The 144,179-nt window shown below is 41.7% G+C and overlaps 2 protein-coding genes and 1 pseudogene across 3 annotated transcripts; all 3 read right to left on the bottom strand.

Moving 5' to 3' along the window:
* Positions 1 to 46,329: 46,329 nt before the first annotated feature.
* Positions 46,330 to 49,553, bottom strand: ZCCHC12 (zinc finger CCHC-type containing 12). Of its 2 annotated transcripts, XM_010365534.2 has the most exons (4): positions 49,328 to 49,553; positions 48,913 to 48,964; positions 48,592 to 48,715; positions 46,330 to 48,179 (listed from the first exon to the last, which is right to left on the bottom strand). In XM_010365534.2, exon 4 carries the CDS (start codon positions 48,067 to 48,069, stop codon positions 46,861 to 46,863), a length of 1,209 nt encoding a protein of 402 aa, XP_010363836.2. In that variant the 5' UTR covers positions 48,070 to 48,179; positions 48,592 to 48,715; positions 48,913 to 48,964; positions 49,328 to 49,553; the 3' UTR covers positions 46,330 to 46,860. The 2 variants fall into 2 exon arrangements, with proteins under 2 accessions (XP_010363836.2, XP_010363837.2); XM_010365535.2 differs by lacking the exon at positions 48,913 to 48,964 and having other exon boundaries at positions 49,328 to 49,511.
* A 27,994-nt stretch (positions 49,554 to 77,547) lies between these two features.
* Positions 77,548 to 143,834, bottom strand: IL13RA1 (interleukin 13 receptor subunit alpha 1). The gene is made up of 11 exons (XM_010365536.2): positions 143,416 to 143,834; positions 130,642 to 130,781; positions 124,349 to 124,487; positions 122,121 to 122,241; positions 113,271 to 113,458; positions 110,254 to 110,405; positions 104,952 to 104,999; positions 104,553 to 104,685; positions 97,569 to 97,665; positions 94,983 to 95,067; positions 77,548 to 80,323 (listed from the first exon to the last, which is right to left on the bottom strand). The coding sequence occupies exons 1-11, from the start codon at positions 143,735 to 143,737 to the stop codon at positions 80,231 to 80,233; spliced, it is 1,518 nt and encodes a 505-aa protein (XP_010363838.2). The 5' UTR covers positions 143,738 to 143,834; the 3' UTR covers positions 77,548 to 80,230.
* Positions 99,829 to 103,998, bottom strand: LOC115898665 (annotated as a pseudogene).
* Positions 143,835 to 144,179: the final 345 nt, after the last annotated feature.

The following is a 144,179-nucleotide window of genomic DNA, read 5'->3' as shown; positions in this document are numbered from 1 at the left end:
GTCTCCATGAGGGGCTGATAGTGAAGGTGACACTTAAAGGAAAAGGATCCAGGCATTTAAAGCGTTAGAGGAAAAATAGTACTAGAAGGAATGCCATGTGAGAAGGAAACATACTCATTCACTGGGTCTCAGGCTAGAGCACAATAAGTGAGCAGGAGAATAAAATGTTTCAGTTTTCTTCCAAGCATATTAACAAGCAATTGGAGGTTGTGAGTAGCCGGAAGCGACATAGTCTGATGTACATTTTGAAGGATCACTCTTGGTGGTGAGTGGAGAACAGGCTATAGAGGAGACAAACTGAAACATTTAGGAGGCAAGTGGTCCAGATGAAAGATGATGATGGTTTACACCAGGGTGGCTGAGAGAATGAGAGATCACATTTGGGATATGCTTCAAAGTTAGAGTCAAAAGAAATTCCTGATTGGTTGTGGGAGGTGATGGGGAGAGGAGAATCAAGGAAAACACAAAGATTTGGGGACTTGAGCAACAGAGTGAATGATGTTGACAGTTACTGAGATGGAGAAGAGTGAGGTAAGGGGGGAAATCTAGTTCATATTTGTACATGTTGAGGTGCTGATGTCTATGGGCATGAACACGAGAAGATATAGTGAAATACATGAGTCTTGGGCTTAGAGAAGAAGACCTGTCTGTGCTAAGCACTCTGAGGGGATGCATGAAATGTCTAAGACACAGCGTTGAAGAAAGGGTTAACACAGAAGCTCTAATTGATCAGTCCTTGCACGTCTCCAGGGAAGCCTAGAATTATGATTGCCCCTAGGTCTACCTCTGGGAATACAGCCCTCAGATGTTCTTTATGTCACCAGTTGATGATGTCTTGATGTCATTTTATACATCCAGAGCAATGGGGTATGCTGTATCTACTTGTCAGGACTTCTCTGGATTGTTTTTGCAAGATTCATGATGTACCTGGTTTTGATGTTGGGATCCTGAGTGTCATTTCGCAAAAGGCTCAGAGACTCTGAGACTTGGGTAGGCTTTCCTAGACAGAGATATTTCACAGGTGTCCCTGTAGTTTGCTGTTAATTTGTTAGGTATTCCTGTGCAGCCCTGGATAAGAAAGGACTTGAAAATCTGTGCCTACTCTATGCATATTTTTCCTGCAGCTTTTGGTCTGTATCCTTTGGTGTAAAAAACCTTAGCTGTAAGTAAAACCTGCTATTGAGTCTTATGAGTCTTTCTAGTAATCACCCAACTTGGGGTGATTGCGGGACCCCTCAAAACACAATTTGCCCTCCAAGAGCTTACAGTTTAGCTGCAGAGGAAAAAGAAACATACATGAAGCAACAGTGACCCAAGCAGGACAATATATTACTGTCAGCCCGAGGCCAGGCACTAAGTTTTTATTCATCTTTGTATCCTTAAAAGAGGGCTGGGTCATTGGGTGGTCCTCAATAAAGGTCTGCTGAACTTAAATAGAAGAGGTGGAGTTTGCTGGATGGGTAGGACTTTGAATAAGCTAGGAGGAAAAGGAGGGCATGCCAATTGGAGAAAACTTGATATAGGCCCAAAAGCAAGAACAGGCAGGGTTTGTTTGTAGAAAGTTGTCCTTAGTCTCCCTGCCCCACAATGCCTGGCTCATTTGCCAAACAGTGGGCATTTCATAAAGTCTGCCACTTGTCTGGTATCCTTGTCCAAGTTTGCTACCACACCCTTTTCAGTCTTTCCCCTGCTTTTTCTGGGCAGTGCTAATGATGGGAGGTGATGGGATAGCATATTCCTTCTGCTCCCACCCCAGTCACTTGCAGGAGAGAACAGAGGCTGAGAAGTCTAGTTCCAAATCTAACTGCATCATGGATGGTTAGCTTGGCTGCTCTCCCTGTGATTCAGTGATTAAAATTCCAGATGGGACAACAATAACTCTATTAATCTTGAATTCCATACATCGGTTTCAAAATAAAAACTCCTAGACCCTAGGCACCTCTATACAATCTTTACATATTCCCAGGGCAGCTTTAAAATGAAATAGATGAATAACTGCTTCACCAAAAGAGAGGTTCTGGTGAAAAGAGACATAGATACAGAGAAAAAGAGAAGACATTCTAGGAAATGAACCAAAACATTTCTGTCTGTATGAACAGGAAAGAAAATGGAAGATTTAATGCTTAGATCTCAGAGATTGACTAGTATAACCATCGTCCCCTTGCCCCTCCAGCAGATGAGGAGGAGATTTGTCCAAGATCACACAGCAATCCACAGCTGACTCAGGACCAGAATCTGATTAGAATCAGGACCAGGATTCCTGATTCTAAGTCCAGTACTCCACCACATTTTAGAGCCCTATTTTGTAGTTCTATAGCCACAACAATCATCCTCAAAGAAGGATGCACTAAATTTCCCAATTAGCAACTACCTCTTGGTGAAGCATATTAAGGGCCAGAGCAGGGAAGGGTGGCAAAAGGCCAAGCCAAGACATCACAATTACAAGGGCTAAGTGAGACATGTTTCTGACTGCTTTATGGGCTCTGCAGTCTTGCTGCTTCTTTACTTTGAGTCAAGTCAATCACACTCTCTGTCATGGAGTGGGATTGGGGGGAGTATCAGTGAGAGGAGTGAATAAAACAGACCTTCCTGCTGGCAAAGATGTGTGGCCAAACTATGAATCTGCAAGCAAAAGAAGGGAGGTAATTGTAGAAGCATATGACAGCACCAGAAAGCTCTGGCACAACCAGCATCACCTCCCGCCCAGCGCCTGCCAGTTCACAGCAGCTGGTCAGAAAGCTTATGGCCTTGCGAACAGGACAGACCACAAGAGTAGAATCTGTATACCAGCCTCTGTGCCCTGCCCAGGCTTGACTCAGAAGCAGTGACGAATGCACTGGGCTAGTTAGTTCATCGGTACACTGAACGTGAATCCAGGTGACAACAAGGCAATGACTTTCCTGAAGATTGAAGTCACTTCCTGTTTGGGATCTCCAGTTCTGAGATGCACTCCCCCACAGCTCAGGCTTCCATGAAAGATCAAAGGCAACTCCTGGGCCAATGAAAGAAACGTGAGAAAAAGCCTAAGGGCGGTTGAGAGAGCCTTGAATGAAGGCTGAAATGTGACACTTTTTTTTTTTTTTTTGACTCAGAGTTTTGCTGTGTCACCCAGGCTGGAGTGCAGTGGCGCGATCTCAACTCACTACAACCTCTCTGCCTCTCATGGTCAAGGGATTCTCGTGCCTCAGCCTCCTGAGTAGCTGGGACTACAGGTGTGCACCACCACACCCAGCTAATTTTTTGTATTTTAGTAGAGACGGAGTTTCACCATGTTGCCCAGGCTGGTCTTGAACTCCTGAGCGCAGGCAATCCGCCCAACTTGGCCTCCCAAAGTGCTAGGATTACAGGCGTGAGCCACTGCGCCTGGCTAACACTTCTATATGAGTACCAAATTAGGGAATGAATGAATTCAGCATTTCAATCACATTCTTACACAAGGCCTGAATCACACTCACAAAACCAGGGCTTCAAATCCTTACTATAAAAAAGCATTATATTGTCGCTATAGGAAATACTCATAATTCTGGTTTCAGTGGGTTATGGCAGACTTAGAAATAATTGGATTTGTACAGATAAGGGAAACTTATCCCTTAAATGGAAAAAATTTTAAACAGTATTATCATGACTTGTGAAATATACATGTTTATATAACATGTTTGCCAGATTTCTCAGCCCACTCGAACCTTTTTCCAGCTTACTCAGGGTAATCACAATCACATCCTTCATTAGGTTATGCTATTTTGTTTTCCGGTCTCCTCCCAGGATTTCAGGCCTTCAGCAGGCACTTCCTCCATCAGTTTGTCCGAGCTTCTTCCCTCCCTCCCCCACTGCAATATATCTGCCTGTTGCTTCTAATCTGTGTACCTAGGTAACCAGATTACAGGACTCTTTAGAGCTATGTTATAAACAAGGCACTAGAAAAGGTCTGGAGAATAACAGACCTTTAACGCTGTAAGGCTACCTCTGCGTGTTTGAGGGAGTTTGTGACTGTTTCTTCCATCCAGATTTGGAGCAGATTTTCAGAGAGCAGAGGGTGCCAGAGGCCTGACCTGGGGATAAATGCTGTGCTATGGAATATAAAGCTGGAATCAGGCCATGCCTCATGCTCCCCTGTCCTCCACTCAACTCCCTAGAGCTCAGAGAGCTTTGAATGACAGAAAATTGGGAAGAACAATTAGGAATAAATATGAAGCCATGCCAGATTCTTCTTTCAGAAAAAGAAATAAGTGCTGACAAAGCAGGGGTAACACTAGCCTGGGGAATTTGCTCTAACCTCCACAGAGGAGCATCTCTGCATTGCACCTAGGGGAACAGTAAGCATTGAGGAAATTGAAAATGTGATTTTGGTTGGGCGCGGTGGCTCATGCTTGTACTCCCAGGACTTTGGGAGGCCAAGGCCAGTGGATCACCTGAGGTCAGGAGTTCGAGACCAGCCTGGCCAACCTGACAAATCCCTGTCTCTACTAAAAATACAAAAATTAGCTAGACCTGGTGGCGGGCACCTGTAATCCCAGCTACTCAGGAGGCTGAGCTCATGATTGTAGCAATACTTGAGATCTCTGTGGTCTTCCTTACAAACATTGGGGGAAAAACAACACATGTAATTTATAATGTCACAGCAATAACCATCGTGTGTTCCATATTTTTACCACTTAGAAACCATTTTCATAGTCACTAACTCATTTGGTAAGCTATAGAGAAGGCCATTCTCCCTCCCATCACTTGCTACTCTAGGAAGGAACACTTGAAACTTCTCTATTTCTATTGTCTATAACATTCTTGGCAGCTAAATACTCACTGCATCCCCATACTCTGTAGGCAAGGATTACCACAGGGTTCTGCTGGGAGGGCTGGGCCAGATGCCAAAGGCCCAGCCAGACACAGGATATCAAAGGAGGATCGTTTAGATGCTGGGGTCCCTGCCTTTTAGGGACGCCTAACTACAGAGTTCTGCCTCTGCCAGATTATTCATCCCCATACAATGCACAGCAATCTCCCTCAGCCTGTCCCAGTGTCAGTTTTAGTCAAGGAGGTAATAATGCAGAATTCACAGGTCATCATTTCACCACTTTGGTCTGGACATCAAAGAACCAGCAGGATAATAATGATGGAAAAGTTATTTATCATCTCTGAATCTCGATTTGTCCATTCTTAAAATAGGAAGGGTAAAAGTCGCCCCTACCTAGTCTCCAGATATCTGGAGATGATAAATGAAGTACTACAGTAGAATAGTTTAATTTTTAAGGTGAATTACTTTGAACTCCTTGGAAGGATCATATAAGTCTAAGGGATTCTAACTGGCTCAGAGTTATATATCTTGAGTCACTTAAAAGTTTTGCTAGAAATTGCACAAAATAACTGAAATTAAATACACAGAAAAGGGAATAAAACTTAGAATTTGATGTTGGGAAAGGAAAGAAAACTTAGCAAAGAAAGTGGCAACCAACAGCAGAGATCAAAATAGGAAGAGGAAGACAGGAAAATGTGAAGTTGAAGAATTAAAATTTTGTTACTGAGAAAGAAAGTGGAAATACAGGCATACCTTGAAGGTATTGTGGGTTGGGTTCCAGACCACTGTAATAAAGTGAATATCGTAATAAAGTGAGTCACACAATTTTTTTGGTTTCCTAGTGCATATAAAAGTCATGTTTACACTATACTATAGTGTACTAATTGTGCAATAGCATTGTGCCTACAAAAACAATAAACATGCCTTAACTTAAGATACTTTATTGCTAAAAAATACTAATGATCATTTGAGCCTTTAGCAAGTCATAATCTTTTTGCTGATGTTGATGGCTCCTGCCTGATCAGGGTGGTGGTTGCTGAAGGTTAGGGTGGCTGGGGCAATTTCTTAAAATAAGACAACAATGAGGTTTGCCACATCAAATGACTCTTCCTTTCCAAAAGATTTCTTTCTTTCTTTTTTTTTTTTTTTTTTTTTTTTGAGATAGAGTTTCACAGGCTGGAGTACAGTGGCAGATCTCAGCTCCCTGCAACTTCTACCTCCTCGGTTCACACAATTCTCATGCCTCAGCCTCCTGAATAGCTGGGATTACAGGCGCCCGCCACCACGCCTGGCTGATTTTTGTATTTTAATAGAGATGGGGTTTCGCTGTGTTGCCCAGGCTGGTCTGGAACTCCTGAGCTCAGGCAATCTGCCCATCTCAACCTCCCAGAGTGCTAGGATTACAGGCATGAGCCACCACGACTGGCCCAAAAGATTATTTATTTTATTTTATTTTTTTAGACAGAATCTCACTCTGTCACTAGGCTAGGGTGCAATGGTGCAATCTTGGCTCACTGCAGCCTCTATCTCCTGGGTTCAAGTGATTCTCCTGCCTCAGCTGGGACTAGAGGCATGCGCCACCATGCCCAGTTAATTTTTTTGTATTTTTAACAGAGACAGGGTTTCATCATGTTAGCCAGGATGGTGTTGATCTCTTGACCTCGTGATCTGCCCGCCTCGGCTTCCCAAAGTGTTGGGATTACAGGCGTGAGCCACCGCACCCAGCCCAAAAGATTTCTTTATAGCATGCAATGCTATTTGATAGCATTTTACTCACAGTGAAACTTCTTTCAAAATTGGAGTCAGTCCTCTCAAACCTTGCCACTGCTTTATCAACTAAGTTTATGTCATATTCTAAATCCTTTGTTGTCATTTCAACAATGTTCACAGCATCTTCACCAGGAGTATATTCCATCTCAAAAATCCACTTTCTTTGCTCATCCATAAGAAGCAATACCTCATCTGTTCAAGTTTTATTATGAGATTGCAGCAATTCAATCATATCTTCAGGCTTCACTTCTAATTCTAGTTCTCCTGCTATTTCTACCATATCTGCAGTGACTTCCTCCACTGAAGTCTTGAACCCCTCAAAGTCGTCCATGAAGGTTGGAATCAACTTTGTATTAGTCCATTCTTGCATTGCTATAAAGAAATGCCTGAGACTGGGTAATTTATAAAGAAAAGAGGTTTATTTGGCTCACAGAACTGCAGGCTGTGTAGGAAGCATGGCAGCATCCGCCTCTGGGGAGGCCTCAGGAAGCTTCCAATCATGGCAGAAGGTGAAGGAAGAGCAAGTAATTTCAGATGGCCAGAGTAGGAGAAAGAGAGCAGGGAAGAAGTGATACACACTTTTAAACAACCAGATCTCACAATAATGTGATGACAGCAACTAAGGGGGATAGTGTTAAGCCATGAGAAACCACCCCCGTTATCCAACCACCTTCCTCCAGGCCGCAGCTCCAACACTGGGGATTACAATTTGACATGAGATTTGGGTGGGGACACAGATCTGAACCATATCAAACTTATTCCCAATTCCTGTTAATGTTGGGGGGTTTTTTTTGTTTGTTTTTTGTTTTGTCTTTTGTTTTGTTTTGTTTTTTTGAGATGGAGTCTCACTTCGTCGTCCAGGCTGGAGTGCAGTGGCACAATCTTGGCTCACTGCAACCTCCACCTTCTGGGTTCAAGAGATTCTCCTGCCTCAGTCTCCAAAGTAACTGGGATTACAGGCGCCCACCACCACACCCGGCTAATTTTTTATATTTTTAATAGAGACAGGATTTCGGCATGTTGGCCAGGCTGGTCTTGAACTCCTGACCTCAAGTGACTCACCCGCCTTGGCCTCCCAAAGTGCTGGGATTACAGGCCATGTTGGTATTTTGACCTCCTCCTGTTTATCACGAGTGTTCTTAATGGCATTCAGAACGGTGAATCCTTTCCAGAAGGTTTTCAATTTCCTTTGCCCAGATCTGTCAAAGGAATAGCTCTATGGCAGCCTTACAAAATGTATTTTTTTTTTAAATAGGACTTGAAAGTCTAAATTACTCCTTAATCCAGCTGCTACAGAATGGATGCTGTGTTAGCAGACATGAAAACAACGTTAATTTCCTTGTACATAGCCATCAGAGCTCTTGGGTGACTAAGTGCATTGTTAATGAGCAGTAATATATTGAAAGGAATCTTTTTTTCTGAGCAGTAGGTCTTTATAGTGAGCTTAACATATTCAGAAAACCATGCTGTAAACAGATGTGCTGTCATCCAGGCTTTGTTGTTCCATTTATAGAACACAAGCAGAATTTGGCATAATTCTTAAGGACCCTAGAATTTTCAGAATGATAAATGAATATTGGCTTCAATTTAAAGTCACCAGCTGCATTAGCTCCTAAAGGAGAGACAGCCTGTCCTTTGAAGCTTTGAAGCCAGGCACTGACTTATCCTCTCCAGCTATTAAAATCCTAGATGCTGGCTGGGCACAGTGGCTCATGCCTGTAATCCCAGCACTTTGGGAGGCTGAGGCAGGCAGATCTCTTGAGGTCAGGAGTTCAAGACCAGCCTGGCCAACATGGTGAAACCCCATCTCTGCTAAAAAATACAAAACATAGCTGGGCATGGTGGTGGGCACCTGTAATCCCAGCTACTCGGGGAGAATTGCTTGAACCCAGGAGGCAGAGGTTGCAGTGAGCTGAGATCGCCCCACTGTACTCCAGCCTAGGCGACAGAACGAGACTCTGTCTCAAAAAAAAACCAAAAAAACCTAGATGTCATCTTCTTCTAATATAAGGCTGTTTTGTCTACATGGAAAATCTGTTGTTTAGTGCAGCTATTCTTATCAATTATCTTAGTTAATCTTCTGGATAACTTGCTGTAGCTTCTCCATCAGCACTTGCAGATCTTTGCACTTTTGTGTTATGGAGACAGCTTCTTTCCTTACACCTCACGAACCAACCTCTGCTAGCTTCACACTTTTCTTCTGCAGCTTCCTCATCTCTCTCAGCCTTTATAGAATTGAAGAAAGTTAGGGCCTAGTTCTGGATTAGGCAGGCTTTGGTTTAAGAGAATATCGTGACTTAAGAAAACATTTGATCTTCTATCCAGACCACTAAAACTTTCTCCATATCGGCAATAAGGCTGTTTGCTTTCTTATCATTCATATGCTCATTGGAACAGCACTTTAATTTCTTCAACAACTTTTCCTTTGCATTCACAACTTGGCTAACTGGCACAAGAGGCCTCGCTGGGCTTTTGACGTGCCTTCCTCACCTAGCTTAGCCATTTCTAGCTTTTGATTTAAGGTGAAAGATATGTGTCATTCCTTTCACTTAAACACTTAGAAATCATTGTAGGGTTATTACTTGGCTTAATATCAATATTGTTGTATTTCAGGGAATAGGGAGGCCCAAGGAGAGGGAGAGAGTTTGGAGAAGGGCCAGTCAGTGGAACAGTCTGAACACATAAAACATTTATCAATTAAGTTCACTGTCTTATCTGGGCACAGTTTGTGGCACACCAAAACAAGTATAATGGTAACATCAAAGATCACTGATCACAGCTCCACATAACAGATATAATCATAATGAAAAAGTTTGAAACATTGAGAGAATTACCAAAATGTGAGACAGAGACAAAGTTAGCACATGCTGTTGAGAAAATGATGCCAACAGACTTGCTCAATGCAGAGTTGCCACAAACCTTCCATTTGTGAAAAACACAGTATCTGCAAAGTACAATAAAGCCAGGCACAATAAAACGAGGCATGCCTGTATAAACAGTGACTGTCAAGTGATGTTTTCCAACTAGAATTAAAAGATTACATAAGGAATTTTTTAAAGGAATTCAATCTGGAAGAACCGAGCAACAATTAAGAATGCATTATAAAGGATATGATACTTACATATGTGAAATAAATTTAAATGACCAATTCCAACCAGAGTGAATGCTGCAGCTGGGTGTTAAAAATCTTTTAACCATACTGAGTTTGGCAGCGATTCTGTACAAGGATATGATTTACATTCAAGGACTGACTATTTGGGTATCGCATCTAGTCTCAAGATATCAAGACCCACATGGAATACAGCAATGAAGCCAAAGGAAGGAAAGGGAGAACTAATCATCATGGCCCTATTTCAGATGCAGCCCTCCTTTACCCATCTTACATTTCTGCCCCTTTCATGCTTCTAAGCCAAGCCAGACAGTTATGCACAGATTGGATAACTTACCTATGTCTGGCTTAAGGGCCTACCCTTCAGAAAGGTACACATGTGGGAGGTAAGGAAGCTGAGCTGCAATTCTGGCAGATTTGCACTACTTGAGTTGATCTACACTGACTCCAGCCACTCCTTTTCTAAGGAAGACACTAAAGGCAGTAAGATGATAGTATTTCTTTAGTTTGCTCACCCCTGAGATTCAAAGGAAAAAGAATGACAGCAGGAAATTGTTACAAGAGCTGGGCATCCAAAGTCACCAAATACCATAGGATTGTGTGTGAATGTGTGTGTGCATGTACATACACACACACTAGTATACACTAGTGGTATGGTTCAGTTAAACACTATGAGTCAGGTCAGGAGCAGCCAACCACTTTTTATCTCTCAGGTTCCTTCTGGAAATGTGGTCTTCACTTCTAGTGAGAAATCTGGAAAAAGATCCACTGGTTATCCTCTTCCTGGGAGAAAGACCACATTAACTTTCCTTCTCTCAGGACACTGGGGAATTCTGTTCACTTAGCCTTGTTAGAGGGTTAATCATTAATTAATTTATGGTGACACAACCATGAGACATTAGGGTCCCTACATAATTAGGCACAACCTGCCTCAGCCTTATAAGGTCAACCTCATAAAGAAGAAATATCTCACTTTCTATTCAAGCACTCCTGTTTGATCTGGGGGCACTTCTTATGTTCTTATGAGTGTGACGCTTGGGACAGAAGTAGAAGGGACAATGTGTGTTTTATGGTGAGTAATAAGAGAGGGAAAGGAAAAGGACTGTAACTGACAAACAAGTGAGTACTGCCTGTGCTGTCTCCTTGCCTTAGGTAAAACAAGTACTGTCTGTTAGACTGAAGAGATGGTCTGATATTCACAATCCAGTCTCTTACTGAATTCGAAAAATCAGCAGCAGCTATACATTCCTGGTGAGTGGGGTGGGAAGTTAGTGGTCAGTTGGTACTGAGGGGGTATAGCAGAGACTGTTAATAGACATGAAATCTACTAGGTATGCCTCTACATATCCCAGTCTTCCTTGTGGTTAAATTGGGGCTAGGTGATTAGTTCCTGCCAATGAAATGTATGCAGAAGTTCTGTGTTACCTCTGGGATGAGGTGATTAAGGCACATGGGCTTCCAGTTCTCTTTTTCTTTGCTACGGTGTCCTTGGAAGTCATCTGTTCCAGATGGCATAGCTACAAGATAGAAGAGGGCCAACCAGTCTATATCAAACATTATGTGAGCAACAAATAAACCTCTGTTATTTTCTGTATCGGTCTAGCCTATCCTGACTAATATAGGCACCAAAGCAGTGTTCATTTAGGATGCCAGAGACTTTAGTGCAAGAAATTAAGCTACTCACACCCACAATGTATAGTTCCTTTTAGAGACACAAACTCTGCCAGGATGATCAGATTCATGTTTCCCAAGACTCTCTTCAACAAAACGTTGTCTTTGAAGGAGAATGGTTTGCCATGAATTAGTAACTTCAAGTGTAGAGGCCATCTCTCCTAAGGACACACATCTTCCAAATATCAAAAAGCATCCAAAACTTATTGAATAGCTCATGAAATCTCTTCCTAGGTACCTATCATCTCCTTCTGCTACTTCCCATTTTACTGATGGCATTGGACACAAATGCTAGCTTATAGCTTTTATACACAGAACTCCCTCATATATTAGGTTCCCATTAAAAAACAAAAACAAAAAGGAGACACAACTAAGTTTCTGTTTATCAAAGACATCTGATAGTGGCAAGCACCTGTAGTCCCAGCTACCTGGGAGGCTGAAGCAGGAGGATTGCTTGAGCCCAGAAATTCAAGTCCAGCTTCGGTGACATAGCAAGATTTCATCTCAAAAAAAAAAAAAAAAAAAAACAGTCTCAATTTCTTGTAGGCCCTGGCTCAGTGTATTTTTAAAGTTTAGAATAGGAGGGAGAGGAACATCCTTCATTCACTGTCTCTAAAATGTCTAATATTTGCCTCTCTCTATCTCTCAGTGAGCCAGCAGGTCCAGCATAAGATAGGAAGCACCACACTTCATTTTTTTTTAATTTTTATTTGTTGAGACGGAGTCTCACTCTGTCACCCAGGCTGGAGTACAGTGGCACGATCTCCATTCACTGTAACCTCCATCCCCTGGGCTCAAGAGATTTTCCTGCCTTAGCTTCCCCAGTAGCTGGGATTACAGGTGCGCACCACCATGCCTGGTTAATTTTTTTTTGTATTTTTGGTGGAGACAGGGTTTCGCCATGTTGTCCAGGCTGGACTCGAACTCCTGACCTCAAGTGATCCACCTGCCTCAGCCTCCCAAAGCTCTGGGATTACAGGTGTGAGCCACTGTACCTGGCCAGGAAGCACAACACTTAAAACCTTGAAAACAAAAGGACTGGGACCACTTCCACTTGGCACTCTTCACCAATGAGGGAAGACGTCTCTTAAATGTTTTTCACTACAACCAGTTGAAGGCTCTACCTTTCAGAGCATCTACTTACTGAGCTGACAGTGACCCCATATACAACTGTTTATTGGAAAAGACCAAACTATGTCTTTAAAAATGTTTCTTTAAAAAGCAGGTCACATCACCAATGAAAATTTGTAAACTGACATACACAGATAAATATTTTTCTTGGGTTACTGACTTGATAGAAATTTTGATATATTCTCCCCCTAAAGGAACCAGTGAAAAGGCCTGTCTGGTGATAAGGGGCTATACAAAAGCCATGGCTTGGGTCCTCTGTACAAGCTTGCCTCTTGCTCCGCAGCTGGAATCGAGTTCTGTTGGGAGAAGACAGTCAGAGAAGTCCTTACATCTCTGACCCCGAAAACCTCTTCTGAGCATTGCCCAACACTCCTGTTATACAACATGCAAAACAAATAATCAACCTTAAAAGTCAGGCAGCCAAAGCTCTACTCGAATAATAAGCCCTTTTACAAACTGCTTGTCATCTGCCAAAATCAGCTCCAAAGGAACACCAGGAACTCAAAATTCTATTGTTCTCATTAACTACTTGGGGGAACTAGACAAGCTTCGATGGCTTTATTGGTTTTCTGAGAGACAAAAGACATTAAGATTTTCATCTATCTGCACCCTATCTTTGATCTCAATAATTTAATTGTAGCTCCAGTCCCACCATCTCTGAGAGGCCTCTATTAAAAGGGTGAGCTAGAAAGGGACCCCGGTCTTTTCTTAGAACATATGCTATTTTCTCTACTTCTTTCCTGCCTGATTGTTAGGGTGGGAAAAGAATCTAAATGTCAACTTTTCCCGAAAATTTATTGAGAGGGAGGGAGAGGGCAAGACAGAAGCATCTGAAATTTAGTCTTCTGCCTGTGAGGGCTCTCTGGCTGAAGTTCAAAAGGAAAGAGAAGATTTGTCCAAGGAAAACTATTCAAAACTATGTTTGGTGCACTTGGGAAAGGCTGGTGGTGCATTGTTGGCCCAGAACAGGTTCTCTGGGATTCAAAATGCAGGGTGAGGCTTTTTTTTTTTTTTTTAAGATGGAGTCTTGCTCTGTCGCCCAGGCTGGAGTGCAGTGGTGTGATCTCGGCTCACCGCAACCTCCACCTCCCGTGTTCAAGCAATTCTCTACTTCAGCCTCCCAAGTAGCTGGGATTACAAGTGCCTACCACCACACCCGGCTAATTTTTTTTTTTGTATTTTTAGTAGAGATGGGGTTTCACCATCTTGGCCAGGCTGGTCTTGAACTCCTGACCTTGTGATCCACCCACCTCGGCCTCCCAAAGTGCTAGGAATACAGGCGTGAGCCTCCGCTCCAGGCCAGGGTGAGGCTTTCTTTTTTAGGCATCAGACAAGATTTATTCACACGATAATTCCATATTTTCTGAGAAGGATTAAAATTTTTCTTAGGTCCCCAAACTAGAAGGCAGTATCAATACTGGTCTTGGTTATATGCATTTATCATAATATTCATTTAAATAGCAGATAGGGGTTCCCTAAAACAATTAGCCCTGTTTCTGTTTCCATGCAAACAGGACAGACAGAAGTCATTCAAAAATTCTTTTTCAAACCAGATATGAACAAAGAACTCTCAAGTCTAGATGCAATGTTGAATCCAGTAATCATGCTCCTAAAACCAGCCAGATCTCTCAAAAGGCAAGGTGAGAACGAGGAGCTGCACGGCAGTACAGTCACCGTGCTGCCAAGTAAGGACAGGGATCATCACTGTCTGGAGGGTTGTTAAGTGGTCCTATTAAGAACATCTTCCAGGTAAATGCTTTCAGTGAAACAAAAACAAACAAACAAAAAAGAAAATCTGATGGGAGAAATCTGTTATAAAACTCATCTCTGATGAACCACAAAAGGGATTTCAGTGTGTACTTGACATTAATATCCCAGGCCTGCCAACTCACAGATACAAAGCTCAGGATTTCCCTCCTCTATAAAGTCTTACTACCCTGCCTCTTCCTGTTACTGTTCCCGCCTGTTAAATTGATCCCTTCTTCTGCTAGGCTGCATATATACTGATTTGATCGCACTTGTTTCCTTCACTAGCTTATAGGATTTCTGAGAGCAGGGACCAAGCCTTTTTCATCTCTGCATCCCCATTGTTAGCACAATTACTGGAACATTGTAGGTGTTCATTAAGTCGTTTAATTGCTGATAAGATTAATAATACTGATAGTTAACTTTTGAGTGTTCAGAAACTCTATGTTTAACATCCTATATTTCTCCTCCTTTTCCAGGTGAGAGAGCTGAGGCACTGAGATGTTAAATATCATGCCTAACCTCATCCAGCCAATAACTGGCAAAGCAACAATACAAACTAAGTGATCAGGCTCCAGAACCTTCATTCTTAACTACTACACAGAGTGGCACACAGGAATGAATGAGTGATCTCATAAAAGGGCTGTATACCTATGAAACTATTAAATAAGAACTGAAATTGGTTTGATTTAGAAACCTGGTTTATTCACACAAAAATTGATTAAGTAGATATCCAGTACTCTCTGCCAAGCCCAGTGCTAAGCATTAGTGGTACAAAGAGAAAAAATATGGTCCTATTCCTCAACAAGAAGAGAAACAAACAATGAACGGTCACTAAGCACTCACTGTTAAGTAAGTGCTTAATAGCAAGCTGGGCACTGTTCTAAGTACTTCACATTGTTAGTCTCGTTAATCTTTACACAATTCCTATTATGAGATCCCAGTCGTATTGTTATTACTAAACTGAGATGAGACAGATAAGAAACTGAGGCTCAGGGAGGTTAAGCAAGTTGCAAGAGCCACCATTTGAATACAAGCAGCCTAGCTCCAGAACCCATGCTCTCATTATACTCTACTGCCTCATCAGTTTATAACCACACAACCATAACACAATGTGATATGTGCTAAGAGAAAGCAAGAGAAAAAAATACTATAGATGCAGAGAGGAAATGATGACTTTTGCCAGAGGGAGCTCAAAGAAGGCTCTGTAGAGCAGGTAACATATGATCTGGGCCTTGAAGGTATGAGAATAGGAAAGAAATTCAGGCCAGGCACAGTGGCTCACGCCTGTAATCCCAGCACTTTGGGAGCCTGAGGCAGGTAGGTCACTTGAGGTCAGGAGTTCGAGACCAGCCTGGCCAACATGGTGAAATCCCATCTCTACTAAAAATACAAAATTTAGCCAGGCGTGGTAGCAGGTGCCTGTAGTCCCAGGTACTCGGGAAGCTGAGGCAGGAGAACTGCTTGAACCCAGGAGGCGGAGGTTGCAGCGAGCCAAGATCACACCACTGCATTCCAGCCTGGGTGACAGAGAGACACTGTGTCTCAAAAACATAAACATAATTTTTAAAAATTCAAACCAAAACGCTACATGGAGACCAGTAAAACTTGTATGTGTCTCCAAAGCCACCACTACTAAAGTACAAAGCTAAGAAGCAAGCCCAGCACTATACTGTCTTCTACTGCTGAGGCCACTTCTCACCAAGGAACAGGGAAATGACCAGTGAATCTGTGGCCAGAATCTTTATGTCAAGTTTCTCACTTAGTTGAAACGCTCCCTGGGGTTTTAGTCAGCTTTACAGCATCTGTAAGAACTTCTTTTCCTCTCCCTTCCATACAATAGATAATGTTTCTGGACGGTGACCCTCAGACTCTCTTTAGTGTAACTTGAGGCCAGATCTTTCAAGGTTGGCAAAGGAGGCTGGAATCACCATGTGGGTGAAAGGGATAGCTGGACCTCACAGCCCCAGTTTTTTCCATACATGAAGATACTCTCTGCTCTGCTAACTGCAGAGGTTCTGAATTCAGTTGTATTAAAGGGCATCCATGGGTTCCCTTAGAGTTCATTCCACTCAAATCTATTGGCAACATCCCCTCCTGTGATTGCTACCTTCCCCGAGGATTACTGGGTACTACCCCCAAGAAATGCAGGTGAATAAGTACAAGTGAACTCAACTCTCGCTAAGTACTCCTGGAGCAAATTTACAATTATTTCTCCCACTCAAAACACCCTCTCTTGACCCCACATACCATTTGAGTTACGGACTCATTTCTCTGCTCACCTTTAAAACAAAAATCTTCAAAAGATTTGTATATACTCCCTGTCTACAATTTTTCTCTTCTCTTTCCCTTTTGAACCATTCTAATCAAGCTTTTGTCCACTGAAACAGCTTTTATCAAGGCTACTAGTGACCTCTATGTTGTTAAATTCTACCAAAAATTCCCAGACCTAATCTTACTTGGCCAACCAGAAGCATTTTTCACAGTTGATCATTCTCTCTTCCTTGAAGTACCTTCTTCACTTGGCTTCCAGGATACCATTGTCTTCTGGTTTGCCTTCTACCTTCCGGCCAGTCTTTCTTAGCCTCCATTGTTTGTTCCTCTTTACGTTCCAAAACTCTAAATGTTGAGATGTCTCAGGGCTTGGTCCTTGGTCTCCTTCTCTTTAACTCTTCTCACTCCTTGGTGATTTTGTCCGTATCATACCTTAAATACTATGTAGATGTCTATGACCCCAAAATTTTTATCTCTGGCCCGGGCCACTCCTCTGAAGGCCAGGCTCATACATCCCACAGCTTATGCAACATCCCCACTTAGATGTCTAACTGGCAGCTCAAATTAAACATATCCAAAATTGAGCTTCCAATACACTCCCAACCCTGTTCATCTGACAGTCTTCACCATTACAGTTAGTGGCAACTCTATCTTTCCGACCATTCAGGCCAAAAGCCTTGGCATCATCTTGGACAGAGATGCTATATTACAGAACTCCAGGGGGCACCAGACACCTTTTTGTCAATGCTATTAGTATTATGCCATATGGTGACCCTGCTTTCCTTGATTCCTCTTACATCCTACATCTGATCTGTTATCAAATCCAGTTGGCTGTTACCTTCAAAATGTATCCAAAATTCACCAACTTCTCCCCAAGTCCACTGTTCCTCCCCTGACCCAAGCTTGCCCGCTTAAATTTACTTTCCACAAAACAATCACAGCAATCCTTATAAAATATAAGTCAGATCACATCACTCCCCTACTCAAAATTCCCCAATGCTTCCCATCACATTCAAAATTCTTACAATAGCCTACAAGATGCTGGATTGCTGTTTTCTTTTATATTTATCCCTATCTAATAGACTGTATATTTTCTTTATTCATCTCACTTATTGTCCGCTGCCCATATGTGAATATAAGCTCTATAAAGTCAGGGACTTGGTCTGTTTTATTCACAGATGAAGCCCAGCATCTACAGCAATACCTGACACAAAGTACGCACTCAATATGCGTACACAAAGTACGCACTCAATATGTATTTGTAAATGGAATGAATGAAGTAGATTGAGTAGGGGGAAATCTTGACACATGGGCCAGAATTATACCAAAACGCAATATGACAAGTGAAATGGCATTTGAGGAGCAAGCTAGTGCTGAGACCTAGTCAAGTCCCAGGAGATGTTTTTAGTTTCTACTTCCTTACCATTGTTTTGACATTTTGTCTGAGGAAGTCTCCATTCTTTTGTCTCCTAAAGAGAAAGAAATTGACTATATAGCAAAGTAAGGAGCTCCCCCTAGTGGAAGTAACTCCATCAAAGCAACGGAATAGAAAATCAAAGCCTGGTGCTTGAAATTACAAAGATCACTGGGGACAAAGGAAGTGACTCCAGCATTTCACAGGAAAAATCCTCAGTGGAAACATTGGAGAACTAAAGATTAGATCTGAAGTACATGGGGGAACTTACCAATTTATTTTATTGTTGAACCTCTTTCATTTATTTAAAGTTGAACAACAGGCCGGGCACAGTGGCTCACGCCTGTAATCCCAGCATCTTGGGAGGCCGAGGCAGGCAGATCACTTGAGGTCATGAGTTCGAGACCAGCCTGGCCAACATGAAGAAATTGCTAAAAAAAAAAAATTAGCCAGGTGTGGTGACATGCACCCATAATCCCAGCCACTCGGGAGGCTGAGGCATGAGAATTGCTTGAACCCAGTGAGTAAAGGTTGCAGTGAGCTGAGATCGTGCACTGCACTCCAGCCTGGGCAACAGAACGAGAATCTGTCTCAAAAAAAAAGTTGAACAACATATGTACCTACCCTCAAGGAATTTAAAATCCGGTAGAGAATATAACTCACGAATACAAATAAGCACAAAGCAATGAGTATGGATGTAAATCAGTGAATATGAGTCAAACAAGAGGAATAAACTAAAAGATACGACTCACTCAGGAAAAAGAGGGATTACTTTAGGCTGAGGAAATCCAGGAAAACATCTTGGAGGGAGTGGTTCTTGAGCGGCACCTTGAAAGACAAATAAAATTGAAATAACCGAGTACTACATGTAAAGATCTAAATCTAGAGAAGGGCACATCATGTGAAATTCCAAGCAGACCAGTGGGGTTTTATAAAGGTCACAATTTGGGTGATAACACAGAACCCGAAACTCTCCTTGAAAAGAGCAGAGAGGGATTCCTGAGAGAAAGGTCCTTGAAGGTGAACACAGGCAGGGACCAAAGAAAGTCCCTTTCTTCATTTTCCCTTGGATGAAAGGAACACTACTTAAACGTATAGGAAAAAGAAAAAGAAAAGAATATAACTGTAAGTGGTTATTCTCTTCCACAGTAATGCCTACTGAGGCAGTTTTCTGGTGAATCTAGAGGAGGGGTCCACAAACTTTTTAAAGGGCCATATAGGCTGGGCATGGTGGCTCATGCCTGTAATCCCAGCACTTTGGGAGGCTGAGGCGGGTGGATCGCTTGAGCCCAGGAGTTAGAGACCGACCTGGGCAACAGAATAAGACCCCATCCCTACAAAATATTTAAAAATTAGCTGAGCATGGTGGGGTGCACTTGTAGTCCCAGCTACTTGGGAGGATGAGGCGGGTAGATTGCTTGAGCCCAGGAGTTCGAGGCTACAGTGAGCCGTGATCACTCCACTGCACTCCAGCCTGGGTGACAGAGCGAGACCTTGTCTCATGAATGAATAAATGAATGAATGAATGAATGAATGAATGAATGGATAGATAGTAAATATTTGTGGCTTTGCAGGTCATATACAGTATCTGTCACTACTCAACTCTTCCATCACAGGGTAATAGCAGTGATAGACAATATATAAACAAATAAACAATAAAACTTTATTTACAAAAATAGATGGCAGACCAGATTTGGTCCACATGCTGAAGTTTGCTGACTCCTGGCCTACCAATAAGAGAAGCAGTTACATGATTCAAATGCTTAATCACATCGGGCCTTGGTAGCCTAATGTGTTCATGGATGCAACAGAGATACACCTACCTCCAGTATCAGATTGGGCAAGTTCTTGGGTTGGGTTCCTTCTTTTCTGACCAGCACTTAGATGTATACTGTCAATATTTGCCTCTCTAGTACTTCTTTTTAATTGCTGGTCACCCTAAAAAAAAAAAAACCCATCTCATTTGAAAGCCTCCATTATTAGAAAGCTATTGATAGGACTATTGATAGGGCTCACAAGGCAGCGTTTATCTTGATACATTTTCTTTTTCAGGGTCTGGACTTCACCTTGGCTTTGCAAGATAAGAAATCCAATCTAGGCCAGGTGCAGTGGCTCATATCTGTAATTCCAACACTTTGGCAGGCCAAGGCAGGTGGATCACCTGAGGTCAGGAGTTCAAGACCAGCCTGGCCAACACGGTGAAACCCCATCTCCACTAAAAATACAAAAATTATCCGGGCACAATGGTGGGTGCCTATAATCCTAGCTACTCGGGAGGCTGAGGCAGGAGAATCGCTTGAACCCGGGAAGTGGAGGTTGTAGTGAGCCGAGATCGTGCCTCTGCACTCTAGCCTGGGTGACAGAGCGAGACTCTGTCAAAAACAAGAAAAAAGAAAAGAAAGAAGGAAGGAAGGAAGGAAGGAAGGAAGGAAGGAAGGAAGGAAGGAAGGAAGGAAGGAAGGAAGGAAGGAAGGAATTCAATCTCGAGTCGTCTGAAATTGGGAAGACTATGAAAGCTCTACTTATCAGTAAAAGTCCCAGAGGAATGCCAGTAGCATCAGTTTACATTCAGTAGCTGTTTTACAGAGATCACCCCGATACTTTGTTACCTACAAGGGAAGGGGGAGCCTCCATTCTTAGATGTTTTCCTGCCCTGAAAAAAAAAGTGACAAATTGGCAATATGAATACTTACAAGAGGCATTAGCTATAAGCTTTGTGAAAAGAGAGATTATTTTTTAAATTAGAAATAATCTTTTATTTTTACAAAAACAGTATATATTCATTGTGAAAAATTCGAAAGCAAAATAACTAAATAGAACATTGTGTTCCCATCACACAGAAATCACCACTGTTAACAGCTTAGTATAATCTTTTCAGATATTTTTTCTAAGTATATGTAATACATATACGCATTTTCTTCCAAAAATGAAATACTGTACAAAATGTTTTACAACTGCCCTTTTCAGTTAATGACCTCCACCATTTCATCTTAATAAGTTTTCACATCATCTAATAACCATCCATATACAAATTTCCCTAATTTTCCCAAAAATGTCCCATTAAGCAAGTTTGTTTAAATCATGATCCAGTCTCAGACCATACGCTGCATCTTAAGTCTCTTTTCATTGAAAACAGTGTCTTCTTTCAGGACAAAAACTTTGTTTCATGCTGTATCCCCAATGCATTTAGCAGTTCTTGGTACATAACAGTAACTCAATAAATATTTGTATAATTAATTAATTAAAAAATTTAGGGGGTGGGGGATTCAAGGTAGAGTTTATCTCATCAACCCATTACCCTTTAGCTCAATTTTATAGAAAATAAAAATAAAGACCAGAGACATAAAGTGACTTCCCAAGGTCACACAGCAAGTACATGTCAATTGCTTTCCACACTTTTTTTTTTTTTTTTTTTTTTTTTTTTTTTGAGATGGAGTCTTGTTCTGTCGCCAGGCTGGAGTAGAGTGGTGAGATCTCAGCTCAACTGCACTCAGAGGTGCAACCTCTGTCTCCCGGGTTCAAGCAATTCTTCTGCCTCACTCTCCCAAGTAGCTGGGACTACAGTTGCACGCCACCATGCCCAGCTAATTTCTGTATTTTTAATAGAGACAGGGTTTCACCATGTTGGCCAGGACGGTCTCAATCTCTTGACCTCGTGATCCGCCCACCTTGGCCTCCCAAAGTGCTGGGATTAAAGGCATGAGCCACCGCGCCCAGCCCTTTTGTTTGTTTGTTTGTTTTGAGACGGAGTCGCCCAGGCTGGAGTGCAGTGGCGTGATCTCGGCTCACTGCAAGCTCTGCCTCCTAGGTTCAGGCCATTCTCCTGCCTCAGTCTCCCGAGTAGCTGGGACTACAGGTGCCCGCCACCACGCCCAGCTAATTTTTTGTATTTTTAGTAGAGACGGAGTTTCACCATGTTAGCCAGGACTCGATCTCCTGACCTCATGATCCGTCCGCCTCGGCCTCCCAAAGTGCTGGGATTACAAGCGTGAGCCACCACGTCCAGCCCAACTTTTTATTCTATTAAACCAGGAGTTGGCAAGCTTTTCTGTGAAGGTCAGAGAGTTAATAATTTAGAATTTATGAACCAAGAAGCAAGATTGAGGGTACTATATAAGTATTTACATAATGAGAGAAAACAAAATTGTACAAATTTTTAATTAATGGAATTGAAAATGTAATAACAATTGACTATAAGGTTTCATAATACAGTTCTACCAATGAAAAGATTAGAATAGAAAAATAACATTTTGCTTCATTGGGGTTGAAAATTAGTGTTCCCTATCATCAAATTTGTTATCACTTTTCATCTGAAAACACATTCTTAGCTCACAGGTCATAGATTGCCAATTCCTATACTACATCATGCAGCTTGTTTGTGGTTTGCTTTTCTTTTAAAGTTTAAGTGAAAATAACATTCTTCATAACTGACAGTTACATTTGGGTGCTGGCTTATTGGAGCTATATGATAGTAAAGCACCAATGAGGAAAACAATTCCTCAGTCACTCTTTATTTTATTTTATTTTATTTTATTTTATTTTATTTTATTGCCCAGGCTGGAGTGCAGTGGTGTGATCTCAGCTCACTGCAACCTCTGCCTCCCAGGTTCAAGTGATTCTCCTGCCTCAGTCTCCCAAGTAGCTGGGACTACAGGCACACACCTGGCTAATTTTTGTATTTTTAGTAGAGATGGGGTTTTGCCTATGTTGGCCAGGCTGGTCTTGAACTCCTGACCTCAGGTGATCCACCCACCTCAGCCTCCCAAAGTGCTGGGATTATAGGCATGAACCACCGCGCCCAGCCCACATTTTTTTAAAAGTATGTATTGTGTTACTTCAGTTATTCTAGTAGCTAGCTGTTGAGCATGCCTGTCTTCTTTCATTTAGATGGACAGAAGGTAGGCTGCATTGTGACGGTCACTTTCATAGTTAACCATGTGTTAATATTTAATAGGGCTGACCAATTTAAAAATCAGTGCAAATGAGGATAGCAATTGGCCTATGTTGGGGCTTCCTTTTCTCAAATAAAAATATGCTCTTTAAAGATATATAGGTATTCCAAGGAAGGCAGCAGGCGCGCAAATTACCCACTCCCGACCCGGGGAGGTAGTGACGAAAAATAACAATACAGGACTCTTTCGAGGCCCTGTAATTGGAATGAGTCCACTTTAAATCCTTTAACGAGGATCCATTGGAGGGCAAGTCTGGTGCCAGCAGCCGCGGTAATTCCAGCTCCAATAGCGTATATTAAAGTTGCTGCAGTTAAAAAGCTCGTAGTTGGATCTTGGGAGCGGGCGGGCGGTCCGCCGCGAGGCGAGCCACCGCCCGTCCCCGCCCCTTGCCTCTCGGCGCCCCCTCGATGCTCTTAGCTGAGTGTCCCGCGGGGCCCGAAGCGTTTACTTTGAAAAAATTAGAGTGTTCAAAGCAGGCCCGAGCCGCCTGGATACCGCAGCTAGGAATAATGGAATAGGACCGCGGTTCTATTTTGTTGGTTTTCGGAACTGAGGCCAATGAAAATGAAAAAAAAAAAAAAAAGATATATAGGTAAATATTCAAAGAGTTAAAAGAACAGAAAGTGTTGCTTTTGGGGGCAACATGGAACGGGAAGGAAAGCAAATGATTCCTTTTTTAAAAAAGCAAATCTTGTAGAACTGTTTGATTTTTTAAAACTACAGTATGATACCTGTAATCCCAGCACTTTGGGAGGCTGAGGTGGGAGCATTGCTTGAGCCTAGGAGTTCAAGATCAGCCTGGGCAACATGGCAAAAGCCTGTCTTTTTTTTTTTTTTTTTTTTTTTTTTTTTTTTGAGATGGAGTCTTGCTCTGTCACCCAGGCTGGAATGCAGTGACGTGATCACAGCTCACTGCAACCTCCACCTCCTGGGTTCAAACAATTCTCCTGCCTCAGCCTCCTGAGTAGCTGGGGTTACAGGTGCACACCGCCACATCTAGCTAATTTTTGTATTTGTAGTAGAGATGAGGTTTCGCCATGTTTGCCAGGCTGGTCTCGAGCTCCTGACCTCAGGTGATCCATCCATCTCGGCCTCCCAAAGTGCTGGGATTACAGGTGTGAGCCACTGCGCCTGGCTGCGAAACCCTGTCTCTACACAACATTTAAAAATTAGCCAGCCGTGGTGGTGTGCACCTGTAGTCCCAGGTATTTGGGAGGCTGAGGTGAGAGGATTGCTCGAACCCAAAAGGTTGAGTCTACAGTGAGCTGTGATTGCACGCGCCACTGTACTCCAACCTGGGTGACAGAGCGAGACGCTGTTTCAAAACAAACAAAAAACCTACAGTATGTACTTGTATAATTTTGATTAAAATAAACAAAAGAAAACCAGAGACACATTAAGACCCCTTCTGGAAAAGGTTTCCTTAATACTTTCCTCCACCTGCCTTCAAGCAGGGTTAAGTGTTCTCTTCTCTGCTCCCCAGAGCATCTTGTCCTCAACTCCCTTCAGAGCACTTAACAAGCTATACTGTCATTGTTTTGTTGTCTGTCTTCCTGAAGGAACTATGAGCTCCTTGCAAGGAAGGACTATGTATTATTCATTTCAGCTCTTATTTTTTACAACACTAAAAAAGGCATTCGTTAAATGAAGTGAAACTAGCTAAACCAAATACAACCAAAAATCACTCAATCTAGGCAAATTAACATCACAATGAGACACCAATCAAAAAGACAGACAAGAAAGTATTGGTAAGGATGTGGAGAAATAGAAATCCTCATACATTTACCAGTGAGGATACAAAACAGTGCAGCCACTTTGGAAAACAGTCCAGAAGTTCCTAAAAATTTAAACATACAAGGTTACTTTATAAAACCCAGCAATTCCATTCCTAGGTACATACCCAAGAGAACCCAAAACATATGTCCACACAAAAACTTGTATACGAATATTCACAGAATTATTCATAACAACCAAAAAGTGGAAACGACTCAAATGTTTATTAACTGATAAGTGGAAAAACAAAATATGGTATATCCATCAATGTAATATTATTTAGCCAGAAAAAGGGAGTACTGATAATGTTACAAAATGGATGAACCTTGAAAACATCATGTCAAGTGAAAGAACAGAGACACAAAACGCCACATATTGTATGAATCCATTCATATGAAATGTCCAGAAAAAGCAACTATATACAGACAGAAAGCAGACAAATGGTTGCCTAGGGCTAAATATGAGAGAGGAGATTAACTGTAAACAGCTTCTGGGAATTCATGGGGGATAGTGGAAATGTTCTAAAACGTATTGTGGTGATGGTTGCATAACTCCATAAATTTATTTTTATTTATTTGTTTAGTTTTGAGACAGGGTCTTGATCTGTCACCCAGACTGGAGTGCAGTGGCACAATCACAGCTCACTGCAGCCTTGACCTCCCTGGCTCAAGTGATCCTCCCACCTCAGCCTCCAAGTAGCTGGGACTACAGGTGTGCGCTACCACTTCTGGCTAAATTTATTTTTAAAATTGTACACTTAAAATCAGTGGATTTGATGGTATATAAAGAACAAGGCTGGGAAAAAAATTCCTCAATCTATTACATTATTCAGTTTCTTTACAAATTAACTGTTTTTCCTCAAATAGACTACTTCTATTAAGAACCGTGGTGAGGCTGGTGGTAGTGGTTCACACCTGTAATCCCAGCACTTTGGGAGGCCGAGGCGGGTAGATCACCTGAGGTCAGGAGTTCGAGACCAGCCTAGCCAACATCTTGAAACCTCATCTCTACTAAAAATACAAAAATTAGCCGGGCGTGGTGGTGGCATGCCTGTAATTTCAGCTACTCAGGAGGTGGAGACAGAACTGATTGAACCCGGGAGGCAGAGGTTGAAGTGAGCTGAGATCGTGCCACTGCACTCCAGACTCTGTCTCAAAAAAAAAAAAAAAAAAAAAAACGTGGTGAGGCCGGGCGCGGTGGCTCATGCCTGTAATCCCAGCACTTTTAGAGGCCCAGGTGGGCTGATTACTTCAGGTCAGGAGTTCAAGACTAGCCTGGTGAACATGGTGAAACCCCATCTCTACTAAAAAATACAAAAACTAGCCGGGTCTTGCGGCCAGCTATTACAGCATATCTATGAAAATGATCGATCAAATTACTGATTTGATTTTCTCCTTTTTTTGGAGGGTGGGCAACTGGGTAAGTGCTTATTGGGCAAGGATGTTTGGGCAAGGATGTCCGACCAGATCAGCCAAGAGACACAAAGTCCATCCCGTCGACCTGTCCCCTGGGGTACTACAGGGGAAAGCTCATCTCTCCAAGGCCAGTGGGGAGGCACAATGGGATTTAACAGCCCCTCTCCTGGGTAGGGGAAAGGCTGGGACAAAGTCCCTCCTTTGTTGCATTGCGGGAAAAGCCAAACCTGCCACAATGTCAGGGTGAGGTGTCTGTTCCCGGGGCCTCCTGGTGACCGGGAAGCTCATGCTACTGCTCCCGAACTTCAGTCGCTTTCGCCGCTGCAGCCCCACAGTCCGGCCCGCGCACGAAGAAACGAGCAGGCGGTGGAGGGAGGAAAGCAGCCCGAGCCGGCTCGGCACTTAGCCACTCACTCCTGGCAGCCGTCCGGGGATCCCCAGGCGGTCCCCCACGACCCTGCGCGTGACCCCCCTGTCACGTGGCCGCCGTCCCTTTCGGGACGCGCCATTACTTCTGGCGCCCCCTGGTGACCAGAAGAGAATAGAGCTGGCGCCGCGAGCGCGAGCCTGCCGGTCTGCTGGACCCTTCGCGAGCCGGCGGCGCTGTCTCCGCGGCGGAAATGGCCCAGTCGGTGGCACCGGGGCGTGCTCCGCGACACCTAGGGAGCTGACCCAAGCCCGAACTGTAGTGGGTGGAAGCCGCTTCCACCCTTTCCTCCCTTTCCCCGAAATGGAAAAGGACCCCTGCGAAGACAGAATGGCCAGATAATTATCTTGAACCTGGATTCCAGCTCCCTTGTGCAAAAACAGAAGAATAAGGCAGGGTTTTGGAGTTTACGTTTGTTTGTTTGATTAAGAGGGTTTTGCTGATGTTCCTGAAAACATGTATTTGTAGCCCCGAGATTGTGAACTAATTATTTCTTCTGAGTCTCATTGTCCTCTTCTATAAAATAGGGACAATAATGGTGAAGTGTTTGTGAGGATTCACAGGTGTTTGTGAGGATCAAATGAAATAATCCACCTGAAGGTTTTAGCAGACAGGTTAAAGCTACTTGTTTAGCTTTAAACTAGCTAGTTTAGCAACTGACTCAGGTCTCAAACACCTTCGAGAAATGAAAGGATTTTGACACTATAAAATAAACACGTGCCTAAGGTGCATTGTCCATTAAAAAATGTATGTATATGGGAATTAAAACCGTCTATCCCCAAACTCGGTCTGGACACTGAGAATCAAAAACCCCACGTTAGCATCTACATAAAAAGGACTTTGCTAGTCCACTGTCTTCATTCGCATTACTTTTCCAGAACGTTCTCTGCAGGCAAATAGTTTCTGCATTACAGGATCTTCTGCAAAGACCCATCAACTTGTCAATGGACAGCACCAACAGTTTGCACTCTAAAATTTTTTGAATGCCTCTCATTAAAATCCTCCTCTTGCTGTTTCCACCAATCCTAGAATGTTGGTATCTCATGGTTCTTTCCCAATCCCAATCAAATCCCGTCATTGAAAGACTCACCGCCTTAAGCCCATTTTTCATTTCTCAATAAATTCTGATCTTTCTTTTTCTGTTTGAAGCACCGCTAAAGCTTCACGAAGTGGTGTTCTCCCATAGTGAGGGAAGCAACAAATGCAGCTTCGTCATATCATCAGGTGCATTGGTGATATATGGGGAGCCAGCATTTGATTTTTATTTTTTTAGAGATGGGGTCTTGCTCTATTGCTCAGGTTGGTCTCCAACTACTGGCTTCAAGCGATCCTCCCACTAATTCAATTAATGGTGTTGGAATAATTAGCTAAGCATTTGCACGGCTGTCGCCCAAGCTGAATTGCAGTGGCATGATCTTGGCTAACTGCAACCTCCGCCTCCCAGGTTCAAGCAATTCTCCTGTCTCAGCCTCCCGAGTAACTGGGATTACAGACACACGCCACCACACCCGGCTACGTTTTGTATTTTTAGTAGAGACGAGGTCTCACCATGTTGTCCAGGCTGGTCTCGAACTCGTGACCTCAATTGATCCACCCACCTCAGCCTCCCAAAGTGCTGGGATTACAGGCGCGAGCCACCGAGCCGGGCCTCACACTTGTTTCATTCCCAGTGAACTACTTCACATACTGGCAAGCCTATTGGAGCAAGAGGTCACTGCATTGTAATGGTGAGGTTGGCCTATGATATGGTTGGGGCCTGGATGATTTTATGGTGATATCTTTCTCTTTGCCCCAGCCACCAGGCCCACCACCCTCCAGTTAAGCTTGAGTTTTCTCCATTCATTCAAATCTTCTAACAGGTGCACTCAAAAGAGTGGTATCATTTTCTTCTCCTAAGTCGTTCAGTTTTATGTTATTGTCCCTCATTGTTTTATTTTCAGCTGTGTTTCCATCAATTCTCTTGCTTTTTCTAGGAAAAGAGTTATATTTATTACAATTTATGATGGGTATTTGTCAGCCAGTAACAACACAGTGTTTATTATAGTTTTTTATTAGTATGTTTTTATATTTGCTCGGGCTTTACCCCCTTACTTCTCTTTTTTGACAAATAATCTTCAATTTTGCTCTCAATATTATCACATTTGTCATTAGAAAAAGAACAAAAACAATTTTATAAATACTTCATATGTAAAACTCCCTTTTTAGAGAGTACAATCCCAATAAAGTAAATTATACATGTATCTACATTCACAGGGTTAGAAAAAAGATTTAAAAGAAATATGACAGGCTAGGCATGGTGGCTCACACCTGTAATCTCAGCACTTTGGGAGGCTGAGGTGGGAGGATCTCTTGAGTCCAGGAGTTTAAGATTAGCTTGGGCAACATGGCAAAACCCCATCTCTACTAAAACTGCAAAAATTAACCAGGTGTGGTGGCACATGCCTGTAGCCCCAGCTACTTGGGAGGCTCAGTTGGGAGGATGGCTTGAGCCCAGGAGGCAGAAGTTGCAGTGAGCTGAGACGGTGCCACTACACTCCAGCCTGGGTGACAGAGCCAGACCCTGTCTTCAAAAAATAACAAAGAAATAAAAGAAATTTGCCAAAATATTCAGTGTTTACCTATGATTTATTTTTTTACTATATACTTTTATGATTATTTAAATATTAACTGTATTTTGCATAATTTTGTGACATTCTAAATATTCAACTTTTATAACAAACCTAAAATTATTTAATAAACAAAATAGTTTTACAAACATTCTGGCAAACAGAGAAGGAAAACGTTTACATGTCTTTTCTTTTCTTTTCTTTTTTTTTTTAGAGACAGTCTCATTCTGTTGCCCAGGCTCAGACATCACAATTCACTGCAACCACGAACTCCTGGCCTCATGTAATTCTCCTGCCTGGGCCTCCCAAAGTGTTGAGATTACAAGCATGAGCCACCGCACTTGGCCAAGATTCTTTTTTTTTTTTTTTTTTTTTTTGAGACATTTTTCCCATTCTGTTGCCCAGACCAAAGTGCAGTGGCATGATCATGGCTCACTGTAGCCTTGACCTCCTGGGCTCAATCTATTCTCCTACTTCAGCCCCTGCAAGTAGCTGAGACCACAGGCATGCATCGCCATGCCGGGCTAATTTTTTTTTTTTTTTTTTTTTTTTTTTTTTGAGACGGAGTCTCACTTTGTCACCCAGGTTGGAGTGCAGTGGCACGATCTCGGCTCACTGCAAGCTCCGCCTCCCGGGTTCACACCATTCTCTTGCCTCAGCCTCCTGAGTAGCTAGGACTATAGGCGCCTGCCACCATGCCCAGCTAATTTTTTTTTTGTATTTTTAGTAGAGACGGGGTTTCACCGTGTTAGCCAGGATGGTCTCGATATCCTGACCTCGTGATCCGCGTGCCTCGGCCTCTCAAAGTGCTGGGATTACAGGCGTGAGCCATCGTGCCGGGCGCATGCCGGGCTAATTTTTAAGTTATTTTGTAGAGATGGTGTCTCACTATATTTCACAGGCTGGCCTTGAACTCCTGGGCTCAAGCAATCCTCCTGCCTCAGCCTCCCAAAGTGCTGGGATTATAGGCATGAGCCACCATAACCAGCCCCTAGATTCTATCTTAAGTTATATTTTCCTGAGCCGAAATTAGATCTTGGTCCATCCAGGATATTTAAAACCAACCTCCAGCCAGGCGCAGTGACTCACGCCTGTAATTCCAGCACTTTGGGAGGCCAAGGCAGGCGTATCACGAGGTCAGGAAATAGAGACCATCCTGGCTAACATGGTGAAACCCCGACCCTATTAAAAATACAAAAAATTTGCCAGGCGTGGTGGTGGGCGCCTGTAGTCCCAACTACTGGGGAGGCTGAGGCAGGAGAATGGTGTGAACCCGGGAGGCAGAGCTTGCAGTGAGCTAAGATTGCGCCACTGCACTCCAGCCTGGGCGACACAGCAAGACTCTGTCTCAAAAAACAAACAAACAAACAAGCAAACAAACAAAAAACCTCTACCATGTTCCCACTAGTAAAATTTAAGTTTCTTTACTTACAGTTTTTCAAACAGCTTTGCCCCGTGCTTGATGAATAGGAAATTGGTCAAATATTCATATCTGCTTATTTCTCCTGCCCCAAAAACTAATCTTCCATTATGATACAGTTTTTCTAAGCAATGTCAGTATTTTCCTTAAAATATGTGATAGAAAGTTCACAGGCTTTGGAGCTGCCCAACTTACCATTCACTTACTGACTGTATGACCTTAGTCCTGTGACTATCTTTTGCTGAGACTCATTGATCTTCTCTTAAATGGGACTAAGAATTCTTACTATATTATTGACTTGTTCAATACATAGTGATTGAAAATCATATTTATTGTTATCTTTTTTTTTTTTTAATTGAGACGGGATCTTAGGCTGTCACCCAGGCTGGAGTGCAGTGGCCAGATCTCAGCTCACTGCAACCTCTGCCTCCCAGGTTCAAATTATTCTCCTGCCTCAGCCTCCCAAGTAGCTAGATTACAGGCGTACATTACCATGCCCTACTAATTTTTTTTTTTTTAAACAGAGACAGGATTTCACCATGTTGGCCAGACTGGTCTCAAACTCCTGACCTCAAGTGATCTGTGTGCCTCGGCCTCCCAAATTGCTGGGATTACAGGCCTGAGCCAGCATGCCCGGTCCTATTATCACTCTTGTTTGTGCCCTAATAGAAGGAAAACAGCACAAAGTACCCAAAACACTCATATTTTTTAAGATAGTTATTTTTGGCAAGATGGCCGAATAGGAACAGCTCCAGTCTCCAACTCCCAGCGTGAGCAACACAGAAGACCGGTGATTTCTGCATTTTCAACTGAGGTACTGGGGTCATCTCACTAGGGAGTGCCGGACAATCGGTGCTGGTCAGCTGCTGCAGCCTGACCAGCGAGAGCTGAAGCAGGGCGTCGCCTCACCTGGGAAGTGCAAGGGGGAAGGGAATCCCTTTTCCTAGCCAGGGGAGCTGAGACACACAACACCTGGAAAATCGGGTAACTCCCACCCCAATACCGTGCTTTAAGCAAACGGGCACACCAGAAGAATATATCCCTCACCTGGCTGGGAGGGTCCCACGCCCACGGAGCCTCCCTCATTGTTAACACAGCAGTCTGTGGCGATCTAACCACAAGGCAGCAGCGAGGCTGGGGGAGGGGCGCCCGCCATTGCTGAGGCTTAAGTAGGTAAACAAAGCCGCTGGGAAGCTCGAACTGGGTGGAGCTCACAGCAGCTCAAGGAAACCTGCCTGTCTGGATAGACTCCACCTCTGGGGGCAGGGCTCAGCTAACAAAACAACAGGGGAAGCAGCAGAGGCCTGAGCAGACGCGAACGACTCTGTCTGACAGCTTTGAAGAGAGCAGTGGATCTCCCAACACGGAGGTTGAGATCTGAGAAGGGACAGACTGCCTGCTCAAGTGGGTCACTGACCCCTGAGTAGCCTCACTGGGAGACATCCCCCACTAGGGGCAGTCTGACACCCCACACCTCACAGGGTGGAGTACACCCCTGAGAGGAAGCTTCCAAAGGAAGAATCAGACAGGTACACTCGCTGTTCAGCAATATTCTATCTTCTGCAACCTCTGCTGCTGATACCCAGGCAAACAGGGTCTGGAGTGGACCTCAAGCAATCTCCAACAGACCTATAGCTGAGGGTCCTGACTGTCAGAAGGAAAACTATCAAACAGGAAGGACACCTATACCAAAACCCCATCAGTACGTCACCATCATCAAAGACCAGAGACAGATAAAACCACAAAGATGGGGAAAAAGCAGGGCAGAAAAGCTGGAAATTCAAAAAATAAGAGCGCATTTCCCCCTGCAAAGGAGCGCAGCCCATCGCCAGCAACGGATCGAAGCTGGTCAGAGAATGACTTTGACAAGATGAGAGAAGAAGGCTTCAGTCCATCAAACTTCTCAGAGCTAAAGGAGGAATTACATACCCAGCGCAAAGAAACTAAAAATCTTGAAAAAAGAGTGGAAGAACTGACAGCTAGATTAATTAATGCAGAGAAGGTCATAAACGAAATGACAGAGATGAAAACCATGACACGAGAAATACGTGACAAATGCACAAGCTTCAGTAACCGACTCGATCAACTGGAAGAAAGAGTATCAGCGATTGAGGATCAAATGAATGAAATGAAGCGAGAAGAGAAACCAAAAGAAAAAAGAAGAAAAAGAAATGAACAAAGCCTACAAGAAGTATGGGATTATGTAAAAAGACCAAATCTACGTCTGATTGGGGTGCCTGAAAGTGAGGGGGAAAATGGATCCAAGTTGGAAAACACTCTTCAGGATATCATCCAGGAGAACTTCCCCAACCTAGTAGGGCAGGCCAACATTCAAATTCAGGAAATACAGAGAATGCCACAAAGATACTCCTCGAGAAGAGCAACTCCAAGACACATAATTGCCAGATTCACCAAAGTTGAAATGAAGGAAAAAATCTTAAGGGCAGCCAGAGAGAAAGGTCGGGTTACCCACAAAGGGAAGCCCATCAGACTAACAGCAGATCTCTCGGCAGAAACTCTACAAGCCAGAAGAGAGTGGGGGCCAATATTCAACGTTCTTAAAGAAAAGAATTTTCAACCCAGAATTTCATATCCAGCCAAACTAAGTTTCATAAGTGAAGGAGAAATAAAATCCTTTACAGATAAGCAAATGCTTAGAGATTTTGTCACCACCAGGCCTGCCTTACAAGAGACCCTGAAGGAAGCCCTAAACATGGAAAGGAACAACCGGTACCAGCCATTGCAAAAACATGCCAAAATGTAAAGACCATCGAGGCTAGGAAGAAACTGCATCAACTAACGAGCAAAATAACCAGTTAATATCATAATGGCAGGATCAAGTTCACACATAACAATATTAACCTTAAATGTAAATGGACTAAATGCTCCAATTAAAAGACACAGACTGGCAAACTGGATAAAGAGTCAAGACCCATCAGTCTGCTGTATTCAGGAGACCCATCTCACATGCAGAGACATACATAGGCTCAAAATAAAGGGATGGAGGAAGATCTACCAAGCAAATGGAGAACAAAAAAAAGCAGGGGTTGCAATCCTAATCTCTGATAAAACAGACTTTAAACCATCAAAGATCAAAAGAGACAAAGAAGGCCATTACATAATGGTAAAGGGATCAATTCAACAGGAAGAGCTAACTATCCTAAATATATATGCACCCAATACAGGAGCACCCAGATTCATAAAGCAAGTCCTTAGAGACTTACAAAGAGACTTAGACTCCCATACAATAATAATGGGAGACTTCAACACTCCACTGTCAACATTAGACGGATCAACGAGACAGAAAGTTAACAAGGATATCCAGGAATTGAACTCATCTCTGCACCAAGTGGACCTAATAGACATCTATAGAACTCTCCACCCCAAATCAACAGAATATACATTCTTCTCAGCACCACATCGCACTTATTCCAAAATTGACCACATAATTGGAAGTAAAGCACTCCTCAGCAAATGTACAAGAACAGAAATTATAACAAACTGTCTCTCAGACCACAGTGCAATCAAACTAGAATTCAGGACTAAGAAATTCAATCAAAACCGCTCAACTACATGGAAACTGAACAACCTGCTCCTGAATGACTACTGGGTACATAATGAAATGAAGGCAGAAATAAAGATGTTCTTTGAAACCAATGAGAACAAAGATACAACATACCAGAATCTCTGGGACACATTTAAAGCAGTGTGTAGAGGGAAATTTATAGCACTAAATGCCCACAAGAGAAAGCAGGAAAGATCTAAAATTGACACTCTAACATCACAATTAAAAGAACTAGAGAGGCAAGAGCAAACACATTCAAAAGCTAGCAGAAGGCAAGAAATAACTAAGATCAGAGCCGAACTGAAGGAGATAGAGACACAAAAAACCCTCCAAAAAATCAATGAATCCAGGAGTTGGTTTTTTGAAAAGATCAACAAAATTGACAGACCGCTAGCAAGACTAATAAAGAAGAAAAGAGAGAGGAATCAAATAGATGCAATAAAAAATGATAAAGGGGATATCACCACCGACCCCACAGAAATACAAACTACCATCAGAGAATACTATAAACACCTCTACGCAAATCAACTAGAAAATCTAGAAGAAATGGATAATTTCCTGGACACTTACACTCTCCCAAGACTAAACCAGGAAGAAGATGAATCCCTGAATAGACCAATAGCAGGCTCTGAAATTGAGGCAACAATTAATAGCCTACCCAGCAAAAAAAGTCCAGGACCAGATGGATTCACAGCTGAATTCTACCAGAGGTACAAGGAGGAGCTGGTACCATTCCTTCTGAAACTATTCCAATCAATAGAAAAAGAGGGAATCCTCCCTAACTCATTTTATGAGGCCAACATCATCCTGATACCAAAGGCTGGCAGAGACACAACAAAAAAAGAGAATTTTAGAACAATATCCCTGATGAACATCGATGCAAAAATCCTCAATAAAATACTGGCAAACCGGATGCAGCAGCACATCAAAAAGCTTATCCACCATGATCAAGTGGGCTTCATCCCTGGGATGCAAGGCTGGTTCAACATTTGCAAATCAATAAACATAATCCAGCATATAAACAGAACGAAAGTCAAGAACCACATGATTATCTCAATAGATGCAGAAAAGGCTTTTGACAAAATTCAACAGCCCTTCATGCTAAAAACGCTCAATAAATTCGGTATTGATGGAACGTACCTCAAAATAATAAGAGCTATTTATGACAAACCCACAGCTAATATCATACTGAATGGGCAAAAACTGCAAAAATTCCCTTTGAAAACTGGTACAAGACAGGGATGCCCTCTCTCACCACTCCTATTCAACATAGTGTTGGAAGTTCTGGCTAGGGCAATCAGGCAAGAGAAAGAAATCAAGGGTATTCAGTTAGGAAAAGAAGAAGTCAAATTGTCCCTGTTTGCAGATGACACGATTGTATATTTAGAAAACCCCATCGTCTCAGCCCAAAAGCTCCTTAAGCTGATAAGCAACTTCAGCAAAGTCTCAGGATACAAAATTAATGTGCAAAAATCACAAGCATTCTTATACACCAGTAACAGACAAGCAGAGAGCCAAATCAGGAATGAACTTCCATTCACAATTGCTTCAAAGAGAATAAAATACCTAGGAATCCAACTTACAAGGGATGTAAAGGACCTCTTCAAGGAAAACTACAAACCACTGCTCAGTGAAATCAAAGAGGACACAAACAAATGGAAGAACATACCATGCTCATGGATAGGAAGAATCAATATCGTGAAAATGGCCATACTGCCCAAGGTTATTTATAGATTCAATGCCATCCCCATCAACCTACCAATGAGTTTCTTCACAGAATTGGAAAAATCTGCTTTAAAGTTCATATGGAACCAAAAAAGAGCCCGTATTGCCAAGACAATCCTAAGGCAAAAGGACAAAGCTGGAGGCGTCACGCTACCTGACTTCAAACTATACTACAAGGCTACAGTAACCAAAACAGCATGGTACTGGTACCAAAACAGAGCTATAGACCAATGGAACAGAACAGAGTCCTCAGAAATAATACCACACATCTACAGCCATCTGATCTTTGACAAACCTGAGAGAAACAAGAAATGGGGAAAGGATTCCCTATTTAATAAATGGTGCTGGGAAAATTGGCTAGCCATAAGTAGAAAGTTGAAACTGGATCCTTTCCTTACTCCTTATACGAAGATTAATTCAAGAAGGATTAGAGACTTAAATGTTAGACCTAATACCATAAAAACTCTAGAAGAAAATCTAGGTAGTACCATTCAGGACATAGGCATGGGCAAGGACTTCATGTCTAAAACACCAAAAGCAACGGCAGCAAAAGCAAAAATAGACAAATGGGATCTAATTAAACTAAAGAGCTTCTGCACAGCAAAAGAAACTACCATCAGAGTGAACAGGCAACCTACAGTATGGGAGAAAATTTTTGCAATCTACTCATCTGACAAAGGGCTAATATCCAGAATCTACAAAGAACTCAAACAAATATACAAGAAACAAACAACCCCATCAAAAAGTGGGCAAAGGATATGAACAGACATTTCTCAAAAGAAGACATTCATACAGCCAACAGACACATGAAAAAATGCTCATCATCACTCGCCATCAGAGAAATGCAAATCAAAACCACAATGAGATACCATCTCACACCAGTTAGAATGGCAATCATTAAAAAAATCAGGAAACAACAGTTGTTGGAGAGGATGTGGAGAAATAGGAACACTTTTACACTGTTGGTGGGATTGTAAACTAGTTCAACCATTATGGAAAACAGTATGGCAATTCCTCAAGGATCTAGAACTAGATGTACCATATGACCCAGCCATCCCACTACTGGGTATATACCCAAAGGATTATAAATTATTCTACTACAAAGACACATGCACACGTATGTTTATTGCAGCACTATTCACAATAGCAAAGACTTGGAATCAACCCAAATGTCCATCTGTGACAGACTGGATTAAGAAAATGTGGCACATATACACCATGGAATACTATGCAGCCATAAAAAAGGATGAGTTTGCGTCCTTTGTAGGGACATGGATGCAGCTGGAAACCATCATTCTTAGCAAACTATCACAAGAAGAGAAAACCAAACACCGCATGTTCTCACTCATAGGTGGGAACTGAACAATGAGATCACTTGGACTCGGGAAGGGGAACATCACACACTGAGGCCTATCATGGGGAGGGGGGAGGGGGAGGGATTACATTGGGGAGTTATACATGATATAAATGATGAATTGATGGGTGCTGACGAGTTGATGGGTGCAGCACACCAACGTGGCACAAATATACATATGTAACAAACCTGCACGTTATGCACATGTACCCTAGAACTTAAAGTATAATTTAAAAAAAAGTTATTTTCTTTTAAATTTTTCACGTAATTTTTACAACACTATGTGATTGAGACTATTATTTCCATTTGACCCATGTTCGATTGAAGAAAGTGGTAGTCCCACTATATGGATATGATGACATCTGGAATACTCTGTATAGTACTGCTTTTTGGAAGAGAATAGTAAACTGCAGGGAAATTGCAATAGGTGGTGAAAATGTTCATGAAAAGGAATTGAAGTTAGGCACATTCAAGGAGACTTCACCAAATTCTACTCCCTCAGTTAAGCATAGTCTCTTGGAGATGTCTTATGTTAAAATTTATAGAGGAAGTTGGGACTACTAGCTATGATTTTCCTTAGCTTCCCTTCTTAACCTCTTCATACTTTCCCAAAGCCCCAGTCAAATGATAAAATGGGCCGGTTGCAGTGGCTCACACTTGTAATCCCAGCACTTTGGGAGGCCAAGGTGGACAGATCGCTTGAGTCCAGGAGTTTGAGACCAGCCAAGGCAACATGGTAAAACCATGTCTCTACCCCAAAAATACAAAAATTAATTGGGTGTGGTGGCACATGCCTATGGTCCCAGCTACTCTGGAGGCAAAGGTGGGAGAATCACCTGAGCCCGGGAAGTCAAGGCTGCAGTGAGCCATGATTGCACCACTGCACTCTATCCTGGGCTCCAGAGTGAGACACTGTCTCCAGAAAAAAAAAAAAAAATGCCCTCCTGGTCAGTTACCATCCCCAAACCTGGGTAGCTTCATATTTTTAAGGAATTTAGCCATTTCCTTGTCTTTCTCTCTTTAGTGGTTTTCCTTACCCAAAGCATGTGAACATATTCTAAAACTAAAGCACTAAGAAAGAAATCGTTTTATAAAGACAAATAAGACATAGCCCCAGCACTCAAGGAGCCTGGATTCTAGGATAGAGAAAAGACATGCAAAACATGAATGTTGTGGATATTATACACATGAGTAAATAACAAAACAAACATGTTTTTGTGATAGGTTTTTTTGTTTTGTTTTGTTTTGTTTTGAGATGGAGTTTCCCTCTTGTTGCCCAGACTGAAATGCAATGGCGCAATCTCACCTCACTGCAACCTCCACCTCCCGGGTTCAAGCGATTCTCCCGCCTCAGCCTCCCGAGTAGCTGGGGTTACAGGCACCCACCACCACGCCCAGCTAATTTTTTGTATTTTTAGTAGAGATGGGGTTTCACCATGTTGGCCAGGCTGGTCTTGAACTTCTGACCTCAGGTGATCCACCCACCTCGGCCTCCCAAAGTGCTGGGATTACAGGCGTGAGCCACTGTGCCCAGCCTTTGTGACAGTTTTATATGTATTATGGTGAAAGTCTACATAGGAGCAGAAAAGGAAGGACTGGGCAACTTTCCAGAAAATGGGGATTAATAAAGGAAGTGTCATGCTTGAATTGACCCCGCGGTTCTCTTTAGCTATATTAACCTGCCTCTAATCTACCCATATTTCATGAGTTGGGTAAAGAAAAACATAAATTTAATGTCTCCACTTCCCTCTTTTTCATTCCTCAAACTCGTGCCTATAGGCATTCATATTTGTTAAATGATAATGGCTTATGATAGTTAACATTTATAGAGCTTTTGCCTGTTTCCAGGCATTGTAATATGTGTTTCACATATAGTAACTTTCTTATTTCTTACAACTACTCTCTAAGATAGGTACTGTTATTGTCCCCATTTTAGAGACAGGCAACTGAAGCACAGAGAGGGTAAACACCTTGACTGGGATCACAACTAGTAAATGCTGGGACTGGGCTTCAGATCTGGGCAGTTTAGCTTCAGAACCTATGAGTTATTATCAGGCTTATATCCCCTATGCTAGCACAATGTTGTTGGGGTATCCTGCAAATGCCCATGGGATTACAGAACAAATTCACATGGGATGACTGGGGATTTGAAACTCTGGAGTACAGTGGTGCAATTTCATCTCACTGCAAGCTCCGCCTCCCGGGTTCACGCCATTCTCCTTCCTCAGCCTCCCGAGTAGCTGGGACTACAGGCGCCCACCACACGCCTGGCTAATTTTTTGTATTTTTAGTAGAGACGGAGTTTTACCGTGTTAGCCAGGATGGTCTCGATCTCCTGACCTCGTGATCCGCCCGCATTGGCCTCCCAAAGTGCTGGGACTGCAGGCGTGAGTCACCAGGCCCGGCCTGGGGATTTGAAACTCTTAAACCCAAAGTTTGATGATAGGACATAGATGAAGCTACAAAGAAACCCATTCCCCACTTTCTGCCATGCTAGGAGTGAAGGGTCCAACTAATAAGTAATACCCTGGGGGAAGTGAGAACCAAGTAATGGATATAGAATATCTTCCAGGTTTCTGATTTCGTCGGCTAGGTGGGTGGTGGCTCAGCAATGTGCAGTATTCTCTCCTCTCTAGCAGCACTTGTTCCAGGTAGGAGGCAATAACAAAAGCTGGCATTCACTGAGTGCCTACTGTGTGCCAGGCACTTTGTTCATTCCACCCACAAATATTTATTGAGAATAAGCTCTGTTCCAGGGAGTGTTCCAGGAGCTGGTGATGCTGCAGTTAACTAGAATGTCTGCTGTCATTGAGTCTGGTGGGGAGAGACACCAATGTACAATATAAGTCAGTAAATTATGTAGTATACTAGAAGAAAGGCATGTGATGGAAAAATAGAGCAGGCAAGAGAGAATTGGAGTGCTGATGATCAGATGTGCTGTTTTAAACGGGATGTTCAGGGTCAGCTTCAGTGAGAAGATGGCATTTGAGCAAATACGGGAACATGGGGAATGATTAAGGCACAGGGCTATTTGGAGGAACAATGAGAACAACCAGTGCAAACCGGTGAGGTGGGAGTGTGCCTGAAGTCTGTGTCAAGATGCCCCAACAACATTGTACTAGGCTTAGGAGGATAAAAGTCTAGTGGAGAAGACAGCTAGTTATACAAGCAATTACAATAAAATGATAACTTCTACCTAAGATTCGGGGAATGAGCTTTAGCAGGGTCAGGGCAAGCTGGCCCAAGGGAGTGCCAGATGAGAGGATACTTGAAGTTCGACAAGGGTTTTGCCAGGTGAAAAGAGTTCCAGACTGATGGAGCAGCACACTGGGGGTCAGAGAGAACACAGATGGCCTGGTGTTTTAAGCCCATTCTTAGAGCGACCACATTTAATTTTTTCCAATTAGACTCAATGATCTGAAGGCACACCGAGAGCTTTAAATGCAGAGCATTGTCTTGCAAGTATGAAGCCTAATTTATTCACCCAAGTTTTACTTATGGTCTTTTAACTTGTTTCCTGTTTTCCACTATTACACGAAATAAACTAGGGTAAACATCTTTGTTCAAAAAAAGCTTTTACACTTGTTCAGCTATGTTCTCAGCATCAATTTCAGCAGATCATACTGTTGGATCCAGAGATTTTTGTATTTCAACCTTCGATGCATTTCCTGGTCAGCCTTCCAGTAAGAATGCCTCAATCCTCAGTCCTATCAGCAGTGTGAGAGAGAGACTGCTTGTCCACATCCTCATCAACAGTTTGTTATTTTTAGTATCTTATCCCAGAAATTGTATATAAAAATAAATATGAAGAGAAGATGGTTACAGGCTCTAAGAAGGAGCTTTCCTAAACTGATCACTTTTTTTCTGTCTTGTTTAATAAAAGAAATGAGACCTAGGCTATGCTACTGTGCAGGCTTTTGGTTGTGAATATGGCAATTAGAAATTGGTTTCCAGGATGCAACCGATAGAATGATCAGATATATTGTACCCATTAGGAAGGACTTTATAGTGTAACTGTAAAGACTTCTGGCTCTGGGGAGAGGCAGATCTGAAGTTCAATTCCAGCCCCAACCCTTACTATCTGTGTAATCTTAGGCAAGCGACAATAACTGTATGTGCCTCAATGTCCTTGTCTGTAAAATGGAGATGGTGAACATGTTACATATCTGGAAGGAGAATTTGTGTGAGGCCAACCTAAGTTGTCAGCTCTGGTTTGCGATGAGCTGCTGCAGCTAAGGATCCATACATATTTCCTGCTAGGATGATAACTCAAGACCCAGAGACAGTCTCGCTGCCTCCTTTTATCCTGCCCCTGAGAACCCTGGCAGTGGCAGGATTTCAGGGTTACCTGCATTGTAAAGGACTCCTCAGACCTGAGGCATGCCTCCTTCCTACCATGCATGGGGGAACCTCTGTGTCACTCTGAGATCAGCACCACTCACCCCTCGCTCCCATCTGTTGCTAAGGGGAATGGTTTTGGTGGAGGAAGACGTTGCTAGTCTTAAGCTATCTGAAAAGATAGGGGTGCCTCTGACTTGTGGGGGAAAGAGAAATTCCTTGGGAACATACAAACCACGTGTAGGGGATAGGGGTGAGCTACTGTCATTCCTGTTCAAGGAATCTACTTCAACATTCACTAAGTGCTCCTTTATCATCCTATCGCCATCATTATTAAACTCTTAGGCATTTCTGAATCCACTCTTGTACCTGTCAGGGGCCAAGTTCAGTGTAGCTCCTGAAACCAGACTGTCACATCCTTAGATTAACACTGAATAAGCACTGTATGCATGGCATGGACAGCATTTAACTTTTCCTGCCCTTCGTTCAGTAGCAGAGTAATGCATTTCAGCAGAGGCCCAGTAGCTGCCATTTCTTGAATGGAAGTCTACAATGGACCAACCCTGTGTTAATCACTCATATAAAGGGCACACCTGGAAAGGCAGGCCTTATTATCCCGAATTTACAAACCTCAATTTCGTTACATGTCACATGCAGATAATAACACCTACATGATAGGGTGCTGTGAACATGAGAGACATGTAAGATGTATAGACTTTGGGCTGGGCACGTTGGCTCATGCCTGTAATCCCAGCGCTTTGGGAGGCTGAGGCAGGTGGGTCACGAGATCAGGAGATCGAGATCATCCTGGCTAACATGGTGAAAACCCGTCTCTACTAAAAATACAAAAAAAAAAATTAGCCGGGCATGGTGGCGGGTGCCTGTAGTCCCACGTGCTCGGGAGGCTGAGGCAGGAGAATGATGTAAACCTGGGAGTCGGAGCTTGCAGTGTGCCGAGATTGCCCCACTGCACTCCAGCCTGGGCAACAGAGCGAGACTCCATCTCAAAGAAAGAAAGAGAAGGAAGGAAGGAAGGAAGGAAGGAAGGAAGGAAGGAAGGAAGGAAGGAAGGAAGGAAGGAAGGAAGGAAGGAAGGAAGGAAGGAAGGAAAGAAAGAAAGAAAGAAAGAAAGAAAGAAAGGAAAGAGAGAGAGAAAGAAAGAAAGAAAAAGAAAGAAAGAAAGAAAGAAAGAAAGAAAGAAAGAAAGAAAGAAAGAAAGAAAGAAAGAAAGAAAGAAAGAAAGAAAGAAAAGAGAATTATAGGTTTTGGGGCCAGTCCCCAGGAATGTGACCTCTGGCTCTACCAAGAACTAGCTGCCTGACCCTAGGTGAGCTGCTTAATGTTCCAGCTTATTTCCTCATCTAAAATATGTAAAAATGGCAATACCAATATGGGGTTAAGATGAGGATTCAAGGAACCAACACCTTCAAAGGGCCTGATACAGGATGTTTGGCACATAATAAGCTCTTAAAAATAGCAATTTTCCAGCTTGGAAAACATGGCAAAATCCTGTCTCTACTGAAAATTTAAAAATTAGCCGGGCATGGTAGCATGCACCTGTGGTCCCAGCTATTCAGGAGATGGGAGAATTGCTTGAGCCGGGAAGGTCAAGGCTGCAGTGAGCTGTGATTACACCACTGCACTCCAGCGTGGGCAACAGAGCGAGACTCTGTCTCAAAAAAAAAAAAAATGTTAATTATGTTTATTGTACCACTATTATGGAAGGATCAGGAAGAATAAGAAGATTCAGCAAAGGAGACCGAGAAGTGGGCATCAAAAGGTCAGGAAACAGGTACTGTGAGAGAGGGATGTCATGGAAACGGAGGGACAAGATGCCAGGAAGCAGGGAGACTGTGTAAAAGGGCACTCAGAGACTGGTTTCTTCTGACAAGATGAAATAACAATTTCTCATCTCATAGCGACCAATGAGAACGAAGGCAGAAAGGAAGAAAATAAGCCCGTATCTTTAGATGAAGGCTACCCGACACAAAATTCTCTAACAGCCTTTTAGGTAACTCTATTCATTTGATCTGAATGCCCAGGTATCCGGTTAGGAAGAATGCATATTTCTTGAATAAACTAAAAGCCAGTGTCACACAAAGTTAAAAAAAAAAAAAAAAAGTGGGGGGGAGGGTGAAAGGGGATGAGTCACAAAACAGGTTTTCAAAGCAGTGAAAGCAGTAGTCTGTACTAGACATCCAAGCTCACTCCAGTGAAAGGAAAGGTAGTGGTATGGATAGGATTTATTCATTTTTCTTTTCATTTTTCTACTCCCCCTGGTAATAGAAAGAAATAGCAGCATAATCTGTGTCTTTGGACAAATCACTCAACAAGTGTAAGCAGGAAATGGAACAATATTTGAATCTGGACTAGATGAGAAGGGTAGATATCACCCAGGAGTAGATTTAGGGAGGAATTAAGGGTTAAACTCTATGCAAGCTGGAGAGTGTTGGGGGCTTCTTTGGCTTTGGGGGCCTAGGTGGAGCTGCCTCCTATCTGGGGGTGCACAAAGAGTCCCTCTTGGCTCTGGAGAGACTGAGATTGCTGCCAGGGGCCCAGAGATGCCCCAGAAGGATGCAAGGAGTGGCCTTCTTGAGTCTTTGCTCCTGACTCAGTTTTTGTTCAGCTAAAGGGTCAGAAGCTGAGGCCTGGCGTGGTGGCTCACACCTGTAATCCCAGCACTTTGGGAGGCTGAGGTGGGCAGATCACCTGAAGTTAGGAGTTCAAGACCAGCCTGGCCAACATGGCAAAACCCCATCTCTACTAAAACTACAAAAATTAGCCAGGCACAATGGCGTTCGTCTATAATACCAGCTACTTGGGAGGCTGAGGCAAAGGAATCGCTTGAACCCAGGAGGCGGAGGTTGTGATGAGCCGAGATCGTGCCACTGCACTCCAGCCTGGGCGACAGAGTGAGACTCTGTCTCAAATAAAAAGGGTCGGCCGGGCGCGGTGGCTCACGCCTGTAATCCCAGCACTTTGGGAGGCCGAGACGGGCGGATCACAAGGTCAGGAGATCGAGACCATGGTGAAACCCCGCCTCTACTAAAAATACAAAAAATTAGCCGGGCGCGGTGGCGGGCGCCTGTAGTCCCAGCTACTCAGGAGGCTGAGGCAGGAGAATGGCGTGAACCCGGGAGGCGGAGCTTGCAGTGAGCCGAGATCGCGCCACTGCACTCCAGCCTGGGCGACAGAGCAAGACTCCGTCTCAAAAAAAAAAAAAAAAATAAATAAATAAATAAATAAATAAATAAAAAGGGTCAGAGGCAGAAGGGCCCTCCCAGTCTCCTTTTGGCCATGAGGGTAAAGGAGGCTGAGGCTTAAGGTAAACATTGAATGCTGTGGGGAGAAGGGAAGGGAGACTGGGCAGAGCACAAGAGACTGAGCCTCCACACCCTCCCCCAGCAGCTGTATGTGGCTCCAGGAGGGCAGTGGGGTGGTGGTTGTAAGGTCAAATGGTGGGGTCATGAGTGGAGCAGGGGCCATAAGCCAGGGAGTAGCTGAGAAAGAGAAGCACTTCACGCCAGGTTCTTGGCATGGCATCCCAGGGAAGACTTCTTGTAGTGCCTGGCTACCACTCCTTCCTCGGGGCCTCAGCCTGAACCCACTTTGTCCCCACTGAGTGGGCCATCAACTGCCAACATAATCAGAACCCCAATACCCCTCCATGGGACCTTCAACCTGAGCCATTTCTGGTACAGCACAGCCCAGAGACCGTTCGAAACCCTAGGGTCTATGATATCTCCCAGGCTCCCTGTCCCAGTCAATGTAGTTGTGAATTGACTGGTCACAGCACTCTCTCCTCTCCCCTGCCTATCCAGCCCTGTGCTTCTCCCCGACACACCAGCACTCACTGCTGCATACTCTATCCTCCCAGCTCCGTGGAGCCCCTATTTCCGGCAGGGCAGACTCCCTGAGGGTCCCAAATCTGCATATTCATTTCACACTCGACCCCTGCCTTAAGTGCAACAATCTCCACCCCACTCCCCAGCCTTGTCCTGCTAGCAAAAATGGGGACCTAGGCACCTACAAGAAACATAGGGACCTTTGGGGCCTGAGGTCACACACAAGTCCTCTTTTATCACCCTCCAGGATGAGACAAGGAGGTGGTCCCTCTTTTCTCTCCCTCTCCCATGAATGCCCTTGGCTCTGCTCACAAAGAGTGCAGAGCTTCCTGGCTTTCCAATTCCCATGTTCCTTCACATGCCCCAGCAAATATATTGCTTTTCGTGCCTCCCAAGCTAATTTGGAGTCCGTGGGGTGCTGGTGTCCTCTAGCACATAGCTTCAGAGTTTACAGGGGGAGGTTCCACACCCTCAGGAGCTGAGCCTGCTAATGCTGAGCTCCCGTGAGTGGCTGCTCTCTTTTCCTTAATTGGGGAGGGGGCAGAAGGTGGTGTCAGCCCACAGGAGAGATTCCTTGTTGTGACCAGGACGTTGTCCAGAGGCAGCAACAGCAACAATGATCTAAGGAATCTGCCCAGAAGAAGGAGAACTGCCCATCCCCAAAGTGAACAGAAATGGAGCCCCTGGAATCCCCATATTGGGCTATTACCCCAGCACCAGACTCCCCTGTCCCATCAGACACCTGAGTATATCAGAGAAGAAAGCACTGGTGTTTTGTCAACAAGTGGGTGTCACAATTTGACTCTCTGAGCAAAGGGACAGGTTAGTTGTGGTAAGGGGACTCTGTCCTTTTACCTTTGGGAAATATTCTCAGCCCATTTCTTTTTTTTTTTAATCTGCAAAATGCGGTTGATTAAAAACTCCACCTCAGAGTACAACCCCCTTTACAGTTTACTATGTATTTTTTTACTTCTTCCTAAAATAACAGCACAGACACAATAAGGTAGATGCTGATATATATATTTATTGACATAGAAAGAAGCTCACAACATATATTGTTTGGTGAAAAAATACAGAGTATAGAACAGCACTTATATTTCATCACTTTTATCTATACATATATCTATCTGGGTACATAGGTATAGGGAAATGTCTAGAAGGGCACTCATCAAAGGGTTGACAATGATTACATAAGGGTGGAGAGATTTGGGTAATTTGTACTTCACTTTTTGTACTTTTTTATTGTTCAAAGATTTAACAATAAATTACACCACTTTCACAAAAAATAAAGCTGTCAAGGAAATGGGCACACACAGAAAACAGACCCGTAGGCTGCAGGGAGAAGGAGCAAGGACAGAGGTCAGGCTATCTTCCCTCCAATGTGCTGGTATCCAAGACCCTTTCTCCTCCACCCCAAAAGATAGCCACTTTGTGGATTAATTCATGCAGTTAGAAGCCCCGCCCCCACCCCCCAGTTTTCCCACTACTGGATGCTGAATATAGGTAAGGGTTCACTGAAACCTGGGGGCTGGTCCCTTAGAGTGGCTCAGAGAAGTCAATGTATTCGCCAGGGAACCCTCTTGACCTCTCCATCTCGGTATGGGTCAGCTCCTGCAGGGTGATGATCAAATTCTCAAAAACCTGGGCCTTGTCACTCTCGTTGTCACAGGTTTCTTTTGAGTGGCCCTCCTCACCACAATAGGAACAGCGGACTGTGTGTTTTCGCTTCCTGGCTCTACGCATCTCCCCGGGACCATTATTCTTATAGCCAGAACCACCACTGGTGGAAGGAAACTGAGCCCTGGAACTGTGGGGGGAATCAATGACCAGCACTTCATCCTGAGGTCTGGCCCTGTCTCTGAGGGGAGGGGCACCCCAGGATGAAAGTGGAGGGTCCTGAGACTCCACCAGGATCACATCCTCATCGGAGTCGTCGAGGGTATCATCTATCTCTATTACATTGCAGTCAGCACTGTCGATCACTATCGGTGGGGAGCCCTGAAATGCCACAGGGCTGACTGCCCTCTCCACCATTGACTCAGACCTTTTTGGCCTCTTCCGTCTAATAAAAGCATCATCCCAATCCTCTTCCTCCCTTACCATTCTGATTAACTCCAGAAAACTGGGAAGCCGCTCCTGCTCATTTGCATACATCCTGAGAAAATCCTTAAGTCTGAGTCGGAGGTCCCTACTCAGCTCACCGCCTAAAAGGAGCTGCTGCAAGCGAGTCCGGTTTGCATCTTTCTCAGCTATGATGCCTGCCTGAATAGCGTTCTGGAGCTGCACCTCTAAACGGATCACGTAAAGGGAGGTTTTCTCCCCTTGAGCTTGTAAGGTGTTAAAAAATTTACCATGGGCAGTCACACTGCTTTCAGACTCCCCAAACACCAATTTCATGGCTCGCAAGAAATCTGCCACACTTAGGTTAGGGTTGGTCGCCTGAAGCACACGCATGACCTCGCGGGCAGGGCCCCTAAGGGTTTTCATCAAGCGCTTGAGCTTTTCCTCCTCAGACATACTCCAATCTGGCAGGACTCCATTGACTTGGGTCAGCCAGTTTTCAAAGGTTTCTTCCCCCTGGGCTGGCACCACCCTCCCCGAGAACAACTTCATGTTTCTGTCTGCCATGCTGGCCATTATAGGACCGAGACTTCTCCCCAGGGACCTCAGCATGGAATGGGCCCAAGGCGGCAAGGGTGCGTTCTGCCGCCGGCTGTTACCGACACGTGCAATGATGCTAGCCATGACTGACGACGATAGGGTATCTGAATATAAGATGCCTAGACTTTTTAGAAAAGCTTAATCTGCAGGCGGGAGAGGAGAGGGGTGGCTCTGCCTTCCTATCTCAGCAGGGGCTGTAAAAAAGAAAGGGGGGCTGGTTAATAAGGGAGCGGGCTGCAGCTGCATTCTCTCCCTACCTGAATATCCTGCAGTACATTTTACATTTGCCCACTACCCTAAAAATAATCTTGTAGGAGACTGGCACTTACAACCTCCCAGAGCTACCCGATGCCTGCGTGCTAGCAAGGTGCTTTTTGCAGCCACATCCATCCCTCCCACCAGTCCTCCAATAGGGAGGGCAACTGTTGCTTCAAATTCTAGGTGTAGCAGTGTCTGGAGCTGATATTGGGCTCTCCAAATAGAGTACAATGATCGCAGATTTGTGGAAATAAGATCTCATTAACCTCATGGTCTCTGGTCTCAACCACACCCCCTTCTCAAAGTGCCCCCCACCCCCGTCTCCCTCGTTATTTCTCAGATTCTTACACGAACTCTGAAACAAGAGCGCGCCTTTATTTCATTTCCAGCCTCTGCAACCAGTGCCGTCCGTGGGAAAGCTCCTCTCCGGGTACGGTCAACCTCTGTCCACAGGGGGTCGCAGATCCGGGTCCTCGAGGTTTCAAGATTGCGCCACAGCGGAGAAGGCCAGAGAAGGGAAGGGTTAGAAGCAGCTTCACCCGTCATCCTGCTACCCACAACCTCCGCTGTTGCCAGGCGAAAAATCCTCTCTGCCCCCTCCTGACTATAAGCCAGAGACCAGCCCCCCACCCCCAGCATTACATCTCCCCCAGGAAGCCGTCGGCCTACCAGTTCTGCAATCAGCTGCACAGAATTCAAGTTCAGATGCGGCTTTGATGGCCTGCCACGGAGAAAGGGAATAGGAGTTGGACACACCCACCCACATATTCCTCCCAGAAAGAGATGAGTAGATGCAAAGGAGGTTCGAAGCAAACAGCTTGAGATTCCTACCCCCCGCCCCGACGCCGCTACCACTTGCCCTGCCGCTACCCCTCGCCTCTCCCCCCACCCCCAAATCCAGGCAAATCCTACCCAGTCCGCAGTATCCAGGTGAACCCCACCTCCTCCCTCAGCGCAGCCGGGCCACGAGAGTACTCCTACCCCTGCCTCGCATTCACCGATTCTCCAAGCGGGGAGCCGCCCAGTACTGGTGGGTCTTCCCCCACCCCTCTCCCCGCCTGGCAATCGCACCCCGCTTCTTTACCTGTGCTCCACTGGTGGGCAGCTGATGCTCCCGCGTCGCCAGCTGTAGATTCCGCCTTCTGGTCTCCTCCGCCCTGCAGGGGGCAAAGAATTGAAGCCTCCTGGGCCGCTAAGCTACCAGGGGCTGCCCGAAGGAGCTGCTTCGCAGGGCCGCCCAACCAGGGGTAGCCGAGACGAGACAGCGCGGTTCCTAAGGCAGCCGCGGCGGCTTTTATCCTCTGCCAGCTGAGACAAAAGAGCGTGACGAGCAGGCCAGTGCGGCCAATCAGCGAAGTGCGGGGGCGGACGCCCCGCACAGCCTTGGGCAGAGGCGAGTTTTCGCCCGAGGGGGTGGGGGCGCAGCAGGCCCGCGGAGCGTCAAGTGCAGCTTGATTAGACCGATGGAGCCAATCTGCCTGTTACCAGGGAATTTGCGACTCTTTCTTCCTCCCCCAACCCTTCCCTTCTCCCTGGGCTCAACGCTGCATCTTAGGCCAGGTGCATTAAACACGAACTGGGTACAAAATCAAGTGAATAATAAAAGCTCTTCACCTTGGTATAGGGGAAAGGGGGGAAGAGGGGAAGGGGCGGGAAGAGCATTAGCAAGTGCATTGCGGAAACAGGCTTTTACAGACATCTCTTTTATTGTGAAGGAAGTATCAGTATGTCCATTTAACAGAGCGGAGAGCTGGAGAACAAGGCTCTCAACCAATACCCATTCAAGTATGGGTGCAAGACATCAGAGTCATTTGGGGGAGCTTGTTAGAAATGCGTCTTCTGGCCCGGCGTGGTGGCTCACACCTGTAATCCCAGCACTTTGGGAGGCCGAGGCGGACGGATCACGAGGTCAAGAGATAGAGACCATCCTGGCCAACATGGTGAAGCCCTGTCTCTACTAAAAATAAAAAATTAAAAAAATTAAAAAAAAAAAAATCAGCTGGGCATGTGGTGCGTGCCTGTAATCCCAGCTGCTCGGGAGGCTGAGGCTAGAGAATCGCTCCAACCTGTGAGGCGGAAGTTGCAGTGAACCAAGATCGCACCTCTGCACTCCAGCCTGGCGATGGAGTGAGACTCCGTCTCAAAAGAAAAGAAAAGAAAGAAGAAACAAAAAACGAAATGTAGGCTCTGGGCCCCAACTCTGGTGGATTCAGATTTACTAGGACTAGGGGGTTGGGGTGTGGTTTTATATTTAGTATTTTTTTATTATTATTATACTTTAAGTTCTAAGGTACACGTGCACAACGTGCAGGTTTGTTACATATGTATACATGTGCCATGTTGGTGTGCTGCACCCATTAACTTATCATTTACATTAGGTATATCTCCTAATGCTATCCCTCACCCCCCCACAATAGGACCCGGTGTGTGATGATCCCCTTCCTGTGTCCAAGTGATCTCATTGTTCAATTCCCACCTATGAGTGAGAACATGCGGTATTTGGTTTTCTGTTCTTGCGATAGTTTGCTGAGAATGATGGTTTCCAGCTGCATCCATGTCCCTACAAAGGACATGAACTCATCCTTTTTTATGGCTGCATAGTATTCCGTGGTGTATATGTGCCACATTTTCTTAATCCAGTCTGTCACTGATGGACATTTGGGTTGATTTAGTATTTTTAACCAGCCCTGCGGTTGGTTCTGAGGTGTAGCGAGGTTTGTGAACAAGTAAATGAGCCTCTCTCCAATATCTGTCCACAGGTATCTGTGGTGAAATGCAACTCCAGACCAGATGTGCCTACCTGGAATCCATGATCTTCCTGAAATTGTATGCAAAGATTTTGGACTCTGTGTGAAGCTAAATAATGGCCACCCAAATGTATCAAGTCCTAATCCCTGAAACCTGTAAATGTTACCTTATAAAGTAAAACGGTCTTTGCAGGTGTGATTAAGTTAAGGCTTTTTGACTTAATTTTCCGGGCAGACTGAAATCTAAATCACAAGTGCCCTTATAAGAGAGGGAGAGTCGGTGCACTGAGAAGGCAATGACCAGAGATTAGTAATGTGGTCATAAGCAAAGGAATACTAGCAGCCACCAGAAACTGGAAGAGGCAAGGAATAAAGCACAGTCCTACTGACACCTTGAATTCAGCCCAGATAAACAGATGTTAAGCTTCTGGCTTCTAGAACTGTGAGAAATTAAACTTCTCTTGTTTTAAGCCAAGTTTGTGATAATTTGTTACAGTGCTGTCTTAGTCTGTTTGGGATGCTATAGCAAAATACCATAGACTGGGTGGTTTATAAACAACAGAAATGTATTGCTTATAGTTCTGAAGGCTGGGAAGTCCAACTTCAAGGTGCCAGCAAGGTTGGTTTCTCCTGAGGCTTCTCTCCTTGGTTTGCACATGGCTGCTCTCTTGCTGAATCTTTTCATGGCCATCCTCTCTATGCATATGTGCCCCTGGGGTCTCTCAGTGTGTCCAAATTTCCTCTTCTGATAAGGACACAAGTAAGATTGGGGCCCACCCTAAGGGCCTCATTTTTACCTTAATTACCTCTTTAAAGGCCCTGTCTTTAAATACAGTCACACTCTAAGGTACTGAGGGTTAGGATTACAGTGAATTTGGGGAGAACATAATTCAGCCTGCAGCACTCCATTTTCCCTTACTTCTGGTGCTGGGAAAGCAAGCCTTCCTTCTCTCATGTAAAGTGTGGTTAAGAGACTCCTGTGGGAACTTTGTGGGGTCAAGACCACGTGCACTTGGACTGCCCAAGTGCAAAGGAGTTGCTTGTTCTTGACTCCTGGTGTTTGGAAGTGAGTGAACAGTCTGATGCCTTTCAGCTGCTGTTAGGTTCAGCTTCAGCCTGCCAAGGTACTTTACCTGCTTCTTTCTGCCTTCTTATTTCCAACTCCAATACCTAGAATTCTTTGGAGTAAACAATCTACATTTAAAGACAAAGCACCTTCATCTCAGGGGCATGACCTTTCTCTTGTGGATGGAACACTGGAATGGTGGTGGTGGTGGTGGGTGGAGGATTTTGGAGGTGCAGAGAAGGCAGGTTGCTTACTTCACACAGTTGGGGGTGATGCTGGTAATAGCTTAGGGGTTTTCTTCAGACTCTTGCTTTGCTCCCCAATACTATGACATCTGACCCTGGCCTCTAAGCAGAATCTTGTTCTGCATTTAAATGGGCTTTATCGCCAAATCAGGTGTTCTTCAGTTGGACCTGGTGGCATCAGAAAGGACGAAGACTGTATCTCAGAGCTGTGCAAAAAATTTTGATTGTGTAAAGGTGCCTGGGTTGGGTCGTCAGAACCAAGCGGAAGTCTCTTCATATAGGGCTTGGAGGACCATTTGCTAAACTGGCTCCAGTTGGATACAGAGCATACCGTATCTCTGGCCTCATATTATAGGAGAGGGGTTGGGGGTAAGGGGGCTTCCAGTTACAAGAATTCTAGCTCTGGTGGTTCTAAGGAGACCACATTTCATTTTCCAATTGCCAAAAAAAAAAAACACCAAAAAAACCCCTTCAAATCCTGAAGGTTCAGAGCCAATGCCTTCAGTTGAAAGAATAATAACTCCCTTTTGTTGCCTTCAACCTCTGTGCCAGGAATTTTCCATCCTTATCTCATATAAGTGCCTCATCAAACCTATTCAGATAGGCATTGTTATTCCACCAAGGTTTCTGAGAGCATATGGTCACTTCAAACTCGGGCTTTGGCTCAGGGCTATCATAGACTGGATGGGGGTGCTTATGGGAGATGCTGCACATATTAACCTGGCATTCTAAAGGCAGCATCACTCACAAAAGTTTTCAAAAAGAGGATAAAATAGTTATTTTTAGACAAACAAAACAGAGATTTTGTAACCAGCAAACCAAGCTAATGGAAATTCTGAAGTATGTTCTTCAGGAGGAACATGACCTTAAAAGAAATAAATACAGGAAGGAATGAAGAGCAAAGAAAGTGGTAGTACGTGGGCAATGTAAGAGAACATTGGCAGAAGAAAAAATCAGAAAAACATTTATTCTCCTTTTTACAAAATAAACAATGTATCATACAATCAGAAAAAATGTCAGGAGGGGCTTAAATGGATTTCAACTTTTCTAAGGGGCTGGTATCATATTGGAAGTTATTTAGGTATTTATTAAATTTACATTCTGATAAGGTAATTATATATCTAGTAATTAATAGTATGTGACTATTAAAAATAATAGCAACAAGATGTAAATTTCCAAGCTATTGATAGTAGGGAGGGGGAAAAGTTGAATAATCAACACAAAATTTTCAATTTTTTTAAAATCAAGAAAGAAATATAAATGGGATGAATAAAAGCACAAAATAAAATTATAGCTTTAAACTCAAATATATGAATAATTTTATTAAATGTTTATGATCCACAACATCAAAAAAACCAAGTAATCCCATTTAAAAGTGAGCAAAGGATCTGAACAGACATTTCTCAAGCAAAGACATACAAATGGCCAAGAAATATATGAAAAAATGCTCAACTAATCATCAGGGAAATGCAAATCTAAACCACAGTGACCCCAGTTAGCATGGCTATTATCAAAAGACAAAAATTAAAAATTGTGGCAAGGATGCAGAGAAAAGAAAACTCTTATACACTGTTGCTGAGAATGTAAATTAGTACAGCCACTATGGAGAGCAGCTGGGAGGTTCCTCAGGAAACGAAAAATAGAGCTATCATACCATCCAGAAATCATATGATATATAGCCAAAGGAAATGAAATCAGTGTATTGAATGAATACCTGCACCCCCAGGTTTATTACAGCACTATTCACAATAGCCAAGATATGAAATCAACCTAAATGTCCATCAATGGATGAATGGATAAAGAAAGTGGAGTATATATACACAATGGAATACTATTTAGCCATAACAAAAGAATAAAATCCTATCATTTGCAGCAACATGTATGGAACGGGAAGTCATTATGTTAACTGAAATAAGCCAGGCACAGAAAGATAAAAATTGCATGTTCTCATTCATCTGTGGGGGCTAAAAAAGTGTATCTCACAGAGGTAGAGAGTAGAATGATTGTTACCAGAGGCTAGGAAGGGTGTGTGTGGTGGGGAGGGTTGAAGAGAGATCAGTTAATGGCTTAGATTAAAATAATATGTTATAGTGTTCAATAGCACAATAGGGTGACCACAGTTAAAAACAATATGTTGTATATTTCAAAATAGCTAGAAGAGAAGATTTGAAATGTTCCCAACACAAAGAAATGACAAATGTTCAAGGTGATAGGTATCCTAATTATCCTGGATCATTAAATATTGTATTCATGTATCAAAAGATCACATGTATCCCATAAATATGTATAAATAGTATGTATCAATAAAAGGATTTTTTAAGTTACAAAACATAAAAGATTTTAAGAGCTAAATGCTCAAATTTTAAAATATTATCAAATGGGATTAATAAACACAACTACACGCTGTTGAAAAGAGACAAATCCAAAATATAAGGGTACAGGTAGGTTGATAGTAAAAACATGGAGACAGATAAATCATACAAATAATATATAACAGATAGAAAACTTGCATAGCTATATTCATAGCAGACACAATATACTTAAAAGCAAAAAGCATTATGAGAGATACAGAAGGTGATTTTATTATGATAAAAGTTTCAACTCACCAGGAAGTTTAGCAAATTTGAATGATTATGCACTGATAACAAAGCCTTGAAGTATATAAATGAAAAATTAATTTGCTAAAGGAGAAATAAGCAAATATAACATTAGAATGGAAAGTGTTACCACACCTCTCTCAGTAGTCGATCAAGGAGACAAAAAATGTCTCTAAGGATATAGAATTTTTGAACAATGTTATTAATAACGAACTAATAGTCAATGTATAGAATACTGCAGCCAACAACTACAGAATACACATACAACACACTTATAAAATTTGACCATATGGTAGGCCAGAAAGCAGTCCTCAACAAATTTCTGAGAATTAAAATCTGATTGCAGTGCAAGTAAGTTACAAACCAATAATAAAAAGATAACTGGAAAATGTCAGTATGTTTGGAAACCAAGATACATACTCTAAAATAACTGATGAGTCAAAGAACAATGATAGTGAAATTAAAAATATTTTTTGCTGAACAATAATGGAAATACTTATATCAAAAATTGTGGGAGCTGGGTACAGTGCTGCATGCCTGTAGTCCCAGCTACTCAAGAGGCTGAGACAGGAAGATCGCATGAACCTGGGCAACATAGCCAGACCCTGTGTCTAAAACAAAACAGAACAAAAAAACCCACCCTTGTATCTGTAAACAATGATGAAAACCCATGAGTTAATGAGTTAATGAATTAATTGTCCATCTCAAGATGTAAGAAAGCAGACAAAATAAGCCCAATAAAATTTAAAAATGATATGATAAATAGAAATTAGTGAAATAGAAAGCAATGTTATAACACATCAAGAATGTCCTCTCTTGCCACTTCCATTCAACATTGTACTAGGGGTTCTAGCCTGGGAAATTAGACAAGATAAAAATGAAATAAATGACATCCAGATTGGAAAGGAAGAAATAAAACCATCTGTATTCATAGATGACATCATTTTGTACATGGAAAATTCTAAGGACACCATTGAAAAACTATGAGAACTAATAGATGAGTTCAACAAGATTGTAAAATACAAGATTGTTATACAAAATTTAATTGTATTCCTATACACTAGCAATGAACAATCTAAAAATGAAATTAAGGAAACAATTCCATTCACAATAACATCAAAAATACTTATGAATAAATTTAACAAATAAAGTGTAAAGCTTACACTAAAAATTGCAAAACATTGTGGAGGGAAATTAAAGATTAAATGAAAGACATTTGATTATCCTGGTTTGGAGGGCCAAATATTGATAAAATGGCAATCTACAGATTGATCTGTAGATTCAATGTTGCACCTAGCATAATTTCAGCTGGCTTCTTTGTAGAAACTGAGAAGCTGATCCTAAAATTCATACAGAAATGCAGGGAGCCGGGTGTGGTGATTCACACCTCTAATCCCAGCACTTTGGGAGGCCGAAGTGGGCGAATCACTTGAGCCCAGGAGTTTGAGACCAGCCTGGGTAACATGGTGAAACCCTGTCTCCAGTAAAAATACAAAAACTAGCCAGGCATGGTGGTGCAAGCCTGAGCCTGTAGTCCCAGCTACACAGGAGGCTGAGATGGGAGGGTGGCTTGAACCTGAGAGGTGGAGGTTGTAGTGAGCAAAGATCACACCACTGGGTGACAGAGTGAGACCTTGTCTCAAAAAGAAAGAAAAAGAAAGAAAGAAAGAGAGAAAGAAAGAAAGAAAGAAAGAAAGGAAGGAAGGAAGGAAGGAAGGAAGGAAGGAAGGAAGGAAGGAAGGAAGGAAGGAAGGAAGGAAGGAAGGAAGGAAGGAAGGAAGGAAGGAAGGAAGGGAGAAAGAAAGGAGAGAGAGAGAGAGAGGGAGGGAGAGAGGGAGGGAGGGAGGGAGGAAGGGAAAGGAAGAAAGGAAGAAAGAAAAGAAAGAACAGAAAGGAAGAAAGAAAAAAAAATGCAGGAGACCCAAAATAGTCAAAACAATCTTGAAAAAGAAGAACAGAGTTGGAGAACTGACACTTCCCAATTTCAAAATCTACTACAAAGCTGCAGCAATCAAAATTGTGTGGTCCTGGAATAAGGATAGATATATAGATCAGTGGAATAGAATTGAGAGTCCAGAAATAAACTCATATATTTATGGTCAGCTAATTTTTGACAAGGATGACAAGACCATTCAATGGGGAAACAAAAGTCCGTTCAACAAATGGTGCAGGGACAAATGGATATCACATGGAAAGAATGAATTCGGATTACCACCTCACACCATGTACAAAAATTAACTCAAAATGAATCATAGACCTAAGTATAAAAGTTAAAATTATAAAAATTCTTAGAAGTCATAGAAGTAAATCTTTGTGTCTTTGAGTTAGGCAAAGCATTCTTAGATATGACACCAAAGCATAAGCAACAACAACAACAACAACAAAAACAGATAAACTAGACTTCGTCAAATTTTTTTTTTTTTTTTTTTTTTTGAGATGGAATCTCGCTCTGTCACCCAGGCTGGAGTGCAGTGGCACGATCTCAGCTCACAAAATTTAAAATTTTTGTGCATCAAAAGACACTGTCAGGGCTGGGCATGGTGGCTCACACTTGTAATCCCAGCAATTTGCGAGGCCGAGGCTGGGGATTGCTTGAGCTCACGAGTTCAAGACCAGCCTGGCCAACATGGTGAAAGCTGTCTCTACAAAAAATACAAAAATTAGCCAGCATGGTGGCATGTGCTTGTAATCCCAGCTACTCAGGAGGCTGAGGTGGGAGGATGGCTTGAGCCTGAGAGGCAGAGGTTGCAGTGAGCCGAGATCACGCCACTGCACTCCAGCTTGGGTGACAAAGCCAGACCTTGTTTCAAAAAAAAAAAAAAAAAAGACACAGGAAGGGGAAAAGACAATCCACAGAATGAAAGAAAACATATGGAAATTATATATCTGATGAAGGATCTTTATCTAGAATATATAAAGTAGTTTTATAACTCAACAATAAAAAGACAATTTTAAAACGGACAAAGCATCTGAGTAAACATTTCTCCAGAGAATACGTATGATATACAAACGGCCAATGAAAAGATGCTCAACATTATTTGGTCATCAGGGAAATGCAAATGGAAACCACAATTGGATACCATTTTATACTTACTAGGATGGCTATAATGAAAAAGACAGATAATAATAAGTGTTCAAAGATATGGAGAAATTGGAATCCTGAAATATTGCTCACAGGAATGTGAAATGGTGCAGTCACTTTGGAAAATAGTTTGGAAATTTCCTCAAAAGGTTAAATATAGAATTACCATATGACCCAGCAATTCTATTCCCAGGTGAATACCCAAAAGAAATCAAAAACCTATATCCATACAAAAACTGGTATAGTAATATGCATAGTGTCATTATTAATAACCAAAAAGGGGAAGCCACTCAAATGTCCATCAATTAATGAATGGATAAAAGGAAAGAAGTGCTGTTACATGCTACAACATGGGTGAATCTTGGAAACACTATGCTAAATGAAAGATGCTCACACAAAAGGCCACATATTGTATGATTTTATTTATATGAAATGTTCAGAAGAGACAAATCCACAGATATAGAAAGTAGATTAGAGGTTGCCAAGGGTTGGGGGGAGGAAGGAAAAGGGAGTGACTGCTAATAGGTACAGGGTTTCTTTCTGTGGTGATGATAATGTTCTAAAATTGATTGTGATGATGGTCATATAACTGAATATATTTAAAAACCATTGAATTGTACACTTTCAAAGGATGAATTTCAAAGATGTGCACTATATCACAATAAAGATTTTTTTAAAAAAATATTTACGGTGTGGATCCATTTACATAAAGTTCAAACAAAGGTGAGACTAAACTATATTGCTTAAACATGCATACAGAGATTATCAAAAACTAAAAGAAAGTATAGTACTATTCCTATAAAAGTCAGGCTAGTGGTTCCACCTGGGGATGAGAGAAGAGCTTTGATTAAAAAGAGAACCACAGAGGGCTTCTGTGGCATCCTAGTGTTTTATTTCTGATCGTTCTTGGTGGTTACATGGGTATTTCTTTTCTAACGATTTGTTAAAATCTACATACATGTTTTATGCACATTTCTGTATATCTGTTCTATTTTCAATAAACTGTTTAAATTAAACTCATCACCTGAGTGTATGTGGACTACACTGAATTGTTAAAATATTGGACTGAGCCAGGCTATCGATTCCACATATTTCAAGAAAAGGGTTCCTAAATTAAGTGTCCCTAAGATTAAAAGAGGGAATAGGAGTGGAGAGAGTGTTGGGTATAGGTGAAGGAAGATTTGACTTTCCTAAAAGATGTACTTCTTTGGTTCCTGTGCAAAGCACTAAAGATAGGGAATTAGTGGTAAAGCATGCAACCTCTAGAGCCAAACCAAATAGGTTCTGCGTCTACCACTTAATTTTTAGTTTCGTAATCCTTCTGGGCCTCAGTTTCCATATCTGTAAGTGGAGATTATAATAGCATCTAGCTAATATGTTACTGTGCATATTAAAGAAGATTATCCTTGTAATACCTTGTGAATTTTTTTTTTAGATAAGGGGCCTCACTGTTGCCCAGGCTGAAGTGTAGTGGCCATTCACTGTACTCATCATAGCGCACTGTGGCCTCCAACTCCTGGCCTCAAGTGATCCTCTCACCTTAGCTTCCCGAGTAGCTGGGACTAGAGGTGCCTACCACCACACCCAGCTGAGTATGTTTTTTCACATGTAAGTGCTCTATAACTGGCATCTGTTATTATTTCTTCCTAAAGCGCGTTATGAGATGCATTAATTCTGAGTCCCTGTTGTATGTCTGTTATTGTCCTATTTTCAATTTATTGTAGATATAGTACATGAAAATATTACAATTGCATTTTTTTTTTTTGAGACAGGGTCTCATTCTGTTGCCCAGACTGGAGTGCAGTGGCGTGATCTCAGCTCACTGCAACCTCCGTCTCCCGGGCTCAAGCAATTCTCCTGCCTCAGTATCCCGACTAGCTGGGATTACAGGTGTGCACCACTATCACCTGGCTAATTTTTGTATTTTTAGTAGAGATGGGGTTTCACCATGTTGGCCAGGCTGGTCTTAAACTCCTGACCTCAAATGATCCATCCCCCTTGGCCTCCCAAAGTGCTGGGATTACAGGCATGGTATGTGTAATAGAAACACACTCGGAGAGGTTAAGTAAGAAGCCTAGAGTCACACAGCTTTAAGAGGTGGAATAATGTTTCGAAAACAGATTCATCTAATTCCAAAGCCTTTGCACTTTCCACGTTTTCTTGAAGTTGAATATAACCATTGTTAAGTGGGGAATTCAAAGAGGTTTTAACCAAACACTGTTTTATTAAGCTATTTATATGACTTAATAGGAGAAAACATGTCCAAAAGCCTGAGTGCTTTGTGTACTGGGAAAGTTTATATAGTGCCAGTGTACCATTTCAGAACAGACCTAAATCTCTCACGTTCCCTAAATAACACCTGGTAAAGAGACGTTCCTAGAAGTTGCTTAAGTTGCAATGATCTGGCAGGTTTTAAAGTCTGGCCAAACCTAAGGAATATAGCGGTAGGATTTCCAGGTCACAGGAAGTGTATTACCAACAGGAGAGCACATGCCACCAAATCTGAGGGAGTGCAGAGTCAAACTCCTAATGGGGAACCTGGCATCCAAAACTGTTATTTTGTCAGTTCCTCTAATTCTGCACCAGGTATCTGAACACAGGAGAGTGTCCTCCCAGAGCACCACCATAGAGGGGCCCAGCAAACAGTCCAACCAATTCTGCATAGCTGCAACACCTCAGAAAATGTAGTCCAGCCTGCTGGTCTGGATTGACTGAGATGACTGAGACCCAAGTAGCCCTTTGGGAAATCATGGTAAAATCATGGTCCTGGATGTTTCAGAAATCCTTGGTGACTGATCAACTGGACTGCTGTGGCAGAGACAAGATCTAGAGAAAGTGGGGGAGGAGGGTGGGGTTCAGAGGCAGAAGTCAGGCTGGAAAGCCCTGGGGGCCCACTGGCAAGAGGGAGACTGGCAAGAAATAGATCAGGATGGTGGCCATTCTGATGTGTGTGTGGTGAAGGGAGCACTAAACTACAGCCTGGGGGCCTGGGCTCTATCACTCTTGAGCTAATTAATTAACCTCTGGATATATCCGTTCCCCCACCCATAAAATGGAAATAATAATAGTACCTATCTCATTGGATTGTTGTGAGGAACAGATGAAATCATGGACACGAAAGCACTGTGAAAACTCTCATGGTATATAGAAATATGAAGCTAAGTGTTTACTTGTTTTGTTTACTTGTGTAGTCCCAGCACCTGGGACAGTGTCTGTCATATAGTAAGCACTCAATAAACATTCATTGAATGAATAATATTGCACTAGAGTTCGAGTACTGACTGTTTAGCATACTAGATGATCATGACAAGCAAAACTATGAGATGGGCGAAAGTGAGTTCTTGGCCGGGTGCAGTGGCTCATGCCTGTAATCCCAACACTTTGGGAGGCCAAGGTGCCAGGGTTATTTGAGTCTGGGAGATCAAGGCCAGCCTGAGAAACATAGGGAGATCCAATTTCTACAAATAATAAAAAATTAGCCAGGCATGGTGACGTGGACCTGTGGTCCCAGCTACTCGAGAGGCTGAGGTGGGAGGATCATTTGAGCCCAGGAAGTGGAGGCTGCAGTGAGCCGAGATCATATCACTGCACTCCAGCCTGGACAACAAGCAAGATCCCATCTCAAAAAAAAGAAAAAAAAGCAAGTTCTTGCATTCTTCCATTTGGAGCCCTGTCCCCTGTCCCTTGACCATGCCCTGGAGATATTAAATATCCAGCATCCTCAGCCACCTCATTCTTATTCACCCAGCCCACCTTGGTATCAGTGATGAAAAGAATGATAGCTGCCATTTGTTGGAGGCATATTATGTTCTAAGTGTTAGGCTTCACACGCAAATTCTCAGCTTGATCTTTAAATCCACCCCCACATTTAATGGCTATTTTTCTTGGGAAAAAAATACATGCTGATGACTCTAAAGAATCAGTTTTCTCATCTAGGTTGCAAGGCAAATCCTGTTATAGAAACTGGCATGATTCCTGTTGGAGTTTCTGTTCCCAGGACTCATCTGGGCTCCACTGAGGCCCAGGCTTGAAATTGTGTGGCAAGGGACCCAACTGCCATAGCCATGCCATCAGGCATAGCTGTGATTGATGGGGGACAAGGGTCTCAATCTGCATGAAGGCACCAAGGCTCTGCTATCCTCTTTCACAACTACATGGCTAGGAAACAGCAGCTGTCATTCAAGCCAGGCAATCTCTCTTCAATACTTTGTGACATTTAAGGAAGCAGATGGAACAACTTGACAAATGGAACAGCTTGTCCAAAGCTGCTCACCTGGGCTCACAAATCCTTCCCCTCAGCCAAGAGATTTTTCATAAAGGAATGCTAATCTCTTTGGCACACTGCCCTTTACACCCCTACAACCTTAAATGCTGGGGCCACTTAGCAGGTTCAGAACATTGTGGCAGGCTCTCTTATACCACCCCACCCTCCCTGATTCTTACTTCATACCCCTATCAGAGTTAGAAATAATACAATTACTTGTAGAATAATTTGATTACCTTTGGACTCCACCAAGTGCCCCTGAATTCCATGAGAGCCAGGTAGAATTGACTTTCTTCTCCACCACTTCCATAGTGCCCAGCTCTGGGCATAGTATAAAGCAAGTGCTCAATCAATATTTATCAAAGTATAAATGAATGAGTGAAGAGCAAATGAATGAGATAGAAAAGTAGAATAGAATAAATGTGGTAATTGCTCTCAAACCTTTGAAGAGTTGTTCTATGAAAGAGAGAGGATTATTGTTATTATTATTATTTTTTATTTATTTATTTATTTTTTTTTTTGAGAAAGAGTCTCACTCTGCCGCTCAGGCTGGAGTGCAGTGGCACCATCTTGGCTCACTGCAACCTCTGCCTCCAGGGTTCAAGCAATTCTCCTGCCTCAGCCTCCCGAGTAGCTGGGACTACAGGTGTGCACCACCACACCTGGCTAATTTTTGTATTTTTAGTAGAGATGGGGTTTAGCTATTTTGGCCAGGCTGGTCTCAAACTCCTGGCCTCAAGTGATCCACCTGCCCCAGCCTCCCAAAGTACTGGGATTACAGGCGTGAGCCACCAAGCCCAGCCCAAGACTTTTATTAACTTTTTATTTAGAAATAATTTAAAAATTACAGAAGAGTTGTAAAAGCAGAACAAATAATTCCCATATACCATCTATGCAGATCCCACCAATTTTAAATATTTTGGCATTTGTTTTTATTAGTCTCTCTCATTACTTACATATTAATGTTCTTTTTTTTCAGAACTATTTGCAGGCAGGTCACAAGCATCATGCCACTTTACTCCCTAATGCTTCAATGCATATTTCCCAGGGACACAGACATTCTTATAAGAAGACCATTACCAAAATTAGGACACTTAATAGTGATGTAATATTGTAATCTATGTCCTTACTCAATTTTGCTAATTTTGAGTGAGGATTTTTTGTTGTTATTGTTCTGTTTGGTTCTCCAGGGCAGAAGGAAGATTAATGGGAAGATACATGACGAAAATGATTTTTTACTCTGGAAGTTGAAGATAGATCCAGAAAATTAGAACTATCAATAAATAAAATGGCCTTTCTCCAAAAATAGGGCACTCCCTGTTGCTGCAAGGATTTAGGCAGAGACTAGATGATTACCTGTTAGGAATGAGGGAGGGGAGATCTCTTCTGAATATGAACTACAGAATAAGCTTTTGTGTGTACTTCTGCAAGCCAGGTGAATTATATGCTATGTACTGGGCTTGATTCTCTTTTTTTCACTTATCATTGCTCATGTCAGGGCTGGTCCTTGGGTAGCTGAAGTAACCAACCATGGCATGGGGTTGAAGCAACCTCAACGTTCCATCAGCCTGGAAATATTTTCCCCTGACATCTTCCACAAACAGGTCAGCCCTGGAATAATAATATTAACATGTATTATGCACTTACAATTGGCTGGGCAATGGTGCAAGTGCTTTGTAAGTGTCAACTCATTAAGTCTCCAAAAGCCGTAAGATATAGTTATTATTATACTACAATCCCTATTTTACCGATGAGGCGTCTGAAGCTCAGGTGGGTTTTTGGTATCTTGATTTGGTTCAGGTCTGATGTGTTAAAAGATTTAAGAAATTATGATCAAGTTGTTCAAATAAGTGTATATGGAGATTTTTACAAAGCAGTTAGGCTGGGCACAGCAGCTCACACCTGTAATCCTAGCAATTTGGGAGGCTGAGGCAGGCAGATCACTTGACCCCAGGAGTTCAAGACCATTCTGGACAACACATCGAAATCCTGTATCTACTAAAAATACACACACAAAAATTTAGTGGGTGTGGTGGTGAACACCTGTAGTCCCAGCTCCTCAGAAGGTTGAGGTGTGAGGATTGCTTCAGCCCAGGAATTGAAGGTTGCAGTGAGCTGTGATCGTGTCACTGCACCCCAACCTGAGCAGCAGAGCAATATCCTGTCTCAAAAAATAAAAAATCGGTTCAATTATTTAAATGAAAAATAAAAATGAAAGAAATAAACCAAATGATAGTATTTCAAGACTTCAAGAACATTAGTATTTCTTTGTCTGTTTATACCTATTCCTATTTTCATTAGGGCAGTCTAATTTGGAGGAGTTTTAGGGGGGTTTCTTTATTTCTACATTTCCTGATTTTCTAGTTGTTGTTGTAATTGATATTTTTAGACATGTTTTCACTGTAGTTGACATGCTAACTCAGAATGAAAGATTTTCCCAGAGTCTGTCCTATGTAAAGCAATCGAATCTCCCTACTGTATTGTCATTGTAGAAGACAGAGGAACAAGGAGGATGGCCCCTTCTTTCCCAGCCTTATGGATTTCATAGTTTTCAGAACAGTTAATTTCTGACTAATTCCTACCAATCCTTAAAATTTCAGCTTAAATGTCACATCCTCAGAAAAGTTTTTGCTACCCTGCAAGACTAGGTCAGAATCCCCTGTTACCTGTTCTCACAGCCTCATCAACCTTTTCTTCATCTCACCTCACTACATCTCACTGCATCATTGACCTTTCCTTCATAGCAATTATCACATTTAAAATGATTGTTTCCTGTCTTTACAGTCAGACTGTAATACAGGTTTCTGAGGGGCCCCATCTATTTTTACTCCCTAATGTATCCTAGTACCTGACACACCATGGCCACTCAATAAATGTCTGCTGAATGAAAAATGAGTAAATGAAGATCCAGTTCCACTTAGGAAAAAGATGTTAGCAAAAGAAAACATAGAAGAGTAAATTGTGCCCCTGGAGGCAAAAATGCAGTATTCTAGTATCAAAGATCAGAACCAGGCAGTGACGAAGTCAAAATGAGGGGATTTGGGAGATCCCGCAGAGGGTGGTTCAGGCAAGAACTTTGGTCAGTTGCTAGAGTACATACAGTAGCAGCAGCAGCATGGAGGATCTCAATTCAGTGCTAGGATGCTATAGCTGACTGAAAGTATGCTTTCAGGGGTTCAGCCCTTCTGGAAATATGCTACAGAACATGTGCACCCATGGTTTCCTTCACTGGGGACAGAGAAGTAGAACTAGGCTGAAAAGAATTTAAGGAAGAACTATAAAAGGCTTTTGAGAGGAAGGGTCTTGGTGGTTCCAAAATAATGTCCTGTCTCACTAAGTGGCTTTCACAAAGCTGCCATTACAATTTCTACATGCAGCCCCCAGATGGCAGCAGTGTGTTACTCTTGGGCTGCCAAGTTCCTGATGAAGGCTCCGCTTTGACATCTAACCCACCATCCCATGACTGCCCCCAGAGCTAGCTTAGATTTGGGTTGTCCTCACACTGTGCTGAGAGGGCTTGCAATGTGTCTTATTTTGGGAATGACCTCATTGGTCTTTCCCTGGCAGCTGGCTCCCATAACCCTGACTCTTGAAGCTGCGCTCCTCTCATTGCCATCCATGAGTGTCCTCAACCCTGTAGGAAATCATAACCTAATGGTTCCTTCTAGCATACTACAGTGAACATGTCCAAAATGAAATTCATATTTCTCATCTACTCCCCATTCCCCACCCAAACCTGTGCTTCTCTATAACATTTTGAGCATCTCCCTCCCTTTCATGGAGTCCTGGTGAGTCCACCTCAAAACTACTTCAAATCTGTGCCCTCCTCTCCTGTTTGCCAGGCATGGAGCAGATTCTCTCCACCTCTTGCCTAATCCCTAGGTCATCTGCTTATCTCTGTCATCTTTCTCTCACAATCCATCCTTCTGCTCTACTCAAAGTCCTTCTGAGGACAGGGATGCCCCGTTTTGTTAATTTCTTCAGATCCTACTCTTGCTTTAATGTGCAGACCAACTAGCACTGCCCTCAAAAAACTTTTCTGGGTATCCTCCCAGCCCTGACACTCCCATCATTTTTTCCACTGCCTGTATACAGCACTTTACTTGGACCTCCTTTCATAACTCTAATTGCTAATATTCTGCCTTGTTGATAATCCATTATTTATATACATGAATATATCACTCTAGCCCTTAGCCAAGGTGGCAACCATGTGGCACAAGTACATCAACACCCCCCTCCCCGCCCCGCAACCAGTACCCAACAAGAGACATCACTAATAGATCTTAGCCATCTTCCCACTGAGCCCAAACCCAATCTCAAAATCCTTCTGGAAACAGTATTCCAGAAGAACTGATCCACAAAATGAAACAAATTTGCCATTCCTGCACTGGACTATCAGCAATAAAAGGACAGAAAGTATGCACTGCACTTGTAGTCCCAGCTACTTGGCAGGCAAGAGGATCACTTGAGCCCAGGAGTTTGAGACTAGCCTGGGCAAAATAGTGAGACACCATCTCAATTTTTTAAAAAAGAAAAGAAAGCATGCCCTATTCTTCTTTGAATCTACTACAGCATCTCGTATACGATCTACACTAATCAAAAGCCTTCCTGAATGAATTAATAAAAGCACAAAGTGGAATAGAGTAGACATTGATAATAGGAATGCTGCTCCCAGACTCCATGTTTCAATATTGCTGCTATGAATATGGGTGTGTAAATATCCCAAGACCCTGCTTTTGATGCTTTTGCATAAATACCCAGAAGTGGGATTGCTGAGTCATATGGTAGATCTATTTCTTTTTCTTTTATTTTCTTTTGAGACGGAGTTTCATTCTTGTTGCCCAGGCTGGAGTGCAATGGCGCGATCTCAGCTCACCGCAACCTTCACTTCCCGGGTTCAAGCGATTCTCCTGCCTCAGCCTCCCGAGTAGCTGGGATTACAGGCACCCGCCACCATGCCTGGCTAATTTTTGTATTTTTAGTAGAGACAGGGTTTCTCCATGTTGGTCAGGCTGGTCTGGAACTCCTGACCTCAGTTGATCCGCCCACCTCGGCCTCCCAAAGTGCTGGCACTACAGGCATGAGCCACCGCACATGGCCCAGGTAGATCTAACTTTTTAAAGAACTACCATTCTGTTTTCCATGGCTGTTGCACCATTTCACAATCCCACAAATAGCACACAAGGATTCTCATTTCCCCATATCCCCACCAACACTTTTTATTTTATGGGTTTTTTTTATAGTGGCCATCCTAATGAGTGTGAGGTGATGTTCATTCACTTTTGTTGCTAAGTAGTATTCCATGATGTGACTGTACCAAAAATTGTTCAATCATTCACCTACCCATTGATGGATATCTGAGTTTTTCTAGTTTTTGTAAATTATGAATAAAACCATTATAAACATTTCTGTAAAGGTTGTTCTGTGAACATACGTTTTTATTTTTCTGGGATAGATGCCCAAAAGTACAATTGCTGGGCCATGTGATAGTTGCATGTTTTGTTTTTAAACAAACTGCCACTCTTTCTCAGAGTAGCTGTACCATTTTATGTACCCATAAGAAATATATGAGTGATACAATTTATTTGCATCCTTACTATTATTGAGGTGTTATCATTATTTTTATTTTAGCCATTCTGAGAAGTCTGTAGTAATGTTACCAAAACATCAGGAGTTCCATCTAGGTCCTGTTTCTCACTGTGCAGAAAAGCAAACACTGAGACAATGAGTATTGCCAAGGAAGAAGGCTTTAATCAGGTGCAGCAGCCAAGGAGACGAGAGATCAGTCTCAAATCCATCTCCCTGACCAACTAAAATTAGGTGTTTGTATAGCAGGGAAGATGTGAAACCATGTGTGGGAAAACAGGAATTAGGGAGGGATAAGCAAGAGGAGTTGGTCAACAGGAAGCAGTTGGTTCGTCAGCCAATCAAGATGGGTAAGGGATCTGGCTTCTCACTGTCCAGATGTGGCGATTTGGGGATTTTCAGATCCTTGATACTATCTGGGAGGCCTGATGGTGTATTTCCTGAGAAAGGAACTCAGATAAGACAAATGTAACATTCTCAAGTTTTAAGACTGGAAGGATCAATTTCTATTTTTATTCAAAGAGATCAGAAACATCAGCTCTGTGGGACAATTGGGTTGGTTTCATAGTCACATGGTTTGTATATTTCCCAGTGGTATTCAAGGCAGCAACTTATGGAAAACTGCATGATCAAGTGTAAACTCAGCAGATTTATAAAGCACACACTTGACCACAGCTAATTTTTCTCAACCTAACATTCAGACCCATAAGCCTATTTTTCTACCCTGCTTTAAAATTTTCAGTGCATTTTAAAATATCAAAAAAGGATTGCCCCATATTGGCCTTAATTAATCCATGCTGAAGTAATCTCTTTTAGTATCACATTTCCAATTTGTTTATATTGGTCCTTATCATGTGGGAAAAAATTATACAACACAGATATGCTCTGTACTACCATTTGCAAAAACATTCCACTGACATATTAGAAGTTGGCATTTGTGTGTGTGTGTGTGTGTGTGTGTGTGTGTGTGTGCATGGCTGTTTTTTTTTTTTTTTTAATTCTATTTTAAGGAAGACCATGTCTTGGTTGTGTGAGAATTTCTAAGCTTCAAGGTCAAACTTGAGTTTTCACTTCTTTCACAGATGTCTGACTACACTTATAAAGAATTTCCAGAATTCGTTGGGCACCGTGGTTGACGCCTGTAATCCCAGCATTTTGGGAGGCTGATGCGGGTGGATCACTTGAGGTCAGGAGTTCGAGACCAGCCTGGCTAACGTGGTGAAACCCCATCTCTACTAAAAATACAAAAATTAGCCGAGCGTGGTGGTGGGCGCCTGTAATCCCAGCTACTTGAGAGGCTGAGGCAGGAGAATTGCTTGAACCCAGGAGGCAGAGGTTGCAGTGAGCTGAGATCGCACTATTGCACTCCAGCCTGGGCAACAAAAGCAAAACTCTGTCCAAAAAAAAAAAAAAAAAAACGAAAGAAAGAAAAAAGAAAAAAAAAGAGAGAGGGAGGGAGGAAGGAAGGAAGGAAGGAAGGAAGGAAGGAAGGAAGGAAGGAAGGAAGGAAGGAAGGAAGGAAGGAAGGAAAAGAGAAAACAAGAAGAATTTCCAGAATCCAATGGGATGCTAAACAAATTTTTAGTCAAAGCAATCTGGAAGGGAAAAAGAGCTACTTTGTGGCAGCAGGGCTGTATTCATTCCTAAATGCCAATGTAGTATGATTTTAAAGGCCTAACAATCATTTGTTCCCAAATTCTCACCCCTGTATATCACAAAGCATCATTATTTAAAAAACCACCACGAGCCTTACTGGATCCTGATTCAAGCAAATTGTAGGAAAAAAAAAAAAAGACTTATGAGACAATTGGGGAAATGTAAACACTGACTAGATAATTGAGAATATTAAGCAATTATCATTTATTTTTAAAGTGTGATAATGGTATTGCAGTTTTTTAAAATAAAGAGGGTCCTTAGTTTGTAGAGATATATACTAAAGTATTTATGGATCAAATGATATGATGTCTGGGACTTGTTTAAAAATAATTCATTGTGTAGGAAGTAGGGAATGGGTGGTGGTATAGATGAAATAAGATTGACCATTTTGATAATTATCGAAGCTAGTTGATGGGTATATGATCATTCACTGTAACAGATTCCTTACTTCTACATATGTTTGAACTTTCCCATAATAAAATATTTTTTTAAATCCACCATAAAAGTGGTGGCATGGTTTGGGGATATTGTAATATCCCCTTGTAACATTAATTTTACCCAGAAATGGGAACCCACAAACTTCTTAGCCCTCCTTGGCTACGTTAGCAAAGATGAATTGATCCAACATCTTATGAGGAGGTAGAGGCCACAAGGAACAGGAAATGAGGCAGGACAAGTCTGAAAAGAGTTAAGAAAAGCTTGAAACATGGACTCTTGCCGGAGTGGACAAGCTGTTGCCAACCACTGAACGAAAGGGTTTGGAAGTGTAGCAGCTGGAGAGAGGATGCTAAAAGAAAGTAGTAGATTTCTTAGGGGGAAGGTGTCTTGTACATGCATGTTGGTGGGGGATAGTAGGGTGGAGCTTGAATGCTCAAGGCTGTAAAACAAACTCACCCCTTGATTAGAGCTATCTTTGCCTCCCTTTGGAAACATCATGAAAATAAGACATGTAGAACTGATTCTTAATCCAATTCTCAAGTCAAACAATAACTCAGAATAATTTTCTGTTTTTTCCCCCATTTTCAAATCTGCAAGTCTTAGGTCAGCTGCTTTTCTATACCTGTTTCCATTATTTTCCCAAAACAATCAAAAGTTACCATTTTATTGATTGCGAATATTAGATCTAAAGGAGCCCCTGTAGATCACTTACTCCTTTTTTTCCACAGGTGAGCAAACTGAAGCTCAGAGAAAGAAAGAAACTCATCCTGCATCATACAGTATGTAGGTAGCACAGTGCTGGCACATGGTAGACACTCAATAAATATCTGTTGAATCCAGGGTTGATACATACCTACCAAGTAATTATGGCCAGCATCTGACCTGATTGCTTGGTGCCCATGTCACATAGCTTTAATATTGCCCCCAATTATACAGCTGAATGAACAAAAATAAAGTAGTAAAGCCAGATTGTTCTTGACTTGCAGACATTCTTTTTCTGTAATTCTAGTTCTAGTCTTCATGGGGCCCTAAGTGGGCAGGCCTGAGGGCCACCTTTGGCTGTGAAGCTTACAGCGAATCCAGGCCTCCTCTGGACTTGATGTTTGTTAATTATCCATTAGCCTCCTCAGTGCCCCCAGATACTGGCCAGCCTTATTTGGGACCGCATGGCAGGCAGAGTGTATGGCAACCCTCACATGTTAAAGGTTTGATCTGCACTCTCATCCTGAGAAAGTAATTTGGGCTCCAAACTACCTATTTTACTGTCAAGGAGTGGATATCCAGCATTATTTTTCCAGTTCTCATCTACCCCAGGGATGAGGGGAGAGTGGAAAGGAAGAAAAGAAAAAAGAAAAAAATACTTTTAAGTATTTGTAGAAGCATAAATAAGAGTTAATGTTGCTAACTGGATTTATACCATATAATTTTCTTCTAAAAACAGTGTAATTGGAAAATGCCACGCCATTACAAATTCACTACAATGAAGGCAAATATTATAGTATAATACGATATTGTAAACAAGGACTGTCATTTTCATATGAGAAGGGAAAAAAATAACAGTATGTATTTAAGAATACATACTTAAAGAATATGTATGTACGGTAATAACAGTATGTTTTTTATACTATATTCTTTATTTATATACTATATTATATACTATAAAATATAGTGTATTTTAACATATACTATATTCTTTATTTATACTATAAAAAAAGGTATGTACAATCACAACTACCATTTATTAAAGTTCACTGTGCTAAGCATTTTACGTTTTATTTCATTGACACCTCACAACAATGCTATGTGGTAGGTCCTTTTATCAACATTTTACAGATGAGGACTGAGCCTCAGGTAGATTAAGTTAAGAAAATCTCCCAAAAAGCAGAACCAAAAGACAAATAAAGGGAATATGGGAGAAAAAACATATGAAAATTACAGAATCAGTCCAGGATGTCCAATATACAACTAATAGGAATCCCAGAGATAAAGAAAATAGAAGGGAAGCTATTATGTGAGAAATAATAGAAAGCAATGTCTCAAAAATGAAGCATGAAATTTTATATTGAAAGGGCTCACAAAGTCCAGCCCAGTAAATGGAAGAAGATCCACAGTAAGGCATACCATTAAAATTTATAACACCAAGAGAACGAGGCCAAGAGAAAACCTTGCAGATAAAAGTTACATGTAGAAAATTAGAAATCAATCAGACATTTCTAAAGCAACACTAGAAGCAAGAACACATTGGAATAATGCTTCCAACACTCTCAGAGGAAATTGTTTCCAATTAGTAATTCTTCACCTAGTAAAAATTTTAATCATATATGAAGATTATATCTAGACAAAAAAATGATTTTACTAAAATCACCTTGACTGGGAGCAATGGCTCATGTCTGTAATCCCAGCACTTCGGGAAGCCATAGTGGGAGGATCATTTGAGCCCAGGAGTTCAAGATCAGCTTGGGCAACATAGGGAGATCCCCATCTCTACAAAAAAATAAAAATTACAGCTGGGCATGGTGGCAAGTGCCTGTAGTCCCAGCTACTCGGAAGGCTGAGGTAGGAGAATCGCTTGAACCTGGGAGGCAGAGGTTGCAGTGAGCCGAGATCACACTACTGCACTCCAGCCTGCGCGATAAAGCGAGACCCTGTCTCAAAAAAATAATAAAATAAAATGAATAAAACTTAGCCGGGCATGGTGGTATGTGCCCAGAGTCTGAGCTAATTGGGAGGCTGAGGTGAGAGGATCACTTGAGACCGGAAAGTCGAGGCTGCAGTGAGCCATGATCATGCCACTGCACTCTAGCCTGGGCAACAGAATGAGACCCTGTCTGAAAAAAATAAAATAAAATCACCTCCCATGCAGCCTTTCTAAGGAGTTTAGTAAACGGTGTGGTCCAGCAAAACCAGGGCATAATCCAAGAAGGGGGACAACTGGGAATGCAGGAAACAGAAGCTGGAAGCAGAGGGAATTCCCAGGATGGCAGCTGGGTGCATGGCCTAGAGAACAACCATTTCAGGACGGATCAGGAGGGCAGCAAACTCTAAAGAGGGGCTGTCTCCCCACAAAAATACATGAAACTCATGGATTACCTAATATGTTTGATCATATTGAGTGAAGTGTTATGGTTCTTCAAAAAAGTTTGGGATTGAACTCATGACAGGTACATAAAAAAACAAATCAAAGAAAGGGAAACAATATGGAAAAAAAAACAAAGAAAATATAATTAATGGTACAGTGCATAAGTCAACCACAAGCAATATTTACATAAATATAATGCAAATATTGACTATTTTAACCAAAATATTTATATTTTTGGAAGACAAATGTGATTATGTGTGCACGTGTGTGTTGAGAGGCATAAGAGCAAGCTAATTCCTCATCTTCCACAGAAGGAAGTTAGATCATTTCTAAACCTAAATAAAGATAAGAAATTGCAATATTAGGGTATTATTGAAAAGTAAAGGGTTATATACCAAAAGAAACAGGTAAAACATGTTTTTTTGTTTGTTTGTTTGTTTTTGTTTTTTTCCGAGATGGAGTCTTGCTCTGCCGCCCAGGCTGGAGTGCAGTGGCCGGCTCTCAGCTCACTGCAAGGTCCGCCTCCTGGGTTCACGCCATTCTCCTGTCTCAGCCTCCCGAGTAGCTGGGACTACAGGCGTCCGCCTCGTCTCCCGGCTAGTTTTTTTTTGTATTTTTTAGTAGAGACGGGGTTTCACCGTATTAGCCAGGATGGTCTCGATCTCCTGACCTCATGATCCGCCCGTCTCGGCCTCCCAAAGTGCTGGGATTACAGGCTTGAGCCACCGCGCCTGGCCAAAACATGTTAAATGTAGTTTAAAATAACACAAACGTATTATATCACACTTCTGTAGGTCAGCAGCCCAGCACAGTGTGGCTGCTCTCTCTGCTGAGGGTCTCACAAAGCCCAAATTATGGTGTCTGCCAGCAGGTGTCCCTATATGGAGGCTCTGGGAGAAAATCTGCATCCAGGCCCATTCAAGTTACTGGTAGTCTCCAGTTCCTTCTCACACTTCCTACATGGCCCCTTACATCCTCAAGCCAGCAACAGCACTTTGAGCCTTTTTTGTGCTTTGACTCATTCTCCCTCTTCTGCTTTCATCCAAAGCAGCCAATTTCTCTGCTTTTAAGGGCTTGATATTGGGCTCACCCAGATAATCCAGGAAAATCTATCTTAAGGCCTGAACCACAATTACATCTGCAAAGTTCCTTTTTCCATGTAAGGTTACATAGTCACAGGTCCCAGAATTAGGGTGTTGACATCTTTTCTAGGAGCAGGAATCAGGGGTAAGGAGGAGTGGGACAGGAGACTGCTTTTTTTTAAGTGATAAGCCCTATAATACTCTTTGACTTTTAAAGTATCATACATGCATATTAATAAATATTTGTTAGACACAATCATGGCTGGGCCCTTGTGAAAATCCTGATTTGGGTAGACCACAGGTTTCATCTAATGTATTAATTCCTTTGTTCTTCCCACTGCATTAAAGGGCCTGCTCCTCTGGTTATTTTTGGCAGTTTCGCTACATCCTGTAGTGAAAGTAAGAGGCATTTTCGTGATTTGTAAAACAAAAATCATCTTAGCCTTTATTGGATGTCAAAATTAATAGAGCTAATCTAGTCCAACCTCCTCATTTTACAGATGAGAACACTGATGCCTAGAGATGCCCAGAGCTTGTGTTTATAGCAAAAATTCTCACTTCCAAATGAACTACACAACCTATGGTCACCGTTAGGAGTCATGGATGGGATTATACATCACTGTCTAACACCTTCATTTTACAGATAGGGAAACTGACCCAGACAGAGAAAGTTATCTGCCCACATTAATTTGGAACTCCTAAATGCTAATCCAGGTTTCTTTCCTCTATACAAAGTAGCCTTCCCTTAACTAACCACCTGATACTAAGCCAAATCTTATTCACTTCTAAATTCCTATTACATAGCACATTGCCTAGCTCATAGATAAATGAATGCACAAATGAATCTCTTAAAAGACACTATAGGCCAGGCACAGTGGCTCACACCTGTAATCCCAGCACTTTGGGAGGCCGAGGTGGGCGGATCACCTGAGGCTGGGAGTTCGAGACCAGCCTGACCAACATGGAGAAACCCCATCTCTACTAAAAATACAAACATTAGCCGGGCGTGGTGGTGGTCACCTGTAGTCTCAGCTACTTGGGAGGCTGAGGCAGGAGAATCGCTTGAACCCGGGAGGCAGAGGTTGTGGTGAGCCGAGATCACGCCACTGCACTCCAGCCTAGGCAACAAGAGCAAAACTCCATCTCAAAAAAAAAAAAAAAAAAAAAAAAAAGACACTATAAAATGCTCACTTTGCAATTAATGATTTAAAACCAGAAATCTTACAGTTGATAAGCAATTTGGCAAAAATGTGAAACAAGATTTTTTTTTCTTTAGGTAACTGCCTTTTGGGAATAAGTAAATATACCACTTATTATATTATACAGGCTTTAAAGTCAGACTGACTTGTTCCCCAATTTTGTCTTAGTCTCTTACTAGATATGTGATCTTGCATACACAGCTCAATCGTTCTATGTCTCAAGTTTCTTCATCTGTAAAATGACGTTAACAACACAACCTATCTCATGGGACCAGCATAGAGATTATGTGAAATCACACATGTATCTTGGCGCATAGCAGCCGCTCAGAAACTATTAATTTTCTCTTTTTGTATAATGGTCTACCCAATAAATGCTGAAAACCAGCAGTTAAATATTTTCCTGTTGCTAATGGTAAACTAAAAAATGTGACCATTAGGAAAGATAGTGAAAGCCAAAGAACCTTCAGGAATAAATCATCTTGGGGATTGATGTCAAAAATATCTAGCACATCCAAATGTCAGTAAAACTCCTCCCCTGCTTAAAGTAAAAGCATGCTAAGATTTAGCTATGGGATTTACAAAAAAAAAACTTTGCTTGACCCAACCGTTAGGGTTTAAAACAGAGTCTCTGAAATAAATGTTCTTATCCTCTGGCTTTCTTTTAAAACTACTAATAAGCTAGTAGCATAATGTGCTATTCGTGTGAGCATAAGTTACATCTTTTTTTTTTTTTTGAGATGGAGTCTCGCCGTCCCCCAGGTTGGAGTGCAGTGGCTCACTGCAAGCTCTGCCTCCTGGTTTCACGCCATTCTCCTACCTCAGCCTCCCCAGTAGCTGGGACTACAGGCGCCCGCCACCACGCCCGGCTAATTTTTTGTATTTTTAGTACAGGCGGGGTTTCACTGTGTTAGTCATGATGGTCTTGATCTCCTGACCTCGTGATCCGCCCACCTTGGCCTCCCAAAGTGCTGGAATTACAGGCGTGAGCCACCGCACCCGGCCTAAGTTATACCTTTAAAAGAGCAAAAGTTCATGGAAACAAGGAAATGATAAATTACTCTGGAAAGCAAATGCGCTTAGATCATTCTGGCTCCTCTACCCCGAGACAAAGTGATCATGTTTGTGGCTACAGGAATTGTTTTCCATAGATCTCATACAAATTTACGACCTCAAGGGGGTTCTCAATTTTAAATGTTTTCCATTATAACACTCAGTGTTGATGTGTTAAAAATCAGAAAAGAGGTTTCTTATTTTAAAACAACAAGAACAACAACAAAACAGCTATACTTACCTGGAAACAGATTTTCAGAATCTTCCTGGATAATTCCAGATAGTTAAAGAAATAACTTGACCAAGATCAGCACCCTCACTCTTACCCTAGGGTTTGGATTCTATAAAGATTCAGGGTAATTAGCATATGTGATCTGATTGAAGACACATTCCTTGAGCTTAACACAAATGAGGGGAAGAAAACCTCCATGACATTAAAACCATTTTGCAGTAGTTATAGAAAATATGAAACAGTATCACCAGCATTTAAAAGGACAGCTATTGAAAACTGATTTTCTTTTTTTTTTTTTTTTGAGACGGAGTCTCGCTCTGTCGCCCAGGCTGGAGTCCAGTGGCATGATCCTGGCTCACTGCAAGCTCCACCTCCTGGGTTCACGCCATTCTCCTGCCTCAGCCTCCCGAGTAGCTGGGACTACAGTCACCCACCACTACACCCAGCTAATTTTTTTGTATTTTTAGTAGATATGGGGTTTCACCATGTTAGCCAGGATGGTCTGGATCTCCTGACCTCATGATCAGACCGCCTCAGTCTTCCAAAGCGCTGGGATTACAGGTGTGAGCTGCCGCGCCTGGCTGAAAACTGGTTTTCTTAGTCTCTAATCTAACCTGCTGATCTACCTTGTGACTAGAGGTCGCACATCATGTATATGATTAATCATATTGCACTCCACTTTAGCTTAATATTAGAAAGGACCAACCCTCCATTTCCATTAATTATCATAACTACAATTTATTGAATACTTAAGTCCCTTTAGGTGCTGCTTACAAAGGCTAAATTAATATTAAACTAAGTATATTCACGGCCTTATCAGAAAACACAGGCACACCAGAACAGCCAGAACATTAAAGAAGCTCATGATGAATGATTATAAGATAAAATAGTTGGCTTGGAATTTTTTCATAATGTTTCCTCTTTTAACTCCCATTTTCTCTACCTCTCAGCATTTCCCCAAAATAAGACCAAAGGAAAACATTTGGGTGACATACAAAAAGACAATATTTATTTTACTCAAGCTTTCCTATAAGAAGTTAAACAGAAACAATCCCCGGTTGAAGACTACCAAAAATGTTAACATTGTTTCACATATCCCTTCAGTGCCCAGATGAAGGAAAAAACTTCACTGAATGAAAGAATAAGAATTACCATCCTGACAGTGGGTTTGCTTAGGTATGTTAGGAAAAAATCCACATAGGTTAGATCTAAAATAGTAAATGAGCCTACTAGTTTCCCACAGGGGATGGGAAATCCACTGATACAGAGGCCTCCAAGAGCTCCCAAGGCCTAGGGATCACTTTTTAGTGACTGTAAAACCACCACAAGTATTCCCATAACTTCCTTTTCCCTCAGCTATTTTACTGCTAAAAGAGGAGGATGGGAACAAAAGATCACTTCCCCACTCCCAGACTGCATGACTGTCAGCATCAATGTTCGTTGGGAATTTCACAGCATCCTCTTCATGGCCATCTAAATAGGATAACAGTAAAAATGGCTAGGGGGAGGCATGGGTTTTGTTTCCCAGAATTACAAAATACCTGGAAAGGAATTAATCTCATTCCTATACAGGAAAACCAAATATTCTTTCTAGAGAACAGCAGAACAAAGTAGAGCATCTATGATGGCTGTCTCCCAGCCTCAATCTGACTTCAAGTATAAAAGCACAAGGAGGAAACAACTTTACATCTGCCATTGTCATGAAGCCCAGCTTCCTCAGAGAAGCCAGGGCGCCATGCTTCTCCATGGCCATGGAAGCAGGTTGCCACTTGTACCCAAACCTGTAGAGAGTGAGGGTTTCTTATCTCCCCTCCCCTAGAAGCAGGAATTCCAAGTAGCATCATTGTATTAATATGATTGGTAAATGTTTGAACAACTTGTGAAATAAAGTTCTCAAGTTCCTACCAGTAATATAAGTCTGCATGTGAGGAGAGAAATAGGGTGGGGGAAATGCCTCTCATTTCCCATACTTCTTTAAATTTGGGGGAAGTAAGAGTAGAGGGGATATATACGGGTATGTTGTGGGAATAAGTGAGAATGGAACCCAACATATGCCTCCAAAAAGCATAAACAGAGCCTTGGCTGGCTGGCTACCAATGTAAGACACAAAAGCTATTTAATCATTTATAGCAGAGAAAAGAGGACTCCCGGACCCATCTTGCAAAGAAAGAGAAATAGGTTCAACTATTCTTTTTTTCTCAAGCGAATAGCAATGTTCTAAGTGAAGATACTACCTCATCTCTGTTTAGAAAATGCACAAATATCAATGCTGAAAACCCTCACATGGAAGTTACAAAATACGCAAGAATTAGTCATTGTTTCTCGGACTACTCATACTTAACCTGAGATGCTAATTATCCTCTGCTCCTCTGGGTCTCCTGAGCAGATTTACATCCTAATTTCCAAAGAAAATCAAAAGACTACAAGGAAGGGAAGAGGGGAGAATGCAAAAGGGGAAATCAGTGTGGGAGTTGTGGAGTTAAAAGGTCTGAAAAATGACTGGTGGAGATTAAAAAAAAAAGTGGCAAGAACTGAGGAGTCCCAAATAGACTGTAAACCTCTGAAAGGGGTCTGTGCTTCACACCCGGGGGCCTAGCACAAGCCAAAGACACAGTAAATGCTACTTGAGTAGCAGAGGTGAAGAAAATACATTGTTAGAGACTTCATGGTTGAAACTCTAATACCCAAGGAGTCATTCTACCTCCACTGCCTTTGAAAGGCTTTGAAAGGTCTTGTCAAAGAAGCTGCCTCTGGTTTTTCTGTAGTTGTCATCATCATGGCCAACACTGATTTCTGGGGCTTTCAAAGCAGAGGAAAATGCTGTCGAAGGGAATGATGACTCCAGACTATTAAGAGGTTTTTTTGGTTTTGTTTGTTTTTGAGACAGTCTTGCTCTGTTACCCAGGCTGGAGTGCAGTGGTGTGATCTCCGCTCACTGCAACCTCCACCTCCCAGGCTCAAGCAGTTCACCTGCCTCAGCCTCCCGAGTAGCTGGGATTACAGGCGCATACCACCTGGTTAAAATTTGTACTTTTAGTAGAGAGGAGGTTTCATCATTTTGGTCAGACTGGTCTCGGACTCCTGATCTCAAGTGATCCACTCGCCTCAGCTTCCCAAAGTGCTGGGATTATAGGCGTGAGCCACCGCACCCAGCCCAGACTGTTAAAAGAGTTTTAATAGCCACAAACATGGTTCAATGGGATCCAAAATAATAGATATCAGATTTTATCAATTTTGTTTGCTACATGTTCTTTGTGACTCAAGTTTGACTTTAGCATTTGCACCCCAAATGAGTTCCCCTACAAATAAAATTTGTTCATGTTGACACAAAGAACACAAAGCAAGTATAGATCCCTCAGGAAGTTGTCACGACTCTTGATAAGATTAACTCTACTGCTATTGTCACTTTTTGCTTTGTCCCCTAGTTTGAAGCCTGCTGACTTTTATAATTCAATGAGAATGACTCCCCACTCTTCTCCAAAGCGCCCATTATTTTTAGTTTTTCGGTGCGCGACTCAACATAAAGACCTATGGCTCTTATGAGCTGCCTGTTTTTAAATGGTGCAGTAGTTTCAGTTTCCATTTAATAAGTCCCCAGATAACAAGTGGAGAATGGGAAGAATCTTCACAAGGTCACATTGAAGGTAAAAATAAATTATCTCCATCACTGAGAGGCTTTCTTCAGGTTTTCTATCAGCACTACAGAGTCGGTTTCCTCCTTGGTTTGCTTCTCATAGATGTCGTACTTCTTCCAGTGCTAGAAGGGAGGAAAAAACACATACAAAATGACATTTCTAAACAGTGTTCTTTCCCTGAGTACTTAGCGCCAATGCTTATTTTTAGGTTTGTGTGCATGGAACCATAAGTGTATGATTTCCTGTTTTTTTCTTTTTTGACCTAAGAATCTTTATCTATCTGGATGATTACTGAAACAGAACAATCAGGAATTAACATTAAATGGAGGTGGGAATCATGGGATAGTTACATGATGTACAATGACTATCTCCAGAAATAAACAAATTTGGACATTTCCAACATTGGAAACAAAATCCATTAAGAAGAATAAAAGGATGTCATGCCCTTCTTACTCCAACTGTTTCACTGAGACCTTTATTACCTTTATTTTCTTAATGCCATTGCTCCAGAGACATAATAGGTTCAAAAAGTCAAGTAGCATTGAGATGAATGGCAAAACATAAGATGTTCCAAAAGTCTTACTGCAACTGAAATTGTTGAAAGACCCTATATTAAGAGCTTCATCTAACATCATTTGCTAGAACAGGAAATTACGCATAAAGCACACTTATCTTGAACCCAATTCAAGCATGTCTCTATGGTAAAAGCCAATATCCTGGTCCTTGCCTTTTTTTACTTTTACTTGTAAATCAGAGGAAAGGGTGAAACATGAGCTCGGTCCTCTCATCTGTAAAATAAAGTTGTTAGACTAAACCAGGGGTTAGCCAACTATGATCCACAGGTCAAATGTGGCTGAATGCTTGTACTTGTTTCTGTATTGCCTTTGCTTGAATTCATGTTATAATGGCAGAGTTGTGACACAGACTGAATGGCCTGCAAAAACAAAATCATTTACTATCTGGCCCTTTACAGAAAAAAGTCTGCCAAACCCTGCATTAGATTATGTCTAAGCTCGTTTTCTGCACAGATGTTCTTAGGAAAAGAAATGGAAAGAAGAAAAACAGAAACAACAGCTGCCTCAGGTTGTGCAATTGAAGATGGACTGTGCAAGTTAAGAGATGAGGGGATAAGTTGGGAAATGCTGCTGAAAATATGCAAATTATTCTAAATAAATTACACAACCCTGACACACCTACTGGAATGGCTAAAATTAAAAATACCGACAATTCCAAGTGCTCATAAGAACGCAGAGAAACTGGATCTCTATGTATTGTTGGTGAAAATAAGACAGTGCAGTCATTATGGAAAACAGTCCGACACTTGGTTATAAAATAACACATACACTTAACGCATGACCCAGAAATCCCACTCCCAGGTATTTACCCAAGAGAAATGAAAACATGTCACACAAAGACTTCTACATGAATGTTTATAGCATTTTCACTAATAATAGATAAAAACTAGATACAACTCTGATGTCCTTGAACAAGTGAATGGTTAAACTATGTTACAACCATATTATAGAATACTGCTCAGCAATAAAAGGAAATGAACTACTGACACACACCACAATGTGGATGTCTCTTAAATGCATTATGCTGAGTAAAAGAAGCCAAACTCAAAAAGCTATGTACTGTGTGATTTCATTTATAGGACATCTTGCAAGACTTTAGGGACAGAAAACTGATCAGTGTTTGCAAGGGTCTACGATTAACAGAGGGGGTTGACTGCAAAGGACCACAAGAGAACTTTTAGGAGACGATGGAAATATTCTATATTTTTATTGGAGCAGTGATTACAAAATTGCATATATTTGCTAACATTCTTCTAACTGAACACTCAAAAAAGAGTAACTTTTACTGTAAATTATATGTCAAACTTGATTTTAAAACATGTGAAATGTACAGATTTCTAATAAAAACAATCTGAAAAAAATTATATAACCTTGAGAAAATGGCTTATTTAATAAATGACACTAAGACAACTGGGTAATATAAGCATTTGAAAACAATGCTAAACCGTACCTCATAGCCTACATGAATAAATCCCTGATGGATTAAAGATCTCAATGTAAAAACACAAAATCAAATAAGTACTAGAAAAATATGTAGAGGAACAACTATATAAATCTAAGGTGGAAAGGGCTCTTTACACCTAAAACTACAGGAAGATTTGACTGCATAAAAAAGGAAAACCCTTTTGTACATCATTAATTACCCTAAATACAATACAAAGGAAAACATGGATAAGAAGCCAAAGGGTTAATATCTAATATGTAAAGAACTTTACAAACCACCAAAAGATGAATACAACAAGGAAAAATGGACATGGAACAAGAATTTCACAAAAGAATTAATTCAAGCCAATGAACTTGGGGAAAAGTACAAAACCTGACTGTAAAATTAAGACGCTCTTTTCTCATTTATTAACTTGGCAAGAATTTTTAAATTAGACAACATCATATTGGCAAAAGTATGGTCAAACAACCAGTCGAACATACTGCTGGTAGGTACATGAACTGGCACAACTTAGTTGTAATCTATGCTTCTTATGAAAAAATTTAAGTTTGTGCATTTTAATGTCCCAGTTTCCTTAACACAAAGGAATCATACTCTCCATATGTAACCTGGGTGTTTCACCTAACAGTGTATGTTATATATTTTTATTCATCAGTAAAATGATCTACCTCATTTTAACCTCTACGTAATATTTCATTGCATGAATGCACCGTAACTTATTTAGCCAGTTTCCTTAATGGGAATTTAATCTGTACAACCTTTCTGGATGACAATTTGTCAATACAGGTAGAGCATCCCTTATCCAAAATGCTTGGGACCAGAAGTGTTTCAGCTTTTGGAATATCTGCACTATATACTTACCGGCTGAGCATCACTAATGCAAAAATCTGAAATTCAAAATGTTGCAATGAACATTTCCTTTAAATGTCACATTAGAAAGTTTCAGATTTGGGAGCATTATGGATTTTAGATTTTCAGATTAGGAATACTCAGCCTGTATCAAAGAGTTTAAAATATATATGCCCTCTCCCTTGATCACGCAATTTGGCTTGTAACAATTTATCCTAAGACAGTAATAAAATATTGATACATATAGTTATACTTAGCTGTGAAATGATGCCTATATAATGAAATTTAGGATTCATCCAAATGCCAATTGGAATTTTTTTAAGAACATTATAATATGTGCACACAATGGAATATTATTTAGCCACTAAAAACTATATTATAGGGAACCAGGGTTGACTAACGTTTCCTGAAAATGGCTAGATAAGAAGTATTTTTGGCTTCGGGGGCCATATAGTCTCTGTGCCTATAACGCGACTCTGCTGTTGAAGCATGAAAGCAGCCACAGACAATATATAAATGAATGGGCCTAGCCAACGAAACTGTATGACATTGAAATCTTAATTTCATGTGCCATGAAATAGTATTCTTAGATTTTTTTCCCAACTATTTAATAGCACAAAAACCATTCTTAGGTTAAAGACTGTACAAAAACAAGTGGCAAGCAGGATTTGCCCCTTGGTCTATAGTTTGCAGAAAATTTCTGCGAAGAAGATGGTGGTAGCGGCATAGTTTTTGAATCTTCCCACATATCACCATAAAAAAACACAAGTGAGAAATATAAATAGGAAAGTAAATCCAAAATCTACCAACACAAGATGAAATCTACAACAAAACAAGATGAAAATGATTCCCCCATGAACCTCAAAGTAAGAGTGAGCGTGGATAAATCAGAGATAGCTACAGGACCAAAATGGTATCAGCTGTGGAAAAGTATATAAACGGACTCAACATGGCATCCTATAGATATGAGAACTGTAAAACAACTCAACTCAAACTTCAGCAAGCAAATTTATGAGCAACTAATAAAGGGAAGGGTTTGCATCTTTTCAAACAGTGATTGAGTGCAAGGAGTTCATTGTCTAGACTGAAAGCAGCCTGGGCCTCCAGAAACTCTCAAAACTAATCCTTAATCCCTTCCAGGGCAAAGCTGCACTCTAAGGAGAAACTGGTGAGACTGGATTACAAATTGGCCAGGACAGGGACAAGAGAGACATAAAAGAAAGCCTAGATTAAAGCAGAAAAGGTAGACAGAAAGGGCCAGGAGATTTCAGAATGTAATTCACTAGAGGATGGAGCTCTACAGCCATAAAATTAGGGGAAAAAAAAACAACTTGTCTCAATCAAGCCTCCTTCTAAAAGTTCAGGAAACTGATTTCACACAAAAATGAACAACAGAAACCAGGTGTGGTTGTTCATGCCTATAATCCCAGCACTTTGGGAGGCCAAGGCAGGAGGACTGCTTGAGCCCAGGAGTTTGAGACCAGCCTGGGCAATACACATGTGAAACCCCACCTCTACCAAAAAAAAAAAATACAATTTTTTTTTTTTTTTTTTTTTTGAGACAGAGTCTCACACTGTTGCTTGGGCTGGAGTGCAGTGGCATGATCTTGGCTCACTGCAACCTCTGACTCCAGGTTCAAGCGATTCTCCTTGCCTCAGCCTCCCAAGTAGCTGGGATTACAGGCGCCTGCTACTAAGCCTGGCTAATTTTTTTGTACTTTTAGTAGAGATGGGATTTTGCTATGTTGGCCAAGCTGGTCTTGAACTCCTGACCTTGTGATCCATCTGCCTCAGCCTCCCAAAGTGACAATTTTTTAAAAAATAAAAAATGTTTAAAATTGAAGAATAAAACAAAAATGAGTCACCGAATAATATATATATATATATATATATATTTTTTTTTTTTTTTTTTTTTTTTTTTAGGCGGAGTCTCGCTCTGTCGCCCGGACTGGAGTGCAGTGGCCAGATCTCAGCTCACTGCAAGCTCTGCCTCCCGGGTTTACGCCATTCTCCTGCCTCAGCCTCCCGAGTAGCTGGGACTACAGGCGCCCGCCACCTCGCCCGGCTAGTTTTTGTATTTTTAGTAGAGACGGGGTTTCACCATGTTAGCCAGGATGGTCTCGATCTCCTGACCTCGTGATTCGCCCGTCTCGGCCTCCCAAAGTGCTGGGATTACAGGCTTGAGCCACCGCGCCCGGCCCACTGAATAATATTTTTACAGAATTAAAACATAACAGAATGTATATCCACAAAACAGATGAAAACTATAACCTAATATTTCAAAACTAGCTGAGGTATATTAAAAAAGTTACATGATATGAAAAAAAGTAAACAATGTAGAAGAATATATTAAAAGTCAATATAAACAACTCAGAAATGGGATGATAAAACTCATAGGAGAATTAAAAGTAAAAGAAGGCCAGGTGCAGTGGCTCATGCTTGTAATCCCAGCACTTTGGGAGATCGAGGTGGATCACTTGAGGTCAGAAGTTCGAGACCAGCCTGGCCAACATAGTGAAATCCCATCTCTAATAAAAATGCAAAATTAGCCAGGCGTGGTGGCACGTGTCTGTAATCCCAGCTACTTGGGAGGCTGAGGCAGAAGAATCACTTGAATCTGAGAGGTGGAGTTAGGAGTGAGTCAAGATCGCACCACTGCACTCCAGCCTGGGCGATGGAGTGAGACTCCATCTCAAAAAATAAAATAAAACAAGAGTAAAAGAAAATAATCATTTCAAAATTGAAGACTAAGCTAGAAGAAACACAGGGCAAATAAACACAACATATCATCAGATAAGACCTTAAAGAAACAGATAAAAAGTAGGATTTTTTAACAAAAACGAAATGAAGGTGGATGAAAATTATTCAAGAGGATATGAAAGGACTGAACGGGCTGGGTGCAGTGGCTCACACCTATAATCCCTCAACTCTGGAAGGCCCAGGTAGGGGAATAACTTGAATCCAGTAGTTCAAGACCAGACTGGGCAATATAGCAAGATCGCGTCTCTAAAAAATATTTAAAAATTAGCCGGGCATGGTGGCACACGCCTGTCCCAGCTATTCAGGAGGCTGAGTTGGGAGGATCACTTGAGCCCAGAAGTTGGAGACTGCAATGAGCTATCATGGTGCCACCATACTCCAGCCCAGGCAACAGAGCAACACCCTGTGCCAAAACAAAAAGAAGATGTGAAAGGTCAAAGAAAACACGGGAACAGAATAACTAAAATCTATAAGTGAAGAAACTTTTACTAAAATTTTAAAAACCAGATCTAAAATTACATACTGAGAAAGCACACTATATACCGCAAAAAATCACAACACCAACACATATTCTGGTAAAATTATTGGACTTTGAAGAAAAAAATCCTTTGACAACCAGACAAAAAGACCAAGTGTTTTAATACAGGAGGAAAATTATATTGCCTGCTGACTCTGACAAAAACATACTATGCCAGAAGAAAATGGATGACACATTGAAGATACGCAAGGCAGGACGTATGAGCCATGGATTTTATATCTTGCCAAAATGACTTTCAATGATAAATGTTGCCAATTACATCAATTGGTAAATAATTCAGGAAATGCTAGTCCCATGAATCCTTCCTGAGAAAACTTTCGAGCTTCAAACAACCCAAATGACTGGAGCAATGTTGACATAAAAAATGGTAGTGAGCATCAAGTGTATCTCCACACACTGAAGTAAGACTAAAGGAGGGACCTATATGAGGACACCCACAATGGAGATGCTCAACAACTTCAAAAATGGAGAGCAAATGGGGAGAGCATATGGAAAAATAGCTTTTCAATCATCATTTAAAATTATTTTATAATATATCAAAAGTTCAGAAATTCTTTTAATGCTCATTTGTTATATTCAAATACAATTCAAGATGACAGTGTTATTAAGACACATAGTAAAGGTTCCGTAAGTATGACCTATTATTATTGTGGTTGCTATTACTCCATTTATTACTAAAGATATTTCAGTTTCCCTATGTTGTTCACATACCATTAAAGATAGTTTTATCTGGGTGACAGGATTAAGAGTGATTTTGTTTTTCTCTCTTGATTATCTCTAGTTCTAATTTATCTATACTAAATGTATATTGCTATATATATATATATATATATATATATATATATATATTTTTTTTTTTTTTTTTTTTTTTTTTTTTTTTTTGAGATGGAGTCTCATTCTTGTTGCCCAGGCTGGAGTGCAGTGGCTCAATCTTGGCTCACTGCAACCTCTGCCTCCCGGGCTCAAGCGATTCTCCTGCCTCAGCCTCCCAAGTAGCTGGGACTACAGGCATGCATCACCATGCCCGGCTAATTTTGTATTTTTAGTAGACGAGGTTTCGCCACGTTGGCCAGGTTGGTCTCGAACTCCTGACCTCAGGTGATTTGCTTGCCTCAGCCTCCCAAGTGATCAGAAAAAAAAAAAAAAAGTTAAAAAAATGCATGAAAGTATAGTGGTGAAGTATATATATATATATATTAGACCCAACATGTGGCTGTGCTGAACAAGAAAAAAGCAATTTGTTTTAATGAGGTGAACACTACAACAGAAGGAGCTTTTCAGAATACACTAATCTTTCTGATTGCCTTTTTTCATCCCCAAAATTGGAATTACTCTCATTTCCACCCTTTATCAACACAGTGGCCTTTTCCTGAGTACTGCTTCTACAAATATGTCCATGTAAGGTAAAAGAAATAAATGCAATGGCTCTTTCCTGTTACTCAATTATGTGAATTATACACCAGTCTAATTTTAAAACCACTTGAACCACTTGTAGGAAAAAATAAATAAATCCACACAATTACCAGTCCAAAATTCAATCCTTACTGCCAATTTTAAAAACAAAGTAATCAACAACAGAGTAATGGCCAAAGATGAAAAACATCATAGATGAAGAAAATCAGTGATTGGGGGCTTACACAACTGGTTTTTAGTTGGTAATTATCTGAGCCCAGAAGAACAGCATGTTATATAGGCTTTTACATTTTAAAGGCATAAATTTGGTAGTACAATGAAACATCAAGTCTCAATTTAAGATTACTTTCAAGATTTGGAAAAGATATTTTCCAGAATGGATTGTCTATAGAAGTGAAGACAGCTTCATGTACCTTAGCCCCATGCAAAAACACTGGCCTTGGTATACAAGTCTACCTATTTCATGCCCCAGTCCTCTTTAGATTAACATTCAAAACAGAAAATTATACAAAATGAATTGTAGATCTCCACACCTTAAAATCATTGCAACTTGAATAAATTGAGGCTTGGCATGGTAGCTCATGCCTGTAATCCCAGAACTTTGGGAGGCCAAGGAAGGCAGATCATTTGAGCCCAGGAGTTTCAGACTAGCCTGGGAGACATGGCAAAACCCCATCTCTACAAAAAACAAACAAACAAACAAACAAAAAATAGCTGGCCATGGTCGTGCACACCTGTAGTCCCAGCTACTTGGGAGGCTGAGGTGGGAAGATCACTTCAGCCCAGGAGGTTGAGGCTGCAGTGAACCATGATCGCACCACTGCACTCCAGCCTGGGCAACACAGTGAGATCCTGTCTCCAAAAAAAAAAAAAAAAAACAAGTTGAATGTGTTGGTATGGAGAGGAACAACTTGGTACTATCTGAGGTGTCTATTAATCTAACTCCTCACCTTAAAAATTGATAAATAAAGGGAAATAATTAAATATGCATCTTGCCTTTTTAGTAGGAACTGAATTTCAGAACAACTAAAGAGCTCAGTTGATGACTGAAAGCAGCAGTTTATAGATAAGTGCCAGCTAATAAGTGTAGAAATGGGCCAGGCATGGTGACTCATGCCTGTAGTCCCAGCACTTTGGGAGGCTGAGGCAGGAGGATCGCTTGAGCCTAGAAATTCGAGACCAGCTTGGGCAACATAGTGAGACCTGGTCTCTACAAAAGAAATTTAAAAATTAGCTGAGTGTGGTGGCACGTGACTATAGTCCCAGCTATTCAGGAGGCTGAGGCAGGAAAATTGCTTGAGCTCAGGAGGTTGAGGCTACAGTGAGCAGAGGTTGCATCACTGCCCTCCAGCCTCAGTGACAGAGCAAGATCCTGTCTCAAAACAAACGAACAAACAAAAGTAAATGTAGAAATGATAGAAAGAGAAAAATTGTAATATTCAACCCAACCCCTAAGGAAATTACTGATTCAAGCAAGGATATCAACTGATGTAAAAAGCATTAGCTGAAGACTTGACAAGGTGCTAGCATAACACTACACAGATTATCTGTGTTGAAGCAACAGGGGAAATAAGTGCAGATGGCAGGAGGGGACATGCTGTTATCACCTTAAATATAGTGGTCAATCTCAAACACTGTGTTAGTGGTCAGTGGTGAGACGACTGGATAATATCTGTCTCCTGACAATTTGGGCAGTTGGAAATACTTGAATATGGACTGAGTATTAGATGAAATTAAGGAATTAATAATTTTTAAAGTACAGTAATGCTATTTTGACTATATAGGAAAGCATTCTTAGTTTTTAAAGACAAACACTGAGGCTGGGCATGGTGGCTCACGCCTGTAATCCCAACACTTTGGGAGGCCAAGGCGGGCGGATTACGTGAGGTCAGGAGTTTGAGACCAGCCTGGCCAACATGGCAAAACCCCATTTCTACTAAAAATACAAAAATTAGCCAGGCATGGTGGCACCACCTGTAGTCCCAGCTACTCGGGAGGCTGAGGCAGGAGAATCACTTGAACCTGGGAGGCGAAGTTTGCAGTGAGCTGAGATCCTGCCACTGCACTCCAGCCTGGGTGATAGAATGAGACTCCATCTCCAAAAAGAAAAAAAGAAGATACACACTAAAGTAAAAAAATAACAATCAGCAGTATTTGGATGTTATCCCCATGTTTTAAAAAGCTCCTTTCTGATCAGGAATATAAAAATGGCACAATGCTGAAAATAAGAATTGGTTTCCAAGAAGCAGGGGGAGAATAGTTTTTTTTTTTTTTTATGGATAAAAGAAATGCAGATAGAGAGGAGAAGCAATTCCCTCTGCAACTCCCCTTACCTCCCCTCAATATGGCCAACAGCCCAATTAGTCATAAGGAAAAGGCAAATAGCAAAGCAACAGAAAGAAATGCTGTTGGCCAAAATGTTACTACAGTAATGAACAAAACATCATCAAAACACGAGTAACTTTAAGGAAAACTATACTGAAGATTTAATTTATTTATGGCCATAACTAAAAAGTTGTTCTATAAGAACAACTATTAATGGTGCAGTGTGGAAGAAAAGAGTGTTTAAAAAAGAACAAAGATTATTTATTTGGATTGGAAGTTGGTAACTTTGGGCTATATGGGTTCTAGTCCAGGTTTTGCAGTTGCCTCTCTATGTGACTGATAAGAGTTTGGATATATGTCCCTGCCAAATTTCATACTGAATTGTAATCCCCAACGTTGGAAGTGTGGCCTGGTGGGAAGTGTTTGGGTGATAGGGATGGATCCCTCATGGCTTAGTGCTGTCATCACAGCAGTGAGTTCTCATGAGAGCTGTTTGTTTAAAAGTGTATGGCACCTCCCATCCCCTCTTGTTCCCACTCTCACCACGTGAGATGCCTGCTCCCCTTTCACTTTCCACCATGACTGTAAGCTTCCTGAGGTACTCACCAGAAGCAGATGCTGGCACCACAGTTCCTTTGAAGCCTGCAGAACCATGAGCTAATTAAACCTCTTTCATTTATAAATTACCCAGTTTCAGGTATGTCTTTATAGCAATACAAGATTGGCTTAAAACAGTGACAGTCCTTAAGAAACTTCTCTGTGGCTCCTAATATCCCCATCTCGGGAGATGGGAGATGAGTGAGGATCTCGAGTTTTGAACATTTATAATTAAAGGGAAATAGTTAAACATGTCAACATCCACCTCATTAGATGACCTCTAGGGCTATGTTCATTCAATAATTCAATGATGCTAGAAGTAAAAGAATATGCAGCATATGCCATTTGGTTAAAAGCAGACATAAAAATTTGTTCTCTTACCTTTCCCCATCTCTGGAATTTTTATTATACTTTTAGTTTTAAAGAACTGATTTTGTTTAATGGTCTGCAATGGACAAAACAAAAATACCTTGTGCTTTTAATGGCCCATATTGTCAGTATACCTGCGTCACCAAATTACAGAATTATCTGACTCATCGGGACAGAAACAACATATTATCCTCTAGACAGCAAATTGAAAAAAGCAATTTTCCCATCTCTGAGAAAGATAATTGATCTGATTTTGCTGTCAATGTTACCATCATTTACTCTATTACTCAGACTTGAAAACTTGAAATTATTTTTTACTCTCCCTACCTCTCATCACCCACACAGACTCACCAAATCATAATGAGTTGATTTCCTTTAATAATGTCTCTTACGTCAATCTCCTCTGCTACCACCTAAGTTCAAGTTCCTATTATCTCTCAGACCTGGATGACTACAACATTTTCTTTTTCCCTTAATGACTTGTACAGGGTTTCTTTTATTATAAAAGTAGTACATGCTCACTATAGGCAATCCGGAAATTTTAGAAAGGTAGAGAGAGAATAATATCAGTTACCCACAGTCCCTTTGCCTAGAAATGATCATTCATTCAGACCCATTTCCTTCTCCTCGTTCTATGTATATATTAAAGCATTTTTAATAAAAATTATGATTGTAATATACATGTTTATAGTCTGTTTCTTACTCCTGTATCTTGAATATTTTGTTATAATATTAAATGCTTTGAAAACCTAATTTTAATTTTTTTAAACTAATTCTCGATTGTTATGTTTCACTGGTTTCTAATTTTTCATGTTAAAAGCAAATGCTGCATTGACCACTCTTGTGCCACTGTTGGATTATTTCCTCAAAATTGGTTCCTAAAAGTATAATCATAGGCTCAAAGATTCCTGTTACATTTTACCAGTTTGCCCTCCAGAAAGGATATCTATCATTTTACAGGCCCACCAGCAGTGCATGAAAAGTGCCATTAATATATACAAGACATGCCAATATCTTCCCATTTAAAGCTATTCATAATATAACCCCAAATCTTTTTTTCAGAAATCCCCTATCCCAATCCTCTACTTCTGTCATACAGACGTCTTAGAAGATGGTGAGGTTCTTCAGGACAAGCATTCTATCTTACAAGAGGCAATGCAGCCTAGTAGAAAGACCAAGAGAAGTCTAGCATAAAGCAGCCCTGGGTCAAATTCTACCTTACCACCAACTGGCTGTGTGACTGCAACTAAATCGTTTAACCTCACTGGGGCTCCATTTCCTCATCTGTAAAATAATACCAACGGCATCTTCTCCATAGGGTGGTTATGAAGATTCAATAAGGTAATATAGGCAAAGCACTTAATACATAGTCTGACACATAGCAGACTTTCAATAGCTGGTTAAAGTTGTTAGAGTACAATTCCCAACCTCCAGCATCTATCACAGCTGGTGAAATGACGTAAGACACAGGGGTAAATATCTTTATCAGTGATTTTCAAAGTGTGGTCAACAGACTCTCTTAGCAGGACATGGATCATCTGTGGGCTCCTGTTAAATATGCAGAGTCCTAGAACTCGTCCCTGATCTGCCCAATCAGGTCAGGTCAGGGGATTGGAAGTAGGGTGCAGAAATCTGTATTTCTTATAAGTACTCCAGTTGATTGTGACTCAACTGAAGTTGGAGAACCATAGTTATCATACTCGCTCCAGATATGGCATACAATGTCCTTATCAGGTACCTAACTTCTGGATCTACATGCCCTGACTCCCAGGGTCTGGCAGAGTTATCTACTGTCTGTGAAGATGACCTGGTGAAAAAGTGATCCAAATGAATCCTCCTCTGATAGCATATCTGCCTCTCTGTCTTCCTTCCCTAACCAAATATCATCACTACCATTGAGAATCACCCATTATTACAATAATTATTTGGGAATTAAAGATAAAAATAAATTATCATCAATAGTAATACTAATCACTAACACTTTTTTTTTTTTTTTGAGACGGAGTCTCGCTCTGTCGCCCAGGCTGAAGTGCAGTGGCCAGATCTCAGCTCACTGCAAGCTCCGCCTCCCGGGTTCACGCCATTCTCCTGCCTCAGCCTCCCGAGTAGCTGGGACTACAGGCGCCGCCACCTCGCCCGGCTAGTGTTTTGTATTTTTAGTAGAGACGGGGTTTCACCGTGTTAGCCAGGATGGTCTCGATCTCCTGACCTCGTGATCCGCCCGTCTCGGCCTCCCAAAGTGCTGGGATTACAGGCTTGAGCCACCGCGCCCGGCCACTAATCACTAACACTTATTAAGCACTTACAATGTACCAGGTAGGCTAAGCAGTTTCCATTTAATCACCTGTTGGGTATTAAATTAATTTAATCCACATAATAACATTATGAGGCAGGTGCTATTGTTACCTCCGTTTTACTAATGAAAAAATTGAGTCACAGAGAAGCTAAGAAAATTATCCAAGGTCAAAAAGATGGTAAATGACACAGCAGGGATATGAATCCAGACAATCTGACTCCAGAAATCAAGCTATTATCTACTATGCAGTACTACTTCCCTAAATTAACTGCCCTATGCTTGTTATTATTCCTTTACGATACACATAATGATAATAATATTTATTTCACTTAGCGTTTTTATTATTTCAGTAGGGTGGATGATAAAGTTGAAATCTAACTTTAGTTGGATTTATCACAGAAGCCTCAAACCCTTTTGTTCCCATAATGTCTTAAGTTTTCTAGCCACAAATTCTAGCATGAGAGTCTGCAGGAAACCAACTATAACATTTGGGGTAGGGCTGCTCCATTTCTATGTCTCTGGAGTCTAGCTTTCCAAGAAACAACATGAACACAATGCATTTCAATTGCTTACCCTATGTTTATATATCCCCACATCAAGTTTTTTAAATTATCCAAGAGTCAGAAGGCCTGCTCATTAGGCTAGCTTTATAAAGGAGGCCTTCCCTCCTGCATGTTTTGATAAAATATGTCCCCTAACCAGAGAGAGAATGGAGTCCAGTCATATAAGATGAGCAAAGTATTCTGAAGACTTCTTCACTGGTATGCTTGGCCTCAGATACTATATTTTAAATCAGCTCTTCTTCAAGTTTTTAAAAATAAATTGTACTTTAGAAGAACCAATTTCAAAATGAAATTCTGATACATGCTACAACATGAATGAACCTTAAAAACATTATGGTAAATGAAATAAGCCGGACACAAAAGGACAAATATTGTATGATTTCACATATAGGAGGTACCCAGAATATTCAATTCATAGAGACAAAAAGTAGAATAGAGGCTACCAGGGGTGGGAGGAATGAGGGGATGGGGAATTATTGTTTAACAGGCACAGTTTCTATTTGGGATGACGAAAAAGTTCTGGAAAGAGATAATGGTGATGGTTGCACAACTTATAAATGCATTTAATGACACTAAACTGTATACTCTTTTATTTTTTATTTTTTTTATTTTTTTAAGAGAGTCTCGCTCTGTCACTCAGGCTGGAATGCAGTGGCATGATCATGGCTCACTGCAACCTTGAACTGCTGGACTCAAGGGATCCTTCCACCTCAATCTCCTAAGTAGCTGGGACTACAGGTGCATGCTGCTGCACCCGGCTAATTTTTATATATTTTGTAGAAATGGGATCTTGCAAAAAATATAGAAATTAGCTGGGTGCAGTGGCATGCTGTCCAGGCTGGTCTCAAACTGCTGGGCTCAAGTGATCCTCCTGCCTCAGCCTCCCAAAGTGTTGGGATTACAGGCGTGAGCCGCCATACCCAGCCTGTATACTTAAAAATGCTTAAAATAATAAATTTTATGTTATGGATACTTTACCATATTTTTTAAAAATCCCATAGCTTCCAAGAAAAAAAAAAAACGATTTTAAGCCCCATGAAATCTGTTCTTACCAGAGTATCATCATTCTGGTCTCCAAACATTTCTTTAAAAATCTTGCCAGGATCAGGAATTGGAGGGAATATAATGATCTTGAGCCTTTAAGAAAACAGAGACATTTTGATTCAAACCTTCCAGTCCATAGGAGTGTCCCAAATAAATACCACCATATTAAAAGAAGGCATAGACCAAAGACATAGTACACAAGTCATCTTTATTGACAAGGCAGTTGTGAAGAAATTTCTAAAATAGGGTACACAAAAATCAATGTTCTAAGGTCATTAAGTTCCACTCTTGCCCATAGGTGGAGCACAGGGGCCATCAGAATAAGTGAATTACTTATACCCTATCATCTAAATAATAATGCTGCTGTACTTTTAATAGACCAGATGGGCACTTGCTGTGTATAATTTTGAAAAAAAAAATCTTCTGAGAACAGGATACATTCCTGTTTCTTTTTTCTTCCGACTTCTCTCCATTTTCCAATCTTACAGCACCCCTTAATGGGCTTGCCTCCATCTCCCAGTAAGTGTCCATGGATGTGCCCCCAGGATTCACTCTTTTGTCTTCTTGTCTATCTCATTCACTTTATGAGCACTCCCTTCAGTCTTTGGGCTTTAAATCCATTCACATGCCGAGGATTCCCAAAATTAGATTGCCAGCTCAGGCCCCTCCCTTCAACTCCAGATTCATGCACACAATCGCTTATTTAACATCTTTATTTGGATATCTAATAAGCATCTGAAACTTAACATGTGCAAAACTGAAGTCCTTATCTTTCCTCAAAACCAGCTTTCCTCACAGTCTTCTCTGTCTCAGTAAATGGCACCAGCATTCACTCAGTTGCTCAAGCCAAAAATCTAAGAGGTATCTCTGAATCCTCAATTACCCTCATACCTCCACAGACAGGCAGCTATCAGCAAGTCTTATCAATTCTACTCTCAAAATATATACTATTTCTGAACACTTCTTGCTATCTCCATTGCTAACCCCCTTGTATAGGTCATCCTCATCTTTCTGCCAAAACACTGCAATTCCTCCGAACTACTCCATCTGCCTCCACTTTTGCCCAAGTCAGTTCTTCACTCAGCAACTACAATGATCTTTATGACAGTAATTCAGATCACGTGCCAACTCTGCTCAAAACTCTCCAGTGCTCCTCATCATGCTTAGAATAAAATCTCAGTTCCTTGCTATGGCCTGCGTGATCTGGTTGGCCAACCTCTGTCCTCACTCGCTGCTACTCTCTACCTTGCACTCTCCACTCCAGCCAAGCTAACCAAGTGCATTTCAGCCTTGGGGACTTGGCATTTGCTGTTCCTGTGGCCTGGAGTGCTCTTTCCTTGAATATCTGAATGACTCACTCCTTTATATTATTGGGAGTCTCTCCTTAAATGTCACTTTCTCAGAGAGAAGTCCTCTGGCCATCCTACGTAAAATGCACCTCCTAGCCGTACCCCACTACTGTCAATTATACTTCTTTGTGAAATCATAGTATTTATTATTTATTTTGTGTGTCTGTGTATATGTGCGTGTGTGTATCTTTCCCTCTAGAATGTAAATGGGGACTTTGTCCTGTTTACTGCTGTAACTTTAGCACTTAGAACACTGCCTGGTTCACAAATAGGCACTCAAAATATATATATATATATATATATATATATATATATTGAATCAATGTTGAAATAATGATAAAATATTGGTTCTGGATCTAGCTTAATAACCTTATTCCAACCTTAGTTATTTACTGCAAGAGCAAATAACAGTCCTATAATGAGATAGAGAAAATAATACATTCTCAAGGAATGGATACCATACATTCATGACAACTTGATAAAGTTCTCTTTCCCACAATATTAAGTAGTAGCCTGCTTTGTATTAATACTAGACAGTCATTTTATTAGTAATGGTCTCCATTTCTAAAACTTCATTCCAAGAACTACTGACTAACTTGATAGATTAGGTATTTGAAAGAGTATTAAGTGAACACAGGACCTATTCAACAATCCCAAACACATGCAAAGGGAGCCGTGCTTGAGCAGGGGGCCCTGGAAAACTAATCCAACACATTTTTCATTAGGAAGTGGGCATAGTGGCCAGGTGTAGTGGCTCATGCCTGTAATACCAGCACTTTGGGAGGCTGAGGAGGGTGGATCACTTGAGGTCAGAAATTTGAGACCAGTCTGGCCAACATGGTGAAACCCTGTCTACTAAAAACACAAAAAATTAGCTGGGCATGATGGTGGGCACCTCTAATCCCAGCTACTCGGGAGGCTGAGGCAGCAGAATTGCTTGAACCCAGGAGGTGGAGGCTGCGGTGAGCCAAGATCACACCACTGCACTGCACTCCAGCCTGGGCAACAGAGACTCCATCTCAGGAAAAAAAAAAGAAAGAAAGAAAAGAAAGAAGAGAAAAGAAAAGAAAAGAAAAAAGAAAGTGGGCACAGTAATACTTCCTTGTCACGTCATGCTCCCAAAAGCCACTTACAGGCAACATGCTTCTAATACACTGGGCAGACATAAAACACAAGCACTAAGAGTAATAACCATAGCAAACAGGCTATCAGAAACTGCAAAACCTGCCTGGGCAGCTACCTTACCTTTTTAGGTAAAGCAGAAGTACTATGATTGCACCTGCGACGATGACTGGAACAATGAGTAACATGATTATGTAGAGTGTGGAATTGCGCTTCTTACCTGGAGAATGAAAAGCAAACAGAAGAAAGACTTGAGAAATAAAACCCTTTTAGTAATCAACCAAGCAGCAATTCCATTAGCTAGTAAGATCACAAATATTTCTGCTCCCTCCCCCAACCTATTTTCCCAAACTCTTCAATTATCTTATCTTCTGTTAAATTAATAGTTTTTAAAAAAAAAAAAAAAAAGTCCTCCTCTGGTGCCTGAACTTCCCTGGGTGAACAAATACCTAGAAGATTACCTGAAATCTGGGTATTTTTAAAAAGACAAATATAAGCTTTATTCTCTTTCAAAAACTCAGAGACTAGGGCCTGGAACCATATTGATTAATTTAATCTGAATCAGAATCCCTTAAAATTGATAGTCTCATTTAAACTTTGGTTTGTTTTGTTTTTTTTTTGAGACAGAGTCTCTCACTCTGTCATCCAGGCTAGAGTGCAAGAGCACGATCTCAGCTCACTGCAACCTCTGCCTCCACGGTTCAAGCGATTCTCCTGCCTCAGTCTCCCGAGTAGCTGGGACTACAGGCGCACACCACCATACCTAGTTAATTTTTATATTTTTAGTAGAGACAGGGTTTCCCTATTTTGGCCAGGCTGGTCTCAAACTCTTGACCTCAAGTGATCTGCCCGCCTCGGCCTCACAAAGTGCTGGGATTACAGGTATGAGCTACTGTGCCCAGCCTCATTTAAAATTTTATAGAAATAGACTAACCATTCTAATGTTTTCAACTACATAGTAAAAAAATGTAGTAAACTCTCTTATTCAAAATAGAGGAGGGCTGGGCTAGTGAGCTCAAACATTCATAACAAATGAAAATTTCTCTATGTACATATAATAATGTTTTCATAGCCTAAAATCACTATTCAAAAACTGATAATAAAATTGTGTAGTGTTCAGGAGTTGGAAAGCCAACACATTGGAATTATCCAAGTTTTTTTTGGTATATGTAATAATGGGATAGAATGTCTTAAATCATGATTGTCCCAGAAGATCTGAGACAGATGTCAGTGACATGCACATTGTCCATTGTTCAGTAACTTTCAAAGAACTAGAACAGACTAAACTATGTAAGCTATTCAGTACAATTCGATATTTCTTAACTGATTAAAAAAAAAACTTCAAGATCTTGCACTGCTTTAAAGGAAGGAGTATAAATGAATTAGTAGTAACTGGAAAATAGTTATAATAGACAGCAGGCACTGAATAATTCTGTCTGACAAATACCAAATAACTGCTTTTAGCAAATAAACTGGTAACATATCACAAAGGGTTTTTTTTTAAAGTTCTTTTAAGCTATTTTGCCATGAAAGATTTTTTTAAATAAAAATATTCCTTCTTAGCACTTTAAACATTGATATTGGTCAATCGATAAAATCAATGGAATGATTTTAGCTAAGACTTTTAACATTATCTCAAAGATTCAAATAATTTTAAGATTCTAGTTTACATATAAAACTATACATGCCTCAGTATTGATTCAAATATGATTACTACAAACGTATCTCATTGGAAGACATAAAAATTTTTTTTCCAGATCCAAGAGAAAAGGTATGAATGAAGCCCTTTGTAAGTCCGCACATGCGTGCGTGCACACACCCACACACACAAATTAAATGAGCCAGGAGACATAGATGTGACTAGGGAAAGTACTTTCCCTCAAAGATCCCTTCCAGCTATCTGATTCTACAGTTAAAGCATTCCCTCTGAAATGTACAAACTGGCCTCTCATTTTCAAGTTTCTACACAGTATCTGGTAAAGTTTGCCTGTTCGCTTTTATACTAAAATGTCAAATAAATCAACACAAACCCTGTCCTACAAATCTGTACATCAACTAGTTTTCCAGAGATAGTGATTTTTTTTAATTTAATTTTTTTGAGATAGTCAGTCTCACCCTGTCTCCCAGGCTGGAGTGCAGGGGCGCAATCTCGGCTCACTGCAAATTCCGCCTCCCAGGTTCAAGCGATTCTCCTGCCTCAGCCTCCCGGAAGCTAGAACTACAGGCGTCTACCACCATGCCCAGCTTATTTTTATATTTCAGTAGAGACAGGGTTTCACCATGTTGGCCAGAGTGGTCTTGAACTCCTGACCTCAAGTAATCCACCCACCTCAGCCTCCCAAAGTGATGGGATTACAGGCATGAGCCACAGCGCCCAGCCCAGAGATAGTGATTTTTTAAAAATTCATTCCACAAGTCATTAGAGCGTGCTATATTTAAGGCAGAGTGTCAGACCAAACCTGTAACATTATGGTGTCACTGTCCCTGGGAACAAATTACTATCTGAAAAACTGGACTCAGGTGACTGCTTCAGGCCCAACCTGGTTCAGGGTAGTGATTTTCAAATTTGAGAGAATATGAGAATCTCCAGAGGAGTTTGTTAAAACACAGTTTCAAGCATCTCACCCCAGCATTATTGTGTCAGAATCTCGGGTTGGTGCCTCCTCATCTATCTGCATATTTAACAAACATGTTCTCCCACACCCCTCCATGCCTCTGCAGATAATTTGTGGGTCTCTCTCCATCCCAACCCACCCTCCCCACAAAGAAAAGAAAACCACTGTACTGTAGTGGCAAAAGCTCTAGCCTTAGCGTCAGGAACCACTTGCCAGCTGCCTGATCTTGATTGAGTTATTTCATGTTGCTAGGTCTCTTAATCTCTTCCTCTGGTAGGGGTTGAAAATGAGTCTCTATAGGGATCCTTTCCACTCTCAGACTTGGAGAACCTAACATGGCAACTCAGTATCATGAAGGAGATGGGGAGAGTTTGCAAGGATGTTTCACTCTGCAGTCAACCCTCCGCCACCAGGCAACAAGGTTTAGCAGCCCCCAAGAGTAAGCGGGTAATTCCCTCCTCTGGCACCCTCATTCACAAAGGGAGGAAAAGTGAGGAGAGGTTGAAATAGGATGAGGGGCAAAGGGGGGAGGCTGAAAGAAGCTTGCAACAGTTTTGGCAAGAAGCAGGAAGGGTCGTTGGAAGGCTGGAATCACCCCTTCTCCCCATTGTCGTCATCGTTCTGGTTGGTCCTCGTAGCAAATGCAGATGACCAGCATGACAAAGCCGGTGAGGAGGCAGAGGAGCTGATGACCAGGTAGGCGATGCCCAGGAAGGGGTTCCTGCCACCCATCCACAAGATGCTGTTGAAGATGCGGAGCTTGTGGCCGCCAAACGCACGCACCGGGTAGTTGAAGGTGATGCTGACACAGTAGACACTCCGCAGTAGCCCAGCTGAGTAGTTGCCCTGGCGGATGTGTGCATACAGCTTGCGGAATGAGGGCAGCGCTGCCATGCGCATCCACACCGCGAAGTCTTGGTTGATGAAGCTGGTGTTGTTGGGGATGGGGCTGAGCTCGTCGTAGACCAGCCGGTGCCAGCTGGGCGGGAGTGCCGTGCCATGCAAGGCCAGTGCCAGGCTGCCGTTGACCAGTGGCAGGTTGCAGAACTTGATGGGATAGTTGTTGGTCTACCAGGCGATGCAGGTGCAGTGCAGTAGTGCGGCACCTCCATGTAAGGCCCGCCGGCCGGCGCTGGTGTCACAGTGAGGAGGAGTCGTTGAAGAGGCTGTTGGTAATGATGCTGCAGGGTGCGCAATGGGCAGGCGGCGCAGTGGGTGCACTCATTGACCGGGTGGTGCAGCGTGCTGGGCGGCCTGCTCAGCTGCGCGTTGTCATGGACACTCCATACTACCGGTTGTTTTGGTAGAAGTTGGTCAGCACGTAGTAGGGGTACACGGGGCCCTGGATGAGCTCAGGCAGTGAGAAGTACCAGGCGCATGAGCAGGCGGGCGATGGCGCGCAGCCCTGGCCAGCCGCAGCACACACCGAGCAGTTGCTGGTGCCCGGGCTGCCAGTGTAGTTGTACTCCAGCTCCCTGATGCTGTTGGAGGAGTAATAGAGGTCCAGGTTGAAGAAGGCCAGGCCCACGTAGAAGAGCTGCAGCGTAATGCTGGCCAACAGCAGCGGTTGCCAGGCGGGGAAGCGCTGCCGCGTGAATGTGGTGGTGTTGAGCTGGTGGGCGCCCCCGACTGTGGTGCTCCAGGTCATGGCGGCTACATGGGCTGACCGAGAGGGGCCCAGCCACGGGACGCCTCCCCTGTGCACTGGGCGAGCCCAGGGGATCCTCACGGGGCGGGTTTCCCCGCCCGCTCAGGTAAATCGGAAGATCTTAACTAGTTTTAAACACTATTAACAAAGATGCTATATTAAATATGTCATCTCATTAACAGTGACTACATATTTTACTGGTTACTTACCACTACTAAAATACCTAAAATAATCCTAACAACAACTACTATTATTCTTAAATATGCACCTACCATACGTCTGATACCATACTGGGTGGTTTTGCATGCTTATCTCATATATATGCTATAATGATAGCATTATCTCTCATTTAAGCAGATGAGAAAGATAAAGCTCAGAGAGGTTTAGTAAGTCATCCAGAAGGATTTAGTAAATAATGGCGTCAGGCCTCAAATTCCAGTTACACTGTGCAATTCCAAAGCCTGCTTTGCTACACCTAACATATAGAGTATCATTTGTCTACATACAAATTCATTTTTTCCACTAGGTCATGAACATCTAGAAAGCATCATCAAGGCCTGGCACCATTGTTTTAGGTAGTCACTAAGATTTCTCCACATGATTCCTGCTTCCTGATATTCATACCCTGGTGTAATCCCCTCTCCTTGAGCGTGGGCTAGACTAACTGACTCACTTCTAAAAAAAACGGAACAGTAGCAGTAATGGGATGTCATTTCTAAGGTTAGATTATAAAAGACCATGGTTCCCATATTGGGTGTTCTCTCACACTGTTTCTTGCCTGGATTACTCACTTGGGAAAGCCAGTTTCCACGTCAGGAATTAGCTCTATGGGGAGGTCCAAGTGGCAAGGAACTAAGGGAAGCAAATTACCACAAACTGAATGGCTTAAAACAACAGAAATGTATTATCTCACAGTTTTGGAGGGCAGAAGTCCAAAATGAAGGTGTCAGCAGGGCTATGCTCCCTCTGAGGGCTCTAGAGAAGAATCCCTCCTTGCCTCTTCCTAGCTTCTGGTAGCTCCTGGGAATCCTTGGTGTTCCTTGGTTATAGCTGCATCTCTGCAATCTCTGCCTCCATCTTCACATGGCTTTCTTCCCTGTGTGTCTGTGTGTCTCTGTGCTCTGTATGGCTGCTCTTTTTATAAGGATACTAGGCATTAGATGAAGGGTCCACTTTAATCCAGCATGACCTCATCCTCACTTGATTATATCCGCAAAAATCCTATTTCCAAATAAGGTTACATTCACATTTACCAGGGGTTGAAACCTACGAATATATCTTTTTGGGAGATACAGTTCAACCTGTGACAGCCTCCATCCAGCAACCAGTGAGGTACTGAGGCTTTCCAACAACTATATGAGTGAACTTGGAAATGGATTCTCTGTCCCCAGTCAAGCCTTCAGACAGATTTCAGTTCTCATTGCAGCCTGACTACAACCTCATGAGACCTCCAGCTAAGCTGTGGCTAGACTCCTGACTTACCGAAACTGTGAGATGGTAAAGGTATGTTGGTTTAAGCCATTAAACTTTGGAGTAATTTGTTATGCAGCAATAAATAAACTAATACAACCATGCCTGGCACATAACTTGTTGAGCTTCTCAATTAATAGGGAATGGGCTACCTCAACAACCTGTTTGACTCATATACAGTTGTTTAAAAAGTTCTTAAGTTGGTTCTGTGTTGCCCCTTGGAGACATAAAAAGTAAAGCCTATTCCTTCTTGTACCTGACAATACCTCCAATATTAGAAATCAGCACTCATGACTCCTCAAAGTTACTTTACCAGTTGTTCCTTGCCAAGTTTTGAGATTCTTCAACATCCTGATTACCCTTTCAAAGATAGATTCTGGTCTGCCAAGGCAACTCCTTTAATGTGTTGCCTTGGAATGGAATACTGCACAATTCTGATGTGGCCCTAGCTCTGTGCCCCAACCTACAGCATTCCTTTCTGGGTGCTCCACTTATCACTCCTAAGATTGTATATGCCTTTTTGACACATTTAAGGTTACAATGTTGAGTCACATTGCACTTACAGCCAAATAAAGCCCTGTATCCCACCCCACCACACACACATCCATAAAGCACAGGTCTTTCCAGTCCCGTACTTGAGCCTAGCTTGCTCAGCCTTTCAATTAATAAATGATTTTTTTTTCAAACTTAGATACAGGTTTCTCTCTATTAAATGGCTCCACTCTTGTTTCTGCCAACCACTTGTAGGACAGTCTCTAGTACTGTACAATGTGTAGATTTGATTATGCCTACCTTTTTTTTTTTTTTTCTTGAGACAGGGTCTCACTCTGTCACCCAGGCTGGAGGGCAGTGGTACAATCTAGGCTCACTGCAACCTCCTCCTCCCAGGCTCAAGAGATCTTCCCATCTCAGCCTCTTGGGTAGCCAAGACCACAAGCGTGCACCACCATATCCGGTTAATTTTTGTATATTTTGTAGAGACGGGGTTTCACCATGTTGCTCAGGCTGGTCTCCAACTCCTGGGCTCAAGCGATCCTCCCGCCTCAGCCTCTCAAAGTGCTGGGATCACAGGCGTGAGTCACTGTGTGCAGCCTATGCCTGCTTTCTATATTTTTGCTCAGTTTGTTAATAAAAACGGAAATGAGATAGAGAAGAACACAAAACCATTTGGATTATGGTTTTCTAAAAAACTGTATACGTAAATTAACCCTGGGTGATTTGAAAGTGATTAAAAAGAAAATAAATTTCAATTGTAAGTACTCTTTTCCTGACATCAAGAGAGCATGACAGCCCCTTTCCCCGGTCTATTTTCTGCTTCAGCTTAGTTTTTATGTATCAATGTTTTACATTTTAATAAAAAATATGTTCTCTTACCTATACTCATTTCTTGGCTCCAATTACTCCAGAGTTTGTCATCCTCATAGCATAACTTATTTGTTTTGACTCTTATTCTGACTGTGTTCAAGGTATCAGGAAGAACACCAGGGACCATGAAACAAGATGTATTCTTAGGCGTAAAATAAAAATACACAAGGAATATTACCAGCTTATTCTTTTTCACTGTTATTGAATCATAATATAATTATCTGCCAAATTCTGTCTATGATTAAGACTTGGATTGCAATTCAAATTATTTTTGACTCTTCAAAAAAAACTGGCAATAACTCACGGAACAAAGTAATTTGTTTTTCTCAAAGCAGCTCAGATTTATGCTACGCTCCACCCCAACTGCTCTAAGTCTAAGCCCAAATAGCTAATGTTGAATTTACTGACCTCCACATTTCTCTCAAATTCTGGATTCTGACATTTAGCCTCTTGGACCTTGAAAATAAAAATAAATAAACTAATGAGTTCTAAACGTTTAAAAACCCATTTTCCATCACTTAGTCATTTCTAACAAGCTTTCCTTTTATCCTATTAAAAGATGATCAAGTACAGTGAAAAAAGGTTGGTCTTTAATAAATGGTGCTGGGTCAACTACATATGCATATGGAAAAAAAAAGATTCTTGACCCCCTACCTCGCACTATTCACAAAATCAGTTCCTGATATACTGCAGATTTAAATGTGTAAGATAAAATAAATTAATAAATACGTAACTATAGCAAGCTTTTAGATGAAAACATAGAATATCTTAATGACCTTGAAGAAGGGAACTATTTCTTAAACAAAACCAAAAAACCTCCCATATTAACCATAAAGGGAATTTTTAAATAAAGTTATCTATATTAAAATTAAAAACTTTTGTTGATCAAATGACACCTTATTAGGGAAATAAACAGGCAATGCATAGAGTGGGAGAACATATTTGCAATTTCTGACAAAGGACTTGCATATATATTTTTTCTTACCCTACTAACTAATAAGGCAAAGACAGAAAACCCAATTAAAAAAAAAAATTGGCAAAAGACTTGAACAGGCACTTTACAAGAGGATAAGCAAGTTGCGAATAAACATCTGAAAAAGTGTTCAACATCACTGGTCATGAGAAAAATGCAAATTAAATCCACAAGATAACAATACACACACTTACCTGACAACAACAAGTGTTGTGAGAGGATATGAAGCATCTAGAACTCACAATTTCTGCTTAGTAGTGTAAACTGACACAACCATCTAGGAAAACTGTTATTATCTGTTAGAGATAATCATATGTAACCTTATGACCCATGTATGCCTATATAAATGCCCCACACAAATGTACGCACATGTGTACCAAGAGACAAGTATGTGAATGTTCATAAAACTCCATTCATAAAACCAAATTGGAAACTATCCAAATGTCCATCAATGGGATAATAGATAAAGTATGGTATATTCACACAATGGAATGAATATAATGAGAACATACCATCTACAGCTATAAGAAACAACACTGGTGAATCTCATAAACATAATGTTGAGTGAAAAAAAGGGCAAACACAAAAAAGTACATTCTGGGCCAGACACAGTGGCTCACGCCTGTAATCCAAGCACTTTGGGAGGCTGAGGGTGGATCACATGAGGCCAGGAGTTCTAGAGCCAGGAGCCTGGCTAACATGGTGAAACCCCGTCTGTACTAAAAAATTAAAAAAAAAAAAAAAAACCAGGCATGGTGGTGCATGCCTGTAATTCCAGCTACTCCGGACACTAAGACAGAAGAATCCCTTGAACCCGGGAGGCAGAGGTTGCAGTGAGCTGAGATTGTGCCACTGCACTGCACTCCAGCCTGGGTGACAGAGCAAGACGCTGTCTCGGAAAAAAAAAAAAGAAAAGAAAGTATGTTCTCTATAATTCCATTTATATAAAGTTTTAAAGTAGCAACAAAATCAACCTATGGGATTAGAAACCAGGATAGTAGCTGCTCTTCGGGAGGATAGCAACTGAAGGGGATTATGAGGGGGCTTCTGTGGTGCTGGTTACATAGGTGAAAAATCATTTGTGAAAAATCATTGAGCTATAGGTTATGATTTGTATAATTTTGATTGTGTATTATACCTCAATAAAAACTTCTAAAAAAGAGACACGGAGCGAGAAACCAGTGTCCCTTGTTGAGAGTATAAGATATAAAACATGACTGGGTTGGAGAAAAGAAAGTGTAATGCAAAACTCTCCTCCACATAATAAAAGTCACTTGCTGTCTAATGTAAAGAGAATACTAATTTCCTTAAATGCAAGTATTTCCAAAATGGAGTAAAAAACACACGAAAATCTGTTTGCTTAAATAGTCAACTTCTATCAAAGAGATGTTTAAACTTGGAACCAAGACCAGAACACACAGCTATTATTTTTGACATTCAATGTCATTCACTAAATAGTTCCTACCAGCATGTGTGAAGAGCTGAGAGGCCAAGCAAATGATGAAGGGACATCCTTTCAATATTTCATACAGGGGTTGAGAAAAAAAAAACCCACTCAGGGGGCTAGTATACCCTATTACTGGCCATTTAGAATAGTAGACCTGTTGGGGAATCACAAGCGTCAACTACCAGTTAAGGGATCAAGTTGCAAATTGATGTCCCTCCTCCCCTGGACCATCTCCCATATACAAAAAGTGCAAACTTGGCCAATCAACCTATAGATTTAGGTCTCTAGGCTCTTGTTCAAATGTAAATCCCCCTGCATAGTTTACTGGCTATTCAGAGACCACTAAGAGAAGGAAAGTCAAGGCACCAAGAAGATAGTTTGCTGGGAAGGTTGAGGGGTGGGGGGTGGTCAGAGACAAGTTGTTACTTACTTTATAATTCTGTCATGAGCTACCTCTAACCACAGCCCCCATGTGATGGTACCAGTTCATGTTCCCACTTACTTCCCCCTCTTAAGCGTAACACCAGACAAAATAATTCCTCCAAAAGGAAAAAAAAAAATTCTAAGCAGCAGAGCTCAAAATCTGTGAGCTCACAAAAAGCTGATGACATTCTACATCTGCTAGGAGAGAGAACATTAAACTCAAGTGTACAGAGTTAACTCCAAATAGAAAATAGTTCGGATATAGGTAGATAACTTCCATAGTGTATATGTTCTCTTCAGTTCACAAGTTTGTAAAAAAAAAAAAAAAAGTAATTCAATAATAATATATTAAATGACGATTATGCACATGATGTTATGCTAAGTATTCTTGGTCAAAGTTAAATACATGGAGACCAACCAAACTTTGAAGTGTTACTGAATTATTAGCTGTGTGGCTTGTAGCAAGTTACTTAACCTCTCTGAGCCTTAGTTTTTCAATAAAATATAGGTTAAAATAGTTTCTATTTCATGGGTTGCTATGAGCTACTGTATGAAGAAGCACATAGAAGAGCATCTTTGTAGCACGCCATAAACACTTAATGAATGATAGCTATTGCTGTTAAGAGGAAGTATTGAGGTGGTGTCTAGTGGTTAAGAATCTAAGTTTTAGAGTTACGACTTTGGTTAAATATTGATTCTACCACTTACTAGAAATGTGACCTTAGGAGTAACTAAGTTTTCTTATCTGTAAAATGGAGGCAAAATAACAGGACCTAGATCCTTAGGATTATTGTGAGGATTAAATGAAACAATTCAGATATAGTGCTTATTAAGATACCTAGCACATAGTAATCACTTAATACACGTTAGCTGCTATTTAGTAGCAGGAACAGCACAAAGTAGACAGCACTCGACTCTTTCCTACAGGAGTCTATATTTTCTTTTTTAAAAAAAAAATACCAACTTTTAAATTCTGAGGTACATGTGCAGGGAGTGCAGGTTTGTGACATAGGTAAACGTGTGCCATGGTGATTTGCTGCACAGATCAACCCATCACCCAGGTATTAAGCCCAGTATCCATTAGTTGTTCTTCCTGATGCTCTCCCTCCCCCTGCCATACCCCAGTATGTGTTGTTCCCCTCCATGTGTCCATGTGTTCTCATCGTCCTGCTCCCATTTATAAGTGATAACATGTGGCGCTTGGTTTTCTGTAGTTTATATTTTCAGTGGAGAGAAAATGTATACATGTGATAGGTTAAACAGCAGAAAATAATTGAGTGGCAAAATGAATACTATCTCAGGATTTCAGACATGCATCTCAGGATTTCAGAAAGGAGAGAACAGTAAAGACTGGAGTAAACAAGTGTATTTCAGTTTTCTGATAACTCCTTTTGTCGTAAATTCAAGCACCAACCCCCTTCCAGATGGAAGCCCTTAGTTTTTTCCCTTTGCTGTACTTCCTGGGGCACTTAATTTCTGGTACTAATAATGATTATTATATTTCAGCAGAAGGATTCATAATGCAAATGCCCAGAAGAGCATTTGCTGTTCTGTTCTGCTGTGGACTTGGTCACTCCCTCTGGAGTTGGAATTACAGCCTGTCAACACTGGCTTATTTTAGCAAGCATTCTGAAAGTTCCATGACAAGCTGAAACAACTGGACCAAGGAATTTACCCACGTGCGATATGCTAGGCTCCTTTAAAAGCCAATATAAAACACTTCACTTCTAACCTCTAAAGCTCAAACACACAAAGGGTCCAGGCAGGTAGCAGACAAGTGAGTGGTGCAGTCTTCATGGTCCTAAGGCGCCATCTTATGGACATACACTCTTAAGGTACTATGATTTAAAATCTGGGCAAAAAAATTCAAATCTAGTAAACAAAGAAACAAATAAAACACAACTTCGTGTTCCAAACAAAAAAGTGTGAGGCCCTAGTTTGTGACCTTTACCATAAAGCAGAACAACTGGACTGATGTCCTGAGACTATAGCACATTCTGGTGAGTGTCCTACAGGACCTCTAATTAGCATGTTCTGCATTTGATTCTGAATAGCATACAGGCACATAATCCAACAAATACTGACTATTCAAATCTGATTACTTTAATCGCCACAAACTCCAAGAAAACAGAATGGTATTATCAGAGCCTCCAAAGTGTCCGCATGATCTGATGTCTGCCTATTGCTTAGACATCTCTTCCTGTTACATTTTGACCACACCACCCTTCTTTCTGGTCTCTCACACATGCTAAGCTCATTCTTGCCTCAGAGTCTGTATCTGCTGACCCCCTACACCCAGATCTTCACATGGCTAGTGTCTGTTCATCATTCTGGTCTCATCTCAAATGTCATTACCTCAGATGATTTCCCTACCTAATATTCCCTCTGGTTCTCCCAGTCACTCTACTACATCAGAAAATAAAAATACCATTTTATTTTCTTCACAGCACTCATGCTCTGAAATTAGCTTGCTTATTTACATACGTTTTCTATTATGTAGGATTCATGAAGAAAAAAAAACTTGTCAGGTGTCATGTTCACTGCCTTACCCCAGCACACAAAAGAGTGCTTGGCATATGGTAAACATTTAATAAGAACGTGTTGAGCACATGAATTACTGTTTAACAGGTCTTTTCGAGAGGCTTACAGATGAATTAATAAATGGCTTGAAACTTGCACCTGATACTATTATACCATAAATCTTCAAATCTTCCACCATGCCTTATTTTAGACAAGAAGTTTCATTACCATCATCATCATCATCATAAGTTGACAAATGTAAGAGTTATGTTTCATTGATATTTCAATGTAAGAAATTCAAGTAAAAGAAAAATAGCCAAATAAAAACAGTGATTTTAAAATCTTACGGAGAAAACATTATGTGTCTCGGTTTGGCTGTTATTGACTTCTACTTCATAAAATAAGCATCTGCTAATAAAATTCTGTGGATTCTCCCATTGTACATGTAGGTCACCATTGTGGAAGGAGAGGTTTTTAATATGTGGAGGATCAGGTTTCACTGAAAAACAAAAATAAAACACAAGTAAACTTCCAAAGTTTGATTATACACACACACAGTCCATGGATTCCACATTCATGAATTCAACCAACCATGAACTGAAAATATTTTTTAAAAAATATCATCTGTGCTGAACATGTACAGACTTTTTCCTTCTCATTTATTCCCTAGATAATATAACAACTATTTACATAGCATTTACATTGTATTAGGTATTATAAGTAATGTAGAGATGATTTAAAGTATATGAGAAAATGTGCATAGGTTATATGCAAGTACTATGCTACTTTTTATCAGGGACTTGAGCATCCATGGATTTTGGTACCTTGGAAGTTCCTGGAAGCAATCCCCCACAAATACTGAGAGACAACTGCATATATATGTAGGGTTCATAAAGTTAAATCAAAACAGAGCTAATGCATTTAGTGGCCTTTCATGATCAGATATATAGTTTTAGAATTTCCGATTAGCCACAATTATGGAAGAAGTTTATTTAAAAGTGCCTAGTAAAATGTATTTAAGGAACATATTTGGGATATCTAGCAGATGATATGAACTCTGACCTGCATCTGGTTAGAAAATGGCCAGGGTATAATTAGGACATCTAGATGCAACATAGAGAATAAAGAAGGGCTTGGATCCAGATGTACTTCCACCTGATAAGTAATAAGGCACCAGCTACAAGGGGCTTCTCTAGCTGTCACTTATTAATGCCAATCAAAGACCACCATTAAAACATTGGCTTAGTCTCTGACACACGCTGCAACATAAATGCACCTCAAGGAAATTATGCTAGGTAAAACAAGCCAGTCACAAAAGACAAATACTATATGATATCTTAAGTAGTCGAATTCATAGAAACAGAAAGTAGAAAGGTGGTTGCCAAGGGCGGGGGGGAGGGGAAATTAATGTTTAATGAACAGACTTTCGGTTTTGCAAGATGAACAAGTTCTAAAGATCTGCTGCACAACAATGTGAATATACTTAACACTACTGAACTGTACACTTAAAATGTTTATGATGGTAATTTTAATGCTGTGTGTTTATAACCACAATTAAGAATAAAATACTTTGGGAGGCCAAGGTGGGTAGATCGCTTGAGCTCAGGAGATTGAGACCAGCCTGGGAAACATGGCAAAACCCTGTCTCTACAAAAAATACAAAAATTAGCCTGGCGTGGTGGCACACACCTATGGTCCCAGGTACTCGGGAGGCTGAGATGGGAGGATAGCTTGAGCCCGGGAGGTCAAGGCTGCAGTGAGCTGTGACCACACCACTGCATTCCAGCCTGGGCAACAGAGACCCTGTCTCAGAAAAAGAAAAAATAATTTATTTTTAAAAAAGCATTAGCCTGGTCAATTTACTTTTTCAGGAGTCAGCTAAACTTAAGACCAAGCAATAGAAGGTAATGGGTAATTAACAGAAAACAACTTGAAGATACCATCTTCTATCTGAGAAGGATCTTCCTTCTTCCTTTGTATCACCATTAATATCCAGGGAGAAAAACAGCAAAATAAGCCTTAAAAGGTCATTTAAGATAATCTGCCAAACAAAGAAAAGGGCTCTGCTTCAGCTTACCCCACTGGGCAAAATACTCCAACCTCACTCTCTTGGCCTACAAAGTAAGCTGACTTTGGTACCCTATTAGAATTCACTTCTATGACTATCTTAGCCAGAATCTGAACTCCCAGTTGGGATATTTCAACAAATAACCCATTACACTTATGGAATTTGCTTTAGTAATTTACAAAAAGTGTTAATATGCTTTATGTCATTTGGACCTTATGGCAATGTTTTTAGATAGAGAGAGATGATATATTCCATTTCACAGATAAGGAAATATTTGAAGGGGGTTTATATGCCTTGCCCGAAGTGGAAGAGTTAGAACCTAATCAGATATTTTGTGTTCAAGTTGAGGGTGCTTTCTAACAGGCTGACATGCAGCTGGCACCCACAGTTATGGCTATACTGGTTTTTCTAACTGATCAGTTCCCATGCCATACAGAATGTTAGATATCTGGAATATCACCCGATTACACTACCTTCAGTCTATGCCTTTTTTAAGAGACAGATTATTCAGGAACTATATATGATCATTATGAGCATTATCCTCTTTAAGTATCAAGAGACTAGATCTTAGAGTCAGACGGCCTGGGTTCCTGCTATGATTTGAATGTTTATCTTCTCCCAAACTCACGTTGAAACTTCATCCCCAATGTGGCAGTATGGAGAGGTTGGGCCTTTAAGAGATAATTGGGTCATGAGGGTTCTGCCTTCATGGATTGATCTATTCACTGATTAATGGATTAATGGGTTATCATGGGAGTGGGACTGGCGGATGCATACGAAGAGGAAGAGAGACCTGAGCTAGCATGCTCAACTCCCTCACCATGTGATGCCCTGTGCAGCCTTGGGACTTTGCAGAAAGTCCCCACAAACAAGAAGACACTCACCAGATTTGGCCCCTTGACCTTCCACTTCCCTGTCTCCAGAACTGTAAGAAATAAATTCCTTTTTTTATAAATTACCCAGTTTCTGGTATTCTGTTATAAACAACAGAATACCAGAAAATACCAAACAATGAACTAAGACAATTCCAATGTTGATTCTACAACTAACTGTTCTAACTCTCAGTGTACTCATAAGTAAACAAGGATAAAATATCTGGCACCTGTGTTCAATAAAAAGAATTTCCAAGTTTGCTTCTTTAAAAAGGATCTATCAAAGAAAGTTATACATCAATATAGTCCCTTGTTTCAGAAGATCTTAAATCCAAAATCATCATTTTTTATTATTTGTATTGATTGTGCAAAAGATATAACACACTTTTTATCCATACTGTTTTAGAGGACTTCTAAAACTTACCACGGGAAGTTAAAGGCACTATATTGAAGGATGGTTTAATTTTTCCTGCATAATCCTTGACCATTATTTGGACACTGTGTTGTTCAAAACTGGAATCCTTCACTTTGGTCAGATCAAAGGAACAACCAAAGTACTGGCCTTCTTTATAGATCTCTTCACATTGACGAATTTTTTCCAGGCTTCTGTGCCTACAAGGAAAAATGAGACAATCTTCTGCATTATATTCAACAAGGTATTCAAGAAATAAGAGCAGGCTGGGCGCGGTAGCTCACACCTGTAATCCTAGCACTTTTGGAGGCCGAGGCAGGCGGACCACTTGAGGTCAGGAGTTGGAAACCAGCCTTGCCAACATGGTGAAACCCTGTCTCTACCAAAAATACAAAAATTAGCTAGGTGTGGTGGCAGGCGCCTGTAATCCCAGCTACTCAGGAGGCTAAGGAAGGAGAATCTCTTGAACCTGGGAGGCAGAGGTTGCAGTGAACTGAGATTGCACCACTGCACTCCAGCCTGGGTGACACAGTGAGACTCTTCCGCAAAAAAAAAAAAAAAAAAAAAAGGCAGAATTCTTTTTAATGACTGAAGATGTCCATGAAAAGCAATATTTGCAATAGGCAAGATAACTTAAAAAAAAAAAACCTTATTTTACAATGTGACTCATTTCATATGCTAGGAAGAAAAGACTGTTTTCTGATTGATTTATTTATTTATTTATTTATTTATTTATTTATTTATTGAGACAGAGTCTTACTCTGTCTGCCCAGGCTGGAGTGCAGTGGCACAATCTCAGCTGACTGCAGCCTCTGCCTCCCGAGTTCCAGTGATTCTCATGCCTCGGCCTCCTGAGTAGCTGGGATTACAGGCACGCACTGCTACATCCGGCTAATTTTTGTATTTTTAGTGGAGACAGGGGTTCACCATGTTGGCCAGGCTGGTCTCGAACTCCTGACCTCAAGTGATCCACCCGCTTTGGCCTCCCAAAGTGCTGGGATTACAGGCGTGAGCCCCTGCGCCCAGCCTAGATTGTTCCTTTTTGATGAACACTGGTACTGTCAGCAGCTATGGAGACTACAGGAGGCCTATTTCTTCTGTATAAGAGAAGACATTCTAAGGCTGGGATTAGAAGTTTCATGCTTCCTGAAAATGCCTATCTGCTGAATTCTATGATTCCTCCTCTGATCCCTCTGACCTGCTCCTTCCTTGTTTCTTGGCTTGTTCCGCTCCCTCCTCCCTCTTCCAGCAGAGAGGGAGTAGGAGGACTACTCACATTCTTCTCTTTCTGACTCCCTCATTTACTCACCTCCAGTTTACCACTCTCCTATCCCTCGACTACAGTTTCTATGCTGGGAATTCCTAATCCTGACATCTCACCTCAGAACTAATCTCAGATTTCCAACTGCTCCATTTGAGTGTTCTACCGTTGCCTCAAATCCAGCGTCCAAAACACATCATGCACCCTCTTCCCCACCAAACTGTTTTTTCTTCCAACCTTCCCATTTCCATCAGTCAGAGCTCATTTTCTTTGGGCTCCTAGATTAGATAATTTAAATTAAAATCACCTTTCCCCCCCACCTCTGTTCCCTGTATTCTATCACCAAATTCTGTTCTTTCTTCCTTTGCAAAGCTTCCTGGATCCTTGTCTTCTATGATACTCCCATTGCCCACACCCTGAGATTCACACCCTAATGACTACAGGCTCCATTGCTTCTTCAGATTGACCTCCCTGACCTTCATTATTCGTGCCCTCCAATCACTGCCAGGTCAATGTTCTAAAACACAATCACTTTCTGAGTGTCTCACTCCACTGTGTGGCTTTAACTGTCTTCCATAAGCAGTATTGTAGATACTTTATTTACCATTTCTCCTCTACACATACCTTTCCCCAAAGATCATCAGCATCTAGCCCAGCGCAGGCAGACAATGTGTTTATTACACTTTTTTTTTTTAATCTAGGCTATCAGAGAACTGTTTTGTAGTAACTGGCAGAAGACAAGAGTCAAGTCTTACATCATCAGACACAAAGGGAGTTGCACAAAGGTTTTGCAGAAAAGGAAGACCATTTTAAGAAAAATGAACTAAGAGTAAAGAGTCCCAAATCCCTAACCTGTTACTCAGAATCCTCTGTACTACTTTAAGATGCAGGTTCCTCAAACCCTCTCCCAGAGAGTCTGATTTAGAAGGTTCTGCCAGGACCTAGGAACCAGTATTTGAACAGCAATTCTCCAGGAGATTCTGCTGCAAGTCAGTTTAAAAACAAAACAAAACAAAAAAAAACTCAGAGCTAATGTATTTATTCCTTCAAAGGCTGCACAAAGAAATGTTTCAATATAGAAAATGCTTTTTTCCTTCAAAAGGTAGTACATGAGCTTTTCCCCCTAGTTGCAGCCCCCTGTGGTTTATGAAGAAAACAGTGTTGTAAAAATGAAGTTATTGTCATGACTAGTTTTTGGATCAGACAGTCCTGTAATGTTTCCCGCCCACGGCCAAAAACAGAAACTGAAGAAATTTAATGACATTTTTCTTACATAACTAAAGAAAGCCATGTGTAAAACTGTTGTTTAATGATGAAAGGAACTCCTCGAATGCACAATCTTCTTGATCCCTTTTTCATTTCTGCACCCTGAGTATTCTGCATATGCTCATGGATCTCAGATATGAAATTTTAAAACAATTTTGTTGTAATTTAGAAATAGTTATAGAAGGGAAAATACTGGTTCTGAATAGATAACATTTCTTGAATTCTTGTGAAACATTAATCTAAAACAGCAGGTGATCCCTGTTAAAATTTATATACTGAATTCATCTGCAGAGTCACACTGCAGCTATGAGAAGGAAATTGACAAATTAAAGACTATTTTCCCAACTCAGAAGATGATTAATGTGGTAAAAAAAAATTCCCTAAAATTCATTGGTATGACTAGTCTGCAGCTCTTCAGGCCAGGGTCTGTTCAATGCCAGAATGTCCCTGCAGGAACACAAGTCATTGCCCTAGGGCTGCAATGAATTATTTTGATTTCAAAAAATGACTCCAGGCCAGGTGTCACGGGTCACGCCTGTAATCCCAGCACTTTAGGAGGCCCAGGCGGGTGGATCACTTGAGGTCAGGAGTTCAAGACCAGCCTGGCCAACATGGTAAAACCCTGTTTCTAATGAAAACACAAAAATGAGCCAGGTGTGGTGGCATGCGCCTGTAATCCCAGCTACTCAGGAGAATCACTGGAACTCGGGAGGCGGAGGCTGCAGTGAGCCGAGATCGCACCACTGCACTCCAGCCTGGGCGATAAAATGAGACTCTGTCTCCAAAAAAAAAAAAACCTACAAAGAGAGACTCTATATTTTCTGGTTGGGGGTTAGGGAAAACAGTCTCTGGCAGTTTGTTTGATGTGATTTATACTGGTACCTGCATAAGCAACCATTTCTGGTGCTTGCTAATGAGCACTGTGTCTTGACTCCCTTTCTTTTGTGGTTTTGATTAGAAAGGATCTATCTAGAGGAGAGCAAGAAAGAAGGGAGTATGGGTTAGGTACCAATTCTGTGAGACGGGAAGAGGCCAGCACTGTGTACTGACTGCATCTGCAAGGGAGTGGAGATGAATAACAATAATAATTAGTTTTTTTGTTTTTTTGTTTTTGAGATGGAGTCTTGCTCTGTCACCCAGGCTGGAGTGCAGTGGCGTGATCTCGGCTCACTGCAAGCTCCGCCTCCCAGGTTCACGCCATTCTCCTGCCTCAGCCTCCCAAGTAGCTGGGACTACAGGTGCCCACCACCACACACTCGGCTAACTTTTTTGTATTTTTAGTAGAGACAGGGTTTCACCATGTTAGCCAGGATGGTCTCAATCTCCTGATCCACCCGCCTCGGCCTCCCAAAGTGCTGGGATTACAGGAGTGAGCCACCGCGCCCAGCCAATGGTAATAAGAGCTATCATGGATTGAGTGCTTACTTTACATATGCTAGCAGCTAGTCATGGCTCTAAACACTGGCCCTCACAACAACCTTAAGAAGCAGGCACTATTATTACTATCTCCATTTCCCAGATTATAAAACTAAGGCTGAGAGAGAAGGGACTTACCCAAAATCACACTAAAGTAAGGAAGAGAGCCAGGATTTCAACCCAAGCAGTGTGGCTCCAGAAAGAATAAGCTGTGAGGTGGTAAGGGTATAAGATTCAGAACCTATACCAGCACCATCCAACAGAACTTTCTGGCATTATGGAAATGGTTGTGATCTGTGCTGTCCAATACAAGAGCCACTCATCACTTGTGAAAAGTGGCTGGCAAGACTATGCAACTGAAGTTTTAATTTGATTCAATTTTAATTAATTTAAATTAAAACGTAACTAGCCACATGTAGCTAGTGGCTCCTATACTGGATGGCACAGAACTATACTTACAGAAAGAGCCCCTGCTGATGACCAGCTCTGGGACTGTGTATGACAAGAAGTAGGCCAGGTGCGGTGGCTCATGCCTGTAATCCCAGCACTTTGGGAGGCCGAGGTAGGCTTGAGCCCAGGAGTTTGAGAGCAATCTGGGCAACATGGCAAAACCCCATCTCTACAAAAAACACAAAAATTAGCTGGGTATGGTGGTATACACCTGTGATCCCAGCTACTCAGGAGGCTGACATGGAGGAATGGCTTGGGCCTAGAAGGTCGAAGCTGCAGTGAGCAATGATCACACCAACTGTACTTCAGCCTGGGCAACAGAGCAAGACCCTATCACAAAAAAAGTAGGATCCTTGATACCTGCCTCCCTTGGATGCTAGTGACCCACCACTATCTTGGGATTGTGGCTTGAGCCACCTCTAGTGGCTACACAGATTTTTCCCTGCAAAAAGACATCAACTGAGGGCTGAAAGCCAGTCCAAGTACCATCTGTTCTCAGCTTTGGTGACAGCCTGCTTCAGCCCAGAGGAAAAGGAATGCTTTTTCAAATTGGTCAGTCCAGTTTTTTTTGTAATTCATTCACCCAGAGGAAACATTCTTTTAACAATTTGCATTGAGACTGTTTTCGCTACTATATTCCCAAGGCACTTCCCTATTTTTGTCTTAGAAGAACCCCAAGGACTAGTCCACCATCTGCCTCCAGTGGCACCCTGATTCTAATAGCTGGGATAATTTCCTACCCAGTCTGCCATGGAATGAGATACAGTTTTAAGACTTCTTCCCTTCTTTTCCAGCCCCTTATATAGACATAGATTCTTTAAAGGTTTTCCCTGCGGCTTTACCAATAATGACTCCAGGGAAAACAAGAGGGGTTAATAGCATAATAAACACATGGATGCTACCAACTCACAAGACATCTTAAAAGCTTGTGTAACAGCTCTCCCTAAACTTTACTGCAGCATCAATAGCCAGGCTACTCCTTCTTAGTAAGACTTAGTTTTTTGGCCCCTTCTTAGCAATTCTTTAGGGATCTGGATCTACTCAATCCTTCCCTCTTTTTATTCATGAACGATAATACTCCTCAGTTGCTTATACCTCGTAAGTCATCACTGCAATCTTCTCTAGCTTTGGATCCTACCAAACATTCACAACTTGTCTATAGAATACCTACTAAATTTTAGGCACCAGGAGAAACAAGACACAGCTCCTGCTCTCAAGAGAAACTGAAGCCTGTAGCAGGCTACCACCAAGTAACAGGAAATGACAACACAATGTGCTGGGTAGTATGACACAAGAAATTGCAAGGTGCCGTGGGACAAGAGGAAGGAGCACATGTCTAGACTTGAGAGGTCAAGGAAGGCTTTCTGGAGAGGAAATGGTGTCTGGGCTGAAATAAGGATAAAGACAAATAAGAAGCATCCAAGTGAAAAGGAAAGGCCTAGGCTACAAGAAGATGCAGAATGTTTCCCCTATTCTGTTTGAATATTCTGTTTGAAATCTAGTGTTCTGTTTGAGTATTTGAAGAAAGCAGTCTGAGGAACTGAAAGAAGTTTGCTGTGGGCAAACAGTAGGCTGCAAGAGGGGCGGGGGTGCGTGGAGGCAGATGCAACCGAGTCTGGAGAGGCTGACAGGGGCCAGGTCGGTCATAAAGTGATTTGTCTGTCATGCTGGAGAGTTTGGACTTTAACCTAAAGCCACCAGGGAGCCACTGAAGGGTTTTAAGTAAAGGAGAAACAACAGGTATCAAGAGTGAGCAGGTGAAACTACAAAACCTCAAATGAGATTTACATCAGGGGGGAAAAAAGAAACAGACCTCAGATATAACCACACAGAACTTCTGGCTCCACCTTCAGGACTTCCCAACTTTGCCAGGAGGATCCTTCCACCAGGGAGGAGTGCGGATGTGAATCCTGGGGCAACTTTGGAGGTTTTCATCCAAAAGAGAGAGAGAGAGAGAGAGAGAGAGAGAGAGAGAGTGTGTATGTGTGTGTGTGTGTGTGTGTGTGTGTGTGTGTGTGTGTTTTGCATTCTATTCCATGGTATAGCCATGAGTGTTTTAATGTACCAAAAATGCTTTCCATCATGTCATCAGGCAAAGCAGACACTCTAGCATGAAAGGCCATGTTTATCCAGTAGCTTCACAAGTCTTGGACATGGCCCTCCACATTCCATTCTCTCAGAAGCAGTCTTAACAAATGACAGTCAGGGAACAAGGCCATGTGGAGGCAGACTGCCTATGCTAGGTCTCCCCTTCTCCACCCTGATATCACAATGATTAAATATCTCCATTTCTCAAAATGCTCTTCCTCAGAGGCCAGCCTCAGAGAAACTTCCCCATCTGGGCAGTCTGCCTCCTTCATCAAAGCCTCCCAGTCCCCTCTCCATCCACCCATCCACCTCCCCTCGACCACCAAGCCAAGCTTCAACCTAACTTCCCACAGGAATCTATCCCTCTGCAACAGCCTTCAGCATACACTGTCTTATTTAATTTAATGCAGGTCACTGTATCAGGCACTATCTTCTCCTCTATAGTTTAAGCTTTAGGAGAGAAGAGATATGTTTCTTGTCTCTGTTGTGCATTCAGTGGTTTATCCACAAAACCTTTATTCAGTAAAATAAAGGTTTACTGAATTAAATTGGATTAGCCTGATCTTTCTTCCTTGTTCTATTGCTAATAATTCTAGGCGCTAAAGGGAATGATGGAAGACTAACTTAGAAATTTAACAAACTTTGTAGTAGATATAGTCACAAATACCAAATACTGAAGTATCAAATATCAAAATATCAAAGTTATTTTGCAGGAAGCTAAACTACTTTTTGAGGCTGGGTGTGGTGGCTCACACCTGTAATCCCAGCACTTTGGGAGGCCGAAATGGGCAGATCACTTGAGGTCAGGGATCTGAGACCAGCCTGGCCAACATGTTGAAACCTTGTTTCTACTAAAAATACAAAAATTAGCCAGGCATGCTGGTACATGCATGTAATTTCAGCTGCTTGGGAGGCTGAGGCAGGAGAATCACTTGAACCCAGGAGGCAGAGGTTGTAGTGAGCCGAGATCGCACCACTGCACTCCAGCCTGGGTGACAGAGCAAGACTCTATCTCAAAAACATAAACAAACAAACAAACAACTTGTTGACCCCAGACATTATATCACTTTCCTTTTTAAAAGTAGACATCAATAACTCATACATTTTTAGTGGAAATGTAAGGTGAACTAACTTCTTTAGAAAATAGTTTGGCATTTTTTTAAAAAAACTAAATACACAATTACTATATGACCCAGCAATTGCACTCTTGGGCATTTATTCCAGAGAAATGAAAAGTTATGTTCATATAAAAATCTGTATGTGAATATTTACAGTAGCTTTATTCATAATAGCAAAACACTGGAAACAACTGAGATATCCTTTAATGAATGAATGGTTTAAAAAACTCGTACGTCCATATCATGGAATACTACTGAGCTATAAAAAGGAGTGGTCTCTTGATATACAACTACTTGTACAGATCTCCAGGGTATTACGCTGAGTTGTTTTTTTTTTTTAAACCAGTCTTAAGTGGTTATGTACTATAGGATTCCATTTCAGTAACATTCTTGAAATAATAAAATTAAAGAGATGGAGAACAGATTAGTGGTTGCCAGAGGTTACAGGATTGGGGGAGAGGGGTGTACAAGGAGAGATGGTTTAAGATGGAGGTGAGGCTGGGCGCGGTGGCTCACTCCTGTAATCCCAGCACTTTGGGAGGCCGAGACAGGTGGATTACAAGGTCAAGAGATCAAGACCATCCTGGCTAACACGGTGAAACCCTGTCTCTACTAAAAATACAAAAATGTAGCCAGGCATGGTGGCGGGTGCTTGTAGTCCCAGCTACTTGGGAGGCTGAAGCAGAAGAATGGCATGAACCCGGGAGGCGGAGCTTGCAGCGAGCTGAGATCGCACCACTGCACTCCAGCCTGGGAGACAGAGCGAGACTCCGTCTCAATTAAAAAAAAAAAAAAAAAAAAAGATGGAGGTGAGTGTGGCTATAAAAGGACAACTCCTCATGGTGATGGAACCATTGTATATCTTCACATGTGATAAAACTGCATACAGCTATACATATACACACACACAAGTGCATGTAAAACTGTTGAAATAGGATTGAGGTTTTTGGATTGTACCAATGCCAACTTTCCGGTTTTGATAATGTACTACAGTTACACAAGATGTTACCACTGGGAGAAACTGAGTGAAGGGTATATGGGATCTCTCTGTACATTTTTTCTGGTAATATACAGGATCTATACTTGAAAATAGAAAGTTTATTTAAAAAGTAGACACCAAAGGCAGATGCATTTTTCATTGAAGCAAATTGTCCATCTTGTTGGGTTTGCAGAAAAAAATAGACTGTTCTTTTTTTTAACTGGGTTGGATCCAAAGGCTCCCAACACAATCAGTCTTCCAGTAATTGTACTGTACATACTCACCAATAGTAGAGAGTATAGTTAGTGTCGGGGCTGGTATTCCTTCCAGGGAGCCAAGAACACTTCATGTAGCTCAGGTTGTGCCAAATGCATTGAAGCTCAGTCACAGCAGACTCAGGATCACCTACAATATCCAGGCCAAGAGTTTAAGACCCTTCTTTCCTTGTAATGCAAAGTAGTGAATCACTCTTTAGCATGGGGGATGATGAGAGTGCTTCATGCTGCTTTGTCAGAAAGCAAACTCTTCATCTCTCACCCCATTTTACCCAGAAGTCACCCAGGATGGAGGAAACCCAAATGTAATTTGTTCACAACCTTCTCTCTTACCTCCTGATACAAAGAAAACATCTTCCCTATCCCTGAGGGACCCTAACTAATATCCGTAACTGGAGGGAGAGATAAAAGATCAAAAACTATTTCAATCATAGACAATATCTACACAATTCCTAAATGAATGTGGATATTCAAACAACCCTTATATATACATCTGTCTTTAAAAAAATTATTGAGGTACAATTTAACTTTCTGTCTTTTGGTCAATACTGACACTTTTTTTTTTTTTTTTTAATAAACATTCAGCCAGGCAGGATTGCTCACGCCTGTATTCCCAGCATTTTGGAAGGCCAACGAGGGTGGATCATTTGAGGTCAGGAGTTCAACAGCCTGGCCAAATTGGCGAAACCCTGTCTCTACTAAAAATACAAAAAATAGCCGGGTGTGGTGGCACACACCTGTAGTCCCTGCTACTCGGGAGGCTGAGGCACAAGAATTGCTTAAACCAGGGGGGTGGAGGTTGCAGTGAGCCAAGATCTTGCCACTGCACTCCAGCCTGGGTGACAGAACGAGACTCTGTCTCTAAATAAATAAATAAATAAACAAACATTCCTCCTAAAGCAATTCTGGGGAAAGGTAAGCCTAACTTAACTCTTAGTAGTTGCCTCTTACTTTAAGAGCCCTAATATCTTTCTGACCTAAAATCTCTATCTTCACAAAGCCATTTTAGTTAAGGTATAATGTCTTTAAATTAAACACTTCTGTTTAAAATGTAAATCTGTTATCCCTCATGATCCTTGAAGGGGTACTACACTGAGCCATCATCAATCATTTTATGTCATAGTATAGTATAATAATTATTATTTTTGAGACAGAGACTTGTTCTATCACCCAGACCGGAGTGGAGTCGTGCGATCCTGGCTCACTGCAACCTCCACTTCCCGGGTTCAAGCAATTTTCCTGCCTCAGCCTCCTGAGTAGCTGGGACTACAAGTGTGCGCCACCACACCTGGCTAATTATTATTTTTTTCTCCATGTTGACCAGGCTGGTCTCAAACTCCCGATCTTAGTGATTCGCCTGCCCTGGCCTCCCAAAGTGCTGGGATTACAGGCATGAGCCACTGCATCCAGAGATACCATCATCATGCCCAGTTTACAGATGAGGAAACTAAGGTGCAGAGGGACTAAGAAATTTACCCAAGGTTACACAGCTAATAGCTGGCAGAGCTAGGACTTAGACAGTTGGTTTCTGGTAGCCCTGCTCTTAATCAGTATATGCTACTCCCTGTATGTAACATAAGAGCCAGAAGGACATTGGGTGAGGTGGGATTGGGGAACAATGATCATCCTCACTACTTGACAGCTTTTCCTAGGGTTGTCTTGTATTATCTTGTCTAGACTTGTATTGGAGCCAGGCCAGCATACTATTTTTCTCTTTAAACACCTTTTCCCAAATATATCCTGCATATCAAACTAACTATCACATATAATGGGTAAGACAGTATTTTGTTTTTCATTTTGAAAGCACTGGGCCTGAAATGTGAAGACATACAGCAAGTCACTCAATTCCTTTCTTCCTCATAAAATGGATCAGGGTAATAATACATGCCTTACTCACTTCCCAAGATAAGCTTGCGAGTCTCAATCTAAGGGAGGTGTGTGTGTGTGTGCGCACGCGCTTGTGTGCACACGCACACACGTGCATGTGTATATCATTTTTAAAATTATTAAATTTTATATAAATATTAGGCATTGTTATTCAAGTTGTTTGTAAGCTTCCTCAAGGCAGAGACATACTCGTATTTTCACTGAGCTGCTAGCACCTAGTATAATGCCTGGCACTTATTAGACTCAGAAAATGTTTGAGAATTGAATGAATTAATGAACAATGCACAAAAGCATTGGAGTATTCGGATTTTATTCTCTAAACACCAAGAGATAGTGCTTTCAGTTGTTACCTTCAGGGGGCGAGATGCATTTTTCAACCAAAATGCTAGGCTTCTCACTTTCATTGGTGCTACACTGGGACCCCACTTGCAGACAAATCTTCTCATTCAGGGGCACTTCTTTTGAACGACGAGTTTCTGGAGCTAGTTTCTAAGGTTAGAAAATTGTAAAAGGCAGTGCTTCAGCAAACACACACTTAAATAATGAAACATTACATGTCCAAATGTGTTGTTTTTTGTTTGTTTGTTTTTTGTTTTTCTAATCAAAAAAGTCCTCAAATGGTATAGATCAGTGATTCTCCACTGGGGGTGATTTTGTTCTCCCTGCCACTCTCAGGGACATTTGGTAATACTGAACATTTTTTATTGTCCTAACTTGGGAGGGGGAGGTTACCAGCGTCTAGTAAGCAGAGGTCAAGGATGCTGCTAAACATCCTACAATGCACACGACAGCCCCCCTCCTCCTACAACAAACCCTTCACCAAATGTCAGTAGTGTCACCACTGAGAAACCCGGGTGTAGATAAAATAATTTCCCACATTTTAAAGGTATAAACATGAAATTTACCTATAAATCTACAATGCTAACATATCAACTCTCTAAAGCCAATTCTAAAGGAAACACAGTATGATTATCAAAATTCACTTAGAAGTAGATGCACTGTACCATGAAAATTAAGGTTAAAAAGGAATGCTTTAAGAATCCAGGAATCATGCCAGGCTCAGTGGCTCATGCCTATAATCCCAGTACTTTGGGAGGCTTAGGCAGGCAGATCGCTTAAGCCCTGGAGTTTGAGACCAGCCTTGGCAACATGGCAAAACCCCATCTGTACAAAAAAAAATTGGCCAGGCATGGTAGCTCATGCCTGTAGTCCCAGTTACTCATGGGGCTGAGGTGGGAGGATCACTTGAGCCCGGGAGGGGGAGGCTGCAGTGAGCCAAGATTGCAGCATTGCACTCTAGCCTGGACAATGCAGCGAGACCCTGTTTCAAAAAATAAAAATTGAGTAATCATGGTTACTTCTGGGTAAGGAAGTAAAGGAGGGGGACCTGAGGGCTGAAGAGAGGCTTTTCATTAAACCTCTTTGTCTACTGTTTGACTATTTTGACTACCTCATATACATGTATAAATTTCAAGCACTGCTATATGTGCTGAGTATATACATTCTCATTCCGAAAAGCAGATATGCTTTGTGGAACCATAGGAAGCCAATTTATAGACATCATAGAGACATAAATCACCAGTCTGGTTACTATGACTTAGAATAATGAGATTAATGGGCTGTCTGGGAAACAAACATTTCCCAAATTGACAGAGTTGGAAGAATTAAGAATGGAACTAGGCCAGGCGCGGTGGCTCAAGCCTGTAATCCCAGCACTTTGGGAGGCTGAGACGGGCGGATCACGAGGTCAGGAGATCGAGACCATCCTGGCTAACACGGTGAAACCCCGTCTCTACTAAAAAATACAAAAAACTAGCCGGGCGAGGTGGCGGGTGCCTGTAGTCCCAGCTACTCGGGAGGCTGAGGCAGGAGAATGGCGTAAACCCGGGAGGCGGAGCTTGCAGTGAGCTGAGATCCGGCCACTGCACTCCAGCCTGGGCAACAGAGCGAGACTCCGTCTCAAAAAAAAAAAAAAAAAAAGAATGGAACTGCTTTTAATCAGAGCTCCAAGGAGAGCGTTTCCTGTTTTGCAATAGTTTCTGACTCAAGTCAGAGATACTATTTCATCTACATGTTGATGGCCATCAAGGGGAAAATTTGCCACAGTTAGTTCTATCTACTACCGTGAGGAGCTATTCTGCCATGTCACATGCCTGCTACCAGCTGAGCATGAGGGCAACTGTGAGATATCCCCAAAACCAGGACATATGGATGGCCTCTGAGAAGTAACTAGCAAGTCAACAATGAATAAATCATAGCAAGGACACAAAAACAAAATCACTTCATAGAACCAGAATAGCTCTTAGGTCCAGTCAAGGCAGCACTCTGAAAAGGGAGTTGGTCAGCCCTGGAAGAACAGAAAAAGAAATGTCTGTGAGCAAAATCCTGACAGGGAAGAAAAAGGGGGTGATACAGGAATGTGGACATTGAATTTTTCTGTCCCACTGGCAAAGCTGTTTACCCTCAGTAGGGCCTTCAGCTATTCTTAGACAAGCACATTTTTACAACTAACTTCTGATTCCTCACCAAGAAACCTACTTAATATTTGGCCTCCTATATAGGCTCTGCTGACAGGGATGAAATGCACCAGTTATGCTAACAGAAATCTTCCTAGAATGCTTCACCATTATCATTACCATTTTCACAACAAAGTAAAAAAGTAGCCCTTGAGAGATGCATGTGTGCTGAGGAAATGAGGTTTCCGAGTATGTGAAGCTGAAGACCTGCCTCCAGGATCATGGTAATGGTGGCAGGAAAGCTTCGAATACAAATTTTACCGACCTCACAATTTTACTAAGCACAAGTCCTATATATCTCTGAAAAAGCCATCTTTATCCAAGGATTCATGGCAATTCTTGTTTGGAAGCTATATTTGCCCTTTGAAGACACCAGGGGAAAATGCACAGTCAAAGGTCAAATTAGACTGTACAGTCAAATATAGTCAAATTAGAATCATCATGAAAATAATCCCAGTTTTCATATTATAATGGACACTGTTCCAGTTAGAGGGTTACGGAGTTTTCATACACAAAAATTATCACAACCGAATTTTTAATTTAAAAAATGCCTTAGTGGCCAGGCGTGGGGGTCACACCTGTAATCCCAGCACTTTGGGGGCCCAATGTCACCTGAGGTCAGGATCACCTAAGGTCAGGAGTTTGAGACCAGCCTGGCCAACATGGCAAAACCCTGTCTCTACTAAAAATACAAAAAAATTAGCTGGTCGTGGTGGCATGCACCTGTAGTTCCAGCTATTTGGGAGGCTAAGGCACAAGAATTGCTTGAACTCAGGAGACAGAGGTTGCAGTGAGCTGAGACCATACCACTACACTCCAGCCTGGGCAACAGAGCAGACTCCATTTCAAAATAAAATAACATAAAAAATTAAAAAATGCCTTAGTATCTAAATCTGAACCTTATGCTTTAGGCATATGAATAATAACACAGAAAAGGGACAGTAGAGGGAATTATTATTTTCAAATAATAATTTTTTTTATTTTCTTTCAAAGTTCAAGGTTAAACTGGCACTAATATAGTAGGAACCCAGATTATTAACAACTGCCAAGTCAAGCATACCTCTCTGTATCACACAAGAAACTAAATTCCTAAATTCCTTCCATTAGATTTTTTTTTTTTTGAGACAGAGTCTTGCTCTGTTGCCCAGGCTAGAGTACAGTGGCATGATCTCGGCTCACTGTAACCACTGCCTCCTGGGTTCAAGCGATTCTCCTGCCTTGGCCTCTCAAGTAGTTGGGATTACAGGTGCACACCACCACGCCCGGCTAACTTTTGTATTTTTAGTAGAGAGGGAGTTTCACCATGTTGGCCAGGCTGGTCTTGAACTCCTGACCTCAGGTGATCCGCGCAACTCGGCCTCCCAAAGTGCTGGGATTACAGGCGTGAGCTACCACGCTCAGCCCTTCCATCAAATCTTGATGAGGTATGTGTGATGGCTCCCACGTGACTTTTGGCTTTGGTGAATCATTCCCACTGGTAGCTGCTGTATGACGTTATGCTCCACCCTGCAGGGAATCTGGTTCCCTTTTAAAATTTATCAAAAACCAAGGCAAGAGTCCTGAACTGATCTCCCCAGACCAATGTTCACTTGGCTGGACTGCACCTCTCTCAACTCCAGAATTCCTTTCTCAAAACGAAAGGGAATTAGCTTCAGCATCTTCCTATTTGGATGCCTGGCTTTTTGATTTGCCTAATGGGACTTGCCCATTTCTTAGTGATGAAAGATATCTAAAATCTGATGCCAGATCCTCCTTCTACTTGCCAGCTGAAGAACTATTAGACATTACTTAAAAAATGGTGGAGGGCAGCCACTTACACTAATCTTTTCTTTTTCAGAGATCCTCTGCAAATCCCTATCTCTCAACTTGATGAGCCTCCAATCTTAAGATTGAAAATGACCTCAAGAGTTTATCTCATTTAGCAACTTGGGACCTTTGAACACTTTCCTAAGCCCCCTAATGTACGAACTATCATAATGCCATCACTTCAATATGCTTCAGGGATAAATATACCTCAGTTTGGCCCAATGATGCTAATGCTGTATCCAAAGGACAGAAAGAGGAGAGGAAAATTACTTCTGCCATTCATTTTCAGCCTCAGGATGATAAACTTGAAAAAGGTCCAGACAGGATATCTCCTATCACTGATTGGAAGGAATAATCCGTGTTTATCACAACTGTAGGACTGATGGCCATCAATGCTGTCAAATGGCTAAAATAAATGAGCTGGCCTTAGGCAGAGGTCACCCTTTCTGGTCTCTATCTGGTTTCTTCAGGGGTAAAATGGAAGAAACAAGATTAAATGATAATATTAGGCTGAACCAAATAATACTGACAACATTTAACCATTTTGATCCATAAAAGTGGTAATTTCACATGGCTCAACCTAACAACAGTAACAATAATAAAAGCTAACAATTACCTAGCACTAACTCTGCATCAGGTGCATTACAAACCTCATCTCCTTTAATGCACATGCCATCCATATTCAGTAGGTACTATTATTACCCACCCTGCCCCCAACAACCCCATATTTTACAAACAAGAAAATGGGAGCTCAGAGAGGTTAAGTGATTTGCCCAAAATCAAACAGCTTGAAAGGGGAAGAGATAAAATTTCAAGCACAATTCTATCTGATTCTACTGTCTCCTAAAATTACATTTAACTCTAAATTTCTGTACATACACTAAGGAAATAGCCCGATTTCTAGGCTAGAATACCAGCCTGGCACCTGATTGATCCTAGACAACTTAAGAAAAAGGGACCTGAAAAGCAACCTCTCCTCAGGGTTTCAGTTAGACACTTGGGTGATTATAGGGTTTACATCCAGAGGCATTTAGGGTCTCTCTCTCTGAATTTCTCAAGGCTCAATTACCAAAAATCACCACTAAGACTCCAAATGCCTAAGGCCCTTCCTTAGGAGGAACAAGAGGAAGCCAACAGTATGTAAAGTAAAGATGAACTCCAGTCTCACTGCTGGTAGTATCATTGGCTTCCACATTTAGAAGACCTCTTTTAAAATGCAAATACTTCTGACAAGCCTCAATTCTTTATCAATTAACGCCTAAGCCATAAGTAATACCTCAGCAAGCCAAGGGAGAGGAAGGCAGATAGCAAATTTCCCTCCAGAGGAAGAGCATGTTCCATCCTGACTATTAAACTTTTATATACATTATTTTCTGTGTCCCAGCAAGCCAGGGAAGCGAGTAAAGCCATACTTTATACATAAGGAAACAAAGGCTCGGAGAGGTTAAGCAATTTATCCCAGGCTATAGAGTCAGTTAAGAGTGACAGTGCCAACCAGAAGCTAGTTCTCCTGACTCTTCCTGCCACCAAAGCTGCCTGAACTTGGTGCTTCTACAATTCACCAATGCAAAGCACTGTTGCTAATAACTTCTCATTCCGCCTACTCAAAATCCTGGACAAATTCAACCCCAAACACCCAACCCCCTCGCCGTCGCCACCCTGCAACAAACACATACACACTGAAAGAAGGTATAAAAACATTAACAAAAAAAAAAAAAAACAGTTGAATAAGATTATCATAAAGAACCTGAAATTATCCAAACCTATTAACAAAAATTCACTTATATCAGTTGACTAGAAATCTTGAAAGTCTTCCTCCTTTTTCCTCAGGCATTATGGAACCCTCTATTCAAACACACCTGCCACTGACACCTTACTTTTTCACTTTCCATATGGCCATTTACTTTTACGCCACACAGTGCTTGTATATCTATTTGTCCATGTGATTAGCAAGATGGTAAATGTAAAAATTCCCTGAAAAATTAAGTGTTATATAGATACAAGGCGATACAGCTACAGACAGGAACACAGGAACAAATTTTAACAATAACATAATTATTTATTGAGTACCTTAGAGAAAAAGATATCTAATATTTCCTGTCAGAGCAATCTCAATTGCATTTAATTGTCAAACAATTAGGAAATATTTTTAAGTGTTCACTTGTGTCAATAGTTGCTTCTATAATTTCCCCAATTGAAATTTAAACACACCCCAAAATACAATTTCCACTTTGATATAAGATTAGAATTTGGCTTATTCTTGGCTCCAATTCATAGTGTTCACTTTACCTCATCAATGTAACATGTTGCAGAAAACTTACCTTATCTTGTTTGTCGCCAAAATGACTAAAATACCATAGACTACAATTTGGGCTGGCTCCCTCGGGTGGATTCCATGTCCATATTACTGTGCAGAGGTTTTCAACAGAGACACTCAAATTTGTCACAGGTGGTTGAGTTTCTGTTCAAATCAAGGACAAAAAAATGAATTTATCAACAGTATTTTTAATGGTTTGCTTAATTCTCCCAAGTCCTGGAGGGCAGGATAGTAATAGCTGAGTTAACAATATCTAACATATACTGGGCCAGGGACTATTCTAAATATTCTACACATACTAATCCATTTAATCCTCATAACAATCTTTGAGATAGGGACTAGTATTAGCCTCATGTTTTTTTTTTTGTTGTTGTTGTTGTTTGAGATAGAATCTCACTCTGTAACCCAGGCTGGAATGCAGTGGCACAATCTCAGCTCACTGCAGCCTCTGCCTCCTGGGGTGAAGTGATTCACCTAGCCTGTTACTGGTACTACAGGCACACGCCACCACGCCTGGCTAATTTTTGTAATTTTAGTAGAGATGGGTTTTCACCATGCTGGCCAGGCTGGTCTCGAACTCCTGAGCTCAAGTGATCCACCCGCCTCGGCCTCCCAAAGTGCTGGGATTACAGGTGTGAGCCACCGCGCCTGGCCTACTGGCCTCATGTTAAAGATGAGGCAACTGAAGCAACGGGCACGTGAAGTCATTTGTTCCATATACCATGGTTACAGTAAATGACAAAGCTGGGACTGTCACTTGAAAAGTGTGGCTCCAAGGTCACACTCTTAACCACTTTCATAGCAAAGAGTGATATTCTTAAATACTAACATTTCCAAGTTGTTCTCTTCCAGGAGTTTGGGGTTCCCTAACCTTGGGATACACACCTCACTCAATACAGACTGTTCAGGCTGGGCACGGCGGCTCACACCTATAATCCTGGCACTTTGGGAGACCAAGTGGCTTGAGCCCAGGAGTCTGAGACCAGCCCAGGCAACATAGCAAGATCCCGTCTATACAAAAAACTTACAAAAGTTAGCCAAGCATGCTGGTACATGCCTATAGTCCCAGGTACTGGGGGGCCGAAGCAAAAGAATGACTTGAGCCTGGGAGTTTGAGGCTGCAGTGAGCCAAGATCATGCCACTGCACTCTAGCCTGGGTGACAGAGCAAGACAGGGTCTCAAAAACAATGACAACAACAACAACAAAAAAAGATTGTTCAAAATCTCAGCAGTTCTATAAGTTTAAGAAGCTCATCTTTAATTCTGCTTGCTAACATGACCTGGTAATTGTTTTTTTATAGCTTTTTCCAAAGAAGTACTGAGAAAGAGACTTAGCAGCCCTTGTTCCCCTGAGGTCTGACACTAAACAGCTAGAGCTAGAGCTTTGACTAATCTGAAGAGGGAAGAGAAACAGGAGGAACTGTGAAACATAATTTTAAACTTTCCTGAGAACTTCTCCTGAGACCAAGACTATCAAAATCATCCCCCAGAAACTGGGTGATGGGTGTGCAGGAACCCTCTGTCCTACCTTTGCAACTTTTCTGTCAACCAAAAATTATTTCAACATAGAAGTTTATTAAAGTTATTTGAAAATAATTCCCCCAAATTTTCTAAAGTGATGAACGGAATCATTATTAATTACTTAAGGATGATAGTAATAGTAATTTACCAAATGATAAGAGTTAAATCTTGTACTCTACACACTATTACTTTGGAGTGCATTGTGCCTGTTACATAATCAGCAATATTTATACTGTTACCTTCCTCTCTAACTGAGCAAAAAATTCCACTTGTCCCAAAACATCAAACTCACAGGCACTCTGTAGTTGAGTTTTCTCATAGCAGCGACTTGGTCAGCAGTCTACAAAGACCCTTGACCCTCAACATTCATTCCCTGGTGATCATTTAAAAGTCAGAAAACAGATGTTGACGAGGCTGTGGAAAATAGGTAATGCTTATACCCTGTTGGTGGAAATGCAAACAGGTTCCACCACTGTGGAAAGCAGTTTAGAGATTTCTCAAAGAACTTAAAATAGGCCGGGCACGGTGGTTTACGCCTATAATCCCAGCACTTTGGGAGGCTGAGGCGGGCAGATCACTTGAGATCGTGAGCTCGGGACCAGCCTGGACAATGTAACAAAACCCCATCTCTACTAAAAACACAAAAATTAGCCAGGCATGGTGGTGTACACCCGTAATACCAGAAACTCAGGAGACTGTGGCATAAGAATCACTTGAACCCAGGAGGTGGAGGTTGCAGTGAGCCAAGATCGCACCACTGCACACCAGCCTGGGCAACAGAGCAAGACTCTGTCTCAAAAAAAGAAAAAAGACTTAAAATAGAACTACCATTCAACCCAACAATTCCATTAGCTGATATATACCCAAAGGAAAATAACTCATTCTATCATAAAGACACATGCACCTGTATGTTCACTGCGGTACTATTCACAAAAGCAAGGACACGGAATTAACCTAAGTGCCCACCAACAGTGGATTGGATAAAGATAATGTGGCACATATACACCATGGAATACTATGCAGCCACAAAAAGAATGAAACCATGCCCTTTGCAGCAACATGGGTGGAGCTGGAGTGATTTAATGCAAGAATAGAAAACCAAATACCGCATGTTCTCACTTATAAGTGGGTGTTAAACACTGAATACACATGATCATAAAGATGGAAACAACAGACACTGGGGATCACTAGACAGGGGAGGGAGGGAGGTGGGTTTGGGGGCCGAAGAACCACCTGTTGGGTACTATGGTTACAGCCTGGGTGATCACATAGTTGGGACCCCAAGTCTCAGCATCATGCAGTTTACCCATGTAGCAAATCTGCACATGTACTCTTTAATCTATAATAAAATTTGAAATTAAAAAAAATCATTCCCTCTTCTAACTCTACTATCAATAGCTTTTCCCAAGGTCCAACTGTGGGAAGGAGCAGCCCACAGCAGGACAAGGCCTTGTGGAAGCAAATAATTCCTATTGTACTGCATTAAAACTGAGCTAGTACCAGGGAGCACCAATGGCTCAGGCAACAGAGCTATAGTTAGGATTTTAAGTGATTAAAAGCATGTATGACTTTCCATTTTGGCCTTTCTAACACCATATCAATGATATTTTTTAAGACAAATCATTTGTCAGGTAGAGAGCCTCTAATAAAAACATTGTTCCTACTGGAGACTACTATTTACTGTAGGATTATCTGCCTTATTCTGCAGTTCCCAGAAACATATCCAACATACCTAGTTTAGCACTTCCAGTGCTCTCCCTACCCGCCTACCTCCCACTCCCACACAAATATTAAAGCCCTGATAATAAAAATATACCTATTTGTGGTTCATTTCAATTGTACTCCAATTTTCAAGGTAATTTAAAGCCTTTTAAAACCTACTTTAACCTCAGTTTTGAAATAAAACAATAGCCTGCCCTATATTCAACCTTTTAAATGGGATTAATATTTTCCCATCTGTTTTGAAGTGTCCTTTGGTCAGATCTTCTAACTAGTTTGCATTTTGGGCTTCTTGGAGCTATCTGCTATCCTTTTCTTTTTCTCTTCTGGTTCCCTCCATATCTTTTGATTTTTCTACTTCCTACACTTTAAACACACACACACACATGGATTCTGGGAATATGGCAAGAGTAGGAAGCACCAGACATCTATCTCCTCACCTAGATAACAATGGTAGTGGCAGAATCTGTTTGATGTAACAATTTTGCAAGACTGCAGAGTTATATTAGGAAACACTTACATGGAAGGCTTGCAATTTCCAAGGAAAGGCTTGAACAACAAATTGCAATAAATTTCAATCAATGCCAGCTTTTACATAGTAGTAGCTGCCCATCCTTCATCCCCAACCCCACGGCAGGCAGCTGTGCACATGTTCCTGGAGCCCTCTGCCCACAGCGTGTGGGCTATGTGGGCAAAAGTACTCTGTCATCCAAATATCGGGGATTTGTATTCTGATTACTGATTGCTGCTTCTGATCACAGAGGTACAGACAAAGAGGCTGGCAGCCATTGTGGTTGCATGTATCCCCATTGCTGCAAGCCCTCCCTATCTAGCTAAAGTGATTTCCAGAAGATGTAAAAGATGGCGCTCTTCTCTTGTCATCTCATTTTTCTCCTTTTCCACTTTTGGGAGCTAGGCATTAAAGATTAGAAATTCTAAAACAACTACAGAGGCTGGGCATGGTGACTCACGCCTATAATCCCAGCACTTTGGTAGGCCAAGGCAGGAGGATTACTTGAGGCCAGCAGTCAAAGACCAGCCCTGGCAATACTGCAAGATCCCATCTCTACCAAAACAAATTTTGTTTGTTTGTTTAAATTAGCTAGGTGTGGTGGCATGAATCTGTAGTTCCAGCTCCTCAGGAGACTGAAGTGGGAGGATCACTTGAGCCCAGGGATTCGAGGTTACAGTGAGCTGTGATCACACCACTGCACTCTAGCCTGGGCAACAGAGCGAGACTAAGTCTCAGAAACAAAACAAAACAAAACAAAATTAAACAAAACTACATATACAGAGAAAAATAGAAAGTGACCACACATGCTCAGGGAAAGCCCAGAAAAAAACCTGAGAAGACTAAGTTTACACTTCAGGTTGATGCTCAACACACAGCCTACAATAATCAAAAAAATAAAAACAATAAACAAAACAATAACAAAAAACAGCAAATCCTGGAGGAAGGGGGGAATCTGGTTTCCAGAGAAACCAGATTTAAATGTCCAGTTTTTAACAAAAAATCACAAGGCAGACAAAAAAAACAAACACACAAACAAACAAACCAGGAAACTATGGCCCATTCAAAGAAAAAAAGTTAAACAACACCAAACCTGTCCCTGAAAAAGACCTGATGGCAAACACATTAAAGAAAGATTCTGAAACAAATATCTTCAGATGTTCACAGAACTAAAGGAAAATGTGGAGAGAGTCAAGAAAATGATATGTAAGCAAAATGAAAATACCAATAAAGAGACAGAAAACCTAAAAAGAGATCAAAAAGAAACTCTGGAGCAGAAAAGCACAACAACTGAAATGAAAATTCACTAAAAAGAATCAAAGGTAGATTTGAGCAGGCAGAAGAAAGAATCAATAAACTTGAAATTAGGGCAATAAAAATTATTGAGTCCGAGGAACAGAAAGAAAAAAAGATTGAAAAAAAGTGAACAGAGTCTAAGAGACCTGTGGTATACTATCAGCAGACCAGTGTACGCATTATGGCGGTTCCAGGAGAAGAAAGAGAAAAGGAAAGAAAGAATACTTGAAAAAATAATGAGCCAGGTGTGGTGGCTCATCCCAGCACTTGGGGAGGCCAAGGCAGGCAGATCACCTGGGTCCAGGAGTTCAAAACCAGCCTAGCCTACATGCCAATACCCCAGTTCTACTAAGAATACAAAAATTAGCTGAGTGTGGTGGTGCACATCTGTAATCCCAGCTACTTGGGTGGCTGAGGCAGGAGAATTGCTTGAACCCGGGAGGCAGAGGTTGCAGTGAGCTGAGATCACGCCACTGCACTCCAGCCGGGGTGACAGAGTGAGACTCTGTCTCAAAATTTAAAAAAAAACAGAAGAAAAAGAAAAAGAAAGAAAGAAGAATGGATGACAACTTCCCAAATTTGATGAAAGGCGTAAATATAAACATCTAAAATTTAGATGATGCAGTGAAAGTAGTACTATTGGAAAAATTCATAGCTATAAACACTTATATTAAGAAACAAGAAAGATCTCAAATCAGCAACCTTAACTTTACCACTTACATAACTAGAAAAAGAACAAACTAATCTTAAGCTATCATAAGGAAGGAAATAATGAAGATTAGACCAGAGATAAAAGAAAAAGGGAATAGAAAAATAGAGAAAATCAATGAAACTAAAAGTTTCTTGAAAAGATCAACAAAATGGACAAACCTTTAGCTAAATGGACTAATAAGAAAGAAGACTGAAATTACTAAAATCAAAAATGAAAATGAATATTTCTCTAGAATCATTACTATTGATTCTAGAGAAATATAAAGGATTATAAGAGAGTACCATAAACAACGGTACACTAACAAATTGTACAGCCTAGATGAAACAGACACAGTTCCAGAAAGACAAAACCACCAATACTAAATCACAAAGAAATAGGAAATCTCAATAGACCTGTAAGTAGTAAGGAGATTGAATCAGTAATAAAAAATCTCCCAACAAAGAAAAGCCCTAGACCTGATGGCTTCACAGATAAAATTCTACCAAACATCTAAAGAACTAATACCAAATCTTCTCAAACTTCCTAACTCATTCTACGAGGCCAGCATTACCTGATACCAAAGCCAGACAAAGATGCTACAAGAAAAGAAAACTATAGACCTATATGCCTTATGAACACTGATGTACAAATTCTCAACAAAATAGCAGTAAAGTGAATATAGGAGCATATCAAAAGGATTATAGACCATGACCAAGTGGGATTTATTCCGGGAATACAAAGATGTTTTAACATACAAAACTCGATCAATGTAATATACCACATTAACAGAATAAAGGGGGAAAAAAACTACCTGATCTTCTCAATTGATACAGAAAAAGCATTAGACAAAATTTACCTTTCATGATAAAAACACTCAACAAACTAGAAGTATAAGGAAATTGACTTAAAAGTTATATATGAAAAACCCACAGCAAACATCACCCTTAATGGTGAAAGACTGAAAGCTTTTCCTTTAGGGTCAGGAATGAAACAAAGATGCCCACTTTCACCACTCCTATTCAACACAGTACTTGAAATTCCACCCAGAGCAATTAGGCAAGAAAAAGAGATAAAAACATCCAGTTAAAAGAAGGTGTAAAATTATCTGTTTGTAGATGATATGGAAACACATCCCATGTTCATTTATTGGAACACTTAATATTGTTAAGATGTCAATACTATCCAAAGTGATATATGGATTCAATTCAATGTATATCAAAATCTAAATGGCATAGTTTTGCAGAAATAGAAAAATCCATCCTAAAATTCTTATGAAACTTCAAGGAACTCTGAATAGCCGAATAGTCTTGAAACAGAAAAACAAAGCTGTAGGACTTAGACTTCCTGATTTCAGAACGTACTACAAAGCTACAATAATCAAAATAGTGTGTACTGGCATAAAGATAGACATACTGATCAATGTAATAGAATAGACAGTCCAGAAATAAACCATCACATGTATGGTCAAATGATTTTTGACAAGAGTGCCAAGACCACTCAATGTGGACAATCTTTTCAACAAATGGTGCTGGGAAAACTGGATATCCGTATGAAAAAGAATGAAATTGGACCCTTACTTAATACCAAGTAAAAAAATAAACTCAAAATGCATCAGAGACCTAAATTGTAAGTCTAAAACTATAAAACTTTTAGAAGAAAACATAAGACAAAAGCTTCACACCACTGGATTCAGCGACAATTTCTTGGATATGACACCAACAATGTAGGTAACAAAATAAAAAATTGATGAATCGGATTTCATGGAAAAAATTTAAATGTGTGCATCAAAATATTCACAGAAAAAAATGACTCACAGAATGGAAAAATATGTGAAAATCATATATCTAATAAGGAATTAATATCCAGAATATACAGAGGAGTCCTAAACCTCAACAATAAAAAAACTCAATTCAAAAATAGGCAAAGGCTTAAATAGATTTTTCACCAACAAAGATATGCAAATAGCCAATAAGCACATGAAGGTGTTCATCATCACTAATATTTAGGAAAACGCAAACCAAAACCACAATGAGATTTCACCTCACCCCCATTAGAATGGCTACTATCAAAAAATAGAAAATAAATGTTGGCAAGGATATGGAAAAATTCGAACCCCAGTGCATAGTTGGTGGAAATGTAAAATTTCACTATGGACAACAAAAGTTAAAGATAGAATTACCATATGATACAGTAATTCCATGTCTGGGTATATACCCAAAAGAAGCGAAAACAAGGTCTCAAAAGATATTCTACACCTGAGTTCATAACAGTATTGTGAAATCGCTGAAACATGGAAGCAACCTAAGTGTCCATCGACAGATAAACGGATAAGCAAAATGTGGTATATGCATACAATGGAATATTACTCAGCTTTTAAAAAGGAAAAATTCTGACATATGATACAACATGAACCATGAGGGCATTATGCTAACAGAAATAAGCCAGTCACAAAAAAGACAAAAAGTATATCATTACATTCATATAAGATACTTAGAGTAGTCAAAATCATAGAGACAGAAAGTCGAATGGTGGTTGCCAGGGGTTAGGCGCAGGGGAAAATGAGGAGTTGTTGTTTAATGGGTACAGAGTTTCAGTTTTGCAAGACAAAAAGAGTTATGGGGATGGATGGTGGTGATGGTTGCACAGCATTATGAATGTATTTAGTAACACTGAACTGTATACTTAAAAATGGTTAAGATGGTAAATTTTATGTTATGTGTATTTTATAGCAAAAAATTGAAAAAAATACAGGCACTGAAACTTTAAATATAATCTCCAAATGTTTAAATATATACAAATACATGTGAACTCTGTGTCTGTAGAACATGCCTAGACATATACATGAATAAGTGATGATTATACTACTCGTAAAGGTCTCTAACAGCTCTTGTGGATACTTCAACATAGTGTAGTGTTTAAGAGCACAGACTGTGGAGCCTGACTGCCTGAGTTTATATTCCACCTCTACTACTTGCCAGCAGGCAAATTACTTAACCTCTCAGTTTTCTTATCTCTAACATGAGGATAATAATAGTAACCTCTTGCAAAGGGTTACTATGAGGATTAAATGAGTTAATACAACCAATGTGCTTAGAACAGTGCCCACAGGCAGTAAGTGCTATGTGTTAGCTATCTGCTTTATTTCTTTAAGACAAAACAATTCTAAAGGGTTGCTTTCTTTTTTTTTTTTTTTTTTGGAGACAGAGTCTTGCTCTGTCACCCAGGCTGGAGTGTACTGGTGTGATCTCAGTCACTGCAAACTCTGCCTCCTGGGTTCAAGCGATTCTTCCACCTCAGCCTCCCGAGTAGCTGAGATTACAGGTGCACACCACCATGCCTGGCTAATTTTTGTATTTTTAGTAGAGATGGGGTTTCGCCATGTTGGCCAGGCTGGTTTCGAACTCCTGACCTCAAGTGATCCACCCACCTCGGCCTCCCAAAGTGCTGGGATTACAGGCATGAGCCACTGCGCCTGGCCAGGGTTGCTTTGGTTTTCTGTTGAATTGATATATGTCCCTGGCCTTTGAGACAGAACAAGTATCCCTTCTACCTGATAAGCTTCCCTTAGGCACCTAATTTCAACGATTCCTTGGGGATTGCACCACTGACTTCAGAAAAGGGAGTAGGAAGGGACCCAAGTATGTCTGTATCTAAACCTCAAATCCCAAGTCTGTACAGTCATCTAGCACAACATCCTATTTAAATTAAGAGTTAATACAATCTACTGTTTAATAAGAAGGCATTTTGCTTAGCTTATAGCTTTTGCTCTCGACTGTCCAATCACAGCAGCTGGCAGAGGCATGCACATTTTGGGAAAAGTTAAGGAAATCACAAGAGTCATATATGAGTCATCTATCTCCTTCCCTTACATCCACTCAGGCATCAACTCCTGTTCATTTTTTTCTTGCAACATCTTTCTTAGTTACCCCAATCATGCAAATATGCTCTGTTGTGCCCCACCAGGTGGGAAGATACCAGTAAGTCATGGTCCTGGACAGGAAGGGTTCACAGCACATTTTTCTAGTGGAGACCTGCAACCGTAGATTCCTGTGTAGCTTCACACTCCAGGGGCTCCCCTACCCACTCAAGTCTCCCTGCTTGTTTCCTCCTCCTGTGTTATTTTCCCCATGCTGTTCCGGACTCAGAGCTTTCAAGGGCAAATCAAGCTATTCTGCCTGGATTGACTTTACCAATGCACTCTCCTGCCAAGCCAGGCTCCTTCCTGACCACAAAGGAGCACTCTTGCCCTCATTTCTGGGTCTCTGCTCCTGCTATTCCCCCCACCCAGAATAAATTCTCCATCCACTCATCCAGAAGATCTAGCTCAAGTTTTACCTCTTCCATAAAACTACCAACCTTCAGCTTTTTCTCTTTTGAATGCCTATAGTACTAGTTGTTTGGACTACACAGCCCAGCCACTATAAAGCCAGTCTCCAATGTAGTGTCATTCGCTTCTTTTTTTGTTTTGAGACAGTCTTGCTCTGTCGCCCAGGCTGGAGGGCAGTGGCCTGATCTTCGCCCACTGCAACCTCTGCCTCCCAGGATCATATGAGTCTCATGCTTCAGCCTCCGGAGTAGCTGGGATTACAGGTATGTAATCCCACACTCGGCTAATTTTTGTATTTTTAGTAGAGATGGGGTTTTGCCATGTTGGCCATGCTCAAACTCCTGGCCTCAAGTAATCCACCCACCTCAGTCTCCTAAAGTGCTGGGATTACAGGCATGAGCCACTGCACCTGGCCTAATATAGTATCATTAGCTTCTTAACAAATGGCTTGCACATACTTTCGTGGGTCCCAAGCAGTCCTGCCCTGCTACCCTGGGAGGTGTTCAGCTAAAGACTCGTGTCTTTTCTGCTGGGCAGAAGCACTGATTACAGCGGTTAAGGGCATGGCCTCTGGAATCAGGCTGCCAGGGTTGGAAACCTAGCTCTTCCACTTTGCCAGCTATGCGAATCTGGGCAAGGGTCTTGGTCGCACTGTGCCTCAACTTTTTCATGTACAAAATGGGACTAATAACAGCACCTACAGGTTATATTATTGGTAAAGATTAAATGAAATGATACAAGTAAAGCAGTTAGAAAACTGCTGGGCATACATGCCATATATATGCTAGTTATAATTAAGACATGCCACAGTGTGGGCCATTGAGTGGGACAGGTTAAACTAAGCTAGTAATCTAGTCACTTTTATAAAAACTCTGAGGATTAGAGCTGGAGGAGCTCTTAGAAGTTATGCAGTTCAACCTCCTCATTTCACAGATAAGAAAACTAACTGCAGCACAACAGAGAGGAAATGACCAGCCCAGAACCACTAAAACTCAAGTCTCACTGGAAACATCTAATTTTTTCCCACCATATCTCAATGCAATTCTATCAATACTTTTAATAGGGAGAGAAGTTTCTGTTTTCTAAATAAGCAAGTTAACAAACCATTGTGACAAAACTGATGAAGTTGGGAGTTGCCACTATTGTCTAGATGGCCAGCTGTTGTTTCAGGTGCGTGTGGGAGTGAGTCTGCAGGAGGGAGAGTGCTGGAGTGGCACTGTGAAAATCAGGAGACTAATGATATGGGTAACTTTAGACAAGTCCCTTCCCTTCTCTGGACTGCAATGTCCCCGTATGATTATGGAAATCAGGTGTCCCCAACTGAACTAGAGGCCCTTGTGGGGCAAGAATTTTGCTATACACTCTCAGGTTCTAAGTCAACCTAGAGAGCCTGGCTCAGTACTAAATAAGGCAGACACCTGAATAATTATTGACTGACAAGCTTCAAGTCTCCCTCAGGTCTCTACTCAAATGCCACCTTTCAGCAACACGTTTTCTTCTCGATCCACCCATTTTACAATGGCAAATCCCTTCCCAGCTGCTGTGTTTTTCTCTACTTAGCACCCTCCAACATATCATATTTACCCCCACCCCCCGATATGTCTGAGGGCAGGGACCTGATCTGTTTTGCTCACTGCTGCATCCTCAGCCCCTAAAACACTGCCTGGCAGCATGTATTTTATTGACTGAATCCATAGAGGGCATCAAGGTTTCCTAATCAACATTTCAAGTTGGATTTCAAAGCACATTGGTAAAAACACACTAAGCATATGTAGGTGTTTGTGTCAATGTGATAATAAAACCTATACAGTTTGGGGCTTTCACTGCCACCAGAAACATACAGAAGGCCATTCCTTCCAGGGGCTGCTCCTAAGGCAGTCATTAACTCCCAAATTTTCACAACTGTCAGGTTGATTAGAAGTTACCAAACAGGGTGAGGGATACACAGGTACTCTCTGAACTATCTTTGCAACTTTTCCATAAATCTATAATTACTCTAAAATATAAGGTTTATTAAAGAGAGTGGGGCAGGAGGAGCATCTGGTGGGGGGAGCATCTGCCGGGATGCTGTTCTGGGTTTCCCAAAGGATTTCTTCCACGCCAGAGGAGGTCATGATCGTCACGTCCTTTTTCAACAAGGACTGAGATGTTTAGAGGTTCCCTTCAACTTCCACCCGCAAGAGCCACCCTTAGACAGTGAGAACTGGCGCGGCCTCCGGTAAAGAGCCCCAGCGCGTTCTCAGCTCGCCTAGACTTCGGTCGTGGTCCCCGCCGGCTCTGGCTCATTTCCTCCGGGGCTCACAGACGACTTTCCGGGCGCTGACCCGCGGCCCTCTGACCCCGCGGGCATGTTTCGGGCCCCCCGCCCCTGCAAGCCTGGACGCCAGCCTCCTTGGCTCTTCCCGACGGCCCAAGGGAAGTGCGACGACAAGTCGCCGTCCTCCTACTTCGCTGCCGCCACCTCCGCCGCACCCGGAGTTCGGGAAAACCCCGCAGCTCCCAGGTCCCACCTCGAACCGGCCCCAGTACCGGGCCCCAGAGACCCCGCGCGGGAAGCCGCAGCCGCCAAGCGCCGGGCCTCGCGAGGGCAGCCCCCAGCACCCACCCCAGCTTCGGCCCTCCGCCCGGCGGTGACCTCCCGGGCCTTTCATTCGTGACCCTCACCGCCCTCATCCCTCCGGCCGCCCCTCGGGCCCAGAGGGTCGCACTCACCCGTGGGCGCGGCGCCCCCGGCCCCGCCGCCGGCGCAGAGCAGCAGCGCCCATAGCCCGCAGAGCCGCGCCGGCCGCTCCATGCAGCCTCTCGCCTGGGAGCCCAGCCGGGCTGGAGCCTCGGCAGTCCCCGCCTCCTTCGCTCCCTCTTCCTCTTCCCGGCTCCGCCGCCCTGGAGGCTGGGGGCCGGAGCAGACGGGAAGGGCCGCCCCGCCCACCGGCCTCAGGTAACCTGAGCTGGCGAGAGCAGCAGGACGAGGCGGGGCGGTGCGCCGGCGGCTCTGGCAGCTCCTATGGCTCCTAGGGCTCCCAAGGCTCGACATTTGGCTCACCCGCAGCTCCCGGGTCCGGTCTCTGACCGAACAAAACTTCCTCCACCACGTCGCCGCCCAGTCCGGGCGCTACCCGGGCCCCCTCCCTCCGCGCGGCGGAGCCGGCGTCGCCGCTGCCTGCATACTTGCGGGGCCTCGGAAGCGCTAGGGGCTGTGCCCTGCCAGACACCAGGACCGAGTCATCTGCGGAAAACAGCCTTGGCCTGGGAATGTGGAAACGTGGCTTCTAGCCCTTGACCTATGAGCCCTTGTTTGCTAACGCTGACTCCAGGGTTAGTAATACTAGCCCTACTTCACTGCGTGGACTTGGGGACCCTGGCAGCACTGTGCTCTGTGAAAAGGACAAAGGACATATTTGAAAGCTGGCAATACATATTGTTGATTTTAAAAGGAACATTCCAAACATGAGGGAGGGTACCATAAGTGCGTTTTT

Source organism: Rhinopithecus roxellana, chromosome 7, assembly GCF_007565055.1.
Source record: "Rhinopithecus roxellana isolate Shanxi Qingling chromosome 7, ASM756505v1, whole genome shotgun sequence".
Taxonomy (NCBI): Eukaryota; Metazoa; Chordata; class Mammalia; order Primates; family Cercopithecidae; genus Rhinopithecus; species Rhinopithecus roxellana.
The sequence above is the reverse complement of the archived record's forward strand: the minus strand, read 5'-3'. Positions and strand labels throughout refer to the sequence as shown.

Coding starts and splice junctions, on each gene's coding strand:
- ZCCHC12 (XM_010365534.2), bottom strand. CDS start 48,069: ATGGCTAGCATCATTGCACGTGTCGGTAACAGCCGGCGGCAGAACGCA.
- IL13RA1 (XM_010365536.2), bottom strand. CDS start 143,737: ATGTCGAGCCTTGGGAGCCCTAGGAGCCATAGGAGCTGCCAGAGCCGC. Junction 122,242..124,348: donor ATGCATCTCGCCCCCTGAAG/GTAACAACTGAA, acceptor TGGATATTGTAG/GTGATCCTGAGTCTGCTGTG. Junction 97,666..104,552: donor GAGCCAAGAAATGAGTATAG/GTAAGAGAACAT, acceptor TTCATTCTCCAG/GTAAGAAGCGCAATTCCACA.